Source organism: Thermobia domestica, chromosome 2, assembly GCF_964235325.1.
Source record: "Thermobia domestica chromosome 2, izTheDome1.hap1.1, whole genome shotgun sequence".
NCBI classification, from domain to species: domain Eukaryota; kingdom Metazoa; phylum Arthropoda; class Insecta; order Zygentoma; family Lepismatidae; genus Thermobia; species Thermobia domestica.
Window position 1 is genome coordinate 334,200,068 of NC_137455.1, and position 144,179 is coordinate 334,344,246.

Sequence of the window (144,179 nt, forward strand, 5' to 3'; positions counted from 1 at the left end):
TATTAATTTGGTATTAAATTACACAAATTCATGTTATGTGGGCACAAAGTATGACAATTTGTCATATTTCAAACATACGACATGTTTTCTATTGATGCAATGGTTTTCGCAAATTGAACTGACACACACTGCACATTTTGCTTTTACTTTCTTAGATTGTATTTCTTCCTTTTTCTTTTTCTTTTTTCTTTTTCCGAATACACTGGAAACCAATAATATGACATCAGAAAATAGTCTTTAATGTATAAATGAATAATAATAATAATAATACTTTTTAAAAAACTATGATGTTTTTGCTGATAAAAATATTCTCGAAAAACAAAGATGATAGCCAAATCACTTCTATCTTATTTTTTTTCATAAAGTTTTAGTAGAAATATTAAAACTGGTAACTGAGTAAAATGAAGTAACGTTGAAACGAATAATGTAAAACATTCAAAGATTTTACAAAATACTGTAACTTGTGAAATAAAATAAATACTTGACCAAAATTAATTTTTCCTTGGTATGTCTAAGATTAAACAAGATTTCTTTGTAAATTTCTCAAGGTGTCAATCGCTGTGTAGGTACTAAACAGTGTCTTCTATTCAGTTTTTTTATTCGTTCAGAGACAAAAATATTTTTCTATTTTTTGCTGTTTGTTACGCTGACATTTTGTAAACAAACTAGTACACTTGTAGGACATCTTATGTAGTTCTCAACCTACCAACTTTAGCGGTATTGTTGGTTGTCTAACTTTGCAGGATAAGAAAATTGCAAGTGTGAATGCACTTTTGCTCGTGTATATACTTATGATGTTAGGATAGTTAGTGATTATGATATAATAGTATAGCCAGAGATTGTGGATGACTATGATATGATATTGATAAAACAATGTAGTTGTAATGGTAATGAAGATGGGTATCACAGTACTTTCTAGTGTTAACTTATCATTATGATAGGCAATGATAATTGACATTGAGAAACCAGTTGAAAAATAATAGCGTCCATAAGTTCCCTATTTCAGTTTCTTATTATCCTTCGCTTATATTATAGTAGCTAACAAGAACAATACAAAGATTTTATTATCTTCTGTTTTAAAGTGTTCTGTTGAAACAAATATCAGATATTACATTATACGAAAGTCTGAGAAACAATTTTCTTGCGTTTGATATATATAAAAAAGTTACACTTGTTTGTTTATTACCTATTACAGAGCTATTTGCTCCCTTTACAATACGTATTACAGGTATTTTTTCTTCTAATGCTACTCACTAAAACTAATAGTAACAGACATTACAAATACAAAAGAAAAAAGATAAAAGAAAAGGAACAAACATATACATAAAAATGAAACAAAATCGTATATACATGCAAGACATTACACAGTAAAAGAGTAAATACATTGTTTTGTGATAAGTGTGTAATAAATGAATACATGAATAAAGTGCAAACCGTAGATATTCCTACTTAGCCTGTTATTTCATATGTATTTGATATTTGTTTCGTAGATTGTAAATTTGCAAGATCCAATTCGCATCGCAAATCAGTAGGTCAACATTACCTACAAAAGTACTGTTTCACTTATTAATGTATTATTTTATAATTATACAATATTCAATATTCATTACAAAGTCGACATTACAACAATTTCTCACTAATAGATTATTCTTTCTAGTTACCCTTATTACTGGCGAGTTTTGTTGTAAGTAATATTTTTAAATACTAATTAAAGCTCACGGTCATTTTCTTCAGGGTAAAGGAGACGGATGATTTATTGAAAGTAGATGATAATGAAAGAATTTTTGGAATAAGAATGTAAGAGATAACGAGAGAACGCCGAGAAAATTAATGGACACGATGTTGCGTACCAAAGATTTATTTCTCTTGGGATCAAACAAGAAAATCCTGGCACCAAAAGTCGAGACAGAGTTTACTTCAATAACAACCTCTTAGTTGGGACAATATGTCATTGAAGTAGCGAAACTCGATACTCCAAAAAGACAATTCTGCTCCAGTTCTTTCTATTTGAAATGTACGATTATTATAATGTTTGAATACAATAATCAGTAGAAATAGCCTATTTTAAAATATTTGTTTTAAAAATCCATATATATATATATATATATATATATATATATATATATATAAATTTACGTTATCGAATAATAAAAGAACAAGCATATATACATTTTAGACAGATGAAGACAATTTTTATATAAAAATAATTTACTTTTAATTGAACTAAACTAATACACACGTAGTCAGTGACAAAGGTTCTTTCAGTTTGGTAAAATTTATTTTAGGAATATCGATGGTATGGCTGGTATTTTGGGAATAAAGATGGTGATAACGTACAGAAAATTATATTCTTTTTAAGTTAATGAAAACTGTACTCAAATTGTCATTCGATGCTGAAGTTATTTACGCAACTAATTTCATCAAACAGAAAGAGCTTTTTTCGTTAACTGTACCTTCTATAGTAAATTACATAACCCAAAAGAAATTCAACTTAAAGGAAAAAAACTTGTTCATATTTGATTATTTTAAAATAACGACAGAAATATTTCTTACGAGATTTGAAAATGTATGGATATAGGAAGCAGACATCCAGATAGATTACTTCATAAGTTCTCCGAAGAACAAAAATCTATTATGTCCAACAAATCTCATACTACCTATTTTTGGTTGATTTTTCGACATATTTCTTATCGTATCTGATTTTATTAAGCATGAATAATAATATTTATTTTAGATCTAGTGTTAGCTTTGCATGCATTTCATAATCCATGTATTGTGAATTTTACTTCGTGTTTTAAATATCTTGATAACAATTTTATTGTCGTTGCTTTCGTAATATGTTGTTTATGATATGTTTTCTTTTGTTGAAATTCTGTTTTCGCAATAAAATAAGCGAAACTACTTATATCATACCAAAACTACATATGTATAGTATATAATGTATGGTTTTTCTTATTATCGTCTAAGGAGTACAACTTTAGTACTTTTCTTTTACCAATATCTATTTGCATTTTTTCTCAAATTGCCAAGTGCCTCTATCGATGCAGGAAAAAGTACTGTTTAAAATAACAAGAAAGCATGTGTCTTCTTCTATTATTTATTTATTTATTTATTTATTTATTTATCAGGTTATCTATTTCAGTTTTTCAGGGTTCATCTCTGTGAACCTATAGTTCTTCTTGGATCGGTAAAATGTGTCTTCATCGAACATCCCATTTGCGTTGAAGTTAGGCGTCCTTTCAACACTTGAGGCTTTAAAAGACCTTATAACACCTATCTTGTCCTAAATTCATTATTTAGAATTTTTCAAATTAATTAAAGCTAGTTTACTCACTAAATGTTCAACGATAACACTCAAGATAAAATAATATATTTAAAGTTATGTATTTTCCAAAGATTTTCTGCATTTACCTTTCTAATTTTACAAAATTCCTTGGGGATCCTATGGTACATTTTGTACCATGCGCGTTTTTCATGGTACATTGCGTTATTTATCTTCTATTTGAGCTTTTTCGTCTGTTTTTCTTTTCAAGTCCAGATGCATTGTAGAAGACAATACGTATGGTTTCAGACCGTCCTGCGCCCAGACATAGGAGGTGATGACGTCATAATTTTGAAATATATATATATTTTCCCTTATGAAGCCTATGTTCATTATTTTTTGGCGGGCTTATTTTTTCACGTAAAAGATTGAAATTTTGCACAAACATTCAGTCTACCGAGTAGTATTTACCAGATTTTTTTCCGATTTCTGTGTTAAAACAGGGGGGAACCAGAGGGGCAAAGGGTTGAAAAAAGGGATATTTTTACCAAAAAAATCCTGTTTTTCAGGATTTTCCCGTCTCACATACATGATGGGGACACGTGAGTCATACCGTCTGAAAGGCAGTTCCATTCTGAAGAGAATGACGGTCGAATTATTATTCTAGGGTAATTAGGGATGTCTCAGGGAATTTTTAAAAAATATACTTCTATATAGGGAAAAATGGGACATGGTCGGTATTTTTTTTTTTTTTTGGCGGGCTTACTTTTGCACCTAGAAGATTGAAATTGTGCATAAACATTCAGCCCACCTAGTAGTATTTATCAGATTTTTTTTCAGATCTCTGCATTAAAACAGGGGGTCCAGAGGGGAAAGAAGTTGAAAAAAGGGATTTTTAGACCCAAATGGTCGTACATTTTTTCTGGTGGGTTAATTTTTCACGTACAAGATTGAAATTTTGCACAAACATTCAGTCCACCGGGTAGTGTTTACCAGATTTTTTCCGATTTCTGCGTAAAAACAGGGGGGTCCAGAGGGGCAAAAGTTGAAAAAAGGGATTTTTAGACCAAAAAATCCCTTTCTTCTGGATTTTCCCGCCTTACATACATGATGGAGACACGTGAGTCATACCGTCTGAAAGGCAGTTCTATTCTGAAGAGAATGATGGGCGAAACATGACCCTAGGGTAATTAGGGATGGCTCAGGATTTTTTCCCCTGAGATCATGGTGTTTTGCGGTAATTTGGGGCATTGTGGGGATTCTTTATAAAATTTCTCCCACCCTTACTATTCAAGATAGAAACTTGAAATTTGGTACACACATTTAGTTTACCAAGTACTATTTATCAGTTTTTTTGAGGTCTCTACGTTCACACAGGGGGGGCCAGAGGGGCCCAAAGTTTGACAAAAAAATCCCTCAGATTTTCCCTTTGACATCAATTTTCCCTCTGCTGGTGTATGGTATTGGCATGCAAGTGATACCATTTGAAAGCCAGCTCTATTCTGAAGAGAATGAGGTATGAACCATGATCCTAAGATAAATAGTGACGATACACTAGCTGCTTGACTGAAAGTCTAAAAAATACCCCAAAAAGCCAGGATCCGGAAAGGGTTAAAGGCTTCTTTACTTATTATATCTGAACTGTATAGAAAAAACAAGTTTATACATGTCTGGCCACAAAACTTAACAAGTTAAATGTTCAGATTTTGCCATAGAAAAAAAATAATATCATACGTTACGGATTGTTGTCCACATCAGCATATACATATTTATAAATGTCGTTATAACCTGGACCTATAGCTGGAATCCGAACTAAATTTTACCATAACTTCCACTGGAAATCGTACCCGGACTTTTCTTGGGAGTATCGTATTCAGGACCGCAAACAGAGGAAATATTGTGCTAGAAAATAATAGCGCCCAAGAGAGCTTAGAGGCTCCTGTTGTCCAGGCCTAAGATACAATCTTATCCGATTCGTTCTTGTTAAAGTAAATCTTTGTAAATGTAAAATAAGTTTCCTTGTCAGTTTTCTCCTTCCAATCACAGATTCTGGATTCATATTTACTTGTCAGTGCTATTAATCCAGAAGCTTCAAAATGAGTTCTTATCTTTTGAATGTTGACATTACTTTTACAATTAAGGTACAATATAAAAGAAATCATTTTCGTCCCACCTTGGGGACTCATTTTAACCCATTTCCCATGACGCACAAGACGTGGAAGTAGATGCACAAAACGATGTGAAGGAAACGACTTCGAAATTCATTGGTGGCGGAACAGTGATAACTTGTTCCGCCATATTTGTAGGCCCATTTTGACAAACTTCCGGTGACGCACAAAATGTGAGAATAGGCGCACAAAGTGACAAAAAAGACTCACAAAAGATGCAAAGCAAAGTACCTCGAAATTCGTTGGTGGCAGAACAAGTTAATGATGTCGTGAGCACCAATATAAGTATCTACTGTAGTTCTTACCATCAAGGCTGAGAACTGCACGGTTCAATTTTTTAGCCAAAGTAGAAGCCCAAGCGGGATAGTGATGTCAACCGGCTCGGCTCGGCTCGATTCAACTGAGCGAACAGCTTGAGCTGGGTTGGTTGGGATGACCCATCGACTGGGCTCAATTGAGCCGATGGCTTGAGAAGGTTCGGTAGGGACGAGTCATCGACTCGGCTCTATTGGAGCCGATGGCTCGAACCAGCTCCATTGAAACGAGTCCATAGGCTGGGTTCGAGTCAGCTGAACTGAGCCGATGGCTCGGTTGGGGTAAGCAATCACTCGGTTCGGTTCGGCTCGTGTGAGCCATCGGCTCGAGCTGGCTCGGTTGGGTGAGCTGTTGGCTCGGCTCACTTCTCGGTTCGTCTCGATAAGTGAATGAGCTGTGAGCGAGGCACTTGAGTTGTTGGCAACCCTAAATCCGGGTCGAGCAGTTTTGAACATGTTTGGCTGGAATCCTATAACTTTTAACAATTTTTGGCTTGAGCCCGAATACTTGCTCCTCCTGAACTCAAACCTAGAACCTTGTGACCGATGTCCTTGCCTCCTGAAGATTTCTTAACGACCGAGATCGACAGTCAACTAATTTTTAGTATTCAGGTACAAACCGCCTATATTCCATGTTTATACACGGTGTTATAATAATAATTAGTTATAGAAGTAGTAGTAGTATCATTGATAATTATATTGTCTATGTAAGATACTTGAAGAGAGAAGTACTTGGAACTACACAAAGGATTTAGCTCGTTTTAGCTCGACTCGACTCGAAACTCGATCCAAATTCGAGTCGAATTGGAGGAAATTTTTCGAGCCGAATTCTCGAGTTGAGCTCAAAGATGTCTGCTTCGAGTCGAGTCGAGTTTTAAAGAAAACTCGCTCGTGCCCATCCCTATTGTATGCATGACGGGCATATAGAGTTCTTTCGAGGGGGATAGAACCATAAACATATTATATTTTAAAAAATACTTAGTTTCATGGCTTCCTTCCCAGGGGGGCGAAGGCATGGTAGTTATCCAGCATTTCTTATATAGTGGTTTTCAAAGCTAAACCAAGTTTTCTTATCAGCAGTAAAACTGTCATATGGTTGTTAGCGGCCACGTGCGGTTTGTCAACCAGTTGGATGTTGCCGGTATTACAAAAGCTTAGCCGCTATCCCTGTCGCCAGTGTAAACAATTAAGTCTCGAACTATTCTTTCTGAGTGTTGCAAACCAATAAGCAGATACATAAAACCAGAATAACCATTTAAAATAGGGATAAAATACGTAGAGGCCATTCAACAATTATTTTTCTCTCCTATTAATATAATAATAATAATAATAATAATAATAATAATAATAATAATAATAATAATAATAATAATAATATAGCTTTTACATCCGAGCCGTTTCGGGCTACTATGCATTTTCGGTAATGCTTGGAAAATAGAATGGATCCTGGACCGCACGTTGGACCGATATTGTATTTTTAACCGTATAAATCGGGTTTGCCCGATTGAACCGTATGAATAGGGATGACCTGATAATCCCGTTTTTATGAAAACAAGCTTAGTCTGTCATTATTGTAAATGATGTGTTGTTTCACTTTATTGTCATGACACAAATTGTTCTAATTATCATGTACGAACTCATAACGAGTCTATCGGGTCAAACGGTCCAAACAGGCCAAACACGGGTCAAAGGGTTTTATCAGGTCTAAGGATCGAGTAAACCAAACGCAATGGGTACCGGGCGGGTACAGTTTACCCGAAAAGTTCAAGCACTAATTATAGGTTAAAGTCAATACTTAAGAGCTCTAATTGTTTGCATTCACTTTCTTCTTTTTTCTTTTTATTTTTTTCTTTTTTCTTTCTTTTTCTTTTTTTTTAGTTAGCCGACCAACGAACTTGCGGATACATAAATATAAATGCTCAAATCTAAATTATTGAATTATATTATTGCAATGAGCATCAACGTGATTTACTAATTATTAGAAGTTAGCGTGATGCACTAATGTTAGTCTTTAATTATTATTATTATTATTATTATTATTATTATTATTATTATTATTATTATTATTATTATTACTATTTGTTTAGGCCTTTCATGCAACTAAGAATCAATCTCACATAAAGCACTATATCAGACCTGATTGAACATTATTTTGAAAATTCTCACATAAATAGATAAAATAAACAATTGGAACTTAACACTTCAAGAGTTTAAATAAAACATGGCCCAGTTTTCGTTTTCCTCAGTTTCCGAGGATGATTGATCTATCTCGATGACAACATGATCTTTGTCTCCATCGAAGATATTTTGCAAGACACCGTAACTTTGTTCAATGTCCTGGGAAAACTATTATTATTATTATTATTATTATTATTATTATTATTATTATTATTATCCGACAGGCCATCTGTCTATAAAGACAGTTTAAAACTTTTTCTTTTTTAAAAAAAAGAAATGACTGAAAAGCATTCTATTAAGTACCTAAATCCTCATATGTATTAATGTATGAGTATTAATATCTGAGTAATAAAGCTATCATTATTAATTTTCTGTGTATAGTATCCTAATTTGTAGTTTGTCCAGTTTTTATACACGTGACGAATCACATTAGAAAGAAGCTGATCAATTATATATTGATCTGTATAACTATATCTTAAAGTTAGAAATAATATACTTACAAGCAGAGCAGATAAACAGGCAGAATCTTTATTAAACCTATTACTAATATTACATATTATTATTAGCAATAATAATAATGATAACTAAATTCCTGGCGCAACAGCCTTTAGAAGGCTTGCACTTATGGCACTCATTTTTGTGGGGTAATGTGTTGAGAGGTCTACACGGGCTCAGGCTACTATGATAACCGTAATGGGTTAGTCATACTGAGAGCTTTATACAGTTCTACCTGAGTTGGAGCGGCAACGCCGGAATCTAGTTACAATGAAGGATTTATGGTAAAACAAGTAAACCCTTAGATCTTGACCTTCGAGGAAAAAATTGGTTATGTTTTGTCGCTACTATAAGTACCTTATTTGAAATATGTAAAACAGTAACAAGTCGACAGCACAATATACACACATCTTATCTTCAGTTTAAATTGCTGATTTCAATTGCAATTAACAATTACAATTAACAATTACAAGTTTCAATTGTCAATTGCAATTAACAATTAAATGTTTCAATTGCACCCGTTGCGATTGACAACTAACAATTAAATGTTTCAATTGCCTGGTGACCAATTAACAATTAATAATTGACGAAAATTTAATTGCAAATTTTATGATTGAATTCAATTGCAATTGAAATTAATTGTCAATTGCAATTGAAATAAATTGCAATTAATTTTCAGAGCAATTACTTTCAATTGATTGATCAATTGCAATTGATTTCAATTGATTTTGCCCAACACTGAAACAAAGCGTAAATGTAGAGATTCTGAGCCGCCGTGAAAATCCATCCATGCTACATGTTTGCACATATGGGTCGTTTTTGTGTTCAATGTGTCGCAGAGTTGAATGTGTTGCACAATGTCCTTTATTATCGAAAAATTGCATCCCGGTAGGTCCCGCACTACATTACAGGCATTCAAAAATGGCACAGATATGCTCTCACTGGTGATCATTTAGCACGTTACAGGCGGGAAGGTCGCGTGTTCCTGGGCAGGATCATCGCACTTGAAGAAACATGGGCGCGCTATTATGAGCCAGAACTTAAAGCACCAATCAAATGGTTGTGGCCACCCTCCCCCATCATCTCCTCGACCCAAGAAGCTGCGACAGAAACCGGGGAATATGAAGGTGATACTGGTAGTGGCATACGATGTACGTGGTATCATATTACGACATGCACTTCCTCCGAACCAGACCGTAATTAAATGCAGTGTACTACAGCAAGTTTCTGGAACAACATATTCGTCCTGCACTATACTGGAAATGACCCAATTTAATAAGGGATCCACCCGTTTTGCACGACAAAGCCCGTTGTCATAACACAGTTGCTATGAGGAACCTGTTTGCATGATGGCGGTGGGAGGTTCTAGAGCCCTCATCCTATTCACGGACATAAATCCATGGAACTTTCATTAGTTCCCTAAGATGAAAGAACCACTGCGAGGGATGCGTTTCCGCACCAGAGATGCAATACTTCTAACTATAGGACGCTCTCTTGCAAACAACAAAGAGGGCACCATTGCTGGTATCCTACGACTTCCCGACATCTGACAACGGGTACATGCTGCAGCAGATTACGTTGAAGGGCTGTAGAAGTCTAATAATTATACAATAAATGATTCACGAAAGCTTTATAGGATGTCACGTTTTTCTTTCCAGCCCTTGTATAATACATAAAAGAGTGAACACCGTTGTCTTTTTTAAAAAATATGAGAGTTATTTACAATATCTGGAGATGGATCTGTTAAGTATTGAAAGGAGCTTCAAGTAGAGATCTGAAACAAGTCCAAAATGACCAGAATTGAACTTGGTGCACCAAATGCCTAATATACATAGCAATCAATATTGGAGTACGAGGGCTATTTTTTTTCAAACTCCGGTTCCTCTTATACGTGACCAGACAAGCATAAGGATGCAGATCTGTGCACTGTGCTACTGCGCAACTACCCCACCATAACATCTGCCACAACAAGGTTCAGCACGTTAGTAGGAGTTGAGATACAGGCGAGTAAACATAGCTGCCATCATTGATTCTCTCGCCAAGTGTGAGTTGCGAAGCGTCATTCGTTTTCTACAGGCAGAAGGGAATAGTGCAGCAGAAATTCATCGCAAAATAAGCCGTACATTACGTAACCTGCGGCGAGTCATACAAAACAAAAGAAGGGACATCCTACCATCAGGAATTGTTTTGATCCATGACAGCGCGAAACCGCATACTGCTGCCGTAACCAGGAAGCTGATTGTTCAATTTCAGTGGGAAGTGTTCCAGCATCCCGGCATACAGCCCAGATGTAGCGCCTAGTGACTCATCTTTTTCGGCTGCTGAAACAAGGGCAACCGTTTAAGAGGAGGATATTGAAAAGCTCGTTCATCGGTATGACAAATGCCTTAATCTTTATGCTATGTGAAGAAGTAATTGTAGTTGTGCTTGACTTTTGGTAATAAAATGATTTTGTGATTCACATTTTGTATATACAGTATATATATATATAAATGTGTGTGCGCGCCATGCTTCACCAGAGATTGAAAAAAAAAAGCCCTCCTATAAACTACGTAAAATTGATTTGATTTTGATAAAACATAATGTATTTTCTATAGAACTTCCAATCATTTCCGTTGATTGCAGTTGAAATTAATCGAGGATAAGCAAATAAAAGGAAAGAAGTTCTCCCGAACTTCGAAGTTTACTTATTTAAATCTGGTTTAAACTACTCGCTGAGCGAAACAATACGTTTATTGTAAAAAATATTAACGTGTAACAGTTTCGCCAACTTTGGCTTCATCACACACTATGAATGCACAAATAGTTACAGATTTAATATAAGAGACACCGAAATATTCCCTGATTGGCTACCACAGGCTGCTACAGCCAATCCCGTTTCACCAGAAACCAAAATATGACCAAAAAGGAAGGGAGGAACCTCTCAAAGAAAGAGTATAGGGTGTTAGAGAACATAAGGAAGAGGAAAGACATATGTGTGCAACAAGCAGATAAAGGTGGTGCATTTGTAAGTATGAAGAAACAATGTTGCAAGGAGAAATTGACTGAGCTATGTGATGAAACTTACGAGGTGATAAGACGACAAAACTATGAGTGAAGAAATTAAAGAACAAGTGATGGTGTTATTGATAAAAGAAGGGCATAAGGAAGGTCTAAATGAAGAAGATACCGGTTATGAAGGGATTTCTGAAAATTCATAAAGAAAATATTAAACAAGACCAGTATTGGATTGCAGAGGCAATATTTTTGAGCCAATGGAAGAAGGGGTAAGAAAAAAAAAGTGGCAGAGATAATAAGGGAGAAACAACAAAGTACAGTAAAAGCTCGTTATTCGCGGGGTATATGTTCCATAAATAAGCCGCGAATACGGAATTGTAATTTATATGGGATTATAGGGGATACGTTCCTAGGTGACAAAAAAACAAATACATATATAAAAAAAATCAATTTACTGTAATTTGAAGTTTTTGACCATATTGATTAATTATTATCTTCAGGCTTAGGCAATGGTTTGAAGAATTTTGTAATATTTTCTTGCTTGGCAGTTTTTAAAAGCTCCTTCAATTCAGACATATTCAGCAGTGGCATTAGCAATTTGCCTCTTAAAAATAAGACTTCGTTCCATAGACGGATCAATTTTCATAAAGAAATCACAAAGCTCATTTGCCATTCTTAAACCTTCACTAAGATTTTTCAAATTAAATGTCACGTTTTCAGTGCTTGTTGAAGCCTCTTGTTCAATGGGCTGTGAATTTAACATTCCCTCCAAGTCGATTTCAGTCAAATCTTCATCTTGCGATTCAAGCAATTCCTGAATGTCACTTGATTCTATCTGTTCGAACCCATCTCGTCCTATTCCATTCACAATTTCGGCTATGTTTGCAGTCAAAGTTTGAAGTTGCACACATTCTTCGTCATTTTCCGCAGTCAGAGCAGGCCACAGTTTTTTCCAGCATGACTTCAATATATGTGGCTTCAGTTCTTCCAATGATTCTTTTATGTTTACGATGCATTTTGCTATGTCAAATTTCTTCCAGCATTCCATAACATTCATATCAGGCTTATATTCCATATTATCCAATACGATTTTGAAAGTTCGTCTAATGTAATAGAGCTTAAAGGCCTGGATTATTCCTTGGTCGATTGGTTGAAGCAAAGCCGTCGTGTTGGGAGGTAAAAATGTCACTTCTATATTTGGATGCATAGTTTCAAGTTCGCGAGGATGACCTGGTGCATTGTCCAAAACTAGAACTGCTTTAAAGTCTAATTTTTTTTATTTTTTTTTTTTTAATAAGTTTCAACTTCAGAAACAAAACAATTCCGGAACCAGTCACAAAAAAATAGCGCTTGTAACCCACGCTTTCTTATTAGCACGCCAAAACACTGGCAGGTCGTCCTTGTTTTGATTTTTTAAAGCCCGAGGATTTAACGATCTGTAAAGCATCAGTGGTTTATTGACAATCTCCAGATGCATTAGAACATAGCAGTAGTGTAACTCTATCCTTTGTTGCCTTAAATCCACGAGCAGGCTTTTCGCTTTTAGAAATGAATGTTTTGTTTGGCATTCTCTTCCAAAACAGTGCAGTTTCGTCTGCATTAAATACTTGCTCAGGTTTGTATCCTCCATCAGCTATTAAGTTTGCAAATTCTTCTGGATATCGTTCTGCTGCAGCAGTGTCTGCAAATGCAGCTTCTCCAACGATTTTAATGTTATGCAATGATTGTCTCACCTTAAATTTATTGAACCAACCTTCCGATGCTTGAAATCCTCCATCTGTACATTCACCACTACAACTACCATCAGGTTCTTTAAAATGAGCGTAAAGACGCTTTGCCTTCTCCCGGACCATTGGACCACTCAGGGGCACCCTTTTTTGGTTTCGATCTATAATGACAACGCCACTTCTATTTTTTCTATTGCTGGATCACGAACAATTTTCGCTGACAGTGAAGTTGAAGCTACAGACGACCTTATTTTATCTTCGGATTTTTTTTTATCGACCGTACAGTTGATTCGTTGACATTGAATGAGCGTGATATGGATGCAAACGACTCTCCAAAGCGTAAACGATCAAGCATTTCTATTTTCACTTTAAGCGGTAACAGATTTTTTTCGTGTCGAAACTAGTTTCTCATTTGACATTACTGTATAAATTAGGGAGACAGCGGTAGAGACGTTACTCGATCACAATTTTTGTAACGAATGGAAAGACGAAACAATAAAACACGCAAAGCGGCTCTTACCAAAGGACATAAGTCTAATAATGTGGCGGCATTTAAAAATATGCTTTATTCATTGAGTAAGAAGGTTGCTTTCATTGTTTGTTTACATTCTCAAAAACACCGGTTGCGGCGAAGGCGGCTTATGTCAAAGTCCGAACCAATACAGCGGCGATATCATTTAACAACATACTTTAGGCAAAGCTGTAATAAGGTCTATTTTACATTTTATTAGTTCATTTGACGGCGTTGACAAAGGATATTGCGTTGAATACCTATTGGAATTCTTTTTATTATTATGTATGTATGTACTGTTTAGATCCGCGAATAAAGAAATCTTTAGCCGCGAATATAGGAATTGGGTCGCATTTTTTTAATCCGCGAATAGTGAAAACGCGAATGAAGGAAGCGCGAATAAGGAGCTTTTATTGTACTGAATATCCCAGTTTGTTTCTAAAGATATACAGAGTTTGTGACCTCGATCCATCCATTAGTTGCATTGCAGAAAGGTGTTTCCCATTAGACATGAAGTCGAACAATTTAATCGCACCAACCAATATGTCGATCTAGATTTGCTTTATGATAATTTTGATGGGTGATATTCTGTCGGCGACACTTTTGACATTATGTCAAGCATCCGGCGAAGCGTCCTGTGGTACTTCTAAACGCTAAAGTTGCCTCTGTGCATCTTTTCTTTGATAAATATCACATGAAGTTCTCAAATATACGAAACAATCTTGTACATAGAGCGGCAAGTACTTACTATGTACAGGGTGTCTACAAAAATTCCAAAATGAAATTTCGTGACCTTTTCTTTCCCAAACCATAACATTAATACAAAATGTGTGGGAGAAAACGTAAAAGAAATCATAAATTGGAATATTTAGACATATTAACTATGCGACCGGATAAGGCATAAGTTTTTATTATCTTAATAATATACATATATTCATATTATATATACCTATAATACATATTACAAAAAACAAAGAAGATCCGCTAAAGTATTACCGGAAAACGTATACACATAAACAACCAACAAAAAAACTTGTTAACGCTGCTTAGGCACTGATCATCTTATCATACATTCTCACGCAGTATCACAAAATATAATAGTTTTATTATATCATGACTTGTTGAACAAAGCCTATATAAAAGCTATGTGATTTCTTGTTAACAATTCATATATAATTATGGCATTTGATAATCATAGTAACACTTGCCTTCTCTTATGACATTTCAATAATCAAGGCAATGGCAGCAGCAGATAAAGCACCATTTTTTATTTTATTTTATTTATTTATTTTTTTTTAATTTGTAAGTCAAATGTGACAATTTATTAACATTTAGTGATTTGCGGATGAAATGATTGATCGGCAAGAGACAGCCCTCTATGCCAACCATTTATAAGTAGAGTCCAGGTCTTAGACAAAATGCCCTGAGTGAGTATTTAATACACAATAAAAATTAGCAAGTTAAATTTATCTGCTAATGTGGGCCTCAATGTTTACTAATTTTATTTTGTTAATTTAATTTTTTAACAATGCAAGACAATTTAACAACATGTGTGCAGAAACATAGATTATGAGAACAATAATATTGGAAACATTTTACAAAATTTTTCATGATTTACAATTTTACTAACATCAAGAGCGCTTAAACTCTTCTCTGTCTCTTTACTTTCTTCCTCACCTGTTCTACGTGCCTCTTGTTTCGCTTTGCTAGCTTCAGAAAGCTTCCTAACATACATGACTCCTCGAATTGCTACCCTTTCCGCATGATCGGAGATATTTTCCAAGAAACCACAGCTCGCATACACACCTTTGTTCCCATACTGTTTGGCAGGTAATACTAAATATTCTGCTTTCAATGGCTCCAACAGGTCATGTTATGTCACTGTCTTGACGTACGGTACAGCATTCTGCCGTAATTTTTCATATAAACTTATTTTGTTAATTTATTATTTTTCATATTTAATTCATTAATACTGCAATTTCTACCTCATAAATACTCAAGTTACTTTGCATACATAAAAATGTATGTATAAAGAGTCATACTCAACTTCACACGAAATTAATGTCTACCAAAAGTAACCCGGAGCAAAACTTTTAACTTTAAAATATATATATATATATATATATGAAAAAAAGAAATAAAATTTTTTAGTTTTACGTCCCACGGTTATGCCGGTTAGGCTATATATATATATATATATATATATATATATATATATATATATATATATATATATATATACCTAGTCTCTTTTCTTTCTTGCAATGTTGGAGACTAAATTAGAACTGTATAGCAAGTAAAACTGTAATATGATTTGAACACTAGTTTCTTATAGCTTCATTCCTATTACTTACAGCCAACTTGAAAGCTTTCTTGATCCGAAGTGTTAAATGCCTTCCTTATTTTGTTTATAGATGTGTTTTGCGATAAGCTAAGAAAAAAATACTTTTTTTAATATTAAAGGGAATTTTGCCATGGGATACTGCAAAACTAAGTGATATTTGTGTACTTGCCGCTGATAAAGACATATTTTACACTACTTGGAGAACTACAGACTATCATTTCTGTAAGACGAATGGAAGAGAGTGTACTTTAAATGTTATCATTTAAACGACAATGATATTTCTATTTATTGTTTAAAAAGTTAAACGAAGTAATACACACTATTTTTTAAAGTATCTTTTAATTTGTGACCCATAAAAACCCTTGCTGTTTAACTGCCTAAACATCTGGGCTCTACTTATAAAATTTCGCATTTTTAACATATGTACCCAACTCAATAGATTCTTACACAAGCATGTGTATTGTATTCTATGAAAACCGTCTCTCTTTATTTTAAATAACGTAAAAAAAAATTAACACATAATTTTTAAAAATAATATTACCTAGATATTAACATTTCATTTCACTGATTAACATTTTTGTTTCAATGATTAACTTGAGCACACAACCAAAAAAAAAAAAAATGGTGCAATCTTCTTTTGATCTTCCCATTAAGAAATATTGAAGATGTATCGGCGACTTCTTAGCGCGTCTTTCACCAACGTGGTTGCTGGTTTGGTGGTTGCTGTTGTTGATGAGGGTGATGATACGGGTATGTTGCATACGGATTCTGTGGATACGGATACGCATAATTCCCTGAAACAAACAAAGAAATACATTAAAAATGGCTAACAATGAGATACTAAGGTTTTTATAATCTATAATCTATTTCATGTTTCTGGAATACGCGGAACAATTTTTGTTCAGTTTTTATGTATAAATTTGTACAGGTAAAAAGCTCTCATATTAATTTCCATATTCTTCATCAATATACGAAGCCTAATATTACTGTCACGTAAAGTTCACAAAGACGTATTAAAATCAGTGTCAACAACCTACCAAGACCAAGTTGTATTAAAATGTAATAATTATGGAACATGAAATGAAATATCAATGAAACCCTATTTAAAACTGTAAATCCGGAAGTCCAATATGTGCAATTGAAACAATTAACACATTTGATGTATTTAATTTTCTTTCTTTAAAATAATAATAATAATAATAATAATATAATAATAATAATAATAAAAAATAAATAAATAAATTGACTTACAGGCGCTTTGGTGCTTTTAAAACAACTTTAAACATAATACTTACCTTTTAGTTCAGAAAAAAATATGGAATTTTATAAACACTCGTTTCATCCTTCCAGAAATAAAAATAAACTAAAATTATACATATGTATTATCTCCCAAGTAAGAAGAGAGAGCACTTGGGATAAACAAATTTCCGGGTAGTGCAACTACCTCATATTGCGTCACCCCTACTCAACACTTTAAAAAAAAAAAAAAAAAAAAAACGCAACAAAGAAAGAAAATGTTCTGAAAGTATACGATAATTTTTAGTTACATTCACCTCTAGTACACAAATTGCACAATTAAAGTAATCCGTCAGCGCATAATCCTGTGAAAGACTAATACTGCTGACATGCTCGTACCGTTTCAGCTTTATTCCTTCGAGTAGTACTTAGCACTTTCAAACATAACAAAATAAATCCTATTGTATAACTCTTACAAAAAGATCTTTTTAAAACTGTATAAATATAAAATAACCTACCGAATAATATGGGCGGACAGTTAAAATTGTAAAACATTAAAAATAAAAAAAAAAAAGAAAGCTTTCGTACAATTTTTTATCCACCTGCAAACTAATGACAACTTATCATTTTACTTCAATTACCAACGTAATACTCCTTCTTCCTTACGTCATCATTTTACAACATATCAAAAACACATACATGGAACACAGCAAACGATCTTCATACCTTGTTGACCATAATTTGCTGTTGCATATGGATTGTAACCAGAAGGAAGTTGAGGTGGAAAATATGTTGGATATGGTGTCCCCGCTTGAGGTGCGTAGGGCATGGGCATGCCCTGAGGGTACGTCGGATATGGCAATGTGCCTGCTGCGGCTGTTGCCGGTGCACTGGTGGTTGCCTCTGTGGCTGATGCGGTGGAAGCAATAACATTAGGAGGTGGTGGTCTTGGTGGTGGTTCCTTTCCACTTCCTAAGAACCAAACAAAAAATCAATACTGCTTTTAAAGTGTGTATCGCAACATCAAGTTAAAAATTAGAAATAAGCACATTCAGAGTTGAGCTATACAAAGCAAAAAGAAGCAAGTTTCAAACTTAAGGATAAGATCCTATTAAACTTAAGAGGCACGTGCACAGATGCGTTTGTTAAAATATTTCCCGAGCGCACTGTAATTTCCATAACTAATTTTAAAGGTTAAAATAACAAATTTTGATTTATGTAATTTCAAATTTTACCTATCATCAGCCTTATGAACTTAATCCCATTAGAAAGAACTAAGGATGAAATGTGTTCTTTGCAACGTCCAGCACTCATGTAGTTTACAGAAAATCTATTATTTCACAGTACTTTAAGTTCAAGAACTGGGATTTAAATTCCTGCACAGGACAGACAACCCTGGTTTCAAGGGAGTTTCCTCACCAATTTCAATTGGATTGAGTTCTTTATTAGAACATACGCTATGAGACATGATCTACTGTTTAAAGTGAGATCTAAATCAATACTCAAGTTTATATCCGAGGATCGAACTCGAGACTACGCGCGTTACTTACTCGGCAACAAGTAACGTTACACAAATATCTATCGAATAGATCTTCTAGCTGAGTCCTTTTTCTTTGTGAACTGCTTACTTAAGAGTTTGTTGTCTATCCTTACAAACTATAACATAAAATCTCCCCAACGTTACAGCCTGCGAAGGGCTGTAGACGATTGTTTGGCGTGCAGTTAGCACATCGATTTTCACAATTATTTCTGGCTTTGTCGAACGCAGCTTGATTCCTATAAATTCAGTTGTTCTGGACTTACCACGCAATGCTGGACTAATACCGTAAACTGTTACAACATGAATTAACCGTTCCAATACACGGGAACATAGATACATGAATTAAATGTATGAAAAGAAATCCTGGATCTCAGATTACTACACGACAATGAAATTGCTTTTCCACTTCATTCAATTGCTGCCCTTTTTGTTTCTATCGCTATACACACAAAAAACAGAACGAAAGAAAAATCTACGCCTATTTCACAATCTGTATATATAGTTATGAATGAAACGAACTCCACAGCCTCAAATCCCTAATAATCACAAGACGTGTTGCTTACGACTGCACAGAAGAAAAACGGTTTCATATGTTGTCACGTGAAACTTAAGTTTAGGATAAAATAATAATTTACTGTTAAAACTGACGAAATATACCTATATCAAATTCAGAAGACGTATATCTATGTTTCGAATTAGGTCTTCTAGCCGAGACATTTTCCTTAATAAACTGCTTACTTAGAGTTGGATGTTGATCTTTACAAACTTTAACATCAATTTTCGAATAGGGAGAACCATATCCAGTCTGCTCTTTGACATCCATACATTCTATACACATTAGAAATCGCTGCTCAATCACTCAAACACATTCAAACTCTATATCACAGTACTGCGAGCGGTGATAATATTTAGCAAAAAATATAAATAAAACGTTAGTACTCACTGCAAAAATCCAAAGTATTACTCTAGGAAGCGCTTTCGGAAAACTCTATTCCATCTTCAGCCAAGAACACTTCGAGGAGGATTTTAAAACATTGGGGAGAAATATGGATAGGTAAAAAAGATTAAAAAGGATTTTACAAGTGCGAAGCACAAATCTTCTTATCGAAAATGAAGTAATATTAATGACCACTCATTAACTAATATTAATGGTCACACGGCCACTCTGATCAAATGAGTGGCCATTAATATTACTTCATTTGCAACAAGAAGATGTGTGCTTCGTGTTTTTTAAATCCTTTTAACCCTTTTTTATCTATCCACATTTCTTGCCCATGTTTTAAAATCTTCCTCAAACTGTGCCTGGGCTGAAGATGGAATCATATTTTCCGAAAGCGCTTCCTAGAGAAATACTTTGATTTTTTTGTGGTGAGTACTAGCCTTTTCCTTATATTTCTTACATTTAAACTCTTTATAAAATATTTAATTTTGGATCTCACCTTAACAAAACTGGAAGAACATGATAAAAAGTAAATAAATAAAGCACTCCTATCTCTTTTAACGCATTATCCTTATACATAATACATAAGAAGTGCAAAAATGTACGACCGCACTGGGATTTGAACCCAAGTATCCGGCTGTTGCGTCAACATCTATCCTACCAGTTCGCTCCCTGAACAGCAATACACTCTTATCACTCTTAAAGTTGATGCTCAATCACTCAAGATATACTAAACTATCTAAATAAAATTCCCTGAAAATAACCGAAAAAATTCTGTCTACGAAGATAGGGCTGATTTTTTAGAATTTCACCTGGAGGTTACGGCTGAAAATTCGTTTGTCCAGATTGTCCTAAACCTAGACTACTAAACAATCATAATACCTCCAAACAAACATTCATTACTTTATTTCTTATCAATTACACTTGCACAAATAACATTAACATATCCATTCAGTCAGTACACCAGAACACAAATTCCGGTTAAAACTCTCATAACAATTCTTGACTGGACAACGACGACAATCTTTCAGCCAAACATGACAGTTTCCTTTGTGCATCATACAAAAAACGCAATTTCCACGATAACAGTTTTGAATGGAGTTAACTTCCCGTTCTCTCTACCCAGGAAGGAAGAAACGTTACGAAATATTCTTGTAAACGCATATATGCAGTACCCATATGTGCCCAAATGTCTACAAAAAAATAATAAAATAAAATAATAATAATAATAATACATTAAAATTATTATTATTATTTAAGTGAGTCAATTAATAAAATCATATTAAGCATACGGCGCAAACAAACATACAGTTTCTGATATTTGAAAATTGAAAAACATAAGCGATGGGTTTAATTAACGTATGGGATTCACTATTAAAAATACATTTTAAGCCACACATTTTTGATTAACATATACTTCATTCTGGGGCATACTTTAAAATATTTCACAGCTTAATAAATTTAACATAATTCATTGAATCGAAGGGAACTGATAGATTAGAAATTTAAAATTCCTTTCCGATGGTTGAGAGCCAAAGGGGCGTAACTGCCGAATTTTGATATTCTGAGTTGATGCTATGAAAACATGTATCATGCTTTGAATTTTATTGTGACAGAACGCCTTTGCTAAAATTCTCAAGCGTTGGAAAGATATTCAAAAATTATATAACTGGTTTAATAGCACTTGGTTGTGTGCCAGAGGGGCACATATCACTTAAAGTCTTTCTGGTTCACAGTATAAAATAATTATTCTTCCAAATAATGTGTGCAAAAAGAGCTAAATATACTTTTAACTTTCGATAATGCTGTGCAATATTCTCATGATTAAGAAAATTTAGGTATACAGTACTAATTTGAAAGCAAATGCACTTGTACAGAACAGCATACACAATAGAAAATAATGTCTGTATTAGACAAGTCTAAGTTAACAAAAGACGATATAGTAGCTGACCTATTGGAAGATTCAGATGATACAGTTAAGGATCCAAATTATATTTATCTGGTAAGTAAAATTTTAAAAATATTTGTCTCACATAAAGCAGTTACAAGCAACGGTACATTATCGATTTTCATGTCCGACTAGAATGAAGTGACCATATTTTTCGATATTTTCGGGGACAACTTTTTTCTAACAATGGTGTAGAATATATCCATGCAGTGAACAGCCATATCTTGGAAACTGAATAAGTTACTATAAACAATTGAAAATTTCTTCCACATTGTTTTCCTATGGAAAATTCAAAATATTTTCACTCTGGCATAAATTAGTCTTAGTTCATAAATAGCAGGCTTATATTAAAGTGTTCCAACATTATATTTGGTATATTAATTACCTACTGAAATTGCTAATAAATCTAGCCCGAGACATTTTCGGGGATAAAATGGTATTATTTCGGGGAGTGAGTGCAAGGCTGCACTATTCCGTTATATTAGAATAAAAACTGTTAGTAAAATTTATAGAACAGCTATGGATGATTATTTTTAAAGCATTGTTCAGATGCTATTCTTTATTTCTTTGGAATGTAATATCACATTTTTATTTGTTCTGTAGTTTTCTATACGTTAATACAAGAATATCATATTAAATTTCCTAAATATAAAATACTGTATGATTTTAATTTTAATTTATCGGCTAGGCATTTTGATATTGTTAAAGCAAGAACAACGTAACTGACTATATCAGCTAGACAATTTTGATATTGTTGGAGCCAAAAGGGCATAACTGACTTTATCTACAATATATTCAACTTTATTCTCACTTCCGGGGACACGAAATAAGATTTCCATATCCTATTCCCTAAACCTGAATTGTAACTTAAATATCATTTTCAGAGGACAATACATTGAGAAGATGTTGTAAAAATAAAAATCATCACATTTTTAAAATCGATTTTCTCAAAAGTACTAAAACTGCAGTTACGTCCCTTTGGCATTCAAGCATCGTTTTCAGTACGCAAGGCTATATTAATATGTGGTGCCGTAGCCACAAATATTTTCACAAGGTAGTGAAGCAAATAGATAAATTTCTTTTTTAAGAAGAAAAAAGCAATTTCTTAAATACAATGAATAGTGCAGCAAAGCCACAGCTATTGAATATTAATGAATAATGAATAATTAATGACGTTCCAGCAATGAATTCTAGCCATCATCAGTATATTTTTGTTATTAAAACTTACGCTGTTGTAAGAACTACTAAGAATTCACCGTAGAAACGTTTGCAATAAGTGTTTAAAACTTGGATGCTTACGTAAAGTGTTTAATATTCATTATATTATTTGATATGCATTCTGTTGTTTCATAGTGATTACAGTTGAGCAGAGCTCTTGACCTCAAATAGCTTCATAAATGTAGGTTTGTATACACTGTGCACACTATCAGACGTAATTCCCTATGGTTCGGTAAAACCTTCAAATACTAAGTCAGCGTCTTGAAGGTAGGGAGATATTTTAAGGAAGATATTTTACTTGAAGGAAGATATTTTACTATGTTTCTAACATAAGAGGCATCTAGTCACTCAAGAAATTATTATATATACTGTATATGATAATTTTTGAAAGAACTTTTAAATCAACGAATACAAGATACGATTTTTTCAATATATATAAAGTGAGTTATTTCAATGTACGTCTTATAGCAATTATACCTAACATATTAATTCTAGCTGTACTCAAACTTAAGCGTTTTGTAAATAGTAATAATAATAATTATTTTCTAAAAAATATATTACCAGAAGCATGATGAGCTGGGGCTGCTGGTGCTGTTCCTATCGGTCCTCTTGCAATGTTCTGTGTCAAGTCTTTCATCAGCTCGTCCTTCTCAGTCTTACGAGCAAAACAATAGTCAGAAATCTTGTTTTGGAAAGTTACTAATAACTGCAAAAGATCAACAATATATTAGAAATCGATCCAAACGAGAGAAAGTTTATAACAATGTTAGAAATGATATATCAAAAATAGAAAAAACCTGTTATGAGGGTTTGGGTACAAAACCTCGCGGCCCAAAATCTCGCCGGGCCGAAACCTCGCCTGGCCAAAACCTCGCCGCCCAAAACCTCGCGGGACAAAATCTCGCCGCCCAAAACGTCGCGGGCCAAAACCTCGCCTGTCCAAAACCTCGCCACCCAAAACATCGCGGGCCAAAACCTCGCGCCCCAAAATATCGCCATACCCAAAATCTCGCCTGACCAAAATGTAAATGTTCCAACAGATGATAAGGATGACGGTATAAAAGACGCTGTTTCACAAGAAGTATCACGGGTATTTGACCAAGTCCCGCGATACCATATGAAAATTTTATTTCTGTATTAGAGGATTTCAATGTGAAGGTAGGGCGACAGGATGTTTTTAAACTGGTTATAGGGAAAGAAAGTCTGCATAAGGAAAGTAATAACAACTAACGGGGTTAGTTCCGTGAACTTTGGAACATCCAAAAACTTAAAAATTTAACAAAAATCTAATAATATTTATGAAAGTATGAAATAATATATGAGTTTTTACGATGTCCCTTAATTATGTCCTGTAGGTTAAAAGAGACGTAGATGACCAGAATGAAGGAAATGATCGAATAAAGAAAGTGGGAGGAAACGGGAATAACCCGAGAAAGCCCACGCACACGATGTTTTGTATCTATTATTATTATTATTATTATTATTATTATTATTATTATTATTATTATTATTATTATTATTTGTAATGTGAAATGGCATATTAAGAAACCCATTGGGTAAATTTTAAAGAAAAGTTTCATTCGCGGCGATGTTTTGGGTGGCGAGGTTTTGGCCCGGCGAGATTTTGGGCGGCGATGTTTTGGCAACGCGAGGTTTTGGCCCGGCGAGGTTTTGGCACCGCGAGGTTTTGGCTCGGCGAGATTTTGTCCCGCGAGGTTTTGGGCGGCGAGGTTTTGGCACCGCGAGGTTTTGGCCCGGCGAGATTTTGGGCGGCGATGTTTCGGCCGCGAGATTTTGTCCGTATCCCGTTATGAGTAACTCTTTATAACCAAAAATCGGAATGGGATTTTACTTTTCAATGAACATTACCATTCTCGCAATATAAACACCTAACGGAACACATACATACAAAAGCTGCTATCATTCAGCTCAAAATTACTTTAAAATACTTTATAAAATGAAAATGCATGCATTGTAGGTAAATTAAATTAGTGAAAAAGTAGTAAAAATTTGTAAGATAATTATTACTGCACATCTGTAACACAAGTCTAGTGTTTCAAAGATCTGATGTAGTGAATTCACAAGATTTTTATTTCTTTTTTTACTTTTACACCATCGAATCACTGCATGATCTATACACCATCGAATCGCCCATACATATTCACAGCATGACTCGAACTAGTTGGAAAAAGACTTGAAAATAGGAGAAAGTTGACGTAAAGGAATTTATGAACACTATTAAGTTCAGCAGTTTTAAGTGTGTATTATTTCTTGACCTTAAAACTGCTGAACAATAACATTTGATTTAAGTGAATTTCAACTGGGACAGATTCCTTATTTTAAAACTCTGAAATTTTGTATTCTTTCTCTCAAAAAACAGCATCAGAGAATCAATTTTACAGCTGTACAATAAACAAAAGAAAGTCGTACTACGTTCAAAAGAAAGAACTGTTTTGTAGTTTGTTAGTATACGAGTTATGAAATCTGGTTCAGAATGAGTTACACTTGCATTTAAAAACAAGAATTTTGGGAATGGTAAAAAAGATTGCGATCTTGGCCAAGAATTTTACGAATGATAATTTAAAAAAAAAATGCATCAAAAGATTGCGATCTTGGTCAACAAGTAGTTTTTGGATCAGGCACCACAAAATTTTTGAATGGCCCCTAAATTGAGTTTATTATTATTATTATTATTATTATTATTATTATTATTATTATTATTATTATTATTATTTAATTTACGCAATAAACACATCATATTGAGTTAAGTGACAGTTTGGGTTTGGCTACACTATATTAGTTCTCTAGATATAAGGCCTACAAGAAAATTCTTGACTGAAATATAATGGATCTTTTGATCCAAATTTAAAAAAAAAAAGAAAAAAAAACTGCATTGCATTTCCTAGTCTGGTTTTCACATCCCTTTTTAACACCGAGGCTACGAGTCACAGGTATAGAGTTTGTCACAGGTTGGTATAACCGAACTATTCCCATCATTACAAGAATCTTCTCTCGTACCAAAGGCAAAAACGCCAACCTTTAACCACGAGGAAAATCGTTCTGCAACTGTACAAGTGCACTTTTCCTGGATACGAGATTCTGTAAAAATATACCAAGCAATGAAACCAAAAGAACTATGACTATTTTGCTGAAGCATCGAAAACAATTCAACCATGCGATTTCAGAATCAGAAATACGGTAGATAAATTTTACATTATTGTTAATTATTTAACGGAAAAAAAAAAAAAACTGTCCAATGGTGAGGAAAGTATCAATCAACATAGCTCATTGAACTAAACAAAATATCATCATCACAGGTATTCTGTCATTACTGACAGGTCACTGACGCAACTGAAAAGCTTCCATGCTTCACGGTCTTCAGTTGGATCCTTTTCGTCTTCACGTAAAGGTCTTCACGGTCTTCACGATTTATCTGTTTCGATTATAACTATACTGTGTATTTTTCATGTAATCTTAAACATTATCTCTTGTATTTACTGGCAATATGTGCTACTGAAATATGCACAAGCTAGTTAAAAGAAGAAGAAGAAAATATAAAAAGAATAGAATTAATTTCTTTCTGATATTATTACTGATGTTATGTTAACATGGTAATCTGACGATATGTGCTATTGGTCGTCATAGAAACGAGAAACATAATAAATAACAGAGAAGAATCAACATGTAAGTTATTTAAAAGGTGTAAATGTTTACTTCATTACGTATTATAATAAAAAGGTCATATCAAGATGGAGTGTTTAAGTGGATTTTGGTAAAAGTAGTAGACTAAATTATAAATATTCGGACTGTGGGCTAAAGTGTAACCCTAAAAATATACAAGATAAATATATTGGTCGTTACACTATATCGTGCATCAATTGTAGCCTCCTTCTTAGCCAATGTCCCAACCAGTTTCTCTTCTCAATAATATCTAAAATTGTTCTTTTCTCCTCCATCATTTCAAACATCCTCTCATTCTTTTTTCAAATAAAATACGGACGTGCTTTCCGAGAAATCTAAAAATTTATGCTGTACGATAACCACGCTACTTTTCGTAATTGTACTGAAGTCAATTAAGTCAAAACTGATACTGAAGCATACACGAATCAAGCTTTTCATTACGACACTTGCAAGACGACAGTGTATGGTATGCTTTAATGAGATACAGAACAAAATCTATCTATATAAAAATGAAAGTCACTATGTTTGTGACTTCGTATCTCTCGATCAAATTTTCAACATAGATGAGATTCGGGAATGGGACGGCTTCTATCATTTCACTTTTACGGTTCAATTTAGGGGAGGGGGAGGGATCATTATTTAAAAATGATCGAAAATGACCGATATTAGTGTCGAATAGTTTTCGGGATCACTGACACGAACAGACACTTCTAATGTCGTTTAAATGTTAATTCAGCCCTTTATATCAAAAATGAAACGTATTCTCTCCGTGCAAAGAACGGGGTATTCTGCATTATGATTAATTCTTGAACTCTTAATTTTTGTTTAACTATAATATTGTCCAAAAACAAGACACATGAATCAACAAAGGACATCGAGATGAAGAGAAAGGCATGCTTGAAGATAAATTCTCATGCGTACTTCTCGAAAGAAACTAATCTGTATTGCCTAACGTCGTTCGTTACCAATCTGATACAGTTGATAATTCTTCTGCTCTAATAAATTTTACTTATGAACTGAGTATGAAAAATATATTCTGCTAAATTAGCAGATTGTATCTATTATTTGATTTCTCCTACCAGTGAAGCATATATTTCTTAACAGTGACGCAGTTAATTCTAACATTGACCCACTTAAATCCTAACAGTGATGCAGTTAATCCTAACAGTGATGCAGTTAATCCTAAGAGTGACTCATTTAACCCTGAGTGACCCACTTAATCCTAACAGTCGCACACTTAATTCTAACAGTGATGCAGTTAATCCTAACAGTGACTCGCCTAATTTTAACAGTGACGCAGTTAATTCTAACAGTGATACACTTAATTCTAACAGTGATACACTTAATACTAACAGTGATACACTTAATACTAACAGTGATACACTTAATACTAACAGTGATGCACTTAATTCTAACAGAATCACTTAATCTTGACAGTGACTCACTTAATGCTAACACTGATGCAGTTAATACTAACAGTGACAGTTAATTGTAACAGTGATATGCTTAATCGTAACAGTGACAAATACTACTTATAAAATTCAGAAATATGCCAAGTTCTCACTTTGTAACTCGGTCACACTTACGACTAATTTTACTTGAGAAACAAACGTTATTATTCATCGATAAATTGGGCATTTTTGTGGAATGAAGAGGACCGAAATAGATTACGCTGTTTCCCAAGAATTAGAAGGCGTGATCTTGGTTAGGTATTGAAAAACAAAAGAACTTACTTGTGTCAAGTCGTTATAAAATTTCGATCCTTCCTTCAAATTGTTCTGAAGCTCCATGAATGCATCATGAGCAGCGGCCAAGTCTTTCATCATGGTCTCTCTTGAAGCACCAGCACCACCACCAGACTGTTTCTCTTTACAGAATTCTGTATTTAATCTCTAGAAATGCAAACGATATTATTTTAATATTAAAATCCGCATCAAGTAAATTAGGTAAATTTCAAATAAAAAACAAAGATTTTAGGTTCTACAGGATTTCATAAACATTACACTTTTTTGCTTCAATACTCAGACTTCAAATAACTGTTTACTAAAAGAATATGATTAAAATTATGTTCTTATGTTTCAGGATTTAAGTACGTATTCTCATTGTTGAGTAATATTTTTATAATGTTACACTTTTGTAATATACTGTACCATAATAAGAACTTGTTCAAGGGCTATATTAGCATCCCTCTATCAAGGATTTATCTTTCTAGTAAGTACTAAGGTGGATTCCAAATGCAGATAGGCAGGGGATGTCAGGGTGATATCAGATATCCATCATTCTGAAATATAATGTTCTAGATACACAATGATGACACACACATTTTTTTGTTTCGCAGGAAAAAAAATGTTGGGCCGACTTAAACTGCTTCAAAGTTCGAGAGCCATTTTGTCACAAGTTTTGGCATCAAAAATTGTAAACGGCTGTTTCTCAGGAACTATGAAAGATATTCCAGTCGGCTTTTCTGTATTTGAAAGGTAATGGAAAAGTCCTTGCAAATGCACATATAACGAACGTCATATGCAGCATTTGGGATGTGCTATTAATGAATGAATGAAAAAAAAAAAAAAAAAAAAAAAAAAACTTGCCTCCCAAAATGTCGAAAGGCCACCCTTAAAAATTATACAATTTGCAGGACAGTTACAGCAATACTTCACGTTGCATATCTATAAATTACAAAGGGTGTATATTCCTGGTTTCCGTTTTACAAACGATTTGCGTAAGCACATTTACAATCTGAAAACGTAAACAGAATCGCAATTTATCAGCACACAAATGTGATTGCAGTAGGGTATTAATGGCTAAACAATATACAAAGCGTAAATTCAAACCAAACAAATCGTAAACAACAGTATTATATAGATGATAAGCCCCCATAACGAAGAAAAATTATCATAGAAGTTTACATGTAACATGCTCATCTATCTGTATATAAGGCATATCAATATTGTGCTAACTACAGCCAATGATTCGGAGTCGGCAGAATGTGGGCAATGAGCAGAATGGTTACAGAATACCACAGTCCTTTGGTGCATGCAAGTTGTATCATGACAAAGTGCAGCTACTGACAATTGTCCCAACAGGAATATCAAAGAAGCAGATACTAGCCACAATACTACAGACAACAAAACACATGATAAGACAAATCATGCCAAATCAGGAGAATGAAAGGAATGTATGACACACCAGATCCTTACCAAGGAAACCCACTCCCATCTTCAAGTATTGATTTAGCAAGAAGCTACTTCTTAAGTGGTGATGTCGACTGTTCTATTCAAAGTCCCAATGGAAAAGATGTAATTCCAATCCGTGAAAACGGTGTGAAAATTCCGAAACCAAATCATTCTCTCTCTCGGACTGTAAAGGAAGTGTACAGCAAATTTCGCGAAGGACCACCCCGATTTTAAAATAGGTCGTTCCAAGTTTCATTCCCTACGGCCTAGATGAGTTATTCCCCATCCTGCACGGAACGTGTGTATCTTCATATATTGTGTCAATTTCGATCTTTGTTCCATAGCAGTGACAACCTACAGTACGTTATCAACCAATGTCCGTGACGTACAAAGGTTTGTAGTGTGTTCTCCATCAACAGAGTCCTATCGTCTTGGTAAATGTGGTGAATGTCCCAGGAATGTTGGAATCAGGTTAAAGTTTTTGGGATTACATGATGAAGAGAACAGTGAAGACATATCGTTTGCACTCTGGGAGAATGGGGACCTAATTAAAATGACAGTTCCAGTAGGTCTGTTCATTCGCGACATTGTTGAATGGGCAGTCAAAGTTATTCCACACTTGCATGTGAAAGATATTCAAAGAAAAGCAGTCGCAAAAGAAAACGCAGGGCAAAAGAAGACAGTCAACCCGTAGTGCTTCATGTTGATTTCGCTGAAAACTGGATAGTTCTGCTACAAAATGAGATTCAAAGCTATCATTTAAAAAACGACTATGCGACTATGTGTGCAGTAGCATATAAGGGAGACTGTACAAAAAGTTTTGCTTTTGTCAGCGATGACAGCATCCTTGACTCCGCGCATACTCTTCTGGTTATTAAGAAAATCATTACTTGTATTACTGAGAATGGAAATGCAATTGCAGTACTAACGATTATATCAGATGAAGCTGCAAGTCACTTCAAAAATCGTTACTAACTGCATTAACTTGGAGAATTCAACATTCCTATCAGGAAATGGATTTTCACAGTCATTGGGCATGGTAAATCAGCATTGTTGGCTGTTCAGTTACGCACCGTGCTACACGACAAATTTATCAACCGGACATATGAAGTGCATTCAGACTGCAGCAAAATTTCAGACTGTTGCTCACAAGCAACGTACAGAACAAGGCACGATAAGATCCGACTCAAACTTCGCCCAGAGAACATATAATAGAAAAGAAGAAAAATGCTAAATTAGAGCTGCCCCCATCCAGAAACACCGGAGATATGCTCCGCAACATAACGCACTACGCGACAATATGATATAAGGTAAACTTCGCAAGATACCCGTTTATGTCGGAAACGGAAAGGATGGGGAGCACCAGCATATCAAGGTATTTGATATGCTATAACACTGACTTGGCGGCCATCTTGAAAGCCGCCATCTTGAAGGCCGCAACCCGCGATACGATCACTCGTTTGGAGACTACATAATCTACAAAGGACTACCTACCTCTTATGGAACAACAATTCGGCACCTCACTCCGGAGTGTAGGACATATCATCTTGGATTAGTGATCAAAAGCGCGACCTACCTGTGATTGAAGCCCACTCCTGGACACAGTTTTGTACGTTTCTTGTTCAATTTTCTTGTTGTTTCGTGTGAACAAGAGACATTTCGGCCCACGTTTGTTTAAACAACACTATCTGAAACAAAGTGCGTACAGATGGGAAAGGCCAGCCCTGTTCTAGCTTACATTTCTTTACGAATGTATCTTTTCCTTTGCACGGTTTGCTACACTGTTTCACGACGGTCCCAGTCACAATATCAGAGAAAGGCACCAATATCCTCGGAAGGTATAATCTGTCAAGGCGGATGCACTTCCATGCACAGACACTGTTGCAGTTACTTGTCGCGTACCATTTATCATGGAGTCTTGCCCTATTATTCTGCCCTTCGAATACACGTTTGTTTTGCCCGAATCTTCTACACTTCGTCCCGTCCATATGTCAAACTCATTTGTGCGTTATTTTGGATGTATGCGGCTCAAGCAGTTTAATTCTCTTTTATTTTAAAAGGACTGTCACTTACAAGCAGACGACGTTTCTATGTGTGCGTTTTCTCGCTCAGAGGTGCAGACGACTGGCTTGACCTTGGCCAGCGCTTCTCCAGCCAATCACAGCTCTGTCCGCTCTTACGCCACCCAACACGAGAAATTCACACGAACAGCGAGAACTAAAGATTTTTGGTGGTAGGCAACACTAATCGGCGCCAAGGGACTCACAACGTAACAGCACGATTTTCTAGCTGCGAAACATAGTTCACTAATTATGTAATTCATCTTTTTATATTACAATATTTAGAAACCATCAACATGTAATTATAAAATAATATCCCAGACCACTATAGTGGGATTTGTAAGTATGCTTAATTATTAAAATTTTTAAGTCTATTTGTGAGTATTGATTGTGATTTGCATGTCGTGTCTTCAAGCCTCGTGGCAATAAATTTAGGTGCACGGTACTGAAAATACTTCTTATTTATTGTTTGTGGTGTTTATTATCTCTCGAAAATATGATGCTGAATCTTTGGTGTTTTTAAAGGTTGTATTTAGAATCTTTGCTTATGTGTAGTTGGCGTTGAAAGGAGCTATTACTTATAATAACTTGTTTCATCGTCAACGCTCGAGCAAACATCCTATCTACGACTATCTAATGTAATGTTTGCTCTATTTGGATTACCATCCTATGGAGTGAACGTTATACATACCATTACACATATCTTTTTCGCGGTTACATCATTGGTTTTCCTTTTGCATTTTACCTTACATTGATATATCATATACCCCGCTTCTCATTTCAATACCTTACGCTATATCCAAGATGGTGGCGTTCAAGATGGCCGCCAAGTCAGTGTTATAGCATATCAAATATCTTGATATCCTGGTGCTGCCCATCCTTTCCGTTTCCGACATAAACGGGTATCTTGCGATGTTTACCTTATATCATATTGTCGCGTGGTGCGTTATGTTGCGGAGCATATCTCCGGTGTTTCTGGATGGGGGCAGCTCCAATTTGGCATTTTTTCTTCTTTTCTATTATGTGTTCTCTGGGCGGAGTTTGAGTCGGATCTGATCGTGCCTTGTTCTGTACATTGCTTGCCAGCCATATACATCAGGTGTTACACTGCTTTACATTCCATCTGCAGAGATTCAAACATTTCGTGATGCAAAACACACACAGTGCGAACAAGCTCCGCCAGTGAAAATGATTCAAACAAGCCATGTGTGACATGCAGAGGGAACTGGCAATGATGAACTTCCCATTGCAAGAACTGTCAATCATGAAAAACAATACGTGAATGTTACTACTGGAAACTGCACTCATGTTATGCAGCACTGTCGACTTCATAAAAGTGGGAACGTTCCTGGCTGTTCTTTATGATGACTGCTGGTGGGCTACAGAAGGAACTGAAATTTACTTCGAGACACAGGAACTGCATGTAAATTTTATGATGCCACATGGACCTGCAAAGTGCTATAAAAAATCCCTGATAACATTCGGCAACACGAACATCAGTGCGTGATACCTTTGCGAAATATTCTGCAAGTTCTTTCTCCATCACATCCCCTTGGACAATCTGGAAGACGGCATACTATCCGTGATACTGAAACAGCCAGTGTAGAAGAAGCTTTCATGCACAGAACACACATATGAAATATCGGTATTGCTAGTTCACAAAGCCTATCTTGCACATGAAATACGAAGATCACGTTTTCACCTTGTAAATGTGCTTATGCAAATTGTTTGTAAAACTGAAACCAGGAATATACACCCTCTGTAATTTATAGATGTGCAACGTGAGGTATTGCTATAACTATCGTGCAGATTACGTAATTTTTGAGGGTGGTCTTTTCGAGATTTTGGGGATCCAAAAGGGGTTATTTTTATTTTATTTTTTTTTGATTATTTTATTTTATTTTTTTGTATTTTTATTTTTTTTTTTTCATTAATAGCACATCCCAAACGCAGCATATGAAGTTCGTTATATATGCATTTGCAAGGTCTTGTAACAAAATGGCCCTCGAACTTTGAAGCAGCCTAAGTCAGCCCAACATTTTTTTTTATTTTTATTTTTGTGCGAAACAAAAAAAAAAAAGAAAAAAGAAAAAGAAAAATATGTCTCTCATTATTTTGTATCTAGAACAATACATTTCAGTATGATGGATATCTGTGATATCACCCTGACAGGTTTTGTACAATCTCCCTGAATTGAAATGGACAGGGACCTAAGTATCAAAGTAATATTAACTGTGTATGACTGAATATCTGTGTAATATAGCCAGAATTCTCAGCTTTGTATGAGTGACATCCTTAACCCTAATTCTCATCTATTCTTTCATTCCGCCTCTCGTATTTTAAAGATTTAATTTTCAATGTATTGCTTCACTCCATCTCTTTAATTACTATTTATCAGTTCATTATGTATGATTCTATAAATAAACTTTTAACCAAAGAATTAAATGGATGCGGTAATATCTGACAACTACGAACTTACTCTAAATTACGAATTTTTCTCTCTATTTCATTCAGACGTAACAATGTTTATGGTGTCAGTGCAACCCGGAGGTTGGACTGTCTGATAATCAACTAGCACATAGTAATCGCACTCGCTGGAAGAAAAAACTAAGAGCATGTCTAGTTCAAATGTGCCCTTGTTGGCGCTGCTATCGATATGCGATTTCCCGTACATCCCTCGGACGAGGAGGGGCAGGTTGCTGCGGCCGAGATCTTTCAATTGTTGGATGCGGAAGCGTTGCCACAACGAATTATTTCATGGACTTCGCTGTGCTTCGTCTTGTTAGTCACTTTAAGTAGCCTACTATCTTCACTCGTTAAGACCAAACGACTTAATGACAAACTGCCAACACAGCTGAGGTTATTCACTTCTTTTCCCTAAGCAAAGGGAGGGTTTCGTCCGCCAGAAGGTGGCGGGGGTGGGGCCCTAGTTTAGTTCACATAGTTTCCGAGGGCACAGGTGGAATAGACAGGCTCTAGCATAAAGCAGTAAACAATCAAATGGATCACTCTTTATATCGATGTGTTTTTAACCGGCAGTCCTACATTTTAAAGGTGATACACTTGATGAATACTGTGGTGGTACGAACTTGAAATCAATAATTTACACAAATGCCTAAATCATAAACAAAAATTTCAATGAGTATTAAAATATGATTTATTACAAATTGTTTTGGTTCATTAAACACAGAAGAATAATGGAATTCATTTATGTTGTGTATGCTTATTGTGTAACAGTTTGTCAAATCGCAATTGTATATATATCTATATCTCTCACTATATATAGATATCTATATCTCTATCTCTCACTATATATAACGTTTAACACTTCCTACTACATAATGCTGATACACTTTATTCTCTCACTTTAACTGATAATTTACCGCTAATATCAAGCTTTCGAATTTGGACATCGAGAGCTGTAAATTCCTATGTTTACAACCAGCAAGAATATCCATTCTTCCGCCATATAAAAACTGAGGATCTCGAAACCTCAGCGTGAATTTCACACGAGTATTTTAGGAGAGTGACCAGCTAGAAGCCGTATTAGACAAGCTGAGTCTTACACTAAGTCTTACTGGCAGAATTAGACCAGTAGACTTCAAATTCAACCAGGAGCCGCGGTGGCTCAGTGGTAAAATGTATAGGGTTCTTAGTTTGATCCCAGTTCGCGCTAAGTGAGCTTTGTAGTGGACAAACACCGTATGTGGGGGTTCTCCCGTTTCCTGCTACTTTCTTTATACCACTATTTCATTCAATTCTCATCATCACTGTCTCCTTTAGCTTAGCCGGCAACGTGGGACGTAAACTTAAAAGATTTCATTTCATTTTTTTTTTTTTTTTTTTTCAAATTCGTCCAAATTTATGGAGGAACGGTGCCAAGCAGGTAGTTTGTAGAAATGCAATCTTGAAGGATGCAAACCTAAAATATAAACTACTTAGTCCCTAAAAATAGCATTCTTTCAGAATTTGCAGCAATACATTTAAAATTGAACGGAACTCATTCGGAAACATACAGAGTGTCCGGAATGGGACTGACGGTTTTTAAAAGTGTATAGTTTTAATATGGTCAAAGATACAGAAAAAAAAAAACATGCATTTTAAAGGAGAACTCAAAAAGTTTTTTTGGTCTTACTTACAAGTCATTCTAACTCAGTGTAACTCCACGTGAGTTCCATTTGTAACTCTTACAATATCCAGCCTGAACTCAATCTCTCTCCACGTATTCTGTAACAGCTGATGTGTTACTGAAGCAGTCGCGTTCCTAATACGGTTCTTCAGTTCAGGGTTACGCACCTTTTCACCAGAATACACAAGGTCTTTCACATACCCCCACAGGAAGAAGTCCAGGAGGGTAACATCAGGAGAGCGTGGAGGCTACCTAATTGGCCCACTACGGCCTATCCAACAACCAGGAAATTCAGTATTAAGGTACTGCCTCACTTGTAGGCTCCAATGTTGCGGGGTACCATCCAATTGGAATATCACTTGAGGTTGCAAATGTAACTGGGGAACAGTAAAGTGTTGAAGCATGTCTAAGAACACATTTCCTGTTATGGTGTGCTCTATGAAAAAGAAGGGGCCTATAACTGTATTGTGTTAAAGCACACCAAACATTCAATTTGAGACTGTCTCTAGAATGTTCTATGTACGCATGCGGATTCTCAGATCCCCATATCCTAACATTGCGTCTGTTAACACAGCAGACAAGTGAAACGTTTCCTGAGAACATAAGAGAAAACAATAAGGAAATAGGAAATTATGGTCATAATCAATCCAGTCCAGATTTTCAGTAGCAAATGCTGCTCTTTGTGGCTTATCGTTGGGCTTAATTTCTTGCAACAATTGCATCTTATACGCGCGCAAACGTAATCGTTTGTGTACCGCATCGTGCTCTGTTGACTTTGGAACTGCCAACTGCCTGCTCGCTGCGCGAATTGACTTTCTCGGACAACGTGAGAAACACTCTCTTATTGCTTCCACATTTTCTTCTGACACACGCGATTTACCACCGCTGTGTTGTTTCACTACACTCCTCGTTGGTAAAAATTGATCCTTCCACGCCTGGATACTGTTGCGTGATGGAGGATCCTTGTGGTAAACACGTCGAAAGTTTCGTTGAACTTGAACAACACTTTCTGTCTCTGCAAACCACCACACGCATTGCGCCTTTTCGACTCCCGACGCCATTTCTGTTTATCGGCGATACTAGCGCCGTCACCGGTAGTTGTTCAAGTATGAAAATCTGCTGAACAAACTTTTTGAGTTTTCCTTCAATGTATTTTTTTTTTTTTTCTGTATCTCTGACCATATTAAAACTATACACTTCTAAAAACCGTCAGTCCCATTTCGGACACCCTGTATTATTCACCTATGAGCTTAAAATTCATAATTTATACTTTAAAATGTTGGTTAAATTTGATGATATATAAGATCTAAATAAAAAAAAAGATTAGTATCAATGTGGACATTATGAGAAACTCCATTTTACTAGAACCATCTGTATGGTTCGAACTTTCAACTACACATGTTAGAAACAGAATACATTGATTAATCTAGTGAAAGATCAGGCAATGGCGCCTCATGTCATGTGTTTATTAAAATCATTTATCTGCAGTAATTATTTAAAAAAAAAAAAAAAAAAAAAACATATAAAAGCTTTCTCTTTCTGAAGTGTTAGTTGCAATCTACTGTGTATCGAAAGATCTTACTCAACATGATTCAAGAACATTCTTTTTTAAACCAAACTAAAGTATTCGAACAGACATTATATTTTAATAGCCACTTAAATTGTAATGAAACTATTAACCCAGCTTCATGCATGTGCAATTTAATGAACGTAAAAGAGGACTACTAACATCAAGAAATGTGTCGTTAGACATTCGTAAACGATTTATTAAGACCCTAGTATGGAGCATGGCGCTTTACGGATGAGAGAAGTAGGCACTGAGAAAAGCTGAAATATCCAAGCTGGAAGAATTTGAATTGTGGTGTTGGCGCAGAATGCTGCGCATATCATGGACCGAAAGGAAAAGGAAGGAAGACTACTAAAGGAAGTTAATGAAGGAAGACAGATCATGAAGATAATAAGAAAAAGACGAAACAGCATGCTTAGCCATCTTATTTGGCACTCCGTCTGGATCACCGTGCTGATAGAGGGAAAGGCAGACGGAAAACCAGGAAGAGGAAGACCAAGGATAGAATATCTAGACGAAGTTACAAAGAAGAGGCCTTATCAAAGTATAAAACAGCTCTCCCAAAGGAGAGAAAAGTTTTAAAATTTCAATGTTGCCCACCAACCTATGGTTGAGGTGAACAAGACGACGACTTAAAATTACTTGGCCTTACTTGAACATCTGCCACTAATTTCTCCTGTCTTTCGATGCTCTCCTTCACTTGCTTCTGTAAAGGTCCAAACGTCTGTCCTAAACTTTCGACGGATAAAGCTTGTTCATTGATGCCACCGTCATGGGATAATGCTTTCAGAAACTGTGCTTTCATGTCGGTAGTTGCAGATTTCAATTCACATTCAATTGAATCTCGTTCTGCTTTAATAGTTTCAACCTGCAATAAATACACATATTATATCAATATATTTACAAGATGACTAATAGTTGGCAACTACGTATCATACAAATGCAGAGTCGCTACTTATCCTCATTTTTACACCATGAACAGTATACCTGAGCTTTCTTTTAGAGGTGATGAAGTTTCAAATATCGGAATCACATGTAAATTATTTTTGAAAGTTGAAACACAAACAATTTACTTTATAGGGGTTCTGGTGATCGGTGAAAATCATGACCAGATCTGGTGATTCTATACTATAATAAAGTGATAGTAGTTCTCAATTTATAATCAAGAAATGGAGAAGAGATTCTCACACTGTCTTTATAGTTTCCTCTGAAGTCGATAGCCAGTCCTTTCTTGACTACAAAAGTAGATTAGTAAAACCATTCTTTACTTGATTATTCATTTTTACATGTAATTTTATTTTATTCAATTTAATATAAATAACCTACATTTTCACGTTAGTTGAATTTTTGTAAATTGTACTATTCTTAATAAAATTGGGTACACTAAATACACTTAATTAAAAAAAAAAAAAAAAAAGACTTGTCAGCAGCATCATAACCCTGAAGTTATTTGCTTTTATTAATGCTTATTCTAATATTCGGTAAAAAAGAAAGATTCTCTCTCCAATCCCTCGATATTTAAAATATATAAAGGATAATTAATATATACACACATATATTTGCCTCTACACTTTTGAAACCTGTCTATGTTTGAAGTTTGAGGAAAGAAAGGAAGAAAAAAAGATTAATTAAAACTACTTATCTACACGTGTTTCAAGAATATTAAAGGTTTAATGAATGTCTATTACCTAAAAATCAGTGAGGTCATTTCGAAACACTCGAAATAACTAGAATTCATAAAGTCTTCAGCACTCTAAGTATTTGAGAGATAAGAAGCTTAATAGCCTAACAAAATAAAAATAATACAAAATTTTGCTTGTTTTTCCTAAGTGAAAGGAGATAATGAAATGCAACTTATCACAATCATAGATAATGTTATTCTACAACAAAAAATATGAACGTGAAGACTTTTCAGGGTTGCCATCCATAGAAATTACAGTGTTGCCAGAATAATATTTCCTGAAAAATCTAACTTAAGGCAGCGACTAGAGGAACGAATTCAACTGGATTTGATTAGTTATCTTATAATCCTGTCAACTACTTTTTAATAGTTGTATTTAAATGAAATTAAATCTTTTGAGTTTTACGTCCCACGATTATGCCGATTAGGCTCAAGGAGACGGTGATGATGAGTAATGAATGAAATGGTGGAATGAAGAAAGTGGGAGGAAACGGAAGAACCCCGAGAAAACCCACGCACACGTTGTTTGTCCACCACAAAGTTCACTTAGCGGGGGCTGGGACCGAACCCGGGACCCCAAGCACCAGACGTGAACGCTCTACCACTGAGCCACCGCGGCCCCAATAGTTGTATTTAGTTTCTAATAAAGAAAATAGTTTTAACATAATAGAGACATGCGTAAATAAAAATGATTTCATCTCGTGGAAAAATTTGTTAACCTTTTCGTTTGTTCATCTGAAAATCCCTAAGAATCGCAGCGCGAAATCCATTACCCAGATTATTAAACGCAATTTAGATGAAACTGTGTCAACAGATTATTTATCTCGTCTAGGGAAAAAGCGCACTCTAAACTTAGCGAAAAGAATAGAAGCAAAAATTGCCGACTTTGATACCAGAGGGGCCCTAAGGTTAAGCTCCGATGATATTTTGGCTCCAATAAACGAGGAAACATATCTCCATCTAAAACCAAACACCCAGCTCCTTCCAGAGATTTTAATTTACCCGATCCTCCAAACGACCTTGACCCTAAAATCATAGTGGATCGTGGAATGGTGACAAAAGCAATTTGTAGTTTCCCTAGTGGTTCTGCATCAGGAATTGATGGTTTGTCACCTCAACATTTAAAAGATCTTATTTCCAAATCAGCAGGTGATGCGGCATCATATCTGCTGGAGCAGATCACAAAGTTAATAAACTTCATACTGAGCGGAAATGTCAATCTTGAAATATGCAAATATTTCTTTGGTGCAAATTTATGTGCGCTTCGAAAGAAGGATGGAGGACTTAGACCCATAGCTGTTGGATGTATATTTAGACGTTTAGCATCTAAGGCAGCAGTTTCCTCTGTGTATGCCAAATGCTCCTCTTATTTGCAACCTCACCAACTTGGATTTGCGACTAAAAAAGGAAACGAAGCTATTATACATGCCACTCGCAGTTACATAGAAGCACATAAGAATTCTAATTACGTCTTTCTCAAGATCGATTTCAAAAATGCTTTCAATTCTGTAGAAAGAGATCTTATGCTACAACAAGTTAAAGAAGTACTGCCTCAATTATATTCATTCTTTTGGCAAAGTTATGCTCAACCTTCAATCCTATTTTTTGGTGAACGAACAATTTTATCACAAGTTGGCTGTCAACAAGGTGATCCAGCTGGTCCAATGCTTTTCAGTCTGGCCATCCACCCAATAGTTCGCACTTTATCGTCTGAACTAAATATATTCTACTTGGATGACGGTAGCTTAGGTGGTTCTCCACAGTCAGTTTACCAAGACATGAAGACTGTGATAGAAGAATCAAAGAAACTTGGTCTTGAAGTTAACCCGTCTAAATGCGAACTTTTTTTCACATCTGGGAATCCAGACAAAGAAGTCGAATCTCAGTTTCAAGAATTTCTACCTGGGATACGGACGGTACTCAAAAGTGAATTAATTCTCTTGGGATCACCTCTCCTTGATGATGGATATGAGGAAAATTTTGATGAGCATTTAAATAGATTAAAAACAATAACTCAGCGTCTGAAGAGTTTACCAGCGCATATTGCCTTTTTTCTACTTAAGAATTGCCTGGGAATACCGAAACTTATCTACTTTTTACGCACCACTCCCACATGGTCCACGCCTTCCAAAGTACTTCAGCTTGATAATTGCCTGAAATATGCACTTCAGTCTATCATCAATTATTCGTTGAATGAAAATCAATGGACTCAAAGCAAGCTTACCAATTCGCTTAGGAGGTTTAAGCGTAAGAAAAGTCTCTGTTTTAAGCCTTCCAGCTTTCCTGTCCTCATCTTTTGGAGTGAAGCCACTTGTCTCCAACATACTAAATATACCAGTTGACAAAAGTGGAAATTCATCACCTGACGGAGGGATTGGAGATATGGAATGGTATATACAATAATGAGACTCCTGCCGTGTTGGACTCTCAACAGAATTGGGATAAAATTATATTAACAGCAATAATTGATAAAGAATTGGTCCCTGAAAATACATCTGATATAGCCCGTTTTAAATCCTTACAAAGAAAAGAATCTGGTGCATGGCTACAGGCAACACCGTCAAAAAATATTGGAACTTTCTTGGACAACAACACGTTTCAAATTTGTGTCGCTCTACGTCTCGGTTTAAATATCTGCCATAGTTTCAAATGCACATGTCAGGAACAGGTTGATGAAAAAGGCTTACACGCGTTAAGCTGTTCTAGGAGTGGAGGTCGAATTTCTCGTCATGGAGAACTGAATAATATAATAAGACGAGCTCTTGCCAGCATTGATGTCCCAAGTATTTTAGAACCATCTGGAATGTCCCGAGATGATGGGAAACGACCAGATGGAGTAACATTAACTCCTTGAAAAATGGGGCAACGACTGGTATGGGACGTCACATGTGTTGACACCTTTGCACCTTCTCATTTACCTTCAACATGTGAAGAGGCAGGAAATGCTGCTGAGACAGCCTGTAAACGAAAACACACCAAATATTCAAAATTAAAAGAAGATCATATGTTCATCGCCTTTGCTACAGAAACTATGGGAGTTTTTAGCCGGGAAGCTAGAGAGTTCCTAAAGGAAATTGGGTCGAACTTAAACCTCAAGACGGGAGATACGAGAAGTGCAGAATTTTTACTTCAGCGTATCAGTTTAGCAATACAGAGAGGTAATGCGGTCAGCATTTTAAGTTCCTTCCCTTCTTCAAAAATGGAAGAAGTTTTTTATTTGAGATGAACCTGAATTTACGAACACTTTCGACTGAAAAGTTTGTAAACTAAATTTTGTCAACTCCGTGATATTTTCTCCTGTTACTTCCAAACATGTGGAAGATGGACTTATTCGCTATTTTTAGTTATGAAGTCAATTTGTTCTATACACACACACACACACACACACACACACACACACACTCAAATTACTAGTTGCATTTTTCATCATTGTTACTGTCATTATCCTTATTATTTATTTTGTAAAGTATGTGTAGCAACCAGCAAGAAATATAAGTAGCCTGACAAAAAAAAAATAATAAAATAATAATAATAATAATAATAATAATAATAATAATAATAATAATAATAATAATAATAATAATAATAATGTCATTTAAAAAGTAATTTACAGGATACTAAAACAACATGATACGTAATCAAATGCAATTGTGTTCGTTCTTCTAGTCGCTGCCTTTACTTACATTTTGAAGGAAATGTTATTCTGGCAACACTGTAATTTCTATGGATGGCAACACTGAAAATTCTTCACGTTCATATTGTCTGTTGTAGAATAACAGTATCTATGGTTTTGGTAAATTGCATTTCATTATCTCTTTTTACTTATAAGAAACAAGCGAAAGAAAAATTGTAAATTTTGTATTATTTTTTGTATGTCAGGCTCTTAAATGTAAAAATAATGTTCACGTTACTAATTACATGTTCTTTCAGTAAGTACAATTTTCTTCAAAATTAAGAGGCAACCAAGCTTGCTTACAAATATGTACATACCAGTCTATGGTAGAAGTGTGCATCAACCCAACGCGTTTGTAATTTTGCAACTGAATTGAAAAGTTTCAGTATAAGAGATGTGAACTCAGTTTAACGTGGAATCTGAGCTATATGTAGTCCCATAAGGAATCGCACCCGAATCTTCACCCAAATGACGTAAACACTAAGTGAGTATGAGAAAGATCTCAATAAATTTCTTCCTTCTTCTTCTTTGAGTGCAAGAATACCATTTTCTATGTGTTACCAAAAACAATAACCAAACAGGTTATATCTTTACGAATTTGGAGAAGCAAAATTAATATCTTTGAGTTTATTGATATGATTGCTCTTCAAGGGGCTACACATTTCACTAACATAAGAATTGCAGAGATAAACTTCTTTTCACGGAACATAACTACTTTTTATTAAGTAACTTATGTTCATACTATGGAATGAGAACAATTTGCGAGGTTCGTAGAATGGTTCCTAAGATGACGGACTTGGCTGTTTAGGAGCAGGCTTTAATTAACGTTGAAAATGAAATGAAATGAATCTTTTTAATTTTACGTCCAACGCTTATGATAGTTAGGCTAAAGGAGACGGTGATGATGAGAAATGAATAAAATGGCGGAATGAAGAAAGTGGGAGCAAACGGGAGGAGCAACAGAAAACCCACTTACACGGTGTTTACCCACCACAAAGCTCACTTAGCGCGAGCTGGGATCAAACCAAGAACCCCATACACCAGAGATGAACGCTCTACCATTGAGCCAAAGGTGAAAATATCCATCATCAACAACAAATCGAGTCTATTTTGCTTTTGAAATTTCCTAGCAAAAAATTTTAATAAGTAAATAAATAAAATGTAGAAGAAAAATTACCACGGTGATGATCAAGTGCGATCAGCTCCCTCGACGGTAAGTGCTCAAAATTTGGATTCTCAGTGGGAGTTCATGTAGTTCAGATTTTACGTTGAGCATATAACACCGATCCCAACAAAAGACAAACCCCAAATAAACTAGCAAAGGAATACTTAACGAACAACTGCAAAACTACAAAAAATTTAACATTACAAACCTCTTCCATCAGTCTTCTTAGTTGCTGAACAGTGCCGCTCTCCTGCAATCCAGAACCTCCAGAAGGCATTGCAGATAGAATAGCCGTCGTTCCTTGACTTAATAATTCTATACCTTGACGATGACTCTCGAATTTCTGACGAACAACAGCGTCTGCTTGAACAGCATTGTTGATAATTTCCCTGAAACAAAACAACACATAATTAGGGAACACGCTTCAACAATTTCTCAAAATAATTTATCAAGAATTCTACAGTAGCCAAGCTAAAATCTATTCTACTTTGGTAGGTAAAAGACGTAAAAAGTCGTTTCAATATATTTGTTAAATATTAGCCTGTATGTACAAATGTATCTCAGGATTTGCTTTCCTTTAATAACAATTTCATTCTTTTTTGGAAGAAGGGGTAAGTATAAGAGTAATACAACAAACCTAAAAAATAAGAAATAACAAATACGTAGGCTAAAATTATAATCTGTGAAACTCCTAATAACTGGTAATGTAATTTTATGGGTAAATGTTGTGGAAGAGTTATACAGTAGAGTCCCGAAACCTCGGCCTAATGTGGACCAAAGGGTGGCCAATTTTGTTGAAATGTTGGATTATCGGGAATGGGGTTACATAAGAATAAGTACGATGTTTCCTCGGCAAACACAGTACTGTACTTGTAATGTATTGGTTACTTGAGAATGCAACAGAGAATAAATTGCCCAATCATCCTTAAAACAAAGGAAAAGTACGTACTTTTGAAGCATAGACCCTTTACTATACATGAAAATGAAAATTAATGAATACACACTGTACAGTAATTTACACGAGAAGACAGACCTCAGAAAAATACACGGCAATGATCTTGAACGGGTTTTCTCGCCCTACCAGGGTGTTGCAGAGTTATCTAGACTGCCGGGTTATCCAGTCCCGAGTTTTAGGAATTCTACTGTTTCTTTTATATATATATGTAGAAGAGTCGGAATGCGTTAAGCTATTTCGAGATATTGATTTAAAAAAAAATATATATATATATCAAGTGCGTCTTTCTGTAGAGCTGCATGCAAGTTTCTTCAATGAAAGTTACAATTCTATGGTATTACATGCTTAAATAAGAAACTGTATAAATTCGAATTGAGTTTGAGATTTTGTGTGAAATCTGATAAAAATATATATTTCAATTTCTTACATTCAATTAATGATGTATATATATATATCATTAATTGAATGTAAGAAATTGGAATACTACCTGTATAGCAGAACCAATCAATTTAATAATACACTACGATTTTGTTTCATTCTATTCTTTCTTTATTGCTATGCATTAAAAACTTTCACAGTATACAGGTAAGTTCTTATCTCGCACTTTCTCCTATAGTTTTACTAAATTTACACTCCCTTCAACTTTTGCAAAATTATTCATATACTGGTAATAAATCTCAAAAGTAAGATCTATCATCGCTAACATAAATTACATACAAAAACGAACAATTCCTTGCTACGGATTCGAATAGCAGTTAATATCAACCGTAACACTTTCTGTTTGTCACAATCTTCCCAACAAGAACTTTTATATATTTATTTTTATATATTTAACCTCCAGATATGGACTGCAACGTCAATTTAATTATAATTACGTGAGTCGTTCAATATATACATTCCCTAAGCTGTAAAATATTTATTTTGTAAGATATATTTGTAAACTATACCTACATGTGTAGGTGGATCCTTCCTCACCTCTCCACATAATTCCCATTAAGATGCAGGCATTTGCCTCACCGTTGCACCAATTTGTCCAAACCCTTAGCAAAAATCAGGGTTCTGACTATTTAGCAGTATCCTCACACTTCGCTTCACTTCTTCATCACCAGTTGATAGGAAACCAAGTCGCTTGTGTCAAACTTGAACTCTTCTTTAGGGAAAAGCAATTCGACACAAGCGATTAACCTTACTGTACGGACCTTATTGTCTTCGAAAAATTGCCTCCAAAATTCAGGCGCGTCTTTAATCGAAATTAATATGAAATTAATATCCAGTGTTTGGTTTAAAATTCCGCCAGTCTTAAAAATGGCCATATATTCGATGCCGCGGGAAACCTATCTCTATCTGGCAACATTGAATTCAAACATTCTGGTCAGCAGCAGTGCACCGATGCGACGAACATAAGTTACGGGGATTCACAAACTTGCTAACACTGTCTCCCTCCCGTCCCACCATAACAAACCTAGAACCACAGACAATCTCATAAATAAAAATGGTAAAAATGTTAAGGTATTTGTTTAAAAAAAAATTGCTTAAAAATTAAAATGCGTCTTATAGTCCGTAAAACACGGTAGTCTCTTCTTCTTGACGATAATGCCCACCCCCATTCAACAAACAAAGAAGATACAAAACTGAAAAATTAGGGTGCGAAAGGCTGTCCCACTTTCCATACAGCCTCAATTTAGTGCCGAGTAATTTCTACCTTTTTCCGGTGTTAAAGTCTGCATTGCAAAGTGCTAATAAGTCCTGATTTTTTGCAAAGGGTTTGGACAAATTGGTGCAACGGTGAAACAAATGCTTGAATTTCAATGGGAATTATGTCGAGAGGTGAGGAAAGACCCACCTACACATGTACGTATAGTTTACAAATGTATTTTAAAAATAAACATTTACAGCTTAGGGAAACATATATTGGACGACTCACGCATAAACAATCAACGACATCAACAAGAAGAAATAATATAGGAGGAGGTGAGCCGAGGACTGTTTAAATATATCATCCTGGCATTCATCTGATAGAACAAAAGATACAGAAGGCCTCCGAAAGAATGGCTGGCCACCAGATTTGAATCAGGGACCTCTCGATTATAAAGCAAGAACGTTAACCACTAGCCTTCTATTAGTGTCTGATCCTATAAATGTGTTGCACAAGGAGTAAAAACTAAACTTGCTTTCACAGTATGTGTATATAGATCCTTCAAATCAAATCAAATGAACTTTTATGGATTTTAATTTACTAAAAATCTCACCTGTATTTGCTTGCATTTACTCGGAAAGATTCAGTTAGCTTATCAGATGGCGTTCGCGTCCATTTCTCTTTAAATTGTTGCCTCAGTTGATCATCGGACTCCTTTTCATCCCTCAACATCCTTTCAGCCTTAAAAATAGTAACATATCAGACATATGTTATAAGCTAAAACAGGTAACTGACCGTTAAGTCTTATAAATAATTTCTTTTGATTACTTTCGGCTCCCCTGAAAATATTGTTGGTGGACAAGCTCTTCCTCAATCACTTTAATGCAGAGGTTGATTCATTTATATTGAGCCAAATTTGAATGTGACACTTACATGGGAAATGCCATGTTCCCACAGCCGGTTTCGTTCGATCTGCAGGCCACCTCTACTGACTATTGCCCGGCATCGGATTTTCCATTCCAGAAGACTGCGTTGCAGCTGGATCATGGGTATTGCATCCCACTCCTCTTACAAGCTTTCCACAGGCTGGAGATAATGTGAACTCGACGATGGGAAAGGATCCACCTGAGGAGTTCGAAAGCACAAGTCCATTGGGCTGGCATCTGGAATCTTGACAGGGTTGTCAGAGAAGGAATGCCGCGATTCCAGTTTTCGTGCCATACGGCGATAGAATTCTAGCGATGTTTTCGTCGTATGGCTGCATATCTTGTCTTGCTGCAGCTCAACCTGGTTCACGTCTTGTCCGTACAATGCTGAGATTTCAGGCTGATACAATTCACTCAGGATCAATAAGTCTGGAAATACACAGCATCGATTTTGATGTTTCACCCCACTTTTCGGAGACGTAGTTTGCCCCTATACGAGAAAGTGGCCACAATGATGAAATCTTTTGGGAAACTCTTGTGAACTGGACGAAGAACGTACTTCAGATCTTGGCATAGCACGAACATTATCACAGTTTGTACCTCATCAAGGGTAAGAAACTTCCACCGATCACCCGCGAGATGACGTTCATACAGTCATCCGCAGTTCCTCTTTCGCTCAGTCACATGACACGGTTTGAGGACGTGCATACTGCTTTTGCAAATTACCGTGAGGTGTAAATTCGCATGAATGGAGCGGTTGATTGTCGCCTGCGATGTGCGGCATTTGCTGGCCATCGTACGCAGTATGGGGAGATTTTCAGACGTCGCCATACGCCGAACCACACGAAACAACGGCGAGGTTCTTTCCACGGTATGCAGTTTCTAGCTACTCGCGTCGGTGGTGGGCCTAGAACTCTGTGCCGCATACTTCCGTATAATACGATTTAGAAGAAAATTATGCACTTTACACATTTCTACGATGCGTGACGCCGTAAACTTAGCATCGGGAAAAGATACAATGAACCCTTTCCAGAATGTGTTTGTTTCGGCGGCATCAGACTACGCTTGACCACTGCCTTACTGTTGCTTGCCTCGTAGCAATCTCATGGCGATGGGTTGCGCATGCGCAGTACAGTTGCATATTGACTTCGGCTCATTATAAATGAATCAACCTCTGTGTACAAGTTGAATACCATTCAACAATAATTTGAATAGTAAGTTAAGGCCACTTGAACGCTTCTTATCCTGGTCTGTTCTGCTCCTCCTTAATCGATAAAACGCCCTAGAGGAAGAAGTTATGATGTACTTTTTGAGTATGTGAATGTTCCAATGTGAACCAACTATTCTCTTCTATTTATTCCTTAATTGTTCAAAATATTTACTGATTCTGTTGTTTTTTTCTTCCTCTATTTCTTCTATATTACGAAAAAGTAAGATAAAAATAATTACACACTAAACAAAATAAAATATACAATAAGTGCTTTCGCTGAACGTTTTGCAAGACCCAAAAAAACAAGTAGAAATAAAAACAGTGAGTTTAGATATGAAGCACTATTCTGAAACAATCACATGATTCTACATTGAAGGTACGCTTCATAGCTGTCTCTCTGCTATTTAATTTTTCTTTCTATTTCCTGTCCCATCCTCTCTAATAAAGCGTTTAGCGAATAACTTTATACTGTACCGTATTTCCTTATTTAGTATGTGTAACAGTGTTTTCTTTATTTTGATAAATAATCTTTTATAGTGTGTGTATATATAGAACAAAAATTATGTCAAGCTGTCTTGTTATAAAATATATATAGCAATTAACGAAAAATAAGACAGAACTTCACACCACACGATACTGATGATAATGTGAGTATATATAATACTTCTATTTACAATCACTTTCTTTTCTAAGTCAAGCTATATGTGTGTTTGTGTTTAGCTTGACTTGACTTAGGAAAGAAAATGATTGTAAATAGAAGTCCCATTCAATATTATTTCAAATTATACAGTACTATGAAAAAGTATATCATGTACTTGGAAAACATTAGATCGTTTAACGAACCTCATTTAAGATATCAGTGTTTCTTTGGAGAAGATCCGGCAATTCCTTAATCATCTTTTCCAACTGCTCTAGTCCTCCGGCTTCTTTGACTGCATCCGATTTCTTCACTAAAGACCGTGGAATTGAATTTCCTGATGTATCTTCCAACGCTGCTGGAAGATTTAAAGACGCCAGGATGCTGCAGGGAGAAAAAAGTCATATTTATGAAAATATAAATCTTATATTAACAACCACATGTGCTTAAAAACTTAAATTTGAATGAAAATGAATAATTTACAACCTTACTGCTGAAAATATACATTATTATACAGTCACAAGGCAGTTTTTTTTCTGTGAGTTTAACATCCCACGATTATGCATCGAGACCAAGGAAAAAGATGATGATGGTGAAATGGCGAAAGAGGAAGGAAATGGGAGTAACCTGAAAAGAGAAAAAAGCACACGCTGTGTGTTTACCACAAAGCCCACTTGACGAGAGACGGGAAGTTAAATACCCCTGCAGGTAAAGTTATGCTTTTAAGTAGCCGATTATTAGGAGTAAATCCTTTTGGTCCAAAGTTCGTTTCTCGATGCGCATACCGAATTTTCGACATGATTTCCAGTCAGAACTTAGATCAAAAAAAAAAAGTTCTATGTGGCTGGGAAACAAATAAAGCAGCAGAAAGCTTCGGTCTAGAAAGTCCCAAATAAATACACTATATTGCTGTTAATGACTGGACATAACTAACAACTTTGTCACTTTGCTCTGATAAGGAGTTAATGTGCTGTAGATTCGCAATTTGCAATTATGACAGCCGCGAGCATTCTACGAAGACTTCCCACAAAGTTGCGGTTCCAACTCCACTCCTCCTTTAACATGACGAACACAGGTGAGTTATGGTCGGGCCTTCAACCGACATTCCACCTCATCCCAAAGATGTTCAATAAACTTGAAGTTGAGGCTTTGGGCCAGTCAAGCACTTGCACTTCCATCTCCTTAAACAACTGTATGATCACGTGCGCTTTGTGGACGCTGGCAGTCATGTTGAAACACTCCTCGACCGAACTGCTGCCACAAGCTAGGTAGCGGAGAATTGTTTAGGATTGCTTGATAACCGTCATCATTCATAGTTCCAGGCACTAACGTCAGTTGTCAGAATCCAACAATCAGAAACACACCGTACTTCTTTCCACACTACCTTTCACAGTGAGAACATTGCACCCCAGTAAATAGCTTATTTGGCATGCGCCTGGTCCATATACGTCTGTTGAATTGCCACAACGTGTAACGTAATTTGCCATTCTACATAATGCTCTATCAATGTCCACTTGCGCCATGTTTCCAGCCTCTGTAATTGGTGGCATGCGATCATTGTGATCCTGGTTTATGAGTTGCAGCTCGTCCATGGAACCATGCACACACCGCGCACAAAATAGTACGTTTACTGGCATCACTCCCAGATGCCAATCAGAACTTTGGGTTACAGTGTCGCAACGACTTTTGCCGTTAAGCTTTCACTACGTGTCTGAGACATCGGCGGCATATATATCAGACAATATGCATGACTTCCATGTACGGGTTTTCAGTTTTATTACTCCCTCTCGTTCCCATTTTATCACATCATCACACACACTGTAACATATGAGATCTAGAACTTGCCGGAAATGTCACGTATTGAATGAGCGAATCGGTGGACTCCAATGATTTTCTTTCAGTTGTACTTAACTCCCGTTGCCCGCTCATTTTAAGTGGTACCCGTCTTATGTCTTCCCAAATGTGCACCTTTTATTGCCTCATTTGACTTCTGGATGAAGACTACTCGTCTTTCCGGAAGGGGAAAGTGTCATAAACAAGAAAGAACCACACAAGTTTCCTATATCTGTACAATTGCTGAAGTTGCTCAAAGTGGTTGCCGTTAACAAGCAGATACAGTTACAATGGGGAGCAGTTGCTTGAGCAACACTGGTCAATATGTTAGCGAGGACTGATGTACATGCCGCTGTAATTTCTTGACAAAGGTTCCCAGCGTAACCGGTTTCCTCCGATACATGATATCCTTGAAGTTATCCTAACGGTAAAAATACACACTTCAAAATGGACTTCTGTTCCTCAAATATTACAGCATGCACCGGCCATTTTGTTTCACTATCATTCGTCGCAGATTACAGCTATGAGAGTATCAACATTTATTGAGGAAAACACCATACCATATATTGTACTGATGTATGTTCAAGTCAACTTCAAACACAATATGCAAATACCATCTACTAAACTGTGCATACTTTATTTTTATTTATTTTATTATTAATTATTATTTTAAAGGATTTCTACCTATGACAAAATGGCTAGTAGAAAATTTGGAAAGTAGTGTACCGGTCTTCTTCTTTACTGTTAAGCTGCTGATGAGTAACGCTAGAACTATGATGTTTAGCAACAGAACAAGAGACCCGCAATTGAGGTTTTCCTCTACTTCTTTCTCGAATTTTATAGCAGTAAAGTAAATAAACAGTGACTTTCTTCAAACCATGACTGAACAATATCCTTCACACAGCTATCAAGGAGTGGGTTGCTAAATTTACAAAATGAATATTGACCTAAGATGATATGCTTAATAACCGAGAACTGAAGAGCTTCCCAAAATGTTTGATGCTGACGGTCGAAGAACTGTCCTGAAAGAGACTGCAGGATTCCTAAACATGTTTTTCACGTTGTTTATCAGGAAATGGAAATGACAGAGTTGACTGCAAGATCGGTATCCAAACAGCTAAGTGCAGATGAAAAGCGATGTAGAGTATTTGATGTAATGAACATTGGTGTCCTTTTCAAAACGACTCCTCAGACTTGGTACGCTGTGTGATAAAAGTGAACATGGCTCCATGTGCCACTAGGTTCCACCCAGAAGTGCGGAATCTTCTGCACTTCAGATAATGTCCTTTAGATTAATTAGCTGAAAAGAAATTCTACAATAAACATTACATTGCAGCCTTTTGGATAAACTGTAAGCAGTTCAAGATAAAGTCGCGTGGGGAACTTGAGAGAGTGGGGTTCTGATCCTAAAAGACAACACTCCCTGTCCATCAAACAATGCTGAAACTGGAATAGTCAGGATACTACATGTTTGTCTTACTACTTTTTGACAGCTTTGTTATTTTCTTTCCTTTCTTTTTCCCAAGGGTTAAATTTGTTGTAAGATGGTTGTAAGTGCATTCGCTGAATAGACTCAGCACATTAGCTAACTTACTTGCATTCCTCGCAAGCACGAAACTACCCTTCCCTCTCTCGTACTGTACAACTGAACGTAACTTAATGTTTACTTATACAGTCAGCGACAAAACTTCCTTCCGTTTGGTGAAATTAGGTTAGCAAATAACTTCAGAATGGAAGGACAATTTGAGTAGTTTTCAGTAAATTAAAAAGAATGTAATTTTCTGTACGTTCCAGCAATACCACCGTTATTCCCAAATAGTTTTTACCAAACGAAAATAACTTTTGTCGCTGACTGTACAAGTGTTATTATTATCACATTAAATTTACACCAATCTATACAAATATTATTAACATATTACTATACCTGTTCAATAGTTGAGTAGACTCTCGAAGCTTCATTATTTCCGTATTTACAATTTCATTCTTTCTACTGTCGTATGCTGCCATTGCTTGATGCACCGCTACAGGAACAAGATCTTCAAACAGATCTGAAAACAAATATGACATTTCTTTACAAAGAACTAGAATCGCTTCATTCTGAAATCAACCGAAAGTTATAACAACCAATATTTAAATACTAGAAGTATCAATTGATTTAAACGTAGTTCTCATGTTATGTTCCATACTATTATTTACAACACAGAGTCAATACATAAATAAATTTCTAAGATTAAATCAGCCTACGAATCGGAGATGACAATCAAATTACTATTGCAGTTAACTACATTGTAGTTAAGGATGCTATGTTGAAAGGATCATCTAGAAATGAATTGACAGATTCAAAAGTAGAAATTTTGACCTCGGCAGTGTCCACGTTCAGGTTGCCCATTTCGCTTTCATGAGGGCCATTTGAATGACCTGATCTACCGTGATCCCCGTAAAAGCACCTGGAAATTGGCCACAGTGATGGACAGTAGACAGATAACTGCGACACCTCCAACACATCGGACAGGTTAAAAAGCACTTGGTTCATAGGTACTTTATTCACTCCATACAGACAACAAGAACCATTTGACATATATATGGGGTTCTGTGCTTACCGGCCAACATGAATCCTTTCGCCAACATCAGACCTTTCTCTTATGTATTGTTGCTGGAAATGAGAAATGGTGCCTGTGTGTGAATTCTTTAAGCAGAGAAAGAAAAGATGTCAGGCCAAACAGAAAGGCAACACCACGTACAAAACAGGATTTGTATTCCAAAAAGACAATGTTGTATAACTGGTGGAAATGAAAGGAATTATCCACTGTGAACTCCAACCTCGTCATCGTACCATCGCTGCTGCTGCATACTGTGATCAATTGCAACGTGTTCATGCAGCACTTCACGAAAAACAGGCTACATGAACGAATACAGGAAATGGAATCATCACCCACATGGACAACGCTAGACTATATGTGGCACACATGACAACCGTTGCCATTCAGTAGCTTTAATGGGATGCTTTTCATCATCAAGCGTATTCCCCAGATGTGGCTCTTACAGATTATTACTCTTTTCCGGTCCCTGTTCATTGCACTCCGTGGCACAACGATGAGTTATGACGGGGACAACTAGAATCGCCACTGACATCCTCATTACACTTTAACCAATCAATCAATCAATCAAAAACGATAAGTTGTGTACTGACTTCGATGCATCCAAGCCAACGGGATTCCTAAGGCAACCAATTACTGAGCGCTGGGAACAAATTGTGAACAATGCGGAGGAATACATCACTGATTCATTCTCCGATTAGTTCAACCATCAAACAAGGAACGCATGCAGTAGTTCCAAACGACACGAATTACTGAATCAACCCAATACTTAACATAAATAGAGAAAAGTCTGTATTAGTGTTATCTGGTGATCTGAAAACTGTTCTTCATGCATACAAAAACCTAGAAAATTTAATAAAATAAAATATTATTATTACTTTATTTTATGTCCATCAACTGTAATTCAATGTCCCTAACCCCCTTTTTAAGTTATCTCCAATACTGTTCTCCTCTTTCACAGCTGATCCCAAGACTTCCACACACTGCTTTTCCACTCTTTCACCTGTTTTTTCATTCTTGTTTTCACATGCCCATAATACTATTTTTTTTTTTTTTTTTTCATTACCTGTCCGTAAAGATTCGTTTCTGACAAACACAAATACAATATTTCAATGAAATACGCTATGAGCCTCTTCTATTGATAGCTGTTATAGTTTGACATAGACTTACACTTTCTGTTTATGCATATAGTCATATTTTTTTCAATCTGTACTTAAATCACTTATGTTTGTGCGCAGTTCTTATAAGTGCATTAACTGAACAGCAAAAAACGAACCAAAAAAATAATAATCATTACTTTGGATGACTCAAACCAACCGATATCTCACTAGAACACGCACTAACCTCTCTTATGGCAGTCATCCAAATCAGCATTGCAAATCGTACAACTTCGAAGTCTGTAAAATATGACTTCTACTACTATCATTTTTTATCTCACTGGTTCGTAATGGGTACCGATATACTCGAAACTCAACTGCTATTTTACTCGTCAATGTCTCTATATGGTTCAAAATTACAAACCGGCTTGTAAAAATTGTCATTGGTTCAACACTGTGAACATTCTTGCAAATAACATTAAATGTACTACAGTGGAGTCTCGTTAATTCGACCTTGGATAATTCGAAATATTGGATGATTCGAACAGAAGTTCATTCCCCTTGAAAACTGTATTGAAAACAATAGTAAAAAATCATGGATATATCGAACTTTTGAACCTATGTTTTGGATAATTCGAAGTAAATACAGTTGAAAATTTTTAATGTTGGACAGATGTAAAGAGAGAAATACAGTTTTAACGTGTTTTCAGTTATCCAGATGCAGCCATAGGGAAGAGTAATACAAAAGATAAATAGAAAATCTATGTAATGATAAAGATGAAGGTGAGTGGGGAAGAAGTCAAGATAGAGAACGTAGGCCAATCTCATGTTGTTTCAGAATTGGTTGAAAATTTAAGATGAATTATTAATAAAGTCAACCAAATGTTATTAATATCGTATTCCACGCAATACATGAAATTCAAGATTTATTGACCGTACAAAAACAATCAAATTTAAGCAAATGAGGTTTACGACTTCTTAAAAGTGAGAACAGAATATTCAAATTGTTACTAGTGTTTAATTGTTTGGGCTATTCAATGTATGTTGTAGTGTTGTACGTAATTATATTTCCCATTGTACACGTAGTTTGAATTATGTGGAGTCAATGTCATTTGTTAGTTTGCGGTATTCGATCACGCAAATAATAAGCTGCTTTCAAGGTAAAGTCTACACCACATGAATATGTTTTTGATACACAGTACTTTGGTTTGTTTGTTATATATGTGAAAATGAATGTTGTTGGATAATTCGAAGTTTTTTCGTGTCCCCTTGGACTTCGAATTAAAAAGAGTCCACTGTACTCAATTAATCAGCGAATGCAGTCACTAGAACATAACGCTGAACCTACCTCTAATACGTAAAAAAGTGAAATACATTTATTCCTGGCTTATTACATTATAACTCCAAAAACCATTCAATCATTACACGACCTCTTTAGAAATGCTCTTGCAAGAAACTACATAATGTGTTTGATGATGAGCTCCCATTGCCTCAGTGAAATAACAGTGGTTTGAAACAAAACAAAAACCTGCGTTATGTTCTCTATGTACCATATATATGGCACACCAAGGAAGTTAAAGTCCTCCAGCTGCTAATCCTAGCTCACCACTAGAATTTTGTTTTTGAATCAGGTACTTGTTTAAAACCCCCTGGATGATCCTGAAAGCTCTTATGCTCCCAAAAGCGAATAATGGCCAATAAAGCTAGTTTTATAGCACGATTCAGTTATCATTATGCGAATAATAATAATAATAATAATAATAATAATAATAATAATAATAATAATAATAATAATAATAATAATAATAATAATAAGAAGAAGAAGAAGAAGAAGAAGAAGAAGAAATAAATTCGTCATTTTCATATTCATCTCTATAGTTCATATTCATCTCATCATCTCTTTAGACTCTTACCATTATATCAAACAAGTCTCGCTCTCAATACATCCTCTATATAATTTACTACATTCAAGTATCTTAAATCAGTAAGTAATTTCATGAGGAACTTAAATCTCGTCTTCTAATATTCGAGCTAAAGAAAGCCTTCAATATTATTTGGCATACTGGGTTAAGCCATTAACTTAATTTTTTTTTTTTTTTTTAATTACAGGTAGCCTAATACAGTGGTTCCCAACCGGTGTATCGCAAAACTTTAGAATTTAAAGATCATGAACCACTTAATAATTAAAACCAATTTTGAAACGGGATGTACCAGTCAATACTTCCAGAAGTAATAATAATGCTCAGTACTATACAGTCACTACTTCATAGAAACTTACAGGGTTTCGTTATTATAATTTCTATGATTAATAAATAATCGAACAAGTGTGTCGTGATCTCATAGGCGCTCGCTACTGTGTCGTCAGCCAAAAAGAGTTGGGACCCAGTAGTTAATACAATGCAGCCCACTTATAACGAACTCGGAAATAACGAATTATTGAATATTATGAACATAAAATAAATCCCCGTCACACTGCCTATTTAAAACATGGAAGAAATATTTTCAGAATCCTATGGTACTTCCGCAACAATTTTTATAGAGGTAGTTGGTGAGTGCTTCAAATTATATGCCCGTAGCCAAACTCCCTCTATAAAATATGCTTCGTGAGTACCTTAGGATTCTGAAACATGAATTTTTGGATAGAACACATACTAGTTCCTAAGTGAAGTCTTGACCAGTCCCATAGTTGTGGAGCTATGGACCTTTAAAGTTCATTTTTTCGTGTTTTCGGCAGTCTATAACTCCGAAAGGAAGCATTTGTGCACCCAAGTTGGTCTATATTTTTTGTCTTATCTTGGTGTCAGGAATTACCTCCAAACGTTATCGGTGTTGTTTTGAAACACCCTGTATATAATGAAATCTGTTTATGGCCCATATTAAATACGTATAAGCTCTTAATCCATACTAGCTGCATCTACCTCTGCTGTCCCTTAATGATAACTCTAATGTAAGGTATTTATTCAATTTATGTTTCATCTGAAATTTAACTGGAAACCGCACTTTTCAACAATTAAGGCAACATCTTTTAAGGCGTTAAGCTGGAACTACTTGCGGTTTACAAACCGAGCTCATCAAAGCTTACAAAGTTTTTCTTCGTCCATGTTTGACGCCCGGACATACCAGGCTAGACCAATGCTGGTCACCACTGACAATTTAGAGTCTTAGTCGAATTCAATTTCATAAAAAAAAAGGGGGGGGAAGGGGAAGAAAGAACACAAATTTGAACAAGACACAGTACCTTTGAAGTCAGCGCTAAGCTTGTCAGGAACTGGTAAGCTTTTCGCTAGTAAAGCTTTTCCAACAGGATTAAGGGATTTGAAATCTGGTATTCTCTCATGATAAATGAAATCGTTGTCTTTCTTCGCTTGTGCCAGAGCTCTCTGTACTTTGTTTAGGTAGTCCTGAAAGTATGTTGGCCTTCCAGAGCGCTGTTGTGCTGCTTTCATCAATTCCATTGCATGCTTTGAAAAGAAAGAGAAAAATGTTGTTTATACTAATGATACTCATTTAACGCGAATATAATGCAAAATTCAACAAATTAATTTGAAAGAGAGATTTAATAATAATAATAATAATAATAATAATAATAATAATAATAATAAAGAGAAGGAAAATACATGTACGTGTCAAACCGAAATTAATTATGTCAAACTTGATTTCTATATGCAGCCTTCACTTATTATAACAAACTAGCAAATGTTCCAAATATTACTACAACCAATATTTGGAATTCTCCTTTTGAGTCTTTCGATAGTGCTCGTCTGAACTCGAAGTCTCGCACGAAATTTGAACAGTTCGTATGGGCGTCTTAGTGAATACCACCCGAATCCTTTTACTGCTATTCCAAGTAAAAAATCTAAAAACGTTGAAACAGATATTTTACTATTTTAAATGAAAGATTCCGTGATATAGACATCATATTGCAATAAGTGCAACCCCCAATCATTTTTAATCTCTTGTAGGATATTACTAGAAGTTTACATATATTTATTTATTTTGAATGAAAAGTCTAAATGCCGAATTTTATGCGCCTAAACTTACGCAATTGCGAGATATGGATATATTACAATAACTGCAACTCCTATTTATCCATTTCCACCGCGAATCACCAAAAATTATTCCTTCTTGGTACCTTGCGTCACACTATTCAAATTTCAAGTTTCTAGCTTAAGTGGAAATAATTCATGGCTTAAGACACTTCTCAATACTATTTTAATGAAATTTCTAATTAAACGTGTAATATTCTAAACAATTTATTAATTTATATTTCTGATTTTTAAATGTAAGAGTACACATTGTTATGAGATATCAACTAATACATTTTAAACATATATTAACAACATATCAGGAATTACTTTTCGTGGTTGGTAAGCTCTGGACAAAATTTGAAACATAAGAGAGAAAGAAAATAATGTTCATATCAGCATTAAGAAATGTCGTCCGCAGTGTGTTCTGTAAAACCTTTCCTTCTCCTATAATATTATCTAATTTTCAGTATTTATCAAAAATACTGTATTTCATTCCAAAGTCTCATTACAGTTTATTTTTAAAGACACGGAGGAGAGAAAATGTCATCTCAGTATTGTATAGATGCCTGTCCTAAGTCTTGGAATACGAAGAGGTCGTTATGTTCAAACTTGGGCAAGTCAATCAGGTTCAAACAGAGGGCAAGTTAATCAAAAGCAAGTGTTTTCTTCACTGCCACTAAGCAAACGGTACAACGATACTTATAAGGCTCGGAACAATACGTTCCCAACGGTGTAAACTGAGTGGCCGTAAAGTATTGGCTAGTGTTCTTGCTTCGCAATCGAGAAAACTTGGGTTCGAATCCAGTGACAAGCCATCCTGACAGGTTTTCCTTCAGTCTATTAAGCAAATATCGGGATGGTGCCATTAATTTCTTTTCTCATTGCTGTTGTAGTTACTGGTTTTAGTTGTTAATTATTCCATTGTAAATTGACCTCGGATGCTGTATCTGGACAAATAAATCTCAGGTGGGTGTGTAAAGTATGGCAACTCCAAAAAGTTGATTCTGGGATAAACGAAACTTTAAGTGCTGGACTCCGTATGACCGCAGAGTTACTGCAAGATACATAGTCAAGTTCCTTCGAAACCAGTGACAATATGAGATACTGTTCTATACCCACAGGTACGAGATAATATAGGCCTTTTCCGTAGCTAGAAAACTCAATTTCAACAACTGCGCAGAAATAGTCCTCTCTTTGTAATAATAATAATAATAATAATAATAATAATAATAATAATAATAATAATAATAATAATAATAATAATAATAATAATAATAATAAAATTTAAAAATAAAATAAAAAAATAAATAAAATAAAAAATGAAATATTTGTGTTTTACGTCCCACAAGTATGCCGGCTAGGCTAAAGGAGACGGTGATGATAAGGAATGAAATGAAAAAAGTGGGAGGAAACGGAAAAACCCTGAGAAAAACCATACACACGGTTTGTCCACCACAAAGTTCACTTCGCGTGATCTGAGATCGAACCAGGGAACCCACACACCACATGTAAACGCTCTACCACTGAGCCACAGCGGTCCCTTTGCTCTTCCAGGCAGACCTTATTAGTGTCCTATTTCTAAAGTAAGTGCTTGTCATATAGCAAACATGCACTCATATTATTTTTCTTTCTTTTATATAAAAAAGGTTTTTTTTCTGAAAAAGCTTGAGTTCTCAAAAACAATTGTTTTTTGTTGAAAAATACGGTTTAAATCAGCCAATCCTGCTTTTTACAAAAGCTGGATAAACCCGCCAGCTGCTTCTGAACTTGAGTAAAAGAAAGAACCCGCCCCACCAGGAATCAAACAGGGTCGTCTATTGTAGGTAAACGCTTCAAGACTGTTCGTGGTTCTCGACATATATATATATATATATATATATATATATATATATATATATATATATATATATATATATATATATATATATATACAGGGTGGTCAAAATAAGTGTTACAAGCCAATATCTCGCGAACTATACATCAAGTAAGAAAAATATTAAGAGTCAATGCACAAAACAGAGGGGCCTAACAAATGAGTCAAACACAAGGTTCCCCCGCCCCCAGTTTGGGGGGATGGGGGTATACGTGAAATTTTTAAATGGGAACATAGGTCGAGTGATACCTCGTTCGAAAGAGCTTGGAAAATTGAACAATTTTTGATAGAAGAGACAGTTTTCAAGATGGTCCCCAAAAATGGTCCTGTATCAGATAAAATTTCCAGTACTTATAAATCAGAAATGGCTGAGTAGAAAAAGATGAAACATAAAATGGAAAAGGAAAACCGCCATAGGCAACATGGAATGGTATTGTCGCGGTGTCCCCAGGGTTCCCATCATGGGGCCCCGGGACGAACTTGAAAATTTCAAATGGGAATATAGGTCGGGTGATACTTTGATAGACCGTGGAAAACCAAACAGCTTAATACAAAATTTGTTTTGATTTCGGGCAAGCCTGTTTCAAGATGGCCGCTGAAAATGGTTCCCCATTCAGATACAAAGTGCAATGTTCAAACTGAGTGTTACAAGCTAATATCCAGCGAACTATGTATCAAATAAGAAATATGTTAAGTCAATGTACAATACAGACAGGCCTAAAAAATAGGTCAAACACTAGGTCCTAATTTTCTACTAAGCTGTTTGGTATTTCACGATCTGTCAAAGAAGGTATCATCACTCACCCTATGTTGTCATTTGAAAATGAAAATGAAATGAAATCTTTCAGTTTTACGTTCCATGGTTATGCCAGTTAGGCTAAGGGAGACGGTGATTATAAAAAATGAATGAAATGGTGGAATGAAGAAAGTGGGAGGAAACAGGAAAACCCCGAGAAAACCCACGAGCACAGTGTTTGTCCACCACAAAGTCCACACGGCGCGAGCTGGGATCGAACCAGGGACCCCAATTACCGAAGGTGAACGCTCTACCACTGATCCACCGCGCCCCCTATGTTACCATTTGAAAATTCCACGCACACTCTTCCCTCCAAAATGGGAGGAACCTCGTGTTTAACCCCTATTTTAAGCCGTCTGTATTGTACATTTGACTCTTAACACTTTTCTTATTTGATGCATGGTTCGCGGGATATTGGCATGTAACACTCAATTTGAACACTAGGCTTTATATCCGAATGTGGAACAATTTTCGCCGGCCATTTTGAAACAGACTTGCCCTAAAACAAAACAAATTTTGTATTAAGCTGTTTGGTTTTCCACGATCTTTCAAACAAGGTATCACTCGACCTATATTCCCATTTGAAATTTTCAAGTTGGTCCCGAGACTCCATGATGGGCCCTTGGGACACCGCGACAACACCATTCCACGTTGCCTATGGCGTTTTCCATTTATATTTTTTGTTTCATCGTTTTCTACTCAGCCGTTTCTGATTTATAAGTACAGGAAATTTTACCTGATACAGGAATATTTTTGGGGGCACCATTTTCTTGAAAACGGTGCCCCTATCAAACATTGTTCGATTTCCCAAGCTCTTTCGAACGAGGTATGTTCCCATTTGAAAATTTCACGTACACTCCCATCACCCCAAAATGGGGGCAGCGGGAGAACTTCGTGTTTGACTCATTTTTAGGCCCCTTTGTATTGTACATTGACGATGGATGGATGGATATATGTATGTATGTGGTTCAAGGCTACAGAAATTCTATGAAAAGAAGCGAACGAACACAACTCTACGACAAATAACATATAATTATACTTATCGTTTCGTCTATCTTTACTTCAATAAGACTATTCTGTTAAATTACTGATTTTTGCAATCTTGAAAACGGCAAAGAATATGTTGATTGATGGGAATTTAACGTAGGGGCATTACTGCTTATGGTGAATCCCAAACCACTAAGCTGTGGCTTATTATCTTTACCAGTACTGAACCAGGATTACGCGTTGTCCACTTGGGCACTTTTTCATGCGGTGTACTACGAATCTACCGTAATTCACCGAATACTTGTAATCTTACTCCCTTATTCTTCAAGAATGAGCAATGTCGGAAATTCGACCACATGCATCTCTTGTATTGAAATCAAAGTAGGTGAAGCTGTTAACTGGAATTTCTGGATTTGACTTTCTCGCGCCTTCTTATGTACTTTTATGGTGATTGGATTTTCATAGATTTATAAACAGAAATGGATACGCAAAACCTCTTGATTTTCTTCTCGGCATAACAAAATGTCCTTTTTCTTTCTTCTGCTGTGTTGGAATTCATTGTGTTTTGCACAGTGTAATTAAAATTTATTTTCTAATTCTTCACATAATCCTACCTTTTTTCTCTTCCAATCGCGTTCTCTTGTTCTTCCATACTTGACAATGGCAAACTGATGAAAAAATTCTTCACTTAACGAAACTCAAAATACTCATGAATTTCTCCGAAAAATGACAAGACATGGAAAAACGTGAAATATGCCTGTGGCATCTGAAAGATGAGCTACTCTGAGATCGATATGAAGTTGAAACGAGACATGGACACTGGAATGCTACTTACTTTCTGTGGTCTAGCTCCATCGATGGTAAGAGGGAAGAGCACGGTGGCTCGGTGGTAGAGCGCTTACCTCTGGTCCGTGGGATCTCTGGCTCGATCCCCGACCAAGTTTGTGGTAGGCAACACATCGTGCCCGTACTTCTGTTTTTATCTACATTTTCATTCAAGCAATTCTTCAATCATCACTGACTTGTCTTGATCATACCTCTCCCTCAATCTAAAGGGCATAATAGTGGGACGTTTAACTGAAAGTTTTCATTTCATTCTTTTTCCATCGATATTTTAGTTAATGGTATAAAAACTTTCAACACGGAGTGTTATTACTAGAGCTAGGAATAGGTGCTGCACATTATCTTCATTTTCCTATTAAAACGTTCAAATTAGCTTGTCTTGCAAAGAAAACATTAAATAAACACTTCTAACTGTATTTTGGTAGCACTTTTTACAATGTTTAAACATTTTTTGCAACTTTTCTCAATGCCACCGCCTTTTGCATTTTTTAAAACTTTATTGGCTTTTTTGCCGCATCATATTCCTATCATATTTGAACAAGAAACACCGAACGTGTGCACCATCACATTTTCTTTCGCTTCAGTGCACCACCAATCGATGCTGCTGACTGCTGGAACAAACTTAAAACAGTTTTAATTTTTTAGTTCAAAATACGCTCTCATTAGCGTTGTCTGCCATTATTTTGTTTGCCAATATTCAATATGCTGAAACAGAAAGAGAATGACGGGAAAATAACAGTTTAGTGCAGATGGTATTCAGTGACAGGTCTGTTCTCACTTGCAGTGTTTGTGGTATTTCAAAAGCTAATGATGAAAAAATCTGACATAATCGCGTTACGCAGCATTTAGGTAGTGCAAAACTCAAAAGAATAAGGAACTATTGTACAATGCAATAAAGATGCGACATTTATTGGTGGTGGTTTATTACTGACTTGAACATCAACAAATGCGGTATTCCTCTTTCCAAGTTTAACAACTTTATTATAAAAAATTAATTGCAGAAGTATACCAGGGAGTTTGTTCCAGATCAAAGCACCTTACGAACATCATATATCCAGCCTCTGCACGGAGAAAAATTGGAAGAACAGTGCCCTGAGAAAGACGGACAATGGGCTGTTATAATTGATGTGAAGGTAGTACTACAGGGTATTGGAAAGCAGAAACCAGAACAGAGCATGCTAAAAATGTTGATGTTAAGGATGTTGCAACAAACGAGGATTTAAATTACCGACTACACACAAAATATGCATCACTTGTTTATGTTGGCGCTGAGCATTCCTTTTCTACATACAAATTATTTACTTAGTGACCAGAGATGCAGCCTCATTTAAAAAAAAAAAAAAATTAAAAAAAACTAATATTATCTGTTTTGTTTTCTTGGCTTAGCATTGTGTTCTGGGAATTGTTTTATGGAGATTTTTTAATACATAAGTGAATTCTGAGACACTATATGATGGAATTAAATTTGAAACCTGCACCTTTTAAACCCAAATTTTGCATCTAAAATTCCTAGCTCTAGTCATTACTCTGAATGACTCCATATCGACCACTGCGTACAACATCTCCATTCCTGGACGCACCCTTGTGATAAGTTAAGCTGCTCATCCTGTGATTAATCTTTAAACGCATACTGACGCAACTGCTGCGTCGGGGTTTTAAACCTCAATAGATTAGCCCCTAATTAAGGTAGAAAGACGATTTTGGTACCAATTTATTCCTGAAGGCAGCTTTCCGCCGGTGTGCATTTTATGTATGAGAGGGTATCAGGGCGGGGGGAGGAGGGTACCAGGGTTCGTACTTTTTTGTTTTTATTTTCAACATGGGTTTTTTCAGGGGGCATTCTCTCCCTTGGGGGTACACTCGCAAAATTTGGTATGTAAAGTAATGAAGTAAGCCACTATATAGTAACATCCTGTATTTGCGGTTCTTCCTTATATAGGGGGACAGGGAGGGGCAAAGTTGGCCAATTTTTGGAGTTTCAGTTTTTTGACGTAAACTACATTTATTTTTATGACAAACATCAATAGCTCAGTCCCTAATTAAGCTAGAATGATAAACTTTCAGTGGTGTATGAATCATGACTCCGTGACAATTAGGGGAGCCACCAGAGCCTCCAACGTGAGAGTCTACGATTTTGTTAAAATCCTGGCGGGCGTCTAAAGATATCCCACCATGTTCAACCAGACTGATTTTATTTTAAAAATAAGTGATCGACACTACCCAACTGTACCGCTACTTCATTTTTAAAACATGCTGACACACACTTTTAATCTAGCAAGTGTTCAAAATTTAATTTCGGATAACATTAAGCCTAGTTTGCTCTAGGTATGTCTTCTGTGTTCTCTAACCTGTTAAAATTTCCGAATTTTAAAGTAGGGAGTCAATGAAAAGCATTGTTAAAACAGATATCAATCAAACCAAGACCATTTACTACGCAAGCAGAGATAAATAGTTTCTCATGTTTACACACTAAAAGTATATGTCCGCCATTACAATTATGGACAATCCACACTAAAGAATGATACAAATGAAATTAATGTAAAAATAAACTAGTACTCACCTCTAGCCTGGCGATTTCCTCTCCGATATTCTTATTTGCATTACAAACTAAGCTCTGATAATACTCCGCTAGTCCATGATAAGCAGCTTGCTTTCCAGCAACCTAAAACACCAAATTTAATGTTAATCAATTTATTATTAATTTTTAATATTTGTATTATTCGTGATGATATTCTTTTGTCTAAATACCAACAGTTAATTTCCATTAACTGCATATATATATCCTTATGTTCAAAATGCATAGTTTTTAACAGATTAATGTTGTGAGTTTAGAATTAAATAATAAACCGAAGTAAAAGGATAATATAGATAAAACCTAGGTACACTCATATCCAAAATTATTGCCGCATATCTATAAATATGTTATTGTAAGAATATAATTTGATAACGAATTCGCCCGGTATTTCTTATAATGTTAGTATGTGGCAAATTTTATGTCAAAAGAGCAGTAGTTAACAACAATAAAACTTTCTTGTTCATTTAGCAACATTTTGTTTTACTCTCTTAATTTTCGTATTTATAATTCTTTTCCTATGAAATTTACCACAAATAGACATTTCCCGATTATACACATAGCATTAAAAGTACCCTACAAAATCATTATGGAATTATAGTCTTAAAAGAAGACAGTTATAGATATGCGACAATCATTTTGGACATGAGTGTATAATAATACAAGGATAATAAACATTCGATCTGAAAATCCAGTACTTCTGCCAATGAGATTCCAAAAATTCACTTGCTGAAAACATTATATAGGAATAAATACCATCGATGTGTTTCTTTAAGGTGCCACTACATTTTATATATAAATACCTTCGAATAGGGTGGGAACTGAAAGCAGCACAGTAATTTTTCATCAGAAAATCAGTGCATTACTGAGACACGGTTTCTTCACTTTCGTTCACTAAATCTGGGAGGATAGTTTAAAAATCACATATCCCATTCCTTTTTTGAAATATTTCTTCGAACATATATCACCGCTTAATTATGTTTTAGACTAGACATGATCAGTATTCCCGAATAAATTTACCTAGTATCTGCTTCCGAAAGATGGAGCAATATCTGGATATCAGTAACGTCCATTATTTGGGTATTACACGTCATCTGGATGATCAGATCCAGTAAACTCTCGGTTTTCCACGGACTTGGGTGGGGTGGCAACTGTACTTAAACGAACTCCGCGGATAATCCGCAAAATAACAAAGGACAAAACTACCTTTGAATAATTTTTATTTGAAGTAAGGTGTCTACATCTACAATTATGACTTAAATTTGTGTGATAGAATTTATTTGTTCAGATCAAAAATCTAAATTCAGAAGCCAGTATTATACTCCTTGTTATAGGTGCGAGTAGTTGGCAACCTTTATCATATGATTGATGCCTGACAGGTGATGCCATCTACAAACCTTAATGGCTGTGCACCTGCCTACCATGCGTCATTCATAAGGACGAGGTAAGCTGTGATACTCCTTCTATATGTTAAATGAAGTATCAAATTAAAAGGGGCATGTGTAAATTAAGCTATTTTGTGTTAAGAGTGCTATCAAAAGAGGAAAATAAGTGTTCAGTGTTTGTTAAAAGTAAAAAGAATAGTTTGAGTATAATTTTTGAGCACAATTATTTGAAAATCGAATCAGAAAACGTATGCATATGAGACTGACAGATGAAGACATTGGTATGTATATTTTTCTTTATTATATTTGCATGGACATTGAAGCTGAATTGTACTTGGGCAAATAGTATTGTACATTTATCATGCTCCTATTTGAAAATTAGCCCACATTCAAAATTGTTGCGTACAGTGATTTCAACATTCTTCAAATTGAGAATAGCATTTATTTTGTTGTTTGCAACATATTTCTTTTGGCTTAAATTTAATAAAACTTATTATTTTCGTTTAGTTGAATTTCAAGCTTCCAATTCTAAATTTAACTTATATTTGAGAAAACACCACAAAAATATTCTATCCGAGTCGGTCCCTTTCAATTCTTAAGGGCTGTAACAAACTGTAGTTTCCTATACTTACAAGTTTATTGGTTTACTTTTTCACACACACACACACACAAAATCGGTCAACTTTTTTCTTTGTGTGTGTGTGTGTGTATATATATATATGTTAAAACATCTCTTCGTTATTTGTGATTGAAATTTTATTTATTTATTTTAAGATTTTGTCACAAAGATTTTTGAACATTTTCTTTTAATACAGTGATTTATAGTCACAAAAAAGAAGACAAAAAAGGGAATGGAAGACCGTGGTTACTTCGTCCGCAGATGGTTCGCCGAGAGTTTACTGTACTTTAATAAAAACTGCCAAGTGCGAATATCTTTTTAAAATCAATAGATGATTTCAGAATCAGTCGGTTGTGTTAGATTTTTTCAAAGTACGGTCAGGCAAACGTCACGAGGAAGCGAAATTGTTTCTTTTCTATATTTCAAGTCCTCGACTACATTAATCTTGTAAGCCTAGGTAATCTCAATTTATCAATATGGTCTCAGAACTCATTAATAAAAATACTCGACTTCTTATTCAACGAATGACACAAAAGACACGAAGTTAAATTCAGTTTAATAATATAAATTTTAAAAACTCACAGCTGGTATCCACTCTCTATCCCACAGAGTTCGCAAAGATTCCTTCTGGAAAAGCTTCAATACATCTGCATACAGCTCCTCACACTGAGACGAAAGCTTTGCAACAATAGCATCCTTCATTTTATCTGAAGAAAATGGAATACGAGATTCACAATATACATAATAGTAAAAGCCTGTGTATATAATTATCATTATTTTTTGTATATTTTGCTTTTCTTTACCATACTTGATTGTGTTACCCAAAAATTGTTTACGTTTATTCTTTCAGTTCCGTCTCTCACCACTCTGTTACCACAGGAAGGAAAGAGGAATAAAGTAGTGAACGGTGAAAAATAACTTCAATCTTTGGTTGATATCTTCCCATCATTTTTCTACTGTGCTGTCTTGACAATATATAAAATACAGGGTAACTATAAATAATTCATCGGGTTTGAAAGGGCTATATAAAAATTGTATAATACATACAATAACGAATCATACATGTAAATGTATAGAAAATGCCCCTCACTGAGTATTGACTCAATGTTTATGTTGATGCGCAACTTTAACAGCATTTTTGTATATTCGTAAGCACTTCAAAAATAAACCTCAGCGAACTAAAATATACTACAATGAAAATACAGAAGATCAAGCTCAAACACAAGTAAGAGTATGTCAAAATCCTTCATTTGTGTAATATGCTACCTTCATCTCAAATGAACTCGATTAAACCCTACACGTCTCTATTCGCTGGGAGCCAAATATGTAATGGCATGTTTGTCCTTGTATAAGAGCGCCAAATATGTCAGAGTATATTAAGGTGCCAATATTTGAGGGAACAAGTTTAATCCCGTATGTTCCTGGTTGGGCATAGCCAAATATGAGAGCACCGTAGTTCGAATCCGTGCTTCGATTCCAAACGGATCTCTGGAACGAGTGTTTAGAACGTGACTGGCATTGAGTGATTCAATTACTACTACAAATAGTCTCATGTGAACCCAAAAAGGATATTTAAGTTGTCTCAGTAACCCCACTTTTACAATTACTTGGACCTGGAAAGGTTTGGGTTCGTTCCTCGACTATGTCTCCTCTGGCCAAGTCACAAATTTAGAAAAACACTGAAAGCATAGGGTCTCGAAATGCAGTGCCCAAAGTTCGAGTGTTTACTAGCTCAGCAGAATGACTGAAGAATTACGGTATCAACAGTCCAATAGGACATCAAACTGAACACACACACACACATAAATCACTTCTTACCTTGGATGCCCGTAGCATCTCATAAGATGATCTTATACTAACATGCACACTTTTTCCGTGCAAACATACTACTTAAGACGAAAATGTGTTAAATAAACTTAAAAATATTTAAATTTTGCTGCATATCTTTACCGAAAACTTTTAATTTTTTATTTTATTTTATTTTTTTATTTATTACTGAATCTAGAACATTATAAATTTTCTATTCAATGAAAACTGTACAACTATTAATATTATGAATTTCACATGTTACTATTATTTATGATCTACATTTGCTACCTTTCCTTTTCCGTAATGAATAAGACCTGTGTTGAATCACAAGCGCGATACGTATACAACGAGTTTCGAGATGCGAACAAAACACGTTAAGATGCCTAGACGCAGTTAACGTTTTCCTTTTTTACGATATACCACTTGTCAAGAAAGCTACAGTAATTTCCAAAATCATTATACTAGAACATTTTTAGTTTCTTCGGGTTCTGTTTAGTGCATAGCGTCCACTGCTCCATCTCCACCCGCGATGTGCAATTCCAAGTTCGTGTGTTCGTGTGCGTGATTTATGTTCATCTGAACGTGGGCGAGAGAGAAAAACACTTTTAGTTTACACCAGAAAAATGTAAAATAGTACTATTATTTTTGTTTGTATGGGATTATATGCACATTATTACAGTTAACTAGTTATTAGCTAACCTCATACTTTCATCGAAACGCTGCATTTTACATAAGAAATCCACACCTTCTTTCAGGAGACTAACTGAACTTTTAGGGACTGTCCCGACGAGTTCCTTGAGTTTAAACCAAAGAGGTGAAGCGAGCTTGGTACGTGAAGCAACTGCTAAAAACAACTTTGAAGAATCACAAACGCTCCCTATAAAGAGCACAATTTTGTTTTCGCAACTTGCTCAACTATTTCAAGCGATATCCAAAGTGAAGAACAGAACAGTGGCGAAAATCAATTTACCATTGCATCATAGATCCAACTGCATTATGTGCACGATTCACCAATATCATATTTCACTGCTCAAACAAAAAACAGAAGATGATACCCACAGATGCAGACCGTAAGTTTATTACACTGATAATGGAAAACAGGTAAATTTCTAAGTCTGAAGTTGCCAAACAAAACAGGCACTCAACCACATCTGAAATAATCTTAAAATTTTTACTTTTACAAATTGAAAATTCTCTAATTTAACAAAATTCCTGGTCTTCTCAAATTCCCGACATTTCCTGGTTTTCCAGGTATCTCGCCACCCTGTGCCATCTGTCGCCATGAGTATATGGGAAATTAACTTCCAAACGTGTTGTTGTTTCATCATTAGCACAAACGTATTTTACTAGTAGTTTTCGGCATATTTCACTTTAAAACCCAATGAATCATTTGTAAATACCCTGTATATTCAAGTAAGTTTATTGAATGAGTTTAAGTACTCACAGCATATACATCCCACCAAACTGCTAGTCAATATCTTTTAAAAGAATGGAGATATCTGAGTAGTTTTTGGCAAAATAACAGAACTACGTTCTCGACAGTACAGAATGTAAATGGTCCATTGGTTTCCCCTTAGTTGTTTAAACTTTAACGTTCCTGTTTAGCACTATGACTATACAAGACATAATCTACATTTTAACGTGAATCCAATCATGAGCTTCCACAAAAATTTGAACCTGAATCTTCAACACAGAGCGTAAGAACACTTTCCGTTAGTTCCTGCGTTATCGGAAAAAGAACATGCATGAGGTATGTACATATTTTTGCTAACCATGATACAACATAAATGAAACTCATTCGTCGCTTAGTGTATAATTCCGCAACTACCAGTACATGCCATAAACAAAATGCTATAAGTCATTTACTTACCATGTATGGCTTTCAAAACAAAAATTTCCTGGGCTTGAGCAAGCATTAATGCTGCAAGTGCAGCTAAAGTTTCTGGATTCAAGTCTGGTGTTGGCTCTTGTTGAATGGCGATCATGACGTTACCCTTTAGATGATTGAAGATACCAGCAGATTGCTGCAATAAAACGGGAGTTTACTTTAAACAAATCTCACACACACTATTTAATGCATATTTAGTTTATGATTATTTAAAACCATATCAACACAAAAGTAAGCTCTGTACCAGCCAAAAAGGAAAACAATAAACTTTGCTACATATGTGGAAATAAGTTAATTGTACGTCACTAGAACAAGCACACTTTTTTTAAAAGTTTAACCAAAAATCTCATTTCGGAGGTGATTGAACCAGGGATCCTACTCACCAGAGGTGAGCGCTATACTACTGAGCCACTGCAGCCCCCCGCACACTTAATTGTCTTAGGTGATCAGGCTTTAGCTCTCCGATTTACCGCACTTAGTGAGAGCTTTAACCTAATGTAGTAAAGGTAGGATACAGTTCAAATGATACTAAAACCAAGACTATTTGAAAAGTTCTTGATATGACAAGATGGCAGTACTAGTTCTAAATCGAGTAGATTATCAGTCATCTCCAGTTATGAAAATTTTGTGTTATTGTCTGGATAAACAAACAACAGGTGAAGTTCTATGGATAACTGTTGTTGTGCAATTGCAATGTTCAAAAAAAAAAAAGTCATTAAGCGCTTAGTGAGAGCGAATGTGGCGAAGGCAACAGAACTGTATAATAGCAAAAGTACTGGAGGACTCGGCTTTGTCATTTTCAATTGTTGCCAACTGGGCATCTGAGCTTAAACGCAGCCATGAAAGTTTAGATGATGATCCAAAATCTACTACACCACCACGCATTTCCAATTACATATTAAAAAAAAAAAAAAAAAAAAAAAGAAGAAAGTACGATATGGTACTCCATAACCGCCGATCAACAGCGAATAATATTGCAGAAACTCTATTTCACACTTTGAACGAAGAAACCGTCTGCACGATGAGTGCCGCGACTGCTCATATTTAACCAAAGACGAAACCATGTAAATCGGCGATTTTAAAACTGATTTTAGGCGTCAATTCATAACAATCGATGGAACATGGGCACACTACTACATTCCACAAACGAAACACAATTAAATCAGGATTCCTTCGTGGCTATAAGGTTAAAAGTATGCACGTCTTCACTGCAGGAAACTCGGGTTCAATTCCCGGAGAGAGATCATCTAGTTCGGATCCCACGTTAAGCTACTAATTCCAATTCAACAAACCAATTAAACCAATAGAAGCATTCTGATTCATCACTTCCACACAAGCTATATAGTGTTTAAAGAATCCCGTTTCTTTCAATTCACCCTATAGTACTCTATATATCATTACCCATCAGGGAATTGATCTACGACGTCATCAATACACACTTTTCAATACCGACGAAGCTCCCAAGTTCAGTCACAGCATTCTGCTGCAGGGAGAATTCGAGTTGGAGAATTGTTTTAAAATAATTGCACCTTTTGTAAAGGTTTTGCACAGTGCACACTTTCCTGTATTTCTTGTGTAATTTCATTGGCAAAATCTTGGTGCATAACTTAATCGAATATCACAACGTGCTTAGTAAATATCTAAAACTCTGGCTGGCAAACGCTAGACAAAATCGTGAGTGCGAGTTCTGCTTCCTAGGGAAACGATTTCTGTATAACATGATTACATTGACTACTACTGCCACAATCATTTCTAATTTCCCCATTTATATTACGAAACTTTCTTTTGACTACGTGGTTAGCGCGCGAGAAACTGGGTTCGATTCCCCTGGAGCTCATGTGATTCGGATCCCACATTAAGCTATATATCGTTTCAGAGAGTCTCGGTGCTGAGAGAAACGTTAAAATTCTAACCAACCTATTTACCTTATAAGCACAGGTGTTAAGTATAGTAAAGCATTAACTAATCAAATGACCATAATTTCGAACAAACGGATTTTATCATAAATGAATTGAAAACTAGAGCGACCCAAAGCATATCACTAGATTTCGAAAACAAATTATATTTAACACAGTAAACCGCTAGTGGATGGAAATCTTGAACTCTCCTCCACAATCATCTATTTTGACAATTCCCTTCTACGTTACTCTAAGTGCTTCTTCATTTCATCATACCACTTCATATAGATGTTTCTTAGGTATCTCCTTATCCTTTGGTATTTAATCAAGAATTGTGCAATACGATCTACCCACTGCTGCTGCAATGCCTTTATTTTCATGATAATATCTGCCACTATCGTCATCTTTCTTATCGTGATTATTTTCCTATATTTGTTAGTGGTTCCTACTATAATATCTTCATCTTTCGTTCTGAGTCTGCAGATGGTTAAAAGTCCGATTATATTAGATTGTTTCACCAAGACTATATAAGACGCAGACCTAAAATTTAAGGCAGAATCCGAAGCGCTGTGATACATTCAAATTGTAATCCTCTCCCATCACGAATTAAATCCTGGACCAAAGATGCACATGCAGCCAACGCGCGTCACAAAGAATGTTCGTTTGATTTCGAAAGAATACTAAAATGTGTAACAACTACTGACTGCATATCCCAGATTCAAATTCGAGTAGGACAACAACGCTGCATATACATATTAGAGACGTTATTTATTAGCCACTGTTCAGTTTCTAGCTTCATACAATTTAGCATATAACCGCCACCAGGTTATAGAAGTATTTTTTGTGGACGCTTTGTATATTTCGTAAAGACAGTGATTATTTTTTCGATTTATACTTTATTTTGCGACGCAAATAAGTTCCTTCTTCGGTGGGAATTGCTTCCTTCCCACGCAACTGGACAAAGAAATCTCTCATTGTTTTTCATATATATATTTAAAACATTGCTTTTTGGTGAGAACATTTCAGTGAGTGACGAACCTTCTCCGAGTTTCTCCCTGACTTATTAATATGCCCAGTATATATTCTGCAGTTATTTGGAACTAAATTAAGTGCTTTATTTAATCATTTATGGAAATACTAGCTGACCCGATGTTCATACACCAGAGAAACGCCAACCTCATCGCTTTTGCAGTTCCTTATCTGTGCTTTCTCACGCCCGAGTTATTGCAATGTCTCGTGCATCGTGGCCCAGTGGACTAAAATTAACATTAATTCTGTTTGCATGTGCATACAAGTGATTTAACTGAGTTGTTTTTAGAATGAACTGCCAACACTCTTCAGTCAATCACTGCAGCTCGTATCTCGAACCTTTGCGCTCGAGGAGTTTGACTCCAGGTTTGGAAGCCGTAACCACGCACGTTGCGTCGGGAATCAAGTATGACTTTGTGTTAAGGGGCACAAGCTATTAGCCGGTGAAGGACGTTTTCTTACGGCTAGCCCCAACTAGTGAAGTCCCAGGTTAACATACCTTGTGCATATGTTATAAACGCGTCCTCCAATATTAGCATTCCACTTCGGAAATTGTGTTATTTTGCTGAAGATTCATCTCAACGCTTCAGGATTGTTTGGAGTAGCAACTAGATTACTACGTGGGATCATCCCGGCAACTTTTCCCCCAGTGCTTTTCCCCCAAGTGCGTCAATGGTGTGAGAAAAGCATTTACAGTAAAATCTGAATCATAATCTTCTATATATATATATATATATCAAAGTGATAAAGGGCTACAGTGCAGTGTTAAGTGTTGTGATCATTCCTCTTCGTTCTTCTTTTAACAGTATTCTAATAAATAAGTATAGTGTTATTAACCCAGTGTATTTTCGTTGTGTGTGTGAATGATATTTGTGTGCGTTCTGGTCTGGATGACCATCTGATCGTCCGTGAGGTCTTCGAGACGAGACATCCGAACCTCTCGGCGCCTAATGCTCATCTCATCATTGAGACCGACGAGGGATTTGGAAACAATTTGTAATCCCTTCTTGGAGAGATCCTTCATCGTCCTAACCAGGTAAGTCCAGGTCTCCAACAAATACCCATTGGCAGGACCACGGAGGATAGACTGCCTTGACAGTTACAAATAAATGGCTGGCCGAACAGAGACGACGAATTGGTCACAAATAAATGGCAGCCCGGACAGCAACCCGATCCCCGGGTGATTACAAATAAATGACGCCCGAACAGCGACCCGATACCTGGTCGGTTACAAGCAATCAGAAGTCGTTTCAGAAGGTATATTTCAAATGAACCTCATGGCAAGTAAAAGCAAAAAAATTGTATTTTTTTTAAACAACAAAAAAAAAAGTAATTCTCCATTATTCTTAACTGTATACGAAATATTGCTTATGTTAAGAAGCTCTCTTTAATATTTCGATACATAAACACAGATACTACCGAAATCGACCATTATTCTATATTTTCTTGACAACTTTGACGGGCGATATTCTGGCATCGACACTTTTAATAGTGTCATGAAATCGGCAAAGGGTCCTGCGGTCCCGCAAAGGCTAAGGTCGCCTATGGATTTCAAAATCTCAAAAGATGATTCGTGATGACTACTCACTGCTACAGTTATCTCTTCCAGAGAGTAGGTTCACGAATTTAAAACCAATCTCATCACTATCCTGGGTAATAAACATCATATGTATGATACAACTAGCCAATAAATTTACAATAGCAACATGTTTATTACAGCGAAAAAAAATTTCAGAGAAGTGTGCCAGATGGTTTCTATGTTTCTCACACGTATGAATTTTCCCAGAATTTCAACTTTATCGTCTTACTATTTTTATAATCATGTGTCTGTTTTAATCATAGTCTGGCTAAAAGACAGCCACAACATTTTTTTTATTTTATAAATCAAATCCGAACCTCTTAGAATAAGATATAATATTCACACAGTTTTATCTTGAATCCATAACCTATCTTTTGACTGGAAAATATAAAAGGAAATTCACTATAAACATACCAAATCACACGATCTTGTCGTATCGTACCCAAAGTAAATAAAAATTGATACGATCGAAGAGCATTCAGTTAATTATTTGTTACCTTTATGGAATTAACTTCCAATCATTTAACAGTGTATAAAACTAATCAATTTAAGGTAGAATCCGAATCGGAAGGTTCAGTCCTTTTAAATCTTTTTTTTAGTCCTTTGTATCTGCCCTTTGTACATTCATATAAATGAATTCTAAAGGTTGTACTTAAATTATTATCATACTTTTATCTAATAAATAATCCTACTTTACGCAAATTAAAGACACGCTTAGGAATTCTAACAATCATTCTACTTACAAATTTGTGTAATTCCTTAATACTACTTGCACTTTCGAGCTTTTGACGACTCTCCTCTGAAGTCTTGGTCACAGGATTAAAACAGAAAGAAGGAAAATAAAAATATCAAGGAAAAAAAGTAATAAAGGAACAGATTTATTAAGGGAAGAGAGGTGCTGAAACACACTTTGTCAAAAATAACGATCAGCCGTCAAATTATGGTGGTAAGAGTTGTTGCGATATGGCGGAATTGGTTTGCGCGTTCTTTAGTGGAAGGCTGTCAACTCATGTTGGTATTTACGCTGTCACGTCAACGCTGTGCGAATTTTGTAATTATTGCTACCTACTCATCACTTAACCATCCTGTCTAAATTTGATTTTGGTTTTTTTCAATGAAAAAAATTTGAAATATAGGTCTCTCTCTATTTCCGGAAATGAGTCTCTCTACTTCCTTTAGACAAAGAATGGTTAACTGATGGTGGGAAGCAGTAATTACAAAATTCGCACATTAGCATAATAACAAAAACACCAACATGAGCTGATAAACCTCCCACTAAAGAACCAAAGAGCGTACCAATCAACTCCGCCGTATTCTAACTCGCAGTATTATCATTTGAGTCTGATCCATGTTTCTAACAAAGTATGTTCTAGCACCGCTCTTTGATTGGTAAATCCGTTCCTTTATTATTCTTTCCCCATGATGTCTTTCTTCTTTTACCTGTTTTTATCTTATGTGACCAAGAAGCCAGGGGGAGGAGAAAACTCGGAAGCGCACGTAGTATTAGGAATTGACCAAATCTGCAAGCAAAATAACTCTACTCTACTATTTTGAGTTGAGTTGAGTTGATTTTGAGTTTAACGTCCCGTTCAGCAGCAAAGGCTACATGAAACGTGGACCTACTAATTAACGTGGAACCGAACCACATGAGCTCCCGCCAGGAAACGAAACCGTGTCTCCAACGCTCTACTTTTTTGTTTTTTTAATGCTTTCTTTTCCTATATAGAAATCATGTAAGTTAAGGCAATAAACGTACTTGCACACAGGCTTAAATGTAACCACTTTAACAATAAACAAAATAAAACAAAGCATATCGCGTCCTTCGAGTACAAAAGGCCTGTGTCTAATTTTTGGCGAAACAGGATTTTGCACACACGTTATATGCATGATATACACCCTCGTTTAATGATCGAGAAAGTTAAGAGTGAAAGTCTGTTTTAAGTAGAATCTTAAAAAAATGCTTAACTGTGATTTTGCTTTCATACATGATTAGCAACAGGACATTTTAGCTTTAAGGATGCGATTACAAATTTTCAAATTTAATTCTTATTGAATTAATGCGCTTATAGTTTACTCATTCGTCGGAAAACAACTAGTGAACCACAAATATTTTAGTTCTTCAATCACTATGAAGGTATTATTACCTGACATAACTTCGCTGCTAGCTTCAATCCATCGTCATTGTCTAAACTCTGAAGCGCTGCAATATGGCTTTGAAGAGCACCGATATTAAACAACATACATACTCTCTCGTAGGCTAACGAAGAAATAGCTGAAATATAGAACAACTCGACATAAGTAGAATTAAAACTGCTAACAGGTGAAAATCGAACACAACACTAAAAAATTAACTTCTACACCATTTCTTTAAAATTTTCTGATTCACAAAATCCAATTGAATGACATTGATCTGTGATCCATGATTCATCTCGACTAATGAATATCAGTAAAATGTCGAGCTAAGCCCGTACTGAGTTTATAAGTTTGTTACCTACATGTATCACAATAGATTTTTTTAAAAAAAATCTATTTCCCAAGTTGTGGTCATCATGAAATTAAAGTTCTTATATTTATATTGTTCAATATCCAAAGTTATTCGTTGCGTACATAAATGGTATACATTTACTGAATAAGTCTTGGTGTATATAAATGAAGTTCAATTGACGTGGGGCCTAACATTTCCTAAGTACTCTTATGAACACTGAAGCAGCTAGTAACAGTCTCTCACCACGAAGCTTACCCTTATTAATATAAGGAATCTTACACGAATTTCCTCCTTCAATCTAGCTGCTTCTATACACGTCTGTAATGTCACAAAACTCAACACATTTGATCAGTTTGTCAATTGTATGGGGCGAAGCTTTATACTGCAAAGGTTGTACGGAATTGAAAGAAACAAGAAGCAAAACGTTTAAAAATGTGACTGTTTGGTGGTTGTGATTTAAACTGAATAATCCAGTCCTCCTTAAAACCATTCGCTAGAAGTTCTCCACCGCCGCACAGTGGTTCAGAACGAGCAAAAACCTGGTCAAAACCTATAACCGTTTATAACAATGTACAAAATGCTTTTAATGCCTCAAATATGTGAAAATTGTATATTTATAGTACTAAGAATTAACGAACACGTTCATCGTTCGGTGGCGCTAGCCTGTGTGCTGGAGAGAGTTTGTAGGAAATGTTTGTAAATACTGATTAAGTACTACGTATTGGTATGCATTACGTCAGTACACACACACATAAAAATCTGCACTACATTCATGCATACAAGTCTTCATTACACCCACACACATAAATGAAAAACGAGAATTCATTTTGTAAATCACATTTGTAAGTCAATCATTACTGTCACTATCAATATCGCTGAATAAAAATGGAATGCCTTCATTCTTTTGTTTGCTGGACGCCGCGTTAGCTCCTTATGCTCCACGCTCCGACGTCTTTAACAGCAGTCGTCCTTCGTGTCACAAGCAACGTCTTCTCTTCCCGGTAGCCATGTGCCTAATACTCGAAAGAAAGGGATCAAAAGTAATAAGGAGCATATGCAGCATATCTTGATTCGTAATAGTGCGAGAGAATTTGCATGAGTGATCTTTCCGAAATGTTCGTAAGTCCCTCTTGTGCCTCTTCAGAAAGCTGACCTATTGGTAAAATGGCATTCTGTACCCGATCCATGAACAAGAATTTTATAGACACTAGCAGACACATAGAACCAACTGTAAAGATGAACAAAGAGTCAGTCTGTCTCCAGTGCATAACTGTCAAAAACGTTGGGATCAATATCAAGTCCAGAATTGATTACGTATAATATCACCGAAAAACGTGTAATCAGTTGTTCAGAAATCCCCATTATTTGCAAAGATCGGTGTGAGTCCGCAAAACATCTAGTAGTGTTCACATCCTTGTTTGTTCCACTGTCTTCTACTTTGAGCCTATCGCATTAAGGCCTATTTTTCCTCTAAACTGCTTCCGAATCTCATGTTTTCGTGATTTCAATAGTTCCTTGTGCTTCTTTCGAACTTGCCATATCTTGAAATCGAGTCTATATGCAATATAAAGGAGGCACTCAAAAAATCGTATGTACGCATGTAACACTGACAATCCAAAGAGAAATGAGGATGCGTCTATGTCTTTCAAAGAAACCCTCTCTAAATCTTTCATTTCATTGGGAGATGCTTTGCAAATATAACACTTTCGAAGAGATTTGTTGTTCAGGAGTGCATTACAACTTTTCCATCTACCATAGTGAGAATGAGCTCGTGATGCACAGTAAATTGGAAACCAATGACATTCACAGTTGATAGGTGATCTTGAATCTGCTGTTCGATGCACTGGACTCGTTCAACTTTTTTTTTTGCAATAAAGCTTGAGATTTAATTTCTGCACTGACATCTGAAACAGTAATACTCTCATCTGACGGGTAACAACTTTCTTAGCCTCGAGTAATTGGTGATAACTTGGACAAATGTCTGCCCTGCGTGTTTTGGCACCAAGACGTAGACAGTTGTATTGGTTTTTGGATAACTTACGACCGAGAAGCAATGCACGCGCCTCTTCTTTGGTGCACGGTTTAAGTAAAATGCTCTGGCCCTTTGCGCTCATAAACGCTTGTCTCATCTTACGAACTCTAGTCGAAGTTGTTTCTGTCACCTCACGAAGTACTTTTTCTGCATCTTGTTGTTCTGATACCCGAAGCCTCAATTTGGCAGCAAAAGCCAGTTCCGACGTACTTGCAGATGTACGTAAATCTTCCACTTTCCTCCGTTTAGTTATGTCAATAGGTTCTCTGAAATCTTTCGATGGACAACCGCCAGGATTTGATCGACGTTCCATCTGTCTCCAGAATTTAAATGTCAGTTCTTCATCAAGCCATTCTCTATGTGTCTTTAGGAAATGTCATGATTTCTGCCACTCTTATACAGTTTTTGGTACACTTGGCTGCAAAACCTGGAAACAATTATTCGAATGTCTTCACTAACGTGGGCTGGGTTTTCACCAAGGTCCAATTACGTCAAAACCCAGGTCTGGACATGCTGTGTTTGTTCCCTTTGACAACGTCCTTACATTTCTCTCATTTTCGCATTGACCTGGATGCGTCTCAGCATCATTATGAACTATAGATGTCCTGCACGTAAAAAGTAGGAATAATTAATTTCAGTGTCCTGTCACCACACTCAATCACAAAGGAACACGTATTTCACGAATTCGCACATATTCGCACCTAAACTTTCTGAAAAACATTTCATCATGGATTATTCTTTCAGGCCATTTCAATAACTCTGCTGGGGAACGCTGGGCACTATACTAAATATCTGTAGTTTTGTGGACTTTTTGCTAAAGCAAATTAGATTTTGTCACATTAACATATTTTGTTCGAGGAAACGTAGATATGGAATATACTGCATAGCCACTTTGGATAGTTGCAGTGCTTGAGAGGTATGTTGGTACCATATACAACAAATGTTTCTTGTAACCACATATTCTCAGATACCAAGCCATGAACTTGAATGACAAATACTCTATTTGGCAGCTATTTCACAGATATGTCCACAATGGTTAGCTTTCACCCTTTCTAACTCACACCTTACATGTTACTCGTGTTCATTATTTGTATATAATAAACTATGGATATTTCGTAATCCATACACTAAACCAGTATCCTTCTAACGCAATTTTCAAAAATTGGGTTTTGGCCAGCTTTTTGCTCGTCCTGAACCACTGTGCGCCGTCACGAACATGAGGTTTTCATACTGCAGGACAGGAAACTCCGAAAAAATCAAAACTAGTGGAAATGAAAAAGAAAAAGAGATTGTAATTACGTGTGCGTCGAAAATGAATTTCCCACTGGCTCGTTGATCTTAACTGCACAAGCAAAAGCAAATGATAATGTGCACAACTACAGAACGTAAGATTGTTACACATCGTTGTTGGAAGAAAAAGATATGTTTCTGAGTTTCAAGTTGTCAATTAGAAAACAAAACAAGAACTCAACCACATCCGAAATCGTCTTATTATTTATTTATTTTTTTAACCTCATTCTTAGCAAATCGAAATTCTCTAACAGAATTCCCTGACTAATTTGCAGGTTTGTCGCCACCCTGTTTTTGTCCTGATGTTTTCAGGGTCAGCTAAAAATTGCATGATTCTGATCTTTAAAAACAACGATTATCCAGATTTGATATATTCTGTGAAGAAAGTTAATACTTACTCAAACTGCTTCTCCCACCAAAGATTGAACCTTTCCCAAATGCATCCTTCCACTTAAAAGGAATCTGTACTTCATTTGGAGGTACCTTACACTCCAAAGCACACAACTGGTCATAGTAGCTAGGAAAGAAGAAAAAATACTTTAACACACAAATATTCTTATTATTTCTCCATGTAGGACTGTTGAGTAGTTTTATATAAGGTGTTACTTTTTTTTTTTTTTCAAGTGACGAAAGAACAACATCGAGTGAACGGAATATTATAAATTAAACCTGAAACTAGGGTGGTAAAAAATAATTTTTGTTCATTTTTTATTTAATTATACCATTTAAGTAAAGAATTGGGATTAAATTTTGAATTAATTTCCAATCGTTAACCCGGTACTGCATGAATTACGAAAATGAATTTAAAAAAAAATAATCTACTAGGAAATTTTATTCACTTTTGCAGTGGAGATCGACGAAATTACACTGAAACTAATTTGTGTATCTTTTGAATTCAAGTTACCAGTTTGTGCCATCAATATGCAATAAGTACCTCAAAACTACTGTATATTGAACAGAAACTTGTACCTTCCATAAACGATACATAGTGTGAAAATGTTCCTATATATGCCAATTGTGTTTATTCACAGTAAATGCTACACAGTGAAATATAAGAAGCACAAGTCAGACATTCATTAGTGAAATAGAATTCAGAAGAATTACTATGTAGTGTGAAACTCTATGAAGCAATTGTTCTTTTTGTTTCAACATAGATGCACGGCACACTTCATACACCGAACAGATGATTTTCCAGAACAAATTGGTTTCTTGCACTTTTAGCGTTCATCACTTATTTCAGGCCGATGTCAAATGGTATCGAGCCTCACATCTGAGACTGGTACTCTTACTGCTGGTCCTTTGTGTCTCTTTGCTTTCAACTGGGTTCAATGTCTCTACTTGGATGACTGGACCTTTCTTTACGTTTGCTCTCCTATAAAGTACAAGACATTCTACAATTTCTGTTCTGAACTGAAGTAAGTTCAGCATTTCACTTAAGGGCTTGCCTTGCTGAATCATAACCCGGCGATACAAAAGACACCCGGAAACTACTGCGAAATCTTGCATGCGCGTGAAAAAACGAAAATATCATTTCCTTGAACGAATTGCTATTTTGTACAACAACACTAGATGCAGATATAAAACCATTCCCATAAACCAGAACTATGCTTGGACAATCAATCTCTTTGAACGTCTTCTCTCAAGAAACCATCTACATTCTCCTACGGGTTGATTCCCAACAAATGTAGACATCAAATTTACTGGTTTGTTGTCGTACCAACGTATACATATATATATATATATATATATATATATATATATATATATATATATATATTTTCATCTATCACTGCAGTGGCTTCACACGAACCTTTCTTCTTGAGATCCTTCTCACTCATTAGATTCAGGTATAAAATAGAAAAAATCAAAAAGACTTCTAGGTTCACAAATAGATTCAGACAATTGTGTAGCGACGGAAAAATCTGTTTTATTGGGTTGTTTCTGAAGACTTCGTGTTTCCACAAAATACGTCTTCTTTCTTCAGACGGGGAATGTTCCGAATCACCCATATCACTACGTTCTGCAACACGTTCCTCACTGGTTGCGTCTCGTTCTAATTGATCATTGTCTAGCAAATCATCGTTTGTAGAAATATCGTTTCCATCGTTCTCAGGAAAATACTTTTAAATCCGTAAAATGTGTATAGGTTCATGTTCTTCGTCTGTTTTACAAATAAATGCTAATTGCATAGTGTGACAAAAATTAGTCAAACCAATTAAGTCACATAATCAATTTATGTGAAGAATATTACAGAATGACTCGACACAATGACAACTAATTCAACAGCGTTCACTATTCAAGCTAATAATTTTACTTTTAGTACCAGTCAACAGTTGACAAAATTTAAAAATGCTAAACATGTACACAAATGGACACAGCGCTCGCAGCGGAACAGTGAAACTTTTGTGCGCAGAAAACACCATGATTGACCACTACTTGACAGCACATACCACAGCCCAGTAGGAATAACCCATATATGTTACTGAACGCACTCAGGGAAAAAATCGCTTGCCTCCCTAGATGGAATTAAACAAAAACCAGTATGTCCCACATATGGCACAAGATGCAGTAACGGGCTAACTTATTTCAATACCAAATAATAATTCTAAAGGATTCCCCCATTACCCGTTCAAAACGGGATTTTCCCTAATCATACTGTGCTGCACATTTGAGTCTCATTGTATTATGATTATTATCTTGCATAATCGAAATAACAGAATAGAAACGAAATTTTATTTATTTTCACTTTAAACTAATTTATTTCGGAATTTGATTTAAATCAATCACCTGTCTGAAACTGACGAAAAATCCTAACTTAACCCTTTACTGCACGAATTAATTTTGGTCGTGTTGAAATTATTTTTCTTCTTTCTTTAAGCATTACGCAGATAAATGTAAATAATATCCAATAATATGATTTTTTATGTTTTTACTTCTGGGTATGACATTACAGGATAGATGTCACGGTTGTATTACACTAGTGAAATATAATACTTGTAAGTAAATCGAAGTATACTGGCTTAACTGATTTTTGAATGGCGATTCTCTGTTCACATGCAGATAGAAAGAATTTACATCCCAACTTCACAAATGAGTTGCCTAAACTCAACATTATCAGTGCCTAAAAGTTGTCTACTTTGTCATTTAGGTAACTGAGTTGCATAGTTTCAAACATCGAAGCAAAAAAAAAAAAAAAAAAAAAAAAAAAAAAAAAAAAAAAAAAAAAAAAAAAAAAAAAACCAGCAATATTTTGAAAACGAGACAGGACCTTTGGGCGCCGAACGTTTGCACGCAAAGCCGTTTGGGCACGAGGTGCATAGTAAAAATCACAATTTACGACATAATTATAAAGTAAGCTAGGCACTGAAAACTAAGCGCAAATCAAGATATATATATATATATATGTGTGTAATATATTCTACAATTATTTGCCTACAATTAGTGCAAAAAGTATTGATACACCTAAATAAATCATTTACAAGTCTTTAAAATCACTACTCCATAGAACTTTTTAATGAATATGACGAAACTAGTTTTTGTTCCATTTTGTAGGTGTATGAATACTTTTTGCGCTAACTGTATAATATCTTTAGACAATAAGCAGGAAAGGACGAATCACAAAAGACTCTTCATTCAACCACCCTACTGTGGAAACAAAAGGCCCTCCACTCACTCACACCGTATTTCCTTATGTTATTTTCACAAGTGGAAGTAGCAATGTCATAAAAATACGGGAGGTTACGTTAAAATGTAGGAAATATAGGAGTTTATAGGAAAAAGACGCAAATATATACGAAAAATAGGAGCATTGGAAAGCTTGTCAATGCTGTCACTAAACTTTGCTCTGAAGTACATAGTTCAAAATCAAAATCTCACCCTGTACCTCCAACTTCCATTTGTGTTTAACTCACTATCCTAGCAACATTTTAATCTTCTCCGAAACCATTTCCACGTGCAAGCGTGATACTAGCCGGAATTTACCTTTTGATTACATTACTGTATCACTAAAAACGCTGCCTTATGGACGATTACATGGTAGTAAATTATCAGTGATACTGTAGTTTTGGTGCACCACAGTTTGGAATATTTGCAGGTAAAATCCAATACTTTGTTTAAAAGGTATGTTTATAAGGAACAAATTTCTGCAGGCGACAGAATTAAATCCAAACTAATGCAGCCGTATTTTAGATTTACAAGTGTAAACTCATTACAAGTGTTTTACGACGGATAAAATACGTGAGTGCATATGAAAGATGACTAGTAGATGTTATTTTCCATCGGCGGTATCCTTACGCACAGTGTACAGAAACTGTATTTTGATTATTAGGTGGACCGTTACTAGTATGAAACCATGACAAGTGCTATTGAAAATCGCATCATTAGCAAAAACCACTTCTTTTCACTATCCTCGCAAACGCACATACCCACCATCGCTCACGCGCCCTCTCCGGACGCGTCCCGTACGGGCCCACCAGCTTCGCCCTTATCTAACTCGGTTAGATAGCATTCATGCTCTTAGTGGACACCTAGCACAAGTTGGTTCGTGGTTTATGCATTAGCTCCTCATTTAGTGCATGCTCTGCAAGAAGAAATCGGAAAATGCAATAAGTGTGCGAAAATCTGGTAGAGCCGTGTGCTCGAGTAATGCCGAATTGTGAATTTTCAACAATCATTTCTGGTGGCCGAGTGAGATATTTTCATGTTGGCAAAAGGAAACCTTTTAGGGGACAATACAGAGTAAGTTAGTGAAAGAATTAAAATTTTTCAATTCTTTTTCGCAGTGTGCCGAAAGTAAGCCAGTATGAAATTATCTAACGCTCTTTCTACCTTATTACTTTAGTCGTTAGTATTACACGAGGCAACATATTTCACCATAAAAATTTTGGTGCAGTTTTACTATATGGATCCATAAAATTCGGGTGCATTTTTAATTTGCCCATTTCATGTCAAGAACAGAACCCAACCCCTGAGGGGCTTCTGACCCGTTCCTACTACTCCTACCACTACTTATACTATAGATCCGTATAATAAAACTGTACGAAAATGTTTGTCCCCCACGTTTTAGACCCAGTCGTATGATTCAACGACGACTCGATAACGTAAGAGCATTCCTATTATTATTTCAGCAAATCAAGCTTAAGGTACACGTGTACTTTACTTATTTCGAAGACTTTCATAGATCTCATTTTTTTTTTTTTTTAGCAACCCACGTGATGAAGCAAATGTCAACACTAAATATAACCACTTCATGCATGAAAAAATCTAAACTGTCACATTGACACTATATATGATATTAACCTGTGTAAGATATATGGTTATGACATAAAATAACATTTACAAATACACTATATTCTCAGTTATCTCTGCACTAACATGCTGCAATACAAAGACATCGCTATGACTCATCTCCTCATATATCTATTCACTTAACAATGCATACCTGTACACAACGTTCAGCGAACTTTCATACTTCTCCAAAACACGCCACACAGCATTGCTCCTTAATTTTGAAAACTCGATAATAGCATCATTGTAATCTTCTGTACTTCTATACACTGACAATATTAAATTTTTCAAAGGTTTTACCACATCAACATCAGAAGGTTTCTTCAATGGAACCGCTAAAAGATCAGCCATTTCTCCTGATCACAGATGACACAGACACACCAACTTCATAGTTGCCAGCTATATGCAAGGATATCTTAGATCTCAATGAAATAAGCCAACATTTCTATCACAAAAGTAGGGTTGTAGTGTAGCCATATGCAATAAGAAGTCGAAAATCCGAAGTAATTGGGACCACATGTAGTTCGGATTTTCGAAAAAAGACCAAGAAAATGCCATAAGGGTTAAATATACTGTACGATATCCTCTTTTATCGATACAGTGGTTATACAGTACATACAGTAATTACAATACCGTATGTAAGGCTACTTTAGTTTAATGTTTCTAAAGAACCTGATATCGTACACTAAATTACACTGTTCTAGTAACCCACACTTAAAACAACTTGTATAGGCCTAAGGGAAAATAAAAATATGTATGACAAATAATTACACATGAATGAGCTTTTGTAAAAACACTGAATTCAAACAACGCCGACGGACAACCCTATTGTTTGTTTATCGCTAACATTAAGACAAAATGAAAAAGGTTCTAGGGACCGCGTTCGGATTGTTGACGTTTTGGATTTTTGACGTTCGAATTATCGACGTGCTACTGTATGTGTTTGGATTTTTAAATCTCGATCGCTTTCTGATCGCGGACGAAACATTCATCGAGTCTTTCCTTAGTCACAATTAATTATGTATGTGTACTGACAGTAGTAGCGTCATTTCGGATTTTGCCAGCGGGGGAGCAAGATGCTTCACCGACATAAGAGTATCATATTTTTTACTATGTTAATATATAGGCCTAATTGAATAAGAAACATGGATTTCTCAAAATCAGGGGAGACAATTTCTCTCTACCATCCTCAGATTATTGCCCTACTATACATCCAAGAATACATCCGATTATTAGACTTTCAGCACAGATATTAAGCAACTTTTAAACAGAAATTCGGTTCACATTTGTAATGTGTTACCAATACTACACAATAAAAATTTCCTGAATTATTTAAACATCCGACGATGAATAAGGTTGGTACACTCACAATGTAACCTCAAAATTACCATATCAGAGCAGACCCGTAGCCAGAACATCAAAACAGGGACCAACTTGAATAAATTTTCTATTCATGTATTTTTTTTTTAAGTTTTATTATTCTAAATTGAACACAATAAGCGTACACTTAGTGTTCAGCATTATCTATTACATTCATAGTTACAATGCCTATAGCCTACTCCATTACAAGTTAAATGAAAGTGTTGACAACAGTGAACTACCATTAGCCCAGTAGGCTATAGCTAGAACGTGAACCTGGACATAATTGTTGAATTTCTGAAACTTTGCAAACAGAGCCCCTAAGATATGTATAACAACATACTAAAAGTCCCCGCCTCTCTGACGCTTGCTTCATCCAATATGGCGGATAATCCAACATGGCTGCCAACAACACTTAGAACCCAGTATAGCTGGGAGGGGAATCCGGATATAACTGTTGAGTTTGAGAAACCTTACACACTGAGTCCCCAAGATATACGTATATAACAACATATTAAAATGTTGTGCCTCTCCTACTTTTGCTTCATCCAATATGGCTGTCAATCTAATATGGCTGCCAACAACATTTACGGGACGTACAATTTTGTTTTTCTGGCTACTTGTTGCATTTATAAGGAAGTGTCTCTCAGCAAATGCATTAAAGATTATCATGAGGTGAAATATATTATTAAAGTACACCTTGGTCAGAAGTTGTATCAAAATAATGAAAAAGTCGAAGTAAGGTAACATATATTTACTCATATCTCTTTATAAATTACATTGGACCACTAACTGTGACATTTATGGTCATTCTAGTTACTAGAAATACTGTATGTAACTTATTGTCTCTTTTGCCGTTTTACAACATTTTTATTTAAAGTTCACAAACACCTCGTGCCCAGACTCGAACTCCAGCCCTCATCAATGAAAGCCTGGCCAGCTAGACTGCTCAGACATTTGGATTATTTTGGAATATTATCTTAAACAAAAAATACGCCGCAAAACTGTACTTAAAAGCAATTCAACAAATGGAGCTATTAAAAATGTTCCACTTACTAAGTGGCTAACTTAAATCATTTGATTTCGGGCTCGTTCTATGAACACACATTTGTTTCATCATAGAGTTCATCATCTGAATTTTCGGTCTCAGATTCATTTGTAGCTATGAGAATTTCCACAGGTGATACCACGACAGTAAGTACATAAACCTGTACATAAAAGACCGGCACGTCGACATGAACAACATATGTAATGAGAACATCTGGAGGTGACGGCTGAAAGCACAGAACTGGAAGAAGTTGTCCTTTCACAGTCTTCCATTACCAGTCACTTGGATTTCAATTGTTCCCTAACCATGCCTGCACTTGATGATAGAGGCGCAAGAAGTGAAGTTTAAGTTACTTGCATCTACGGTCGGTGGAAGCGTGGCAAGGTTGAAGTTTGAAGACAGATATTGGCTTGCTATATATTTCACTAGTTAACAAATTTAAACTTTTTGTTTGTTACATGAGAAAAATCACCTGATCCTTAAGGAACTTTTTGCGCTGAATTCGAATATGCACTCGGTTTCTCTCCATCACGTACAGTTTTCCCGTAACAGAAGGATTTTCGGGAAATTCCATCAAAATTTTCCCTTTTTCAGATATTTTATTCCCCTAGCTCCTGTCCCCTTACATATAGTAACATAGAAATTATACCTAACTATACCTTGATTTATATTTAATAAACCCTAAAAGTTTCGTAAAAATCGCTTTGTTCTTTCTAGAGAAATAAATATATTTGTATGTATACTGTGTGCACTGTTTATTGCACCTGATAGTAATGCTTTCAGATCTCCTGAGTTGGGCTAAAAAACATTTGCTTTATTACTACAAACACAGACATAAAAATGAATATTTACAATAGTCAACAACACACTTGGAACTTATTGGATGCAGAAACGAACATATCAGTGTACAGGAAAAGGCATGTTCAATTTTCAAGCTATTTCTCAATGCAAGATAATGTGTGCGTATGTACGGATATAAATGGGTTGATGGCGGAGCTAGGAATTCCTTACGTTCCAGAAGAATGGAGAATATTTATCGACGCGTCAAAGGTCAGCCTTAAAGCTGTCCTTTTACATAATGGAAATAAAAAAAAAACTTCTATACCACTTGCGCACTCAGTGAAGATTAAGGAATCCTATGACACCATGTCAACTTTGCTAAATCTTATAAATTACAAGGACCATTGTTGGCAAATAGGTTGTGATCTTAAGGTAGTTGGTATTTTATTAGGACTGCAGTGCGGTTACCCGAAGTACCAGTGTTTTTTATGTTTATGGGATAGCCGAGCTGATGACAAACATTATGAAGTGAAGGAATGGGAACCTAGAGTGAATTACGTACCTGGAGAATGCAACGTCAAATACGCTCCTTTGGTAGATCCTAATAAGATATTACTACCGCCACTTCATATCAAGTTAGGACTTATGAAAAACTTTGTCAAAGCCATGGACACATCTGGTGAAGGTTTCAAGTATTTACGAGATAAGTTTCCTAACCTGAATGATGCTAAGATTTCAGCGGGAGTGTTTATTGGTCCCCAAATTAGGAAATTAATGCTTGATGATAACTTTGACAGCAAGTTAAACAGTGCTGAGCTAGCTGCCTGGACAGCATTTAAGTGTGTTGTGCGCAACTTTCTGGGCAATAACAAAGCTGAGAGTTACACAGAAATCGTACAGGACATGATACAGAAATACAAAGAGTTGGGTTGTAGGATGTCTTTAAAAATCCACTTTTTGCACTCCTACCTCAGCTTCTTTCCTGCTAACCTAGGTGCTCTCAGCGACGAACAGGGGGAAAGATTCCACCAAGATATAATGGCAATGGAGAAAAGGTACTAGGGACGATGGGATCCTTCAATGATGGGGGACTATTGTTGGGGTCTTGTTAGAGAATGCAACATTTCTTACAAAAGAAGAAAGTAGTGTACGTTTTTGTAACCCAATGGAAGTTTCATATATTGTGATAGTTTTGATTGTCTTTTCATGACCTTTTGGTACATTTGTATTATTGTTTATTGTAAATTGTCACACTTGTAAATTATATTGTATTATATTTTATATATGTGTTTGTGGCAATAAAGCAAAACGTTTTACCTCAACTTAAGAGATCTGAAAGCATTACTGTAAGGTGCAATAAACAGTACACACAGTATACATACAAACATATTTATTTCTCTAGAAAGAATAAAGCGATTATTATGAAACTTGGAGGGTTTGTTAAATATGAATCTAAGTATACTTAGGTATAATTTCTATGTTAGTATATGCAAGGGGACAAGATCTTGGGGTGTAAAATAAACGAAAAGGGAAATTTTGGGGGGATTTTCCCGAAAATCCCTCTGTTACGGGAAAATCGTACGTGATGGAGAAAAACCGAGTGCATATTCGAATTCAGCGCAAAAAGTTCCTTTAAGAACAGGTATTTCCTTTTATCTAACAAAACCTTTGTTAACTAGTGTTTCTTATACATGAAATAACGACAAATGTCTAAAGTGTCATTAGTGCGAGCACCGTACACCTGCAGTATAAATTTCTCTCTTCAGGCATAAATTTCTCTCTTCCGTGTGGTAGAATCGGAATAGCACCGAATATTCCAATAATTGCTGCAGTTGGTGTTCTTGTTCGCTTAACATCAGTAGGAAACTTGACATCACTACGTGGCATTATACATTGTCCTCCACCAAGGCTGTGAAATATTCCTTGGCCATCTACGGTTCTGATATTAAAATCGGTGTTGTCAAACACGAACTGTACAAAGCCTTTGGTTCTGAAGAAATTTCTCTAGGACGTGATAGAGAATCTGTCTCATATCGCATAACTTCACTATAGTCTTCACTGAAACCAATGCTGTAAAAAAAATCTACCAGTTGGTGAGGAGCATATCGACTATGAACACAACTCCTGTAGCAAGAAGAAGCGGGGATAGTAGTTATATGTAATTATGTATACAGGAAGTCCGGTGTGATAAGATTGATTTATCAATGTATTTCCGGTATTGGTATACACTATGTTATAGAGACTGTATGTTTTGATATCAATGTTTTCCGGATGTTGATAATGATAAAACATTAATTGGATGTAGTGGAAGGGGGGTGAGTGGTATGTTGTTGATAAGCAGAAAATGATAAATAGGAACAGGATGTAGTAGAAGAGGGGTGAGTATCATATAAATGATAATACTAAAGATAAGTTCCGGAAAACGCGACGCGGCGCGGGGGGTGTGGGCGCAGGGACGCGAACGGGAAATATGTGCGGGCGCGGGCGCGAGCGCGTGACGTCATTGAAAATTTTTCTTTAAATATTACTGTTAAAATTTAAGTGTATAGTTTTGTTAGCCATGGACAAGCATCACTTGGTTGAAGAACTTGTTGAGAAGCGAAAGTGTGACGATGAGAATGATACATCTTGTAAAAAGAAATTAAAAATAGAAGACCATCCAGATTCTCCCGATTCATTATTTAATGAAACGTTGTTAGAAAGATATGCAAATAATGTAGAAGTTTATCCTTGCTTATCATCAGATAGTGAAGAAACAAATGATTTATCCGATGACGAAGTATACGAGTTTTCGGAGGATCAATTGGATTCTGAGGCGGAATCACACGAAGCCGTGGTATCAAATGTGGATACGTCGGCACCATCACCTGCTGCATCGGAATTAGCTTGGAATTGTGAATGTAGTGATAACCAGGTGGATGTAAACTGTATTAGAGATTGTATTGTGAAATGGATTCCCGATGGTTATGTGATATGTTATGCATGTTATTGGAATGAAACATTTCAGTGGGCTCATGAATGTTTTTATTGTGAGGATGACATTTTAGGTATACGTGCATGGTCTGTGTTAATGACTCCTCGTGTACAAGACGAATTGTTTTATATTTACGGATTAACTCATGCTATTGGTCCATTAACAAGAGACTATTTTAATATTACATATGGTGAACTGACGGTTGATATGAATGCACGAGAAGATCTCGTACGCATATTACTTGAAAAAGACAGATATAATCCTGATAGTGAATGTGATTGAACTGTGTTAACAAAATGTCTTGCGAAAATAGTATATGTGTATATTGTAGTGATGATGAAATTAGTGAACAATGTGTTTTGAGAACTATAAACGTATACTTACTCTTTAATCCAATTGTACTGAATTCTGAGAACGTTGGTGATTTTGCAGTGCAGTATTTATCCAATGAAATAACTCTTATTGATTTGTTTGAAGTGTTTGAAGAAAGACATAGTGAAATCTCAAGTATAAACTTTATACGAAAAACGCGTGAATGTTTAAAGAACACTGAATTTGTTGGACAAATTATTCCATTTTTATTGCAACGTAAACATGAAATTTCACCATTTGCTAATGAATACATTATTGACATACAAGGTTTCAAGATTTCAAATCATGAATTTATTATTCGTGAATTTTGTTTAACTGCATGTGATGATACAGTAAATTTGCATTGCTTAATAAGATCACCAATAGAATATAATTTACTACCGTTAGGTTGTCAAAAACAAATTGATTGGTTAACATTACACTTACATGGACTAAGTTGGAATGATAAATGTGGTTATACTGTATCACACATACGTAACCTTGTATATCAACTTTGTAAACAAGATGCAACCTTTTATTCCAAAGGTGCAGAAAAATCAGTTTGGATTAAAAAGATTTTTGCATTAGATAATGTTATTGATTTAGAAAGGAAACAATGTCCATCATTAAACACATTGCATGCGAACGTATTTAATGATTTGTGTTCGTTTCATGAACAAAATATTAAACTTGAGAAAAAATCCGGATGTGCATTTCGTAATGCACAACAATTATGTTCTTGGTGGAAACATGTAAGATCAACATCATTAACTAATGCATTTGCAAGAATGTGATTATTGTTGTTGTAAATAAAAACACAAGATTTAAAATTGTAAATAAAACATTTTATTAATCTAATCTACTTGTTTTTTTCTTTTTTAATATTTTGGTTACATGGTTAAATACAATTTTATCATTTTGTTTAAGATTATTTATATTGAATAAATTTAAACATGCTTGAAAATTTTTCTTGCGTACAATATGATGAAGAAAATATAGAACGAAATATCCACACAAGATTGAATTTCCATCTTGATATGCGGAACTGTTTGTAAAATATATTTTGCAATTTTTATTTAAAAACGTTTTTATTTCTTTTGGAATTGGTAATGCCAGGCTATCAAAGTAATAGCCTCTTTGATTTTCATCAATGAATACACACCCAATGTGATCCAGTAGAAGCAGAACTGTCCAAGTTTATGATAAGTCCACCCGGTGGTTGCACATTTTTAGGTATTCTATCAATTGCATAAATTCCAGTAATACTTGCACCAGTGAGTTTATCACGAAGTAACACTTTTATTATATCGTCCGTGTACATGACTTTTTGGAACACATCACATTTTATACATACGTGCGTATATGTTGGAAGACTTAGTGACGTATATGAAATATTCTCATGAATTCAATTAACATATTGAAAATATTATTGACAGATATTTTTATAACTTTACCAATAATTATAAATGGTGCTAACGATAGGAAAATACTTTTCACACACTTCATGGTATGACACCTTGCAAACTCTTTTAATAATCAGGCAGTATATTACAATATAGAATGTCTAGCGCCAACTTTGTACCTGTAGAACACATGTAATTTGATTGATTGATTAGAAGTTTACAGTTATACTTCTTTTAGTAAAATGATAATTTTAAAAAGTACTATCGGTATATATATTCCTATCTTTATCAATTTGAATTAAGGAATCGAACTGTGCATATACAACACAAGTTATAGGTTCAGTTAAATTTTCAGAAAAAGAAACTTTGATATTTACAGGTGCATCATGCACAAGGTCCCAAGTGCAGTCATCTAATGTTGCTGTAGGTGATAGGATAAATGCATAAAGAGTATAGCCGTGTGGATATTCTTCAGGAGTAATAGTATGTGCATCATCTTTATAATATAAACCAGTACCGGAAAACAGAGAATGGTAGCTTAGAAGGTACAAATCATTTTTAAAATCAGGGGAAGAGGGTTGGGAGGAAAAGATTTTGATCCGACCTGTAGCTGCAGTTTGTTAACGTTAAAGTGTTGAAAATGAAATGGATTTAGTTCAGATTTTCCATTAAATGCCGAATTAGAAACAAACCCAATAACGAGACCTTTAGGTACGTTACCCAAGAAAATATTATCAAGATTGTATGAATTAACATTTGCAGGAATAGTATAAGATCTGGTTTGAACTCTTGTGAGAGGATATTTTGTTGTTTCCCGAACCATGTTAGTATTAATTTCCATTGCTAAATGGGGTGCAACATCTATACGTCGAATATGTAAAGTTACATCTTCAAGTTTTACTTTATAAGAAGTATTTGCAGGAGACATTAAACAAAAAGCATCTTTAGTACGATGCAATTTTATACGAAGACCTACTTTATTTACCAGTGCTCGTGGCAATCCAGCAATGTCTGTATACAAACGACCATACATTTCAAACGATTTACTATTTTTAACATAATTAGCACGTTGTTGAAAACCTGTATTATCAGCAGTTAATGTATCGAATTGTTTTGCGGTATCTTTGTACCACATACCTAATTTTAAATGTGTATCAGTAGCATCACGGGAATAATTTAATAATGTTTCAATGTATGCACGATAAGGATAAAATCCTGATGATGAAGTAATTAATTTATCATTTAATGAAATGTCAATTTGACTAAATAATGAATGTAAAAAATTATTGGTTGGTGCTACCTTATCATTTTCACCTAAAGGTGTATCATCGGGTTTTGTAATTTTACAACGAACATATAGATAAAGATATGCAGTATGAATAAATTCACCTGTTTCACCCGGTATAAAAAATTCAATAGGACCATCAGAAGTTAATGTAGAAATAGGACGATATTCAGCATTGATTGAAGACTCAATTGCAGTTTGTGTCATTGGCGTACTAAATAAATCAAAATCATTGGTGCAACATTCTACACTGCCTGAATTAAGTAATGCCATTATGAAAATATATCTTTAACACGATTTATTTTCTTTTTTCGTTTGCTTTTACTTTTGTTTGTGCGTTTATGTTTTGTTGGAGGCCCAAATTGAATAATGGTCGGAGCTTTACGTTTGCGTGCCCGTCTCTTACCACTTCCAGTTAATAACTGACCAACTTTGTTAGCAGCTTTTGTCTTTAATGTTTCACCAGCTTCTTTTACACATGCGCGAACAGACTCTTTAAACGGTTTATTTTGTAATACATCACCCGCTACTTGTATTCCCGTTTGTAATGCTTGACGACCTATTGTTTTTGCACCTTGTTTAAGAAATGGTAATGCAAATCGAAATAAACCTTGGAAAAAACTACCTATGCCATGTCCCCGTTGATATACAGGTCCTGAAAAGTATGGGATACCATGCCCGTAATGTCGTCTAAATTTCATGTTTTAAATAAATTATATTTTATTAGGAGCACGCTTAAAATGAAGTGTTACACTCAGCGTCCCAGAACGAAATGGCAAATTTCGCCCTGCATGGTCTTTTAGTAGTATTTCAATAGTGTTGAAGGAAAATTTTGCAAGTGGTAAATAATGAATATCTTGAAATGTTAATGTTCGCACTTTACCGTATTTCACATTTGATATTGTTCCAATACGTAATAAAGGTGCTTTTGTATCACCTAAAAACTGATATTGAATGATATCAGTATAAATAAAAATTTGATGTGGATAACCAATATCAACGTACGGTTGTTTAATTCCGCGAGGATAAATTACAAGATTTTTATTTTCAGGAAAACCTAATTGTAACGCTAATGTTGGTGACAAAGTAACCGATTCAACGCGTTCATTACAATCTACTTGCACAATAGTTGATAGAGAAAATTTTATATCTTTTGATACTTTATTTAATTCATCAATGATATGATGTACAGATGGATAATATCCACTTACAATTTTACTTTTTTGCGGTTCATTGTTCTTTAGTTTATACCAAATAACATTTTCACCATCGGTAACATTATAACATGTTAAAGGAACGTGTAATTCAGTTAATCCTACATACCAATCGGTTTGTGATAATTGAATATTATTTTTTAGTTGATTTATAAAATGTGACGGATTATTTTTAGGATACACATCGGTACTAGCATTTGAAACTAATGTGATGTAAAAACTATCATCTATACTTTCAGAAATCATTTTCGTTTAAAGTGAAGTGTTAAGTTTGAAGTTCCAAATTGAAATGGCAATTTTAAACCGTGCTCATCTTTTAAGTTTACTTCAATTGTGTTAAAATATGATTTTTCAACTTTTACATAATGTGGTGTGTGAAATAGAAAACATTTTACATGCCCATGTTCAATATTATACGCACTAATTTTACGAAGTATCGGACCAATATTTTCTTGCTGTTTTACAATATCAACACAAACATTAATAATGTTTGGTATATTGTACTCTAAATTACATGGAAATTTTGCTCGTGTTATTGATGGAACTTCTATATTAAAAGGTTTTAGAAAAACAGTATCGTGAGCATAGCTTGTATTTTCATTTAGAAATCCAAGGATATGTTGTAATCCTTCTGTTATACCAATTATACATTGATCTTTTAATTTTAAAGAATGCTTAATGTTAATTTGATTTTTATTTTTATAATATTTTAACATGCGTACATGTTCCGGAATCATATCTAAAATAGATTGAACGGAAGAATAATATCCTGGTATTATATGAATATCATTAATTTCAAGTTCATCATCAATGATGCTTTGAATTACAATTTTTTCCTTTTCACGAACATTATAAAAGCTAAATGGTATATTAAGTTGTGTTAATGCAACATACCATTCTCCTTCACTTAAGTGAATAGGTTGTGCAAGCTTTACTGTAAATGATGACGTTGTATTATTACTAAAAATGTCACTACTAGCATTTGAAGGAAGAGTAACATAAAAATCATGTTTTATCGTTGAACTCATTTTGAAGACTGAACAGAACTTGTTTTAATCCATGAATTCATACTTGACGGATAACCTAACCATTTTACATACATCATATCTTTCTTTCGTTTTAAGACTTTTTCAATTAAAAATGTTTTGTTTGAATTAAGATTTACTTTTTGTAATTCTTGTGTATAAAATATACCTTTAATTTTTTCCCCATTCCAATCTTTTAATTTATACGTAATAGGATTTGTTCGAATACATTTATCAATAATAAAAATTTCCTGTGACCATTTTGGTAAATACCCCTTTTCAAACTTATGTTTATATTTACTAACACGTACATAATCACCTGGATGAAATTTACATATTAATTTCTTTTTATCCAGTTTATCACCGTATAACGTATTCCACACTTGATCTACATTAGAATCATTTACTTTAGCAGGTGCCATTTTAATACTTCTGTGATACGTATGATTATAATTTTTTACAAATTGATCTAAAACATCTATATAACGATATGTATTTTTAGCAGTAAAATAACGATACAATTTTTCTTTTAATGTTCTTATAAACCGTTCTGCTAATGCACATTTAATTTCTGAATGCACACTATAATGATTAATTTCATATTCTTTAAATAAACGTTTTACATGCCGATTATAAAATTCTGTACCTAAATCAGTTTGTACATTAAACAGGGGTAGTTTAAAGTTTTTTAAAATTTTTGTGATTGCTTTTACCATTTCAGGACCTGTTTTTGTTTTTAAGGGAACACAATACGCGTATCGTGAAAAAATATCTATACAACACAAAATATATTTATAATTGTTGTTATACTTTGCAATATTTTGCATATCTGCTAAATCCATTTGTAATGTTTCATTTGGTGCACTAACATAATATTGTTTACGTTCAAATACTTTACGTGCTGGTGCATGCAATGTATAGGCATCTTGAGAAGCTAACCAATCTTTAATTTTCTTTTTTGATAATTTGGTTTTCTGTTGTATTGTTTTAATACTAGATAAAGAAGCAGGATTGGTATAATCATAATATAATTTTGATAATTTTACCATTTTCACATTTTATAATCTTTCCAATTTTTAAATATATTGGCTACTGTTGACGGACTTTGTGATTTTTTAATTTTATTATGTGATTTTACTATAGGAGTAGAAATAAATTCACGTGGTACATTAAGATCATCTAATAAACTTTTAAATTCATGAATGCCTATTGGATTTCTTGAATATTTTCGTGTACGTACAACATCATTTATTAAATCTATAATATTAGAACCTGGTATTGTTTTTCCTTGAATACGCACTGTTCCTGATTGATCCCAATGAATTTTATTGGAACTTGTTAACTGTTTTAATAATAGGTCTGTTTTCCTTCGTTGTGTTTTTGGTACTGATTGTAAAATATCAGATACAAAGGGTAAAATAGAATTATTCTTTTCTTCAGTTGTTGTTTCAACAACATCTTTTTCAATAATAGGTAATGTGATAGGATTTTGTGAAACTGATGAAGTATAATTTAAGTACTGTTGCAATGCTTGTTGATACAATTTCCATTTTTCATCAATACTAAGATCATTACGTTTTAAAATATTATTCATTTCTTCATCTAAACGAGATTGATGTGAATCTATTGATTTCATATTTGTATGCATTTGTTGCATAGCATTTTCAGGAACTAATATCATTTTACGAAATTCTGATATAACTACCTTCCAAATAAACTACTTGCTACTGCACCAAGTAATGGTCCTAAGATTAATGGTAAACATGCACCTCCTTTTTGTAATAAAATTTTCTTTTTCTTCTTAAGTGATGAACGTTGCGCAGATAAAGCACGCAAGATCTTTTTATGTCTACGTAAACGTTGCTTCTGACGCGAATTTAACGGAATGTTTCCTTTTATTGTATTTTTAGCAACTTGTGAAATAGTACGTATTAAATCACCAGACGCATGTTGAATCATTTGTTTCCGCTTTGCACTTTTGCATTTGCACAAAGCACGGAGACTATCAATGTGTTGTTTCACCTTCAACATCTTGAACTAAACTAAACGTAAACTACAGAATTACTGTCTTTTACATTTGCATATACGTGCTGTGTTTCACCAGGAAAAATATTTGTACGTAATCGTAATGCATCACTTGTTTTTTGCGTTAAATCAAATAACAAATAAGTGTGAGGTTGGCGTGTTACTTCTTCGAACACATTTACAACTTGTTTACTATATCGGGGCATGATTTGTCTAGCTAAATATTGTATTTGTAATTTATCACGTGGATTTTTAAATACTATAATATAATGTGCATTTAAACTTATATCACGTGCATGTTTTCCTTTTGGAAATAAATTTTGTACGATGAATATAACAGTTAATTTTTTATGATGTGCATATTTTGTGAATAAGTTTGCAACATCACCATTGGTTTCAGACATTAAGTCATCTAATATTAATAATGAATTTTCTTGTATTTCAAAATTATTCATATCTGGAATTCCTTCTACGAATCTAATTTGTGCACTTGCATCCAAATTTGGTATTACTGCACCATAACACCATACAATTTCATTAAACTTTATAGTAAACATTTCATTGCGTTCATTTAATAAACGGTTCACAAAACAGGTTTTACCTGCACGTGAAGGACCAGCAATTAAAATAGTAGAAGGATGTTGAAACTTTAACATTTTGTTTTAAACTGAATGCATACAACAAATACCTTACTTTATATACACACACACACACACACACACACACACACACATTTAACATTTTACAATGAGCTCTTAATATAATCACACATTTTAGTATTTTCGAAACGTATAATTTTATTCGATCACAATCAATTTTAACAATGAGTTTCCAAAGGAAACGATCCAGTAAATAATCACACTGTAAGTGTTCTTACGACTTTTCAAAGAAAAGGAAAATATAAAATATAAGAAACGATCAAATAAAATAATCACTTATAGGTCAGGCTAAAATTACTGTACATAACCATGAGGTAAACTTCGTGTCTTTGGTATAGGTCCAGTATAATGTATGTCGTCAATTCGTTTTCGTTTTTTGTTTACCTCCTGGTTATGTACAGTAATTTTAGCCTCACCTATAAGTGATTATTTTATTTGATCGTTTCTTATATTTTATATTTTCCTTTTCTTTGAAAAGTCGTAAGAACACTTACAGTGTGATTATTTACTGGATCGTTTCCTTTGGAAACTCATTGTTAAAATTGATTGTGATCGAATAAAATTATACGTTTCGAAAATACTAAAATGTGTGATTATATTAAGAGCTCATTTTAAAATGTTAAATGTGTGTGTGAGTGTGTGTGTGTGTGTGTGTATATATAAAGTAAGGTATTTGTTGTATGCATTCAGTTTAAAACAAAATGTTAAAGTTTCAACATCCTTCTACTATTTTAATTGCTGGTCCTTCACGTGCAGGTAAAACCTGTTTTGTGAACCGTTTATTAAATGAACGCAATGAAATGTTTACTATAAAGTTTAATGAAATTGTATGGTGTTATGGTGCAGTAATACCAAATTTGGATGCAAGTGCATAAATTAGATTCGTAGAAGGAATTCCAGATATGAATAATTTTGAAATACAAGAAAATTCATTATTAATATTAGATGACTTAATGTCTGAAACCAATGGTGATGTTGCAAACTTATTCACAAAATATGCACATCATAAAAAATTAACTGTTATATTCATCGTACAAAATTTATTTCCAAAAGGAAAACATGCACGTGATATAAGTTTAAATGCACATTATATTATAGTATTTAAAAATCCACGTGATAAATTACAAATACAATATTTAGCTAGACAAATCATGCCCCGATATAGTAAACAAGTTGTAAATGTGTTCGAAGAAGTAACACGCCAACCTCACACTTATTTGTTATTTGATTTAACGCAAAAAACAAGTGATGCATTACGATTACGTACAAATATTTTTCCTGGTGAAACACTGCACGTATATGCAAATGTAAAAGACAGTAATTCTGTAGTTTACGTTTAGTTTAGTTCAAGATGTTGAAGGTGAAACAACACATTGATAGTCTCCGTGCTTTGTGCAAATGCAAAAGTGCAAAGCGGAAACAAATGATTCAACATGCGTCTGGTGATTTAATACGTACTATTTCACAAGTTGCTAAAAATACAATAAAAGGAAACATTCCGTTAAATTCGCGTCAGAAGCAACGTTTACGTAGACATAAAAAGATCTTGCGTGCTTTATCTGCGCAACGTTCATCACTTAAGAAGAAAAAGAAAATTTTATTACAAAAAGGAGGTGCATTTTTACCATTAATCTTAGGACCATTACTTGGTGCAGTAGTAAGTAGTTTATTTGGAAGGTAGTTATGTCAGAATTTCGTAAAATGATATTAGTTCCTGAAAATGCTATGCAACAAATGCATACAAATATGAAATCAATAGATTCACATCAATCTCGTTTAGATGAAGAAATGAATAATATTTTAAAACGTAATGATCTTAGTATTGATGAAAAATGGAAATTGTATCAACAAGCATTGCAACAGTACTTAAATTATACTTCATCAGTTTCACAAAATCCTATCACATTACCTATTATTGAAAAAGATGTTGTTGAAACAACAACTGAAGAAAAGAATAATTCTATTTTACCCTTTGTATCTGATATTTTACAATCAGTACCAAAAACACAACGAAGGAAAACAGACCTATTATTAAAACAGTTAACAAGTTCCAATAAAATTCATTGGGATCAATCAGGAACAGTGCGTATTCAAGGAAAAACAATACCAGGTTCTAATATTATAGATTTAATAAATGATGTTGTACGTACACGAAAATATTCAAGAAATCCAATAGGCATTCATGAATTTAAAAGTTTATTAGATGATCTTAATGTACCACGTGAATTTATTTCTACTCCTATAGTAAAATCACATAATAAAATTAAAAAATCACAAAGTCCGTCAACAGTAGCCAATATATTTAAAAATTGGAAAGATTATAAAATGTGAAAATGGTAAAATTATCAAAATTATATTATGATTATACCAATCCTGCTTCTTTATCTAGTATTAAAACAATACAACAGAAAACCAAATTATCAAAAAAGAAAATTAAAGATTGGTTAGCTTCTCAAGATGCCTATACATTGCATGCACCAGCACGTAAAGTATTTGAACGTAAACAATATTATGTTAGTGCACCAAATGAAACAATACAAATGGATTTAGCAGATATGCAAAATATTGCAAAGTATAACAACAATTATAAATATATTTTGTGTTGTATAGATATTTTTTCACGATACGCGTATTGTGTTCCCTTAAAAACAAAAACAGGTCCTGAAATGGTAAAAGCAATCACAAAAATTTTAAAAAACTTTAAACTACCCCTGTTTAATGTACAAACTGATTTAGGTACAGAATTTTATAATCGGCATGTAAAACGTTTATTTAAAGAATATGAAATTAATCATTATAGTGTGCATTCAGAAATTAAATGTGCATTAGCAGAACGGTTTATAAGAACATTAAAAGAAAAATTGTATCGTTATTTTACTGCTAAAAATACATATCGTTATATAGATGTTTTAGATCAATTTGTAAAAAATTATAATCATACGTATCACAGAAGTATTAAAATGGCACCTGCTAAAGTAAATGATTCTAATGTAGATCAAGTGTGGAATACGTTATACGGTGATAAACTGGATAAAAAGAAATTAATATGTAAATTTCATCCAGGTGATTATGTACGTGTTAGTAAATATAAACATAAGTTTGAAAAGGGGTATTTACCAAAATGGTCACAGGAAATTTTTATTATTGATAAATGTATTCGAACAAATCCTATTACGTATAAATTAAAAGATTGGAATGGGGAAAAAATTAAAGGTATATTTTATACACAAGAATTACAAAAAGTAAATCTTAATTCAAACAAAACATTTTTAATTGAAAAAGTCTTAAAACGAAAGAAAGATATGATGTATGTAAAATGGTTAGGTTATCCGTCAAGTATGAATTCATGGATTAAAACAAGTTCTGTTCAGTCTTCAAAATGAGTTCAACGATAAAACATGATTTCTATGTTACTCTTCCTTCAAATGCTAGTAGTGACATTTTTAGTAATAATACAACGTCATCATTTATAGTAAAGCTTGCACAACCTATTCACTTAAATGAAGGAGAATGGTATGTTGCATTAACACAACTTAATATACCATTTAGCTTTTATAATGTTCGTGAAAAGGAAAAAATTGTAATTCAAAGCATCATTGATGATGAACTTGAAATTAATGATATTCATATAATACCAGGATATTATTCTTCCGTTCAATCTATTTTAGATATGATTCCGGAACATGTACGCATGTTAAAATATTATAAAAATAAAAATCAAATTAACATTAAGCATTCTTTAAAATTAAAAGATCAATGTATAATTGGTATAACAGAAGGATTACAACATATCCTTGGATTTCTAAATGAAAATACAAGCTATGCTCACGATACTGTTTTTCTAAAACCTTTTAATATAGAAGTTCCATCAATAACACGAGCAAAATTTCCATGTAATTTAGAGTACAATATACCAAACATTATTAATGTTTGTGTTGATATTGTAAAACAGCAAGAAAATATTGGTCCGATACTTCGTAAAATTAGTGCGTATAATATTGAACATGGGCATGTAAAATGTTTTCTATTTCACACACCACATTATGTAAAAGTTGAAAAATCATATTTTAACACAATTGAAGTAAACTTAAAAGATGAGCACGGTTTAAAATTGCCATTTCAATTTGGAACTTCAAACTTAACACTTCACTTTAAACGAAAATGATTTCTGAAAGTATAGATGATAGTTTTTACATCACATTAGTTTCAAATGCTAGTACCGATGTGTATCCTAAAAATAATCCGTCACATTTTATAAATCAACTAAAAAATAATATTCAATTATCACAAACCGATTGGTATGTAGGATTAACTGAATTACACGTTCCTTTAACATGTTATAATGTTACCGATGGTGAAAATGTTATTTGGTATAAACTAAAGAACAATGAACCGCAAAAAAGTAAAATTGTAAGTGGATATTATCCATCTGTACATCATATCATTGATGAATTAAATAAAGTATCAAAAGATATAAAATTTTCTCTATCAACTATTGTGCAAGTAGATTGTAATGAACGCGTTGAATCGGTTACTTTGTCACCAACATTAGCTTTACAATTAGGTTTTCCTGAAAATAAAAATCTTGTAATTTATCCTCGCGGAATTAAACAACCGTACGTTGATATTGGTTATCCACATCAAATTTTTATTTATACTGATATCATTCAATATCAGTTTTTAGGTGATACAAAAGCACCTTTATTACGTATTGGAACAATATCAAATGTGAAATACGGTAAAGTGCGAACATTAACATTTCAAGATATTCATTATTTACCACTTGCAAAATTTTCCTTCAACACTATTGAAATACTACTAAAAGACCATGCAGGGCGAAATTTGCCATTTCGTTCTGGGACGCTGAGTGTAACACTTCATTTTAAGCGTGCTCCTAATAAAATATAATTTATTTAAAACATGAAATTTAGACGACATTACGGGCATGGTATCCCATACTTTTCAGGACCTGTATATCAACGGGGACATGGCATAGGTAGTTTTTTCCAAGGTTTATTTCGATTTGCATTACCATTTCTTAAACAAGGTGCAAAAACGATAGGTCGTCAAGCATTACAAACGGGAATACAAGTAGCGGGTGATGTATTACAAAATAAACCGTTTAAAGAGTCTGTTCGCGCACGTGTAAAAGAAGCTGGTGAAACATTAAAGACAAAAGCTGCTAACAAAGTTGGTCAGTTATTAACTGGAAGTGGTAAGAGACGGGCACGCAAACGTAAAGCTCCGACCATTATTCAATTTGGGCCTCCAACAAAACATAAACGCACAAACAAAAGTAGAAGCAAACGAAAAAAGAAAATAAATCGTGTTAAAGATATATTTTCATAATGGCATTACTTAATTCAGGCAGTGTAGAATGTTGCACCAATGATTTTGATTTATTTAGTACGCCAATGACACAAACTGCAATTGAGTCTTCAATCAATGCTGAATATCGTCCTATTTCTACATTAACTTCTGATGGTCCTATTGAATTTTTTATACCGGGTGAAACAGGTGAATTTATTCATACTGCATATCTTTATCTATATGTTCGTTGTAAAATTACAAAACCCGATGATACACCTTTAGGTGAAAATGATAAGGTAGCACCAACCAATAATTTTTTACATTCATTATTTAGTCAAATTGACATTTCATTAAATGATAAATTAATTACTTCATCATCAGGATTTTATCCTTATCGTGCATACATTGAAACATTATTAAATTATTCCCGTGATGCTACTGATACACATTTAAAATTAGGTATGTGGTACAAAGATACCGCAAAACAATTCGATACATTAACTGCTGATAATACAGGTTTTCAACAACGTGCTAATTATGTTAAAAATAGTAAATCGTTTGAAATGTATGGTCGTTTGTATACAGACATTGCTGGATTGCCACGAGCACTGGTAAATAAAGTAGGTCTTCGTATAAAATTGCATCGTACTAAAGATGCTTTTTGTTTAATGTCTCCTGCAAATACTTCTTATAAAGTAAAACTTGAAGATGTAACTTTACATATTCGACGTATAGATGTTGCACCCCATTTAGCAATGGAAATTAATACTAACATGGTTCGGGAAACAACAAAATATCCTCTCACAAGAGTTCAAACCAGATCTTATACTATTCCTGCAAATGTTAATTCATACAATCTTGATAATATTTTCTTGGGTAACGTACCTAAAGGTCTCGTTATTGGGTTCGTTTCTAATTCGGCATTTAATGGAAAATCTGAACTAAATCCATTTCATTTTCAACACTTTAACGTCAACAAACTGCAGCTACAGGTCGGATCAAAATCTTTTCCTCCCAACCCTCTTACCCTGATTTTAAAAATGATTTGTACCTTCTAAGCTACCATTCTCTGTTTTCCGGTACTGGTTTATATTATAAAGATGATGCACATACTATTACTCCTGAAGAATATCCACACGGCTATACTCTTTATGCATTTATCCTATCACCTACAGCAACATTAGATGACTGCACTTGGGACCTTGTGCATGATGCACCTGTAAATATCAAAGTTTCTTTTTCTGAAAATTTAACTGAACCTATAACTTGTATTGTATATGCACAGTTCGATTCCTTAATTCAAATTGATAAAGATAGGAATATATATACCGATAATACTTTTTAAAATTATCATTTTACTAAAAGAAGTATAACTGTAAACTTCTAATCAATCAATCAAATTACATGTGTTCTACTGGTACAAAGTTGGCGCTAGACATTGTATATTGTAATATACTGCCTGATTATTAAAAGAGTTTGCAAGGTGTCATACCATGAAGTGTGTGAAAAGTATTTTCCTATCGTTAGCACCATTTATAATTATTGGTAAAGTTATAAAAATATCTGTCAATAATATTTTCAATATGTTAATTGAATTCATGAGAATATTTCATATACGTCACTAAGTCTTCCAACATATACGCACGTATGTATAAAATGTGATGTGTTCCAAAAAGCCATGTACACGGACGATATAATAAAAGTGTTACTTCGTGATAAACTCACTGGTGCAAGTGTTACTGGAATTTATGCAATTGATAGAATACCTAAAAATGTGCAACCACCGGGTGGACTTATCATAAACTTGGACAGTTCTGCTTCTACTGGATCACATTGGGTGTGTGTATTCATTGATGAAAATCAAAGAGGCTATTACTTTGATAGCCTGGCATTACCAATTCCAAAAGAAATAAAAACGTTTTTGAATAAAAATTGCAAAATATATTTTACAAACAGTTCCGCATATCAAGATGGAAATTCAATCTTGTGTGGATATTTCGTTCTATATTTTCTTCATCATATTGTACGCAAGAAAAATTTTGAAGCATGTTTAAATTTATTCAATAAAAATAATCTTAAACAAAATGATAAAATTGTATTTAACCATGTAACCAAAATATTAAAAAAGAAAAAAACAAGTAGATTAGATTAATAAAATGTTTTATTTACAATTTTAAATCTTGTGTTTTTATTTACAACAACAAAAATCACATTCTTGCAAATGCATTAGTTAATGATGTTGATCTTACATGTTTCCACCAAAAACATAATTGTTGTGCATTACGAAATGCACATCCGGATTTTTTCTCAAGTTTAATATTTTGTTCATGAAACGAACACAAATCATTAAATACGTTCGCATGCAATGTGTTTAATGATGGACATTGTTTCCTTTCTAAATCAATAACATTGTCTAATGCAAAAATCTTTTTAATCCAAACTGATTTTTCTGCACCTTTGGAATAAAAGGTTGCATCTTGTTTACAAAGTTGATATACAAGGTTACGTATGTGTGATACAGTATAACCACATTTATCATTCCAACTTAGTCCATGTAAGTGTAATGTTAACCAATCAATTTGTTTTTGACAACCTAACGGTAGTAAATTATATTCTATTGGTGATCTTATTAAGCAATGCAAATTTACTGTATCATCACATCCAGTTAAACAAAATTCACGAATAATAAATTCATGGTTTGAAATCTTGAAACCTTGTATGTCAATAATGTATTCATTAGCAAATGGTGAAATTTCATGTTTACGTTGCAATAAAAATGGAATAATTTGTCCAACAAATTCAGTGTTCTTTAAACATTCACGCGTTTTTCGTATAAAGTTTATACTTGAAATTTCACTATGTCTTTCTTCAAACACTTCAAACAAATCAATAAGAGTTATTTCATTGGATAAATACTGCACTGCAAAATCACCAACGTTCTCAGGATTCAGTACAATTGGATTAAAGAGTAAGTATACGTTTATAGTTCTCAAAACACATTGTTCACTAATTTCATCATCACTACAATATACACATATACTATTTTCGCAAGACATTTTGTTAACACAGTTCAATCACATTCACTATCAGGATTATATCTGTCTTTTTCAAGTAATATGCGTACGAGATCTTCTCGTGCATTCATATCAACCGTCAGTTCACCATATGTAATATTAAAATAGTCTCTTGTTAATGGACCAATAGCATGAGTTAATCCGTAAATATAAAACAATTCGTCTTGTACACGAGGAGTCATTAACACAGACCATGCACGTATACCTAAAATGTCATCCTCACAATAAAAACATTCATGAGCCCACTGAAATGTTTCATTCCAATAACATGCATAACATATCACATAACCATCAGGAATCCATTTCACAATACAATCTCTAATACAGTTTACATCCACCTGGTTATCACTACATTCACAATTCCAAGCTAATTCCGATGCAACAGGTGATGGTGCCGACGTATCCACATTTGATACCACGGCTTCGTGTAATTCCGCCTCAGAATCCAATTGATCCTCCGAAAACTCGCACACTTCGTCATCGGATAAATCATTTGTTTCTTCACTATCTGATGATAAGCAAGGATAAACTTCTACATTATTTGCATATCTTTCTAACAACGTTTCATTAAATGATGAATCGGGAGAATCTGGATGGTCTTCTATTTTTGATTTCTTTTTACAAGATGTATCATTCTCATCGTCAGACTTTCGCTTCTCAACAAGTTCTTCAACCAAGTGATGCTTGTCCATGGCTGACAAAATTATACACTCAAATTTTAACAGTAATATTTAAAGAAAAATTTTCAATGACGTCACGCGCTCGCGCCCGCGCCCGCGCATATTTCCCGTTCGCGTCCCTGCGCCCACACCCCCGCGCCGCGTCGCGTTTTCCGGAACTTATCTTTATTATTATCATTTATATGATACTCACTCCTCTTCTTTTACATCCTGTTCCTATTTATCATTTTTTCTACTTATCAACAACATACCACTCACCCCCTTCCACTACATCCAATTAACGTTTATCATTATCAACATCCGGAAAATAATGATATCAAAAACATAGGGTCTCTATAACATAGTGTATACCAATAGCGGAAATACATTGATAAATCAGTCTTATCAAACCGGATATCCTGTATACATCCTTACATCTAACTACTGGAGATATTAATAAACGAGGTCTGGTTGCTTTTAGTTTGCAATTGCCTATCAACATGCATTTTCTTTCTCATGATGCCTTGTCTTTCTTCTTCATTATAATTTATTGCAGAAGAAATATGTGAAGAGAGGCTGGGATGGATGAAGCACCTCCTTTCCCCATATCGTCAGTTGGTGCGTGTTTATCCACACAATATGTATCTCTGTGTATCTTGTCTAGTAAGTTGTGCCTACCTCTTTTTCTTTCAGCGGGTCTGCTTTATGTTCACAATATCAAGCATCGTTCAGAATATTAGCTGCTGCATCTTTCAGAGCTGCTTCTCCTTTTTGGAATATTTGTAATTATTACGCTATCTGCAAAGTAGTTCAAAAGTTTCATTTTCAGCTGTTTCTCACTGTACGTCAAATCACCACCTCCAAATTCAACCATTTTCCCCATTAACTCATCCATAGAATATTGACACTCATCCTCAATATTCGTGAACTGACACAGTTTTTTAAAAGTTATTTGTTTTACCGACATTACTGGTCTTCCAATGATTTGCAAGGATTCAGTCGATACTCAAAAGCATGGTGGAGGTAATGATCTAGGATTACAAAAAAGTCTTGTAACATTCTTGGTGGTATCATACGTCGGCTGCAACAACATATATGACACTATTAACGCGTGACTGCACTTCTGTTCCCTACTTGCCTCCACGACTAGCCCACTTATTGACAGTTTCCTTTATCTGTAAGAGAGTTACCGTACTGATGTTTTTTAGGATATTACCATGAGAGCTTCCTCTCTGCCTCTGCATCTGCTACATCACCACAAAAGATACATTGCCGTTTAAAGTCAAATTGAGTGGACGGTCCTGATGTAGTATCTGTTATCACTAGCACTGCACTTTAGGTCAGAAATGACAGATGTTTGTCGAGTGTTTTGTTTGCGACACCCAATATGCAACATCACAGATCTATACTTAGATAACTATTGATGCAGGTCATCACATCTCTGCTCACTGCCTTTAATAGGAGTTAAGAAACCTTTCTTTACTTCAACAGACGGTGCATCTTTCAAACGTTTACCACAACGAGGAGAGCAACTTCATGTATATACTGGCATATTTGGAAATCACTTCTTGAAGAATAAACTACATCTACACGCAATCGTCAATTATTATTTTCTACAATTAATACAACAAAATTAATAATTAATTAGAAAATAATACGAAATAGATATACAAAGAGTCCAAATGGTACCTACAAAGAAGAATAAATATTAACGTTTTGTACACTCCGCATAAAAAAATGCGACAGCTAACGCCGTGCACTTAGGCCACCCAATATACACCTTCTTATCCCATAATCGTGTCAGGTAAAGAGATCCCCTCTCTCTCCTCCTTTCTTGTCTCCCATACTAAAATTAGCTAAGAACGTGACTACAATTCTAATTTCAAACTACACATGTATTAGTGTCGATAAAATGAAATAACAAAACCGAGACGAAACAAGATTCATAAATTGATGTAGGGAAAAACTAAAACACACACAATGAAAAATTGAAACCAATGTATGTCTATTACACAGAGATTCAGAAATGAGGCAGAGAAAGAGAGAGAGAGAGAAGAGGGGAAAAGAAGGAAATGAAAACAGAGAAAAGATAAAACTGTGGAATTTAAACAGTAAGAAAAGAACCTAACATTATTAAGTTCCGTTTAAGAAATCCAATAGTAATGTAGAAATAGCGTTTGTTTTTACATACTTTTTCAGAACTATTCGAATTTATAGAGGATGCTTTAAACATTCATTAAGTCACTTTCTTAAAGGATACCATACTGAATTCCCAGTAGAACTGTAGATCCTCTAGGATAATGTCAAAAGTTTAACACACATGCTTTGTTTCTGCGTGCTTCGATTGCGAATTCGGTAGTGTTCATTGGACGTACTGATCCAAAAGACATTCTAATAAACCCTGTAGGTAGCGTTGGTCATATCTTTCATTTCAGACTACTAATGTAAAATGAACAAAAAAAAAAGAAAGAAAGAGAAAATTGAATAAGTGCTATCTTACTGATAAATTTCTATCAGATATACCCTATATTAAAAGTCCAAACTGTATCGTAATGAAAAGTTACAAATGTTCGAAAGGAGAAGTTGATGTTCCTCATGTTTCGAATTTCAACGAGAATAAAACACATTGAACTATAGGATAAGAACAAATTTTGTGTCAAACTAGTATAAATAAAATTTTGTTTTCAAGTAACTAAAGAGGTTACCATTTTCTAGTCTTTCCGAAGATTTATCTGTTTCGAAGATTTATAACATCCAGCATGGATTTCCTCTCTTGCGGATATAACGAAATTTGCACAGAATGAATGAACAGGCTAGAGCTCAAACGAATCATCGTGTCAGTCGGATGATGTTGATCAGGTTATTGACCACCACTAGGTCAAGGATTCGAACCCGTAGTGACCCGGTGACTGAGACTCGGTAACCCAGATAATGAAAAAGAGATTTTACTTATTCCCTTACGTTTAAACCGTATTTCTCTCAGAGATGACCATCACTGGAGATGTTATCCCCAGACCACGAAAAACACGACGCTGAAGTTCACAGTTAATTAGATTTTCCAGACCAGGTATATCGGGCTCTTGCTCCGTTTTAACTTTGGAACACTCACACGCACATGAAGTGTGTGTGAAAGAGAGGAGGGGAGAAGTGAAAGATGCAAGGTCAATAGGAAAACATCAAGAAAGAGAGAGGGGGGACGAATATAAATATGAAACATACGTATCATTGCAGTGTATGATGTGGAATGCACACACTGTTTATTGGAATTGTCGCCAGTGATCCCTTGTAAGTTCTCCAATAGAAGATAAATCTCTGTTTCCAGCCATTATTTTATGCGAAAAATCATACTACCTGATGGGGCAATAGAACCAAGATTTTCCATGTGGAAGTCCAGCACTTTACCACTACACCACCGATTGCTTTATCCAAACTGTGTTTTACAAATTATGTAACGTTTCTTTCTAAGAATCATAACACGAAAAGTCTATACTGCAGATCAATGATGTGTTTGGAATGCCCTGGTAATTCCCTTACCCTTTCCCAACCAACATTCGTAAATCGTCTCTACCATGGTACAGGTGTTTGCTTCCACATTCTTACGTACTGCTAGTCCAGTATGATAAGTCGATTCTTGACAACCACTTTGTAAAAAAATCAACTTTAGCGTGAACAGGATTTGAACCTGTGTTAGATAGCTGTATTTTTCAAAAATCCATTACGTTACTGTCTCACCACGCTATCATGCTTGTTTTGTATTTTCCTGCACTCAACTTGAGCGCTGATTGGATATTGAATGCTCTTGAATTAGATTGTTTAGAACAGGACTGAAACGAAATTTCTTGAATGAAACTATTGAATTCAAAACAAAAATTACGTCAGTGCTGTCGTCTTTTCCATCAAATAGTCTTGAATGGTCTTGAACAAGAGTCTTGCTCAAGCTTTCTTGGATCGTCTACAAGCAGTATAAGGCCCTATATGTGTTCAAGTTAGACTTGCCAAAAGTTTTTTTAAAAAAACTTTTGATCGGTTGTTATTATAGGCTGCACAGAAACTCTCCTATTTCCGTGCTCGAAAATTGTGGGGAATCTGTGCATGTAGCCCTCAATTATAGTGATAGTGATAGTGAGTAGGTAGTTACCATCTAGTAAACACTCATGAATATTCATGAGTGTTTACTTTTCTGACATGGTAGCAGATGGTAATACACGGCCGGTTGACAGTTTGAAGAATGGATACACCTTTTTTCCGCATATTAATGACACAGAAGAAATACGATAATGTATGCAAGTGCGGCCGGAGGTTGTATAGAGAACATGACACATAATGAATGTTTTCCGGTGAAAAGAAATGTTAATTGGACAAGCAGAATACAGAAAGACCTTTCGGAAATAAAATATGCAGATCACACACGTAGAACAATTTAATATAGTGTTGGATTCATTAATATGCATCACATGTAACGCGGGAGCTGTTGGAGAATATTCTGGAATTTTGATCGTAGGAATGAGTGAAAGAAAGTACTGGAAACTTCGAGATCTTTTTTTAAGTTTATTATTGTTGGAATAGGGGAAAGAACACACTCGAAACTTCTAGAAAGAGTGAAGGGCATATAAATACTGATGCATTTGCATGATATGTATATTTACAAAGAAGACAGCAGGAATAACAAGAATGGATACACCTGAATGGATATAACAAGTGTTAAGTTTGCGAAGAAGATATTTTACTACTAGGAGAGACTGGAAGATTGGTAAGTACTAACTTTGTAGTTTTCTTGTATTATACTTGTTCATTTTTATATGGGAAAGGGACATATTGTAATTGTTGAGATTATAAGGAGACGGAAGTGTTTGTTTTATCGGAAATTGATTGTGGATTTTCCGGCATTGAAAATCATATGACTTGGTGTACTTTTATGGAATTATAACATGACTAAGATATAGTATAATGTAATATGGAGGGTAGAGGGAATCAACATTATTGATTGCACCGGGAATCGAATGAGTATTCTCCCAGGTGGAGAACCGTACGCTAAATTTTATGCTTGAAGTGTGAACTTATTACTTATATATAGCTATGAATTGTGTAAGACATAAAAGGAAGTTAACAGAATCCGCATCGGGAATCGAACCAAGGCTTTTCCACGTAAAAAACCGTATGATAAACCTTTTGCTTAGCAGGTATTGTTAGTTGTATGTAGCTATGAGTGGTGTAAGACGTATAACTGGTATTTAGAAAGTATATGGTAAGAAGGAAATTTTAGTGAGTAGGGAGCCATGACACTGCCGGAACTCGAACCAGGGTTGTCCCACGTGGAGAACCGCACGCTTCCTTGCACTGTAGACTTTTCTCAGTTATAACTGGTATATTTTTACTGTGTATGAACAAACTTATATTGGATAGGTAGTTAACAGAATCTGCAGCGCGAATCGAACCATGGCTCTCTTACATGCAAAGCCAATATGTTTAGGAACGTTAGTGCTACGTTGAATATCATATTTTGTAATTTGAAAAGTTGTAATACGGTAACTAATTACAGTTTTTTCTTTTCTGTTTTAGGTGCTGAAGCAAATAATAAGTGATAGAAGCGAGAAAAAGCAGAGAACGACGAAACACGTGGATTTGCATTGGATCATTACTTAAACAGAGATAAACTAATATTCGGTAAGTATTATTATTATTATTACTATTATTATTGTAAACTTTTGTGTTTTATTTCATAAACGCTAGTGTAACAATGAGGTTATATGGTGACAGAACGTTTAACGTTACCGCAGATTGAATTTCAAATATTAACTGTTTTGAAGTGGAAGCTAACGAGTGCGAGTGTACTAGTGAAACTATTAGTGATACATGTGTTATACAATTATTTAATGAGTACACACCACATTCAGTACTATTATGTGAAGCATGTTCTGAACATAATGAAAATGAAAAAGATCACAACTGTTTGCTGCAGTATAATCACGAATTATTACAAAAGGTGTGGACGATGTTAATTAAACGTGAAATGAGAGAGAAAATCTATAAACTTTATTTAAAGAAGCATTTTAAAGGTTGTAATATTAAGAACACTTATACTTTGCAGAAAAAAATTAAGCTGGTATATGAATACATTTCAGAGTGTGATTGTTATATCAAAGAAATAGTAGAAATCTTTTTAGAGAAAGATAAACAATTATTTAATTCTGTAAATGAACACTGAGACACTGTAGCATATGCATTTGATTGTGTATGAATAGAAGAACATATTTGTCCTCATATATATATTAGGGCTAAATACTTTGATGTAAGTTGAGAAATTACAAAGGGTTACAGAGAATTGAACTGTTATCTATATTATTTTATAAATGGATAATTTGTAGTATTGTAATATTAAGAATTTAATATATTACAAACATTGGACTAACACACGTAAATAATAGTTAGAGCTAAAATACTGAATTACTGGCAACTGAATTGTCAGTGAGAGTAATTTATTGTTTTCTTTAAAGGAAATAAATAAACTGATATTAGAAAAAATAATCTTAGTTCTTTTGTATGATATATGAAGAAACTATATTGTAAAATTACATGTCGTTTTATTGCAAGTAGAATAATGTTACTTCAATAATGCTTAAACGCAGTGACTGTTAGTGCCTGATCCACCCTCCAACCAATTTCAGGATGTGCAGACCATTACTTGGTACATGATTTTTTAAAAGAATAAAAACCTCTCTATGGTAACCTCTTGAAACTTGTAGACCCACACTGAACTATAATCGGATATGGGGGGAGGGCACGGTAACAGTGGTAGAACGAGATTTTGATGTTTGTGATTTAAAACCGACCACGTGAACTTTGTGATGGACAAGATCTTTTTTCCCTGGTACTTCTATTTCCTACATTTATTTATTGGTTTAATTAGCTTATCCGATCTTTCTCTCTTGCAATAGAATCATTACAAGGCTATGATCATACCTTATAATTATTATTAAATAATCCTTATTGAAGGTTTAATTTACTTCACGATTTCTTTGGAAACAATACAATTTTTTTTTACTTGAGATGGAGTGTTTTCTCAGGGAGGAAATGTCAGAATCATGAGAAAACTTGCTTACATGCTGTGTACCAAACATAATAAACCCTTGGCGGGCTAAGATCGAGCCACGGACCCATCACGCGCCAGAGGTGAACGATTTGAAGGCGATGAAGAATATTTATAATTCGACAGTAGTATCAATAATTGTTTGAGATTCTTAGTATATTATGTGATACAGGTTACACGATTTTTTGTTTTTTTTTGAACTAATGTTTAAGAGGACCAGAAGGATAGATTTCAAGAACTACCTAAGAAACTCGTATCTACTTAACTTGTGAAATTTGGCGAGTAGCAACTAGAGAAATTTCACTTCGTGGATACGAGTTTCTTCTTTTCTGGCTTGAGAGCAAAGCGAAAACACTTATTCTGGCATGTGGATGTAATTTTCTTCTTTTTCTGGCTTGAGAGCAAAGAGAAAACTCTTATTCTGGCACGAGTCTCATATACTCATCTACTGGAGACATTTTACAAGTAGGCAACTTTGAATGGCTAATAGTTGTAAAAATGTTGAATATGAAGAACGTAGTAGAAAATGGAGAACCCCAAGAAAATCCACAGGGTGTTGTCCATCACAAATTGTCATGGTCTGGTATTGAACTAAATTATCCTCGTGCCAAATTGTAACGTACCGGTTTACCGATAGTGATTACATTATATTAATACCGGTATGCATATATTGAAACTCGTTACATGTTTGATGGCTCCCGTATTGTGCATTTGTGCCATTTTATTTTATTATTGTTATGTTCGTGTGTTTGTGTTAATTACATAGGTTAGTTGTTGTTAGGTCGGTTTGGCACACCTTGGCAAACCTTTGCTTTCTCTGATATTTCGTAATTATATAGATTCAGGCTATTATTCTATATCTGAGCACACGTTTGACTTGTAAAACCTATATTGTTAGGCGGAATATAATTATGTATAAATAAATTAACCGGTGTCACAATGTGCATTGTGCTGACGAAGAACTACATTACGGTAATACAAATATAATTACGATAATAATAATGAAACATTACCAGTACATTTCAAAATCATATTAAATTGTTGAATAGAAGAAGGGGGATTTGTATTACACACTTTATTAATTTGAAAATGGTATTATTGTTACCTAACAAGATTTTCAATCCAAAATTCTTGTATTTTTATACGTAATTATCAATAGAGCATTAGGCCTATCGTTAGGCCTAATAATAATGACAATTCAGTGAAGCTTTAGTGAAGTTTTCTGCTGGGTACTACCAAACTCAACTGATTAATAATATTAGAAGTATTAGGATTATATTTATAAACAGTAAAATCACTAAATTGGGAGAAAGCAAACATAATTCTAATGATAGTTGTTGATATACTGATTTTTCTAAATTAATGCAATTAACAATAGTGTGAATTAATAATTATACATAAAATAGGCAATGCACGAGTAGTTAGGTATAGAAGAAAAAGAAGAAGAAAGTAAAAGACCAGCAGAAAAGGGGGGTGAGAGAACTCGATGTCGAAAATTTAGTATATTATGAAATTATTGGATTTGTGCCATTAACCTATATACAAAAAGTGATTTGGGAATAACCTTAATAGTTTCTTTCGGTTGCCGAGTTCTCACAAAAATTTTATTTAACATTTTCTGACCTCCACCCCCGCTGGTCATTAATGTTTGCAAGCCGCCATGACGGAAGCAAGCACATAAATTCAGTTTGAGAAGACGGGTGACGGCCGAGATTCCCGGCTTTTGGAGAAGGGAAAGTGGGCTGTTATCGGGCTCCTTAAGACTGTAAGTAATTGTACCTGACTTCCAGGTAACCTGATTTTTCTTATTTTGAACAATCACATCTTTATGGAGATAAAAGTTCGTCTTCCAAGATTGCGTCGGTGACGTAGGAGTGTATTGTGGAATTCAACAGTTTGAAAATTTCTATAAAAACTAATAACTCTTGGAAGTAATCTTGCGAAAAATGATCAATATAAGTACTATGGATAGCTAAATTTCATTTGCGTTACGCATCTCACTTATCTGCCATAAATGTCTCCACGTTACTATTAATCTTTACAGTCAATTCAAAATTTTTGCATGATAGAATGAATCTTAAGTCGGAATGCATTTAAATATAAGCGAATTTACCCTTATTGCGTATTCGGTACATGTTCTTAGTTACTGTAAACTCGGGGTATGATTAGCTTAGCTCCGGAATATTTTATGAAGGTTGATTTCACCTTGTGGCTCTTAGATTTATATGACTGACAAACTAATGAATTGATCCACCACATTAGTATGAACTTTCTTGCATGTTGTAAAAAAAGAAAAAGTAAATAAATAGAACAATAACGTTCCATATTAGTATTGAGAATATCCTGTCACGTACTTACGTTTCTTATCATCAATCATACCATATGTACATAATTCGCTGTCCATTATTTTTCCTTTTTTTCTTTCTTTTCTTTGTAGTGCATAAATAAAATATTTAATGTGTTGTCCGAGGGCGGGCTAAATGCTTAAGCCATATCTGATATATGCTACAGTTTTAGAACTCAGTTGGAGTTATACAGTAGCAACACAGATTGGAGGACATTGTAGAATATGAGTGACAGTTAGATAATTATGTCTTCAGAAATGGAACGTTCAGTTTTTTTATAGATAATTAAAAAGGGGATGGATCAGTATTTGGTAGATTTTTTTCCTTTTCTTGTCTGTAAAACCAGTCATGATACGAATTTAGTCGAAGAGCAATTATTGTAAAGTTCCCTAGTTGGCTACTCAATATCAGTCCTGGTCTGATATATTGTAACTAATGTACCGATTCGCTGAAATTGTCTTGTGATTATCAAATATATCAATTGAAGTATCGATATGCAACTTTATGAAACTGTTATAAGATACAATTGTCTTAAGTTATTAATCAAACTGGATTTTTTTTTCTTTTTTTTCAAACTTGTCTCCGTCTTGTAATGATAAACCGACCTAAAATAATAAAATTGTTATTCTAATTTGAGCTTATGATTTCGAATAAACTAATTTGTTAAATAGCAATGTGAACAGGGATACATATAGAGGTTGTAATAATACGGAATCTTACTGCTGGTTTATTGCTTAAGCAAGAACCTAAATGTTATTTTTTTTCTAAAACCGAGTCAGTGCGTTATTTCGTTGGAACAAAGCAGTATTACAGAACTTAGTTTTTTTCTTTCTTTATTACCTATTCAAAATTTGTAAATTATCATAGTGTATAATATTTAGAAATACTCATCACTCTGTTTTATTGGATTTTAAGAATCCTTAACGAAGTGGTAATCCAATTCAGGAATTTTGATTTATTTTCGAGATTTTCTCATTCCTGGAAAAGACCGCGTTTTACAAAGTGGCGACCCAAAGCCAAGGATGATTATTAACTTCGCTGTAGTATGTAATACTGGTGTGAGATTCTGTAATTACAGTGGGGATAATTATGGTAGATATTGGAGATGCGTGACTCAATTACTATGTAAAAAAAATGAGTGAAGTATCAGTGAGACGACATGAACCAGAAAAGTACAGTTGTTGTGATAGCAGTAGTGCTAAAGACAATGTAGCTATTTGTTGTGAAAGCTGTGACCAATGGTTCCATATAAAATGTTTGAATATGTCATCAGCTGAATTAGAGATTCTAAGACAATCGGAGGACAAATGGTATTGTGTTACATGTAAAGTGCAAGGAAATAGAGAATAAATACTGAAATGAATGTACAGGCTGAAATCAATGCTGTTGTAGGTTAGGATGACTTTGTTGTTACTGGTAGAAAAGAAAAGCCAAAGAAATCTGTCCCAGAAATCGAAATAGGGGGTGGTCCTCTTTTAGATAAGTTAACAACGATTATTGCGGTGTTGAGATTAGATATGTCTTCATTTAGAGCAGAAATAGCGACAAATATAAGTGACTTAAAAACAGAAATGTCATCTATCAGAACGGAAATCAGTAATGAAATGACAACTAATATAGGTGAATTAAAATCAGAAATGTCAAAGATGGGTAATGACATTGTATTTCTTAAGGAATCTTTTTCGTCTATGAAAGGGGAGTTAAGAAATGAAGTATCGCAGCTTAAATCTGAAATTGAAGAAACAAAAATTAAATTTGGAGAATCTGTAGTTGATGTTCAGGAGAAATTTTCTAGGGAAATAACTGATATTACTAAAGATATGAATAAGGTTAAGTCTGATGTAGGTATTTTAAAATTAGATCTTAAAGAATCGACTGAAGATATGGATTGTAAATTAGAAACTGTTACCAAAGAAATATCTGCATTGAAAGTTGAAATTAGTAAAGTTAGTGTAACTGTAGAAACAGAAACAAAATTTGCAAAAGAGCAACAAGCTGAAGAAACTTGGAAGTTGTATGAATTAAATGAGAGAACAACGAACATGGTGAAAGTGTTAGAAAAGGACGTAGTTGATGCATATCGACATGGGCGCGATTTATGCAAACAAAACACTGAAAGTTTAAAGACCTTAGTATATGATCACCTAAATAAAAATAATTCAGATCAGTCGAGCCCCATTGACCAGAATTTAATTGGAAAAACATCGAAGCCTGTTAGAACCGAGAATAACATGTCTAATGAAAACAATGAGACTCCGGTATTCATGTTAGATGGGACGCGAATTAACCGAGAAGAAAACGTCGTACACATAAATCTATCTTCATCATCTGACTCGGATGAAGAGAGAAATAAATATAAAAATAAAAATAAACGGCTTAGGAATAAAACCGGTAGAAAGAGGACGTCGTGTCGCGAACCGTGCGTCATGCAATGTAAAAGGGCAGACATAGTTGTAAATGATAATGTAGAAATGGAAACTTCAGATCTAGATAAGACAAGTAAACAATTGGAAAACAGTCCTTCATACAAAATGGGTGCGGGATCTTACCTGCGCGAATTACATCACTTTCCACGGTTTGACGGAAAGCTAACTCTGGGAGTGGCACAAATTTTTTTAGATGATTTGATGCAGACAATGAATATGTATGTACTAACCGATAGGGACCGCCTATATATAATTGCAAGATGTTTAGAAAAGTTGCTAAGATTTGGTATAGAAGTGTAGTAAATCAAATCAAAACATTTCAAGATTTTGTCAGATTATTTAAATTACAGTACATATCGGAGCGAATGGAGAGAGCACAAAAGCGCCATCTCTATTCGTTGCGGTATGACAAAAGTAAACACTCTTCCTTGTTGGGATTCGTTCGGCATATTGTAGAGAAATATAACTCCATTGTGACATCGCCTTCTGATCAGGAATTAAAGGATCTAATATTAGATTGTCTTCCAAGCAAAGAATCGAAAATTTTAAAGTTAGGATCGGTCACTACCGTGCAGGATCTAATACTAAGGATAGCGGAATTAGAATGTAATCCCAATTCTTGTCCAGATTTCAGTGGTGTAAAATTTCAGAATAGGAAACCACAAATAAGGAAGACTTTTATTTCGCAGTCTAACTCGACTCGAATTGATAATGCTGTTCAAACAGAACCGATGAAAAACGAAACTTCAGGAAACGAGAACCATTTTCGAACTTTAACTAGTCAAAATTTTAGAAACAATAATGGACGACAACGTCAAAATTGGAGGAGGAATCGGAATTTGAAATCAATCTGGGGGACGAATGGAGTTAACAAATTTAGACCTATGAATGGAGTCCAACCTTACCCTTTAGTGTATGGAAATGGACCAGTCCCTTATGCTGCACCTGGAATGTATAATTTGAAACCACCATATGGCCAATGTCCTCCGGTTCCTATATTTAGTTCTCCTTTCTCTTCTAACATGCCCGTGGTAACTTCGGTTACTTCAGCATTACACCCGCCGTATCCTTCTGTTACTGCCGAGTCGATGAATAGTAATAATATTTCTACGTTTATGAAAAACTCAATTCCTGTTTCGGAAAACATCTTGAGCAGCCATCCTTAAGGGGAGACGATGACTGCTCAAATCAACTTCTCTCCCCGAAACAAAATTTAGGAAACCTATACAAGATTGATGATCCGAATTCTGAAAGTAAAAATGATTTTAAATTACCTTCTTTGAAATTATTAACGTACTTTGTTTTGAGAGAAGAAGAAGAAAGTGTAACAAAACAAGACTTTGAGATATTTCCTTCGCCTTCTGTGAAATGTAGGGTGGGGGAAGTGCAAATAAAATGTATCCTGGACACAGGCGCTGAACTCAATTTGTTAAATTATAATGTTTGGTTGAAATTACAAAATTCCTTTCGGTCCGCAAAGTTAAAACCTGTGCCCAGTGTACATTTGAACGCTTTTGCTGGAAAAGATAGTTCCCAGTAAAGGGATTGCTCGAATTAACATTAAATATTCAGGACAATCTTTTTGATGTGCCTGTGTTCGTCGTTAAGGACATGAAAGCTGGGTTATTATTAGGCTCGCCTTTCTTTGTGAAACTTCAGGTAATTTTGGACAGTTCTAACAAGAAATTAATTTTGAAAAATAATAAACAAGAAAAGGTGACGTTGGATATTTCTTATCCAAAAATATTATTGGTACATTTAGATAATACCCAGATGTCCAATAACCATTGTGATGTTTCTTCTCCTTCCGATAAACGAAGTACTGATTAAGGTGAAATTTCGGAGACAGAAATTAAGGAATACATAAATAGTCGAAATGATTTGGATATGGAAACTAAATTAAGACTACAGACACTGTTAATTAAATATAAACATTTATTTTGTGAACATCCAAAACCGATTCGATGTGAGCCATATAACATTGAGCTCAGTGATCATGAGCCTGTTGTGGGAAAAATTTATCCCATACCACAGGCTATGCAAAAGGAGTTCGAAGAGAAGCTACAGAAATGGATGAAGTTAGGTATGGCAAAAGAACATGCTAGTAGCTATAGAAATCCAATACACTGTGTTAGGAAAAGTTCGGGGGGTGTGAGACCTGTAATTGATCTCAGATTACTGAATTCGAAAGTAATTAGTCCAAAAATTCAAGTAGAGCCCATTAACGAGATTTTATCGCGAATTTCAGGAGCGAAAGTCTTCAGCTCCATGGATGCTACCATGGGATACTATGGGGTGAAGTTACATCCAGATTCATTTAAGTACACTAGCTTCATTTATCTTGGTAGACAATATGTACTATGTGTTTTCCCTATGGGACTTAAATCGAGCCCTAGCATTTTTCAAGAAGTTATGAATTCTTATTTCGGGTTGGACACTCGACAATTTGTAGTGGTCTATCTGGACGATTTATTATGTTATAGCTCGGATTTAACGTAACATTTCCATCATTTGGAACAGATATTCAAAATTTTGGAATTTGGAAATTTCGCTCTAAATTTTAAAAAATGTCAATTCGTGCAATCCGAAATTTTATTCTTAGGTCATGTTGTAAATGGGACAGAATTAAAACCCAATCCGAAACAAAATGAAGCCATCAGGTATTTTCCTGTTCCGAAAACTAAAAAGAAATTACGATCTTTCTTAGGAATCCTTTCCTGGAGAAGGAAATTTATCCCGCAATTTGCTGCGCTGACTGCGCCTTTCTTTGATCTCCTGAAAAAGGATAGGAAATATTGTTTAACAGATGAACTATTGGAAAAATTTCAAAAGTTAAGGGTGTTACTAAGTGAACCTCCGGCACTTAGCCAACCAGATTTTTCAAAACACTTTCATTTTTTTCGGATGCATCCTTAGAAAATTTGGCCGGTTATCTTGCACAATATGATGAAAATGGAGAGTTACTAGTCATTGAATATGCTAGTCGGAAGTTAAAATTGTGTGAAATATCTTATTCTATTTTTCAATTAGAGTTATTAGCAGTCTTATTCTTATGTGAACATTTTTCTTATTATATACTAGGTCGGAAAGTTACGGTGCATTGTGATAACAATGCAGTAACATATGCATTCACATTACAGAATTTGGATCGGAGAACCACAAAAATTTTGTTAAAGCTGCAACGATATGATCTCAAATTCGAACACATTAAGGGAGTGGATAATAATATAGCCGACGTTTTAAGTAGAAATACTCCTGAACTCCCTGCTGAATCGGAAGAATATCAAATAAACTTTGTAAATTATGATGTAAATACGTGGTTTGACATAACAGAACTTGAGCAATGCAGACATTAGATAACTATTGTCGTGATCTAAAGAATAAAATAGATGCCGGAATGAACAAAGATCACATTCAAATCGTAAATAACTTGATATATATTCAAAATGCTAAATCGAAACGTTGGCTGCTAATAATTCCTGAGTTGTTAATTGAAAGAATGGTAAGATGCATTCATGAAACAGGACATTTTGGGGTAAACAAATGCGTAAAGTTAGCACGAGAGTTATTTTTTTTGGAAATCTCAAAAACAAACCTTTAGGAAATTCATTAATAACTGTGAAATATGTGCTCGAACGAAATTTTCTAATAGATGCATTGCTCGCGAGGAATTACATATCAGCGCAGATAAACCCCATCACAAGATATGTGTTGATTTGGTGGGAATATTACCATGCAGTTACGGCTACTACTATGTTCTTTCAATAGTTGATGTGTATACTCGCTTCATCTGTTACTTACCTCTGAGAACAGCAACTGCTGCTGAAATTATTCGAACTCTAGAAAGAGAATATTTTTATTTGTGTCCATATCCGAATTATATTGTGTCTGATCAGGGCCCACAGTTCGTCTCTCAGAGGTGGAAAAACTTTTGTAATGAGCATCAAATACGTCATATCTTGATTTCTCCGAACAACCCAGGGGCTAACGGGATCCTGGAACGTTCGCATCGAGAATTGAACCGAATAGTAAGATTGTTGTGCAGCAATAATCATTCAAAATGGAAAACGGTGTTGAAGACTGCACAAGACTTACTTAATTATTTATATAATAGTGCCATTGATTGTACGCCTGCTGAATTATTTATTTCTTTTTCTGCTGTTGACAGATTTAGGGAAAAATTTCCTTGGCCTCCGGAATTGTAGAATATGGAGAATTCAAGACGTCATATTCAGGTTGAACCAAGATTGTTTTCGAAAAGAAAAAGAAAATTACAAAATAACGTGGTAGAAATTAAAGAAGGAAATTTAGTAATGGTTCGAACACATTTTCTATTTGATGCGTTCAAAAGAATTACTCACAAGTACATGCCTGTTTATACCGGGCCTTATGTTGCTACAAAAGTGCATCATAACTCTGTTTCGTTAAAAGATTTAAAGGGGAGAGAAGTACCTACACAAAATTTACAAAATGTGAAACTTTTCAATTGTTCTAATGAAAAACGGGAGGAGCTGTTAAAAGATTTTAAATAGTTATATATATATAAAAATTTTGTTGATTTTTTTACAGGCCACTGGGAAAAATGTAACGTACCGGTTTACCGGTAGTGATTACATTATATTAATACCGGTATTCATATATTGAAACTCGTTACATGTTTGATGGCTCCCGTATTGTGCATTTGTGCCATTTTATTTTATTATTGTTATGTTCGTGTGTTTGTGTTAATTACATAGGTTAGTTGTTGTTAGGTCGGTTTGGCACACCTTGGCAAACCTTTGCTTTCTCTGATATTTCGTAATTATATAGATTCAGGCTATTATTCTATATCTGAGCACACGTTTGACTTGTAAAACCTATATTGTTAGGCGGAATATAATTATGTATAAATAAATTAACCGGTGTCACAATGTGCATTGTGCTGACGAAGAACTACATTACGGTAATACAAATATAATTACGATAATAATAATGAAACATTACCAGTACATTTCAAAATCATATTAAATTGTTGAATAGAAGAAGGGGGATTTGTATTACACACTTTATTAATTTGAAAATGGTATTATTGTTACTTAACAAGATTTTCAATCCAAAATTCTTGTATTTTTATACGTAATTATCAATAGAGCATTAGGCCTATCGTTAGGCCTAATAATAATGACAATTCAGTGAAGCTTTAGTGAAGTTTTCTGCTGGGTACTACCAAACTCAACTGATTAATAATATTAGAAGTATTAGGATTATATTTATAAACAGTAAAATCACTAAATTGGGAGAAAGCAAACATAATTCTAATGATAGTTGTTGATATACTGATTTTTCTAAATTAATGCAATTAACAATAGTGTGAATTAATAATTATACATAAAATAGGCAATGCACGAGTAGTTAGGTATAGAAGAAGAAGAAGAAGAAAGTAAAAGACCAGCAGAAAAGGGGGGTGAGAGAACTCGATGTCGAAAATTTAGTATATTATGAAATTATTGGATTTGTGCCATTAACCTATATACTAAAAGTGATTTGGGAATAACCTTAATAGTTTCTTTCGGTTGCCGAGTTCTCACAAAAATTTTATTTAACATTTTCTGACCTCCACCCCCGCTGGTCATTAATGTTTGCAAGCCGCCATGACGGAAGCAAGCACATAAATTCAGTTTGAGAAGACGGGTGACGGCCGAGATTCCCGGCTTTTGGAGAAGGGAAAGTGGGCTGTTATCGGGCTCCTTAAGACTGTAAGTAATTGTACCTGACTTCCAGGTAACCTGATTTTTCTTATTTTGAACAATCACATCTTTATGGAGATAAAAGTTCGTCTTCCAAGATTGCGTCGGTGACGTAGGAGTGTATTGTGGAATTCAACAGTTTGAAAATTTCTATAAAAACTAATAACTCTTGGAAGTAATCTTGCGAAAAATGATCAATATAAGTACTATGGATAGCTAAATTTCATTTGCATTACGCACCTCACTTATCTGCCATAAATGTCTCCACGTTACTATTAATCTTTACAGTCAATTCAAAATTTTTGCATGATAGAATGAATCTTAAGTCGGAATGCATTTAAATATAAGCGAATTTACCCTTATTGCGTATTCGGTACATGTTCTTAGTTACTGTAAACTCGGGGTATGATTAGCTTAGCTCCGGAATATTTTATGAAGGTTGATTTCACCTTGTGGCTCTTAGATTTATATGACTGACAAACTAATGAATTGATCCACCACATTAGTATGAACTTTCTTGCATTTTGTAAAAAAGAAAAAGTAAATAAATAGAACAATAACGTTCCATATTAGTATTGAGAATATCCTGTCACGTACTTACGTTTCTTATCATCAATCATACCATATGTACATAATTCGCTGTCCATTATTTTTCCTTTTTTTCTTTCTTTTCTTTGTAGTGCATAAATAAAATATTTAATGTGTTGTCTGAGGGCGGGCTAAATGCTTAAGCCATATCTGATATATGCTACAGTTTTAGAACTCAGTTGGAGTTATACAGTAGCAACACAGATTGGAGGACATTGTAGAATATGAGTGACAGTTAGATAATTATGTCTTCAGAAATGGAACGTTCAGTTTTTTTATAGATAATTAAAAAGGGGATGGATCAGTATTTGGTAGATTTTTTTTCCTTTTCTTGTCTGTAAAACCAGTCATGATACGAATTTAGTCGAAGAGCAATTATTGTAAAGTTCCCTAGTTGGCTACTCAATATCAGTCCTGGTCTGATATATTGTAACTAATGTACCGATTCGCTGAAATTGTCTTGTGATTATCAAATATATCAATTGAAGTATCGATATGCAACTTTATGAAACTGTTATAAGATACAATTGTCTTAAGTTATTAATCAAACTGGATTTTTTTTTCTTTTTTTTTTCAAACTTGTCTCCGTCTTGTAATGATAAACCGACCTAAAATAAAATTGTTATTCTAATTTGAGCTTATGATTTCGAATAAACTAATTTGTTAAATAGCAATGTGAACAGGGATACATATAGAGGTTGTAATAATACGGAATCTTACTGCTGGTTTACTGCTTAAGCAAGAACCTAAATGTCATTTTTTTCTAGAACCGAGTCAGTGCGTTATTTCGTTGGAACAAAGCAGTATTACAGAACTTAGTTTTTTTTTCTTTACTACCTATTCAAAATTTGTAAATTATTATAGTGTATAATATTTAGAAATACTCATCACTCTGTTTTATTGGATTTTAAGAATCCTTAACGAAGTGGTAATCCAATTCAGGAATTTTGATTTATTTTCGAGATTTTCTCATTCCTGGAAAAGACCGCGTTTTACAAAATGGATACACTCTACTAATGGACAAATAACTGTTTCCGTTCAAAGAAGTATTCCGTACAGTAATAATTATGAATGTTGTCTAATATTTTTCTTGTAGGTTTTCGTGCTCATGTTGTTAGGTAAAACATTTTTTTCTACCAACATTACAATGAACAAATGATGAAAGTGAATATGTGTAAGAAATAATAAATATTAAATGGTCTATAAAATAATCTCTAATATTAAAAGTTAAATAACATTGAAATACTCGCACACAACTCGTGTTCAAAAATCAATACATAAACTTTTCATCCACACCTGTATCGCCCTCCTATAATGCAACTACATAGTACGTTCGTTTATTATAGTTTAAGTTGAATGCTTGTTCCGATGAAATTTTGAAATACGTATGAACAGTCCAGATAAAGAAACATTTCGTCTTTTGAAAATTTTGATACCAACAGATGTTTCGTGAAATTGTTGTCCAGTAAAAACCACTACCCATGGAATTTTTGTCCATCACAATTGCACATGTTCTGAGATTGAACCATGTAATACCAATTTACAAACACTACCTTGTTCACTTTTCCAGTTTTAGCTACTGGCATAAGCATACAAACTCATCATCTAAAAAAAATAATCTTATATTTGGTGGTCAATCTAAACCATGGATAGTCTCAGCTTGAAAACAGAAGCTGTTTTTTTTATTTCTTTTGCCCGGTGGGAGTTTTCAAGTTTATTTCACCCCAGCATTTTCTTATTTTCATCATTATGTTTAAACTTTTACATTAAATTTTAAAAAAGGTTCCAGCGAAAACATTTATTCCAACAAAAGTCTTATACAACCATCTAATGGCCCTATAATTTTGAATGCAAGTGTATAAAGCTGTACAATTAAATCTAATCCGTAGACCATAGGTAATTCTTGAAATCTATCCTTCTGGTCCTCTTAAACATTAGTTCAAAAAGAACAAAAATCGTGTAACCTGTATCACATAATATACTAAGAATCTCAAACAATTATTGATACTACTGTCGAATTATAAAATATTCTTCATCGCCTTCAAATCGTTCACCTCTGGCGCGTGATGGGTCCATGGCTCGATCTTAGCCCGCCAAGCGTTTATTATGTTTGGTACACAGCATGTAAACAAGTTTTCTCATGATTCTGACATTTCCTCCCTGAGAAAACAATCCATCTCAAGTAAAAAAAATGTATTGTTTCCAAACAAATCGTGAAATAAATTAAACCTTCAGTAAGGATTATTTAATAATAATTATAAGGTATGATCATAGCCTTGTAATGATTCTATTGCAAGAGAGAAAGATCGGATAAGCTAATTAAACCAATAAATAAATGTAGGAAATGGAAGTACCAGGGAAAAAAGATGTTGTCCATCACAAAGTTCACTTGATCGGTTTTAAATCACAAACATCAAAATCTCGTTCTACCACTGTCACCGTGCCCTCCCCCCATATCCGACTATAGTTCAGTGTGGGTCTACAAGTTTCAAGAGGTTACCATAGAGAGGTTTTTATTCTTTTAAAAAATCATGTACCAAGTAATGGTCTGCACATCCTGAAATTTGTTGGAGGGTGGATCAGGCACTAACAGTCACTGCGTTTAACCATTATTGAAGTAACATTATTCTACTTGCAATAAAATGACATGTAAACTTACAATATTGTCATCTATATTCTCAGCAAAAGAGTACACTAACTTCTTTTGTAAGAAAAGAAAGAAAATGAAATAAAATCTTTGAGTTGTACGTCCCACGGTTATGCCGGTTAGGCTAAAGGAGACGGTGATGATGAGTAATAAATGAAAATGGTGGAATGAAGAAAGTGGGAGATAACGGAAGAACCCCGAGGAAACACACGCACACGGTGTTTGTCCACCACAAAGTTCACTTGGCGGGGGTGGGATCGAACCCGGGACCTCAAGCACCAGAGGTGAACGCTCTACCACTGACCCTCCGCGGCCCCTAAGAAAAGAAAGAGTACAAGGGTACTGTAACATCGAGTTTTCTACTGTATATCACGCATTTCTCTCCTACTGTAACCATAAGTCTCTTAAGAAAGTGTTAAAATGTTTGTTGGGTTATAAGGTTTTAAATGTGGTCCTCATCCAATGAATCCCTCGCGTGGGTACGCCCTTAATTAAATCCATTCTGCATACAAAATTATGTGTTGTTTTTCATTTAAAGTAAATGATTAAAGAAAGGTTTTAAAGTCTTCATATCAAAAACTAAACACAAGGTATCAAACACAGTGCCTCCTGTTCAATGAACAACAGGTCATCATTTACTTACGTTGGTAATGTCTCTAAAAATTCAATAAAATATTAAATATTTTCAGTTTCCTACCATATTCTTAGAAAACAATTATTTTTCTTCTAATGCACTAGTTTCTTCTAGTGCACTCTTAAACACTAGTTTCTTCATATAGCATACAAAATAACTGAGATTATTTTTCTAATATCAGTTTATTTATTTCTTTTAAAGAAAACAATATATTACTCTCAATGACAATTCAGTTGCCAGTAATTAAGTATTTTAGCTCTAACTATTATTTACGTGTGTTAGTCCAATGTTTGTAATCTATTAAATTCTTAATATTACAATACTACAAATTATCCATTTATAAAATAATATAGATAACAGTTCAATTCTCTGTAACCCTTTGTAATTTCTCAACTTACATCAAAGTATTTAGCCCTAATATATATATGAGGACAAATATGTTCTTCTATTCATACACAATCAAATGCATATGCTACAGTGTCTCAGTGTTCATTTACAGAATTAAATAATTGTTTATCTTTCTCTAAAAAGATTTCTACTATTTCTTTGATATAACAATCACACTCTGAAATGTATTCATATACCAGCTTAATTTTTTTCTGCAAAGTATAAGTGTTCTTAATATTACAACCTTTAAAATGCTTCTTTAAATAAAGTTTATAGATTTTCTCTCTCATTTCACGTTTAATTAACATCGTCCACACCTTTTGTAATAATTCGTGATTATACTGCAGCAAACAGTTGTGATCTTTTTCATTTTCATTATGTTCAGAACATGCTTCACATAATAGTACTGAATGTGGTGTGTACTCATTAAATAATTGTATAACACATGTATCACTAATAGTTTCACTAGTACACTCGCACTCGTTAGCTTCCACTTCAAAACAGTTAATATTTGAAATTCAATCTGCGGTAACGTTAAACGTTCTGTCACCATATAACCTCATTGTTACACTAGCGTTTATGAAATAAAACACAAAAGTTTACAATAATAATAGTAATAATAATAATAATACTTACCGAATATTAGTTTATCTCTGTTTAAGTAATGATCCAATGCAAATCCACGTGTTTCGTCGTTCTCTGCTTTTTCTCGCTTCTATCACTTATTATTTGCTTCAGCACCTAAAACAGAAAAGAAAAAACTGTAATTAGTTACCGTATTACAACTTTTCAAATTACAAAATATGATATTCAACGTAGCACTAACGTTCCTAAACATATTGGCTTTGCATGTAAGAGAGCCATGGTTCGATTCGCGCTGCAGATTCTGTTAACTACCTATCCAATATAAGTTTGTTCATACACAGTAAAAATATACCAATTATAACTGAGAAAAGTCTACAGTGCAAGGAAGCGTGCGGTTCTCCACGTGGGACAACCCTGGTTCGAGTTCCGGCAGTGTCATGGCTCCCTACTCACTAAAACTTCCTTCTTACCATATACTTTCTAAATACCAGTTATACGTCTTACACCACTCATAGCTACATACAACTAACAATACCTGCTAAGCAAAAGGTTTATCATACGGTTTTTTACGTGGAAAAGCCTTGGTTCGATTCCCGATGCGGATTCTGTTAACTTCCTTTTATGTCTTACACAATTCATAGCTATATATAAGTAATAAGTTCACACTTCAAGCATAAAATTTAGCGTACGGTTCTCCACCTGGGAGAATACTCATTCGATTCCCGGTGCAATCAATAATGTTGATTCCCTCTACCCTCCATATTACATTATACTATATCTTAGTCATGTTATAATTCCATAAAAGTACACCAAGTCATATGATTTTCAATGCCGGAAAATCCACAATCAATTTCCGATAAAACAAACACTTCCGTCTCCTTATAATCTCAACAATTACAATATGTCCCTTTCCCATATAAAAATGAACAAGTATAATACAAGAAAACTACAAAGTTAGTACTTACCAATCTTCCAGTCTCTCCTAGTAGTAAAATATCTTCTTTGCAAACTTAACACTTGTTATATCCATTCAGGTGTATCCATTCTTGTTATTCCTGCTGTCTTCTTTGTAAATATACATATCATGCAAATGCATCAGTATTTATATGCCCTTCACTCTTTCTAGAAGTTTCGAGTGTGTTCTTTCCCCTATTCCAACAATAATAAACTTAAAAAAAGATCTCAAAGTTTCCAGTACTTTCTTTCACTCATTCCTACGATCAAAATTCCAGAATATTCTCCAACAGCTCCCGCGTTACATGTGATGCATATTAATGAATCCAACACTATATTAAATTGTTCTACGTGTGTGATCTGCATATTTTATTTCCGAAAGGTCTTTCTGTATTCTGCTTGTCCAATTAACATTTCTTTTCACCGGAAAACATTCATTATGTGTCATGTTCTCTATACAACCTCCGGCCGCACTTGCATACATTATCGTATTTCTTCTGTGTCATTAATATGCGGAAAAAAGGTGTATCCATTCTTCAAACTGTCAACCGGCCGTGTATTACCATCTGCTACCATGTCAGAAAAGTAAACACTCATGAATATTCATGAGTGTTTACTAGATGGTAAGTACCTACTTTAGTGTTTTTTTGTTTTTTTTTTTTGGTGATTTTAATCTCTCAATAATTTGGATTGACCCTAGGACGGGTGTAGGTAGATGCCCTAGTGACTACTGGTTTCTAAGTATGTTTATCTAAGGATTCTGAGGATTATGTATTAATTTGGTTTTGGGAGAAGACAGCGTGGAACAGTATTAATCGTGCCCTTGAATTAATTCCTTTGTGTATACTGAATGAAGGTAATATTAATGGTGCTGTTTTATTATTTACGGACATTATTTTTGCAGTAGTTAAAAACTTTGTCTCGCGTAAACGGAAACGATCGCAGCAGTTCACTCCGAAGTTTGATGCAGAAGTATGTTTTGTTTCTCGAAATGAACAGAAGACTTTAGTGTTGTGAAAGCAGTTTGCGAGTAGACAAACGTATAGGTCTTTCTCTAATAATAGAATTCGAAATATCTCCTCCGTATGAAACATAAGAATTACGTGGATAACCTATCATGTCAATTCACTACTGAACCGAATAGCTTCTTGATGTTCATAAATTCTCGGAGGCAACTTCGAGTATATCAAATAGTTTTGACTCGAAATACAGATCTATTGCCTTTAATGAGTATATTTGCAATAGCTTTTCTAAACTTGGGATTTGTCCCTCTTTGCTTACGATCCAGCCTGTGGGTTCTCATGCGCTGATTACAGTTACTACATCTCCCGATGAAGTGAAATCAATTATCTTCTCGCTGTTCTTCTCGTCCGGACAATAGCATAGTTTTTCTTTGTAACACAGCGCACTCAATTGCTCTCCAAGGTACCTTTCCCAACTTGTGGAAGGCTGCCAATATTATACTCATCTTCAGATCTGGAGATAGAAAACAAATTTCATCATACGGATCCATTTCTTTTCTTTCTTCTATGCCTATTCTCTGCGACAAAATAGTAAAAGACAGACTGTACAGCTTTGTCAAACTTTTCTTAAGCAACTCTCAGAATGGTTTCCTACCTGCACGTAAGTTGTCAGTGATAGTCGCCCGCTCGGCCCAATCAAAGTATAGACCAAAAAGTATAGACCAAGATAAGACAGATATGGGTGCACAAATGCTTCCTTTCGGAGTTATAGGCTGCCGAAAACATGAAAAAATGAACCTTAAAGCTCCATAGCCCCAAAACTATAGGACCTACCGTAGTCAGGTCAAGACTTCATTTAGGAACTAGTATGTGCCCTATCCAAATATCCAAGTTTCAGAATTCTGCGGTACTTCCGCAACAGTTGTAGAGGTAGAGGTAGTTGATGAGTACTTCAAGTCATATGCTCATAGTCAAACTCTATAAAAATTGTTGCGTGAGTACCTTAGAATTCTGAAACATGTATTTTTAGATAGCGCATATATTATTTGTTGTTGTGAAACACCTTGTAAAGTAAATAGGGGAAATATGGTCGTAAAAAGGTTTCCTCCTCGTAACACAGCAAGTACAAGATGAAATTTCTTGTTGGGTAGGTTAGAAGCGCTGTTCGAGCCTCGGATGCGATTGTAAGTTGTGTGAAACGTGGAAGTAGAATTTAAGAGAATGTTAATGATTTGAAGGTAAATGTACAATTTTCTTGCCCCATAAAATACTTGTTGTTATTCTCCACATGTAAAACATAAGATATTGTCCGAATATACAAAACAATTACGAAAACGGCTACTCACGTGTGTTTCGCTTTGTTCGCAAGGCACGGCGGGCGTTGCAGAACCGTGTACGAACAGTGCTGCAAACCTAAATAAAATATAGAAACATGGGGTAATATGACTTGAGTCATTTGGGGAAATATGGGTACGTGGATTTACGTGGAGAATACGATCAAGAGACAAAAGGTTTCGTGAAAGCGATACAGGGTATGTTTCAAATACAGGGGTCGATAGGTTGAACAGTGGGTAAACCTCGCAGGTAGTGCTCTCAAACGGGTCGGGATACGGGTCGGATCGTGTCAGGTCACCTCGGGTCGGGTTATCGGGTCGGGTTGTCGGGTCAGGCTACTCGGGTCGGGTTGGATTATTCGGGTCGGGTCAATCGGGCCAGCTCGGGTCGGGTTATTCGGGTTGGGTTGTCGGGTCGGGTCAATCGGGTCAGCTCGGGTCGGGTTGTCGGGTCGGGTCAATCAGGTCACGTCGGGTCGGGTTATCGGGTCGGGTCAGTCGGGTCAGCTCGGGTCGGGTTATCGGGTTGGGTTGTCGGGTCAGTTCACTTTGGTCAACTGAGTTTAGGTTGAGTCTAAACTAGGCTGGAGTCGAAAGCTGCTGTTTTTCACTAGCTGCCTAATTAAAAATAGCAATTTTCAATTGATTTTATAGAAACCATAAATCTATTTTGAACACTTGCAGCTAGTGTTTTTATGATAAATGCTTATTTTTCTACTTGTGTGTACTTTAATTTTTAAATGTGGAAGATTGATTTTACCAATCGACTGTAATATTAATATCTGCGCCAATATGGAGTCTGGATTTAGAAGAAAACTAGAAGTTGTTTAAGCAACGCCAAAAGAGATATTGGATATGGGCGACCAAGCCCAAGCAGGGCCGCGGTGGCTCAGTGGTAGAGAATTCATCTCTGGTGCATGGTGTCCAGTAGCGTAGCTATAGTTTTTTCAGGGGGGGGCGATGAAGGGCCCAAGAGGATTTTGAGGGGGACATCTCCAATATATATATATATATGTGTGTGTGTGTGTGTGTGTATTCAAGGTGAATCCATCTTTATTGTTCATGATTTTACTCTTTTGGAAAACATAAGAAAATATAAGAATTTAGTACCTCAAACAACTAGGATTCATTAATGCATTTGATTTCTAATATAAGTAAATAGTTATTTAATCATGGCGTTTAAAATATGTGTAGCTGGTTGACTTAAGTGGAAGCAAATACACTTTTACAGGTAAAGAAAATAACTTATAGGTTCATGCCTCTACTTGAAGAGGATCTTTCTATTCGTGTGGGCAGCAGCAAACATATCCACAACTTGTTAAAGATCTAACGATTTAGCAATTTCCATCTCAAAATAAAGTAACACTAAGTTTTTCAACCTATCATGAGTCATTTAATTGCGTATACAAGTCTTTAATCTTTTCAAAGAAGAGAATGACCTTTCACATGTAACACTAGAAACTGATATAATCACAGAGATGATACCTAGCTTGTAGGTTTCTAGGAATGCGTTTTTGTAGACACAAAGAAGATCAACGAAATTCGTTAACGAATCAGCTTTCGTTTTCTTCTCGTCTTCATACAACTTAATTCTTAGAGCAACCCACATTATGCTTTATTTCTTGTTTAATTATGCTTTTTTAAATTATGCTTTATTGTTAATTTCAATGATTATTTTACATTAATCGTGTATAATGTATATTTATTATACATTAAATGTTCTAAATATCTTGATCTATTTATTGATATTTTTTGCAACTAGTTTCTCTGATATTTAATGAACTTTCTACTTAATTCATTGTAAAGAGATGTGCTTTGCTCGAATAAATTTTTTCTATCATTTGTGTGCGCCTTACAGGTACATATATACAGAAAGGGAAAGTAAAAGATGAAACCAAAAAGTACAGAAAATGCTTAAGTTCAAAAAGTAAACATAACAATACAGTGACAACGCCAGAGGGGGGCAAGGGGGCGAGCGCCCCCTAGTAACTACTTCTGCCCCCCTGACTGCCACCTAGACTGCCCCCCAGACTCGTACAATCTTTAAACATTCTTCATGTAGTATTTTATATCAGTATCATAACCAATCACATTGACAAATTGTAGTCTACTTTCCATGAATTTACTATGTGGCAGATTAATCCTCAAGCTTTCTTCTTTGAGCGTCTGGGTATGCACGCATATTTCTGTTTTCTAATTTAGCCCCTTTTGAGGTAAATTTTAGTTATACTTCTTTCTTATGATTTTTAATAATTGTGCCTATCGAACAATAGTAGATTTGGTCGACTTGTTTTCTTCTCATTGGATCAACTTCGATTGGAAAGAAAAGAAAGGTAAAACCAGTTACGTAACTTGTTTGTATTTATCCAGGTTTGAAGTTTTCAGTTTCATATTTTGTTTTATTTAAAACTTCTTTTTTCTGAAACATTATTCTCGGCTTCCAATATTCAGAGGATGTGCTTATAACAGCTTAGTTTGCAACTACCAGAGCTTAATTTTTTGAAGGAGATAAAAAGAGTTGTATTTTCCTTTCCTGCAAATGATAATAATAAAATTATGGAATGAAATTGATTCCCAATAAAATGTATTCTCAGAGTGCTGATCTTTAGTTAGTAATTGGTTTATACTAGTGCTCCTTTACTTGTTTCAAAGTACTGACGTGACGTCTACCATATTGACTAGGAATTGCTGAAAAATTCGTAGCCCAACCCAGAAGGAGTGCACGTGGATTGGTGAAGTTTTACTTCTTCTCCTCCCCCGAGAGTCAATAAACTACCTTGTACAGTGCTCCAGCTTTTGCAGAAAAGTTTAAAAAAAATCTAGATTTCCTCGCACCACTGTTCGTAGCACTACCCCTATCAGATCTAAAATGGCGTCTTTCAAGTGTTATTTAAGTTTGGGAAATAAGTACACGTAATAGTTAGACGGAGCTAAATCTGCGGAATAAGAATGATGATCTAGACATTGAAATCCTAGATTATGCAATGTCAGTTATGTTCGCAGGGGCTTGATGGACAGGTGAGTAGACCTGAAGCTGAAAGTCGTAGACAAAAGAATTAATTGTTTTATTACCTAACGACTTTTGATGTCAATATGGTCGTGTCGTCCTTGGGGAGGCTGCCCCGGCCTTGGGGAGGTTCTTGGGGAAGTGGTTTTATTAGTTGTGCAATAGAGGTTGTTTGGAAAAGTGGAATGACCTCCTTTCTTGTTGAAACACGCTCCTATACGATTCGTGAATCGAAATTTTAAAAATTATAATTAAATTAAAATTAAAACTACGATATAGATAATTAGAACATTAGTATACGGCTTTGAACGCGATCCCTAGCTTTAAACGTGATCCAACAGGATTTTGATTGAGGATACGGCTTTGAACGCGGTTTCTAGCTTTAAACATGAACCTATACGTTTTTTGAATCGAAATTTTAACAATTATAATCAAATTAGAATTAAAACTACGATTTAGATAATTAGAACATCAGTATACGGCTTTCAAAGCGATCCAACACAATTTTGATTCAGGATACGGCTTTGAACGCTGTTCCTAGCTTTAAACATGAACCTATACGTTTTTTGAATTTTAACAATTATAATCAAATTAAAATTAAAACTATGATTTAGATAATTAGAACTTCAGTATATGGACTAAAACGCGGTCCCTAGCTCCCACAAGCTTTTTCCCCATTAATTTAATTATGATATGACTTGTAAAGCTTGTAACTAATTGAACACTCTTATTTGAACTAGAAAAATTATGAATATTGAATATGATTACACCCTTTAAGCTCCTTTGTTTACCAATGATTTTAATGGTGCTTTGTTTTACTGCGTAAAGTATTAAGATGGAAAAAAGGAAAGAGAAGGGAAGGAAGAAATATTTATTTCTTTTCATTTATTTTTTTTGTTGCGAACTGCACTTCTTTTCGTTTAGTTTGCTTGGCTCTTAAAATGACAGACTTAACTTTGCTATTTTTCAGCGTTGCTCAGTACAAAATTCGCAGATACGCACACTGATGTGTTCTTTCTCCAACTTCCATTGCAATACTGAGGTTGGAAGTATGAAGTTCAGTTTCTCACACCCTATGCAAACAACCTTGCGATATGATTGGCCAGGAAAGACCAGTTTGTTCCGCCTCCAATGTTTAACCAAGGGAGATAGTTACCTACCAATCATTAGCTCTAGTTTTGAGTGAACGGAAGATCCCCCCTTCCTCTCTTTGCCTCATCAATGTTTTTGTGTGAACAGGCTTATACCCTCTTTCCCCACCCCGCGACAACTGACATACATTCCTTGTCACAAAGGATGTTTACTTCTTTTTTTCTCAAACCACTTTTGGTGCTTGGTTCTGGAAACAACAACTTTCCCGGCCATTCGGACAAACAAACAAGGTGATGGGTGCCAGACTGGCCTTGGATTGAATGCCAATAACCTGATGAATAAACGGTTGTCCTTCATATTGAGTTTTGCAAAACAACACACAAAAAAACCTGTACAATGGTTTTTGTGTATTGCCACATAAAATAATTGTGCTGTTCTTTTCCGCAAAATACAAGTTATTGAAACAGATGTTGAAAATGATAACTATATAGTTTCACTGAATAAAGCCGAGATTTTAAAATTTAGGAACATTCCGCTTGAGCCGAGTTTAACGATTTTTATTTCTTTATTGCTTGGCAAACAACTATTTGCCGTGAAAAATACGACAATTTGGCGTCTTTGAGGTACGAATTCAGACATACTGGCGATGTTTTTCAAACTTTAGGCATTGTGTGAAAATTCCCTGGTATTACTTTACGATATGTATTATCCATTTACCTCTATAGAAAAAGAAAGAAAGAAATATTCCCTTGGTCGGGAAGATACCGACAAACGAAATACCCGAATTATTTTCTTCTTCTTTGTAGTGATGCAATTCTGTATTACAAGGCAAATTCATTTACTTTTTTTCTCCCCCTATTCCATTCCCCTTATGTTAATAAATAAATAAAAAAATATATTATATAAGTGCAGTACACATTCCCTGTATTGAGAATCTTTCTTGCGACGTGCTTGCGTTGTTTCTATATTAAAGTGTTTTTCTGGATTTTTTTCTGTCTTGTTCAAAGAAGAAGATATCATATTCATGTAAGTTTTATATCGTTATAATTGATTAGATATATTTGCATAAGTATCGAATGGGGAACCCATCCTAGAAAATTGACACATATTGTTTTTTCTTATGAAAATAATTAACACAGTGTAGAAACGAACTAAGAGTTTGTCAATATGTTTTAACTTGTGGGGGACCATAGTGCCCCCAAACAGGGGAACCGCGTCTGACTTATAACGCCTTCCGTGTTTGCCAAAATCGGGGGGAACCATGCATGGACCATAACGTCCATCGTGTTTGCCAAAATTGCGGGAACCTCCCATGACTTATATCGCCTTCCGTGTTTACAAAAATCGGTGGGAACTACGCATGGGGTATAACGCCTTCCGTGTTTACCAAAATCGGAGGGAACTAGGAATGGGCCATAACGCCCAACGTGTTTGCCAACACCGGGAAAAGCTAGCTTCCTGAACGGGCTGGCCCACCACCACGAAGGAACGAAATATTAGCTCTTTAAAAAGAGATTAGTTGACGGTATTAGCGCCCCATGAATTGTTTTACGAATACTTAAACTTTTGTTTGAAGATTATGTTTGAGTGTCGATTCCGTTTCGGCTGCATTTCTTGGACAAGTTAACACAGGAAAGAATGAAGGATGGAACTAGCATTATTATTATTATAGTTAAGAATATGTGAGGGAACTTTACACGAGAAAATATCTTGGCAGTGTTAATCTTTTTAGAGAAAAATGCGTGGTGACATCCCTTAAGAACCGCCAATGAGATACTTTATAGTTTAGAAATGTTTGGCAATGTGCCTTAAGACCCGCCACTGATGGACTTTACGGCAAAAATCAAGTGTTCAATTTCTTTGAATCTTTATAACTGAAATTGCGATTAAACAGAATTGCGTACTGTCCAATATTTTTGATGGTAGATTTTATATAAATACATTGTGTCTGAATGATTTGTCGAGAATCTGTATTCATATTGGGAAGTCTTTTCGGAAAATAAGGAATTTACACATAAAGAACACTTTTAGAACAGATACCTATTCAATATTTACTACAGATAATGTTCAAAATATATTGTCTAGTGTAAAATAATTAAGTTCAACAGAAAAGATAGACATTTGTCTTGCTTGTATCCCTAATATTTAGAAAATCAGTCAGTATTAAGTGCACAGATGTATTCACAAAGTGTTCAGAACTGAGCAAAAGTGTTCAGAACCGAGCAAAAGTGTTTTATAGTGAAAAAATGTACTTATATAAAGAGTTCTCAGTTGTAGTGGATGCAATTTCCCAAGATACATGTGAATATTGCATTTTTTACGTAAATGTGTAGACTTTTCTTTAAATGTATGACACTTTCCCACAGTTAGACTCGAAAGAAAAGAACTACGTAAAAGAACTGTACGGCGGACTTCCCCCTTTGAATTCGTGTTAGAATAGCTTGTCCATCACGAAACGTAGTGAATACTCAAATGTTTCTTTTTCCAAGACATAACGAATAAAAGAGTGTAATTAGGTAAGAGAAATTTAAGGTAGATGTTCTTTATTTCTGAATAAGTGTTGGGAATATATCTGAAAAATGTAAGAAATATGAACTTGCGTATTTTTAACATGTGTTGCAGTATTCAGAATCTTAATCATATGGTAGTCACATGGTTTTTGTACATACTAACTCTATATTAAGCAAGGTAATGAGCGAGAAAAATAAATATTGGAAGTACAGAAAAACTAAATGATTGCAACGTGCCTTGTAAAATGAAATACGAAATATTTTGTTAGGGATGCAGAAAGAGAATCCAATGCAGTGTGAACGCGCTCTTTTGCGTAGAGAAGAGGGGGACTATACCCGTGTTTAAGAGTGAATTCCCCCTCATAATTTTTCCAAATAGTGGACGCACTCTTTTGCGTGGAGAAGAGGGGACTATACCCGTGTTTAAGACTGAATTCCCCCTCATAACTTTTCCAAATAGTGAACGCGCTCTTTTGCATGGAGAAGAGGGGACTATACCCGTGTTTAACACTGAATTCCCCCTCATAACTTTTCCAAATAGTGAACGTTACTTGTTTCATACATGGATTTCGCAGTGAGAGATCTCGGTTTTACCCCGTCTTTTTGGCACTAGGATTTCAATGTAAACGTATGCAGCAATACTAGTAGAGGGGTCATCCCCCCTGAAATGAGGAGGTAGTGGTCCCTCACTGAAATACTGGGCTTCATACCCCAGAAATGATGCGGTACGGCACCACTTAACTAAATACTCGTTCTGTCACTGAAAGACGGGTTTATATTGTTTATATTCCTTATTTAACCCAATAGTTTTACTTATACTTGCTTGATTTTCAATACTTTTATAGAATATTAAGACCAACAGAATATACAAGCATGTGTATTTGAATGAAGTGAATATGTGCTATGGTTTATTGCACATTGAAAACATATATACTATACTCACCTTAAAATATATAGAAATGTACGGAACTCACACACGCGTCAGCAATGCTGAACTTTCAACGCACAACTAATCTTTAATTATGACTTTTGCCGCTAGGTGTCACTAGTAGTAGTGGTTGTGCAATACATAATAGGACATGATATAACTTGCATTTGACGTGTGGGGTATCATTTCCTTTCACGGCAGCATACGTGTAAGATCAAGGACAAGCTTTAGCGCATTTTAATTAATTAACTATATAGTTTTAATAGTATTAAATAAAGTATAAAGAAATTGATTCAAGCCTATTGTATTCCAGACATTGAAGCTTTGCCAAACCTTGAGTGGTGGTAGCAGCACAAATAGAACACCCAGATATATTGTTGTTCAGCCTTACAGCGACGCAGAGTCGACATTTCTTCTTCTTTTTTTCTGGTTTTGTGAACGAACAACTAAGGCTTGAAAGGTGTGTATTTCTTACGCTTATTGTGTTTTTTTAAAAGAAAAAAT

The 144,179-nt window shown here is 34.8% G+C and overlaps 1 protein-coding gene across 2 annotated transcripts; it reads right to left on the reverse strand.

The window, feature by feature from the left end:
• Nucleotides 1–14,534: 14,534 nt before the first annotated feature.
• Nucleotides 14,535–87,701, reverse strand: ALiX (programmed cell death 6-interacting protein-like protein AliX). Of its 2 annotated transcripts, XM_081749153.1 has the most exons (16): nt 87,452–87,700; nt 82,410–82,528; nt 78,349–78,476; nt 71,681–71,834; nt 68,584–68,708; nt 65,986–66,087; nt 58,137–58,359; nt 53,129–53,252; nt 49,578–49,755; nt 47,212–47,339; nt 44,216–44,396; nt 38,141–38,356; nt 28,293–28,451; nt 23,440–23,584; nt 17,959–18,204; nt 14,535–16,790 (listed from the first exon to the last, which is right to left on the reverse strand). In XM_081749153.1, exons 1-16 carry the CDS (start codon nt 87,646–87,648, stop codon nt 16,690–16,692), a joined length of 2,526 nt encoding a protein of 841 aa, XP_081605279.1. In that variant the 5' UTR covers nt 87,649–87,700; the 3' UTR covers nt 14,535–16,689. The 2 variants fall into 2 exon arrangements, with proteins under 2 accessions (XP_081605279.1, XP_081605280.1); XM_081749154.1 differs by lacking the exon at nt 17,959–18,204 and having other exon boundaries at nt 87,452–87,701.
• Between the last annotated feature and the right edge of the window lie 56,478 nt (nt 87,702–144,179).

What these genes read in the sequence shown, in the direction of transcription:
- ALiX (XM_081749153.1), bottom strand. Translation starts at nt 87,648, where the DNA reads ATGGCTGATCTTTTAGCGGTTCCATTGAAGAAACCTTCTGATGTTGAT. An exon ending in ATAGAGAGTGGATACCAGCT is followed by an intron (nt 66,088 to 68,583) that starts GTGAGTTTTTAA and finishes TTGGTGTTTTAG; the next exon opens with GTTGCTGGAAAGCAAGCTGC. An exon ending in AATTAGTGGCAGATGTTCAA is followed by an intron (nt 28,452 to 38,140) that starts GTAAGGCCAAGT and finishes TTGCATTTCTAG; the next exon opens with AGATTAAATACAGAATTCTG.